Genomic DNA, 113,866 nt, shown 5'->3' on the forward strand with positions numbered 1-113,866 from the left:
ATGTGGAGAGAGAGAGAGAGAGAGGAGCTGCACACCTATATCTTCTAAGCTTATCTTTTACCATTTTATAAGATGAAAGGAGTTCTGTGGATGGGTGGCAGGGATGGCAGCACAAGAGTGTGAATGTACTTCATGCCACTGAGCTTTACACTTAAAAATGGTTAAGACGGTAACTTGTATGTGTATTTTACCACAATTAAAATTATTTTAAGCCTGTAGAAAAAGGTATCAGATTTGTGGTTACCAAAGGTGGGGGATGGGAGGAGGGGAAATTGAAGGAAAGTGGTCAAAAGGTACAAATTTCCAGTTACAAGTAAGCACTAGGGATGTAAAGTATGACATGATGACCAGAGCCAACACCACTGTATGACCTACAGGAAAGTTGCTAAGAGGGGACATTCTAAGAGTTCTCATCACAAGCAAAAAACTGCTTTGCTTTTTATTTTATCCAGATAAGATGATGGATGCTAACCAAACTTACTTCAGTGAGCATTTCACAACATGTAAGTCAAAACACACTGTACACCTTAAACTTATACAGTGATATGTGTCAATTATATCTCAACAAAACTGGAGATAATTTTTTTTTTTTTTTTAGAGAAAAACCTTACCTAAAAAAAGCTAATCTACCTGGAATTTATTTTGGAGCATAAAAGTGTGTGTGTGTGTGTGTGTGTGTGTGTGTGTGTACACACATTTTTTTTTTTCCCAAAGTACTTAGCCAATTAAATCAGCATTACTCACTGCATTATTATTTGTCTTTCCCTACCAGTTTGAATACTTGTATACACTTGAATATATTTCTGGTCTTTCCAACTCTACCCAATGCTCAGTATCTGATTCAGTGAAGATTTCCAGTTGCCCCCATTTAATTTCATTACACCCAGAAGGAAGGTACAAGCATCACTCAGCCGTACAGTTGTGGCCCTGGAGGTCAAGTTCTAGGTGACAGGTATGAGAAGGGGGAACCATAAAGCCACAATCCTTAAGCTTTTGGTGCCATCTTGTGGACTGTTTTCATGGTTAACCTCTGTTCAGAGTCTGGAAACACTTTCTCTACATAATTTTTTAATCCACGAGGGCAATTTTAAATATTAAAAATGTAAGCCTTATCATGTACAGGATGGCCCTCTGCCTCCAAACTTTCTCTGTGGTCCATCCTTCAGATGCCAGGGATATAACAGTCAAGTGCAGCTCACATCACCACTCCTGTCTTCAGAAGTTTCAATTGGCAATAGAATAAAGTAGATGTAAATTATCAGAGAGGGAAATAAAACCAGCAAAGATGAGAACAATCCTAAAATTAAATATAAGTAGAAAAAAATGGACCAAATTTTCTCTAAAATGTACAATATACACACATTGAGTAGGAGCTTCTCTGTTTCAGGGACAACCTAGAAATTCACATCCTCTGGAAAGCCTTCCTGTAATCAGAATTCCTTTTCTCCCTTAGTACATTGCCCACACCTATCTCACAGCACTTAATCTCTCTCTGATTTGCACTGTAGGTAATTTGATGCAGAACAATCTGCCAACCGCACTACACTGTGAGTGTCTTAAGGATAAAGACAGGATCTGGTTCATCTCAGATTCAAACAGCCCTGACACCTTTAAGATGAGTGACTTTCTCCAGGAAGGTGACTCAGACTTCAAAAGGTTGACACTACAAATGCAGTTCATTCCACCTCATTAATCCCAACAGTCCATGCCTGCTTCCCAGTTTCTACATTTTCCCTGTTAATGTTTTCTTATTACTTTGACCTCAAACTGATCTATTTTCTGCCTTTGTTGATTCACTTGGCATTCCCCTTTTGTGCTCTCTTGGTTATCAGCCTCAAGGTATGCCTTCTTAAATTAATATGTTAGTGATTTATCTGTGTTCCTTCACCCTTATCCATATAGCTCAAACTTCCAGCAAAAAATATCTTGATGTCAAAAAAGAATAGCAACAAGAAAACCACAGCCTCTATTTAATGAGAGCTTCCTATGTGCTACATGCTTTAATATATTGTCTCATTTAATTTTCCTAGTGATGTAGCTTTCACTCATCCTTCACATCTGAATTCAATCATCACTTCCTTAAGGATGCATTCTCCAACATCCCGTACTACACCAGACCTTTGTTACTATACTATAGTATCTCACAGCACTAGGCAGCTCTTTCATAATGCTTATCACACTTACAATTTTGCCTTTTTTTAACCAAAGACTATCTCTTTTGAACATTAATCCCTTGGAGGATTAATGATGTCTACTTTTGTTCACCACAGTGTCTACATTGCTTAGCTAAAAGATGAGGATTAATTTATCCCAAACAAATCCCCAGCAGATTGGTCTCCCAGAAAGAGATTGGCCTTATGTGAAGTATCAGTGGAAACTGGTTAAGACCTAGTTTTCAAGGTAATCAATCATGGTCAGCTGCACAGCTTGGACCATAGTAGCCCCTACAGCTATGGTGTTAGAAAAGGGCTAATCCTGGTGGCTCAGCTGGTTGAATATCTGACGCTTGATTTCAGCTCAGGTCATGATCTCACAGTCATGGGATCAAGCCCCATGTGGGGCTCTGAACTGATCGTGGAGCCTGCTTGGGATTGATTGATTCATTCATTCCCTCTCTCTCTCTCTCCCTCTCTCTCTCTCTCCCTCTCTCTCTTTCTCTCTCTCCACCCCCCTCCCCAAATAAACAAATATAGGACTAATCCTTTCCCAATCATGAATGCTGATGTAGCAAATCCTGCTGCTAGTTTACTATGTCATTCAGCTTCAATTGCAAGACTTTGGCCCCATTTTCCCAACATCTCAGAAGAGGGGTTATGCGGAGTAATGCCTTCACAGCCATTATATTATAGTACCGTTTATTTTCTACTACCTCTGTCTTCTGCAGTTTCATAGGTAAGGGGAGCAAAGCAGGGAGTTATAAAGTAGCCTGACCAAGATCACAGTTAGTAAGTGGTGGATACGGGATTTGGATTCAGGTCTACCAGATTCCATGCTACTTAATCCAGATCACTACACTTTACTACAACTCAGGGATTTCCTGAGGTACACTGGGCCCTGGGTCAATTGTAAATAACAACAATAGCCAAGCTTTTTAAAATCCTGGCACTGTACTGGCTATTTTACTTATAAGGTACAATGAAGTCTACGCCAATTAAGCCAGAGAGTAAGAATTCTAAACCCTGCTAGATTTGAAGGAAAAAAGGTCTTGATAACATCTATCTGCCTCACTTCTGACTGGTTAGGAATGGGACACAGAGTCTGCTGGCAGAAGTTTTGGCTCACCCTAGCTGTCAAGAAATATAGAAGGCAGAGGCAGAGTGGGGGCTGTGAAGAGTCAAATATCTCTCCAAGATTTCAAGCTGGGTGAGAACACCTTGAATATAAATACAACAAAACTCTCAAGTTGAACTTTCTGGAGACTTCTAGTACATAAGCAATTTTACTGGTCAATGGAAAGGATAAATACCAAAGGAAAGTCTGAGCTACTGCTATTTGCACAGTGCCCTGTACAACTGTTTAGTGAACCCACTGCAATTCCAGACACTGTGCTGCAGGCTTTACATGCATTATCTTATTTTAAACTTTCACAATTGTTATGAGATATCATCACCATTCGCACATGAAAAAAACTGAAGGTCAAAACTTGTAATAAAACTGCCCAAGCCACATAAGTAAACAGAATGAAGACTCTTTTATACAACCAAAAGATTACCCTTCGACTATAATGAGCAGCATCCAAACATTACAGGGAAGCTTCGCTATTTTTTCCTAATGCTGTCCCTAAAAATTTCATAATACATCCTCAGATTTGCTCATTCTCCTTAAGCACTTTAGTAAATCTGATCAGTAGTGCATTCCACACTCCTCAATGCTCTGTAGTTGCTATAGTTTATTTTTTGCACTTGATACCCATATTAAGTGTTACCCTCAAAATATTTATACTCAGAATAATTTTTAAAGAGTTGTTAGATGTGCTATACTATAAGAGAAATTATATTCAGAAACTACGTCACCACAAACAATACATGAATTCTGAAAGGAATACCGACTACCACTGGGTTCACACAATCTGATTCTGCTTGGTGAGTTCTTAAATATGCTCAAAAGAGTCAAGAACAGAGTAACTGTCCCCACAAAGGAAATTGCTGTGCAAGAGAAGGAAAATCACATCACCTTTTTTAATATAAAGACTAAAAGGGTAGCAGCATGAACCTCACATAATCTAATGGCTGAGACATATTAGAGGCCCCAGGTAGAAGGAATACAAGCAGAAAATTCTTCCCCATTTTACTTGGCCTGAGGCAAGGGAAGAAAGGGAGCTACTGTGCTTTAGAAAGGAGGTCTGCCTCCAGCACTCTAGGAGAGTCCCGGGACCCAAAACAGGATTCAGGCTGCAATCAGAGATGGAAGATGTTCAGGCCTCACCTGGTGGGGAACACTCAGTGATGTTGTTGGTTGCCACATGGACACTTTCGATCCTCCTGGAACCCTATTTTGGACAGAAGGAATGTGGAGATAGGGTCTCAGGAGTAGGCTGAGTCAAGCACAAGATAGAGAACACAAAGGTTTTGGCTAGGAGATGCACATTCTTTAAATTATATCCAGTGGGTAAGTCCTGTGAAACACCTGGTTTGCTCTCCCTCGCTCATCATGATGAAAGAAATTACAAGCAAGAGTTTTCAATTGCTAGATCTCTTATATACTTTCTTACAAAAATAGCTTTATACAGTAATTTCCAGTAAAGAAGAATTGGGGCTGCTCTATTGCACACATACATGAGAAATCCATAGCCTCTGTATGCTGTCTTGAACTCATCTAAGCTCTGCAGGAGTCTTTATTTCCAAATGTTTACGTCACTTTTTTTTTTTTTTAACGCTTATTTATTTTTGAGACAGAGAGAGACAGAGCATGAATGGGGGAGGGGCAGAGAGAGAGGGAGACACAGAATTGGAAGCAGGCTCCAGGCTCTGAGCCATCAGCCCAGAGCCCGACGCGGGGCTCGAACCCACGGACGGCGAGATCGTGACCTGAGCCGAAGTCGGCCGCTCAACCGACTGAGCCACCCAGGCGCCCCTACGTCACTTTTTAAAAAGCTATTAATAGTTTTAATATTCAGGAGATTAGGCTTCAGAAATTGGCATTTTGTTAATTGGAAAAAGGTTTTCATCGTTATTATACTTCAGAAAGAATGTCAAAGGGGAAAACTACACTCTCCTCTAAGATCTGGTTCTCAGACATGCAAATTCTACCCCTGAGGTTATGGTGTGCTAGCTATGAGCCCAGTCTGGGACAGGAGCTTCTATAAAGAGTCAAACAGAATAAGGCATCACCCATAAACAAAGTCAAGAGGGAGAGTCATTGTCAAGAGTGTTGCAACTGAAAGGCAGGTTCAGGACAATAGTTAACATTTTTGAGTAGCCATTACATGCTGGTGCTGTGCTAAGCTCTATTTTTCATATTAAAGTTTGTATTTACTTATATTTATATATATATCAAAATTATGGAATATCAAAGATATGCTAATGTACACACCACAGAAATTTAAGATGTCAACATTGTCATTTTTGCTTAAAGTCCACCTGTTAAAGAAATAAAACAATGCATATTCGGCTAAGACCCACTCCTCATCCATCCCACCTTCCTTTCCTCACACTGAACTTGACTTTTCATGTATCACTCCAATCATAGGTTTTTTCATTACACTTGTATTTATGCAATTTGCCTTTCCACCCAACAAATACTTTGATATTTACCTATGTTGATACATGTGGATCTGGTTGATTCACATTAGCTTCTACATTGAACTTTATTATAATAAGTCTCAGTTAATCCACTCCAGGCAGGCTGTTTCTACTCTTTTAACATTCAGAGGGCAGTGATCTTGTGGTTAACTCCTGGTGTACATGTGCGAGTTTCTCTAGGTCCTCTCCTTGGACTTTCTGAGTTGTAAGGTATGCACCCTCCAACTTTACTAGGCATTGCCAAAATTATTTCCAAAGTGATTATGTCAATTTCTACCTCTATCAGAAAGGTATCAGTCCTTTTGCCCCCTTATTTTTCCCTTGGTGTTTTCTTTCTTAATGGTTTCTAAGCACTCTTGGGGTTATTTCAATGCAAATACATTCTTCGAATTTATGGTTTTACATTTCACTTTATTAAATGTCCTATCATTAAAAAATATCTTAAGAATATGGAAAATTCTAGCAACATGATTTCCTTCGAGGTTTGTGTTTATGTCAAAAGTTCTCTGCCCCAGGAGGATAGTTTTTCTTTATTTTCTTCTAAATATTTTTTAAAAATTTCCTCTTCAGGTTTATATCTTCAAACCATCTAGAATGTATTTTTTGTGTATGCTCAGTTAGGGGATCTCGTTTTATCTTTTTACAAAGAGATAGCCATTAAAAACAAAAAAAAAGTCCATCCTTTCATCAATGACTTTTAAAGCTACCTCTGTCATATATCATGTTTTCGTATGCAAGTGGGCCTATTTATGGGCTCACTGTCTTGGCTCTGTTGGTCTGTCTACCCTTGTCTGTTGATATCACACAGCTTAAGTTACTACAGCTTTATAACAAGTTTTGATTATCTGGTAGGGTGAGTCCTTTCTAATTATTGTTTTTTTTCAGAATCACTTTGGCTCTTCTTGCTCTTTATTCCACCATATGAAGCTTTAGATAAATCTCCCATTAGTGTCTTTTTCTTACCTGTTTCTTAAAAATTTGTGGTGAATGAAGTCATTTTCTTTTTTTTTTCTTTTTTTTTTTTTAGTTTTGTGGCTGGTTAGCCAAATCTTTTATTCAGTATTCCATCGTAGATCACACAAATAAATGGGTATTACTGGGAAAGAGAAGGGAGCTGTGTGGAAAAATCATGTTGTAACTTCACTTGAAGTTGTACTGATTTTCCAAATTAATTTGGTGAGGTTAAGAATAGTTATGATAAAAAGTGTTCCCAACCATGACATGATACAAACCTCCATTTATTTAGTCTTTTTATAGGTCCTTCAATAAACGTTAATAAGTTTTCCATAAAGGTATTACACATTTTGTCTGAGTGATTCTGGATTTTTTTTTTTTTTCAGCTATTTCTTGCATTTGATCTTCTGGGCCAGTAATGCAGCCTTTCCTATAATTCACCTACTTTATTATTTTGTCAAAAAGTCATGTTTTTGGAGTTGTGTATGTGAGTGTGTTACATTCAGATCTCTTTAAGTACTTTTTTGTTGTGCAGGTGCTCATCTGTTTCCTCCAGCAATTACTATGCAAAACATGAGTCCTACTATTTTAACCTGATCCTTCTTTCTCTGGCGACTAGAGCTCCTTGACTGTGCAATTACCTCTCTCTCAGATAAACAGGGAAATTCCACAGGTGCTGACTGGAAAAAGGTGTTTCTTGCCCTGAGGTTGGGGTAGAAAGTGGAGACTGTTACATCCCTCCTGAGGCACCCTGGGGGAAGCCTCTCTGATCTTTATCTGTTCAAGCCCTTCTCCCCAGCTTAACAGTACAGAACACTCAACCCATCCCCAGGTCCCTCACACCAGGATGAGTTCCTCAGACGTTGAAATGCCAAGCTCTCTCAAGAATTCTCTGAGCTTCTGAGCTCTGATGCTGCTTCACATTTGGTTCCTCCACCCCCAAGGGCAGAAGACTAATTCTCTCCATAGGAGCCAGCTAGCTGGCTCTAGAGCCAAGGGCAAGTAGCGTGGAGTTAGGTACAGAAGCCATTATGATCCCCAAATTCGCCATTGGTGTATTTTCTACTTGGCTCTTAATAATTTGTTGGTGGTGAAAATAAATGCGATTAATTGATGTTTGTCTGGGATTTCTGCAGCTCTGTGGTTGGTTGGCCAACTCTGTAATTTAGTATTCCATCCTTGTTCAACATATATGAATAGTATTTTGGGGAGCAAGGGAACAGGAGATTCTGCAGATTCTCAAAGTAAAGGCAAAAAGACAACATATGCCCAGCATTATCCACTTGCTTTTTTTAGACTTAAGAGTGAACAGAGCTTTTTTTAAATAGGCATCTAAATGATTTTTGTTGTTGTTGCTGGTCATTTTTTTTAAATACTGGGAACACTGAGTCTCAGTCTGAAAAATACCCTGAAATCTTAAGAGTAGCATATACCAGTGCCCTTCCATTCCCTGCCCCCCCCCCAAATCTTGTTGCTTTCAATTAACAGACTGATCCATTTTTCCATTTTTGGTGGGCAGAGACTGTCTCATTTATCAGGAAAACTTAGAAGAGAGGAAGCCTTTAGAAGAATTTTTACTTGGAAATATAAGAAGACTAGTACGCAGGTTCAAGTCATACTTTTAACATGAGCTTGTTGAAAGAAACGTTAACAATTCCAAAACGCAATTAAACGAGTTTTAACTTTTTCCTCCCAAAAAGCACAAAAAATATGGAGAGGAAGTGAACAGGAAATTTTAAAATTTTTTAAAAGGTAAAAACAACTCTTCCTTGTACTAATCCTTGGGTAGTTAGCATACAACTGACTCTTCTTTTCGTTAGTTTCTTTGAAAACGGAATTTTCAACTCCCAAGTCTGTTGGTACTTAGTATCTGCTCCGGGCTCCCCCTCTCTCCGAGCGGCTTCCCAGGCGGCCTCCGCCCCTGGGGACCCTGCGGCCAGAGCGGCTGTAAGAATCGCGCGGGGGAGGGCACCCCCTTTCCAAGGACGGGGAGAGCCCGCGGTCGGCTCTGCCTACCCGGTCGCGGCCCCTCGAGTAGCGGTCGCTACGGCCGCCGCCGTAACTGTCGCGGCCGCCGCCATAGGCGTCGGGCGAGCAGCCCCGGTACTCGTCGTAGCGGCCTCCCCCGCCGTACGACATTGGAGGCCCCCGCATCGCGGCGGCGCTGCGCGGGTCCCCGTAGCTCTCGAATAGGTCTCGGTAGAAGCCTCCGCTCGGATGGTCCGAGAAGTCGCGGTCGCGCCCCCCGTAGCCGTCTCGGTCGCCATAGCCTCTCGACGGACAGTTATCCCGGGCATTGGAGTGGCCGTAATCGCGGTAGGTGTACTCTCGAGGCGAGGGAGCAAACTCGCGGGGGTCGCGGGCGCTAGAGTAGTCTCGGCTCGAGTAGTTGTCTCTGAGCGAGCAGCCCTCCTCCCGGGGACTCAGGTAGGGGTCCCGGCGCGGGGGTGGCGGCTCCCGGCGCGGTGGGCCTGCATAGCCGTCTCGCCCCCGTGCGGCCGCGGCCCGCCCGCGCATTCCACCGCCGCTGCTGCGAGCCAGGCCCGACGGCGCGGCCCTCTTGGGGGGCGGCCCGGCCCTGCGTGGCGGCGGCCCGCGCTTCATGGGCAGCGAGGCCCTGGAGGACCGCGGGTCGAAATCCCCCGCGTAGCTGCTGTCGTCCGCCGGCCCGCCCCGGGATGGGGGTCGCCGCGGGCCAACGCCGCCCCCGCGGGTCCCGCGCAGGCCCCTCGAGCGACCGCGGCTGCGGGACGGCGGCGGGGCGCCCCGCCGGCCGCTCTCAAACGCCGGCTTGGTGGCCTGGGCCACCTTGATGGCTTTACCATTCAGGGTCTTGCCGTTCATATCTCTGGAGGCAGCCTTGGCGTCTGCCGGGCTTTCGAAGGTGACGAACGCGAAGCCCCTGGACTTGCTGGTTTCTCGATCTTTCATCAAGAGCACCTCACTGATGCGGCCATACTTGCCAAACGCGGCCTCGAGGCCTTTCTCGTCGGTTTCGGGGTTGAGCCCGCCAATGAAGAGCTTCCCGGGGCGATCCGCCTCAACCATGTCGGCCAGTGGTGGGCTCGGTGGAGGGGTAAGGCAAGGGGCAACGCCCGTTGTGGCCCGGGAACCGCTAGCTGATGGCGGCTCCTACCGGTCGGGTGGAGCGTCGTCGCGTAAACGCGGTCGGCGTCCCGGCTGCGCCGGTGGAACGCTGGGGTGTATGCCTTTGGGTCTGGGTGCGCAGCCAGGCAGGGCTCTTTCTAGTCGTGATTGGCTGGTGGCCCGGGGTCGCCGTCGGGAAGGGCAGGGAAGCTTTGTGACTTTACTTCCAGCCTTTAAACTTTGGCTTCATAACCTGCCCCTGGCTTACAGCTTTTAATTCACCCCTGAAAGCTCAGCTGCAAAATGAAAAGCCGTTAAATGTGTGTGTGTGTGTGTGTGTGTGTGTGTGTATACATATATGTGTGTGTGTGTGTATTCATTCCCTATGGGTCTTAATGACAGGAATTACAGTGCATTCTAATCCAATTTACCCAAACCATTTTCAAACGAAAAAACCCAACTGAAAAATGAAATAAACGTCGAAAAATGCAGTTTGTACGTGAAAGGTATTAAGAACAAGAATTTTTTCACTTGTCAATGGGAATGAGAAGACTTGATAGTGGGGGATTGGTTGTGGGAATAGGAAAAAGAGAGAGTCATTCTTTGGATGCATAATTTTTCCCTTCTGCACCATTTTCTTCAATTTGTCAGCCTTCAGAGGGCTCAGAGTTTTATGTAGTACTGCCCTTTAATAAAAAGGTATTTCACAGAAAGCCACCTTTAGGAAAAATAAAGAGAAAACATGAGAGCTCTTGGACATTCATCAGAGTAGCACCTTAGCAAGCATAACAAGCTGAAGCCTTTGCCTCTTCCTCTCAAGAGGAGGTACATCGCAATGAAACAGAACATTTGGGTTCAAAGAAAAGTACACCATTCAAGTTTGTTCCATATGATATTCTCTGAATGGAGTAACTTGGTGAACATAGCTTTGCTTGAGATTTGACACCTAAAACCACTTTCTAAAAAAAAAAAAACTATAGTATGTTTGGGGGCTTTTTACAAAAATACTTTAGATTTTTCAAAGGCTGCTTTATGAAAAGTTAACTGAATAGTCATGAGATGTCAATGTTTGTGTATGTAATATGTGTACATATACATGTGCACATATGTGTTATGTCGGTTTACTACTGCAGTAGCTACACAGTATTGAAAGAGGTTGTGAAAGCAGGCATTTTTATGATTTTTCTGACTTTATGTTTTTAAGGTTTGAAGATTTTTTTAATATGCACAAATGGAAGTTAAATGCATCACATCAGTTCATGTGATAAGTTGCAGTAACAGATTTTATTAAATCATTATTGTATTTCTAAGGTAAGTCTACCTGTTTGGGATGTATTTATTTTTAAATACATTTATTTTTGTTTGCTCATACTTTACTTAGAAATTTTACATTTCTGGTTCACAAGTTCGAGACCCGCATTGGGCTCTGTGCTGTTCAGAGCCTGGAGCCTGCTTTCGATTCTGTCTCCCTCCCTCTCTGACCCTTCTCGGCTTGTGCTCGGTCTCTCTCTCTCAAAAATAAATAAACATTAAAAAAAAAAGTTTCCTCTAATTGCTGTATTTAAGTTTAAAACTACTTCTCTCTATATTACTTAACAGTATGTCCTGAGCTGTGATACATGGTATTTTCAGTTGTTCAGTTCCTACCATTTTCTCATTTTCATTTCTTTCTTGATTCATGAATTATAAAGAAGTATGTTTTCAAACTTTCAAAAACACAGATTTTGGGAGTTATTATTTCTTAACATGTTTTGTATGATTTCCATTCTTTTGTTTTTGTTGAGAATTGTTTTGTGACCTGCTGTCAGTGAGTGCGTGTGTGTGTGTGTGTGTGTGTGTGTGTGTGTGTGTCTGCCTAATGTTCTATATATGCCTGAGAAGAAAGTCTATATTCTCTAAATAGTGGGGTAGAATTCTTTCTTTATATTGTGCTGTTTAAATCTACCTTATCCTATTTTTATTTGATAGAATTGTCAATCACCAAGAATGGTTTTTACCTTTCCCATAATTGTGGATTTGTCCATTTCTCTTTATTTTTATGCACATTTTTGCTTCATGTAACTTAAGATTATATTGTTGGATATATATAAAAATTGAGAATTGCTATGTATTTCTGATAACTGCCTTTATTATGTAATTGATCCTCATAATCCATAACATTTTTATTTTAATCTGTTTTGTCTAATACTTACATAGCTCAGTGTTTTTCATATCTCTTTCTGTCAGCTTACTGTGTGATGGTAACAATGCCCTTCTTGCCTTTTTTTCCCATCCTTCTTGCATTCTCTTGTACCAAATGAATTCTTTATTCCTCTTTTTCCTCTACTAATATAGAAGCTTTGCCTTCTATTTCTATTCTTTAAATGTTTACCTAAATGTTTTTATTTAGGGCTAACTTGTAAGTTTATTTATAGAATCTTAAATTTAGTGCCTGATTTTTACATATGCACATATCCATGTAACCATGACCCATATCAAGATCTATAGCATTTCCGTCACCCCAAATATTTCCCTCGTGTCCCTTTCAAAACAATACCTTCCTCCCAGAGGTAACCATAACTTATGGTGACTTATATCAACCATAACTTAGTTTTGCCTTCCCTTAAACTTTATATAAATGGAGTCATGTAAAATAAACTGTTATGTATCTGGCTTATTTCACTCACTATGTTATTTCTGTGATTCATCCATGTATTGCATGCACCAGTGGTCTGCTCTTTTTGATTTTCTAGTATTCACTATATGACTATACTACAATTTATTTTTTCATTTTCCTGTTGATGGATAGGGGCTTGTTGGGGTGGGGGTGATTCTTGTTTCCTCCAGTTCTCCCAGCACTGCCCCCCTATCCAATCAGTCCCCAGTCCCAAAATGCATCCAGACTGCACTCACTTAACTACTTCTGCACCTCTACTACCTTTATACAAATTATCACCACCTGAGGAACAATATATATACCCATTTACATACATGTACATATACATTTGGTTTTTGTCCCCACTTCCTGGCACAGAGCTCCTAAAACCTTTGGGATTTCCTGAAGGATAGATTTTCTTTTGTTATTCATCAAAGCCCCTTTTGACCACACCTGAATTTATGCTAGTAAGGTTACTCCTACTGGGGGTCCTAGATAGTTTCAGGATGGGAACTGGTAGCCTAAGGAACCTGTGATTACAGGGTTAGAACTTTGAGGTCCCCTCTACACACACACACACACACACACACACACACACACACACACACCAGGAAAGAGTGAGAGGCTGGAGATGTTTTTTAAATCTTTCTTTCCAGACAAAGTAAGGGACCATCGTGTGTCTGAAATTTTTGTTTCCTTTTGTTCCAGGGCTCCTCTCAAACTACTTTGGTGATGTCCCAGGAGCCCAAAGAGGCCACTACAATTCAATACTGTCTTTGGGAAAGTTTTGTCAGGGAGAAAGTAAGTAAACAGTATTAGGGCCATAGCTGCAAAGCATAAAGTCTGCAGGGGTTGGAGGGGAAGGGTGCTCAGTGAACTGGCAAGTTCCCGTACCCTTAACTAATGGTATGTTACAAAGAGTCCTGGAGCTTTATCTCAACCTCAAGGGTATACCCAGAATCTTAACAATCAAAATATTTCTTCACTGTGCTTCCAGAGCACTGGATCAGGAGTCAAGACTCACCAGATACCTAAACAAGCAAGAATACTGGAGATAAAATGTCTCGATGCTTGCTAAGTCAGTCCAGTTGTCCTGTCCCAGGGTCCTTTGGTGGCTCCGATTCAGGTCTGAGTAGGGACATCATAGAACGGTCAGAAACAGCACCAGACAATTGTTAAAGATGACAAGACAGACTTAAGTATAACTTAAACTGTATAAACTGAGCTCAGCTCCAACTCAAAGGAGACGTTTTTAAAGGGAGAAGAGAGGGAACAAAAAGGGGTGATGGAGAAGTAAAAAATGTGGGACTAATGGGCTATGGGGGAATGGAAAAATTACAGAGAGGGTTGTGGAAAATTACTGAAAATGGTTTGGAAATGTGGGTTGGGACAATATACATTTTGCAGTGTGGGAACACTGTGCTTTCTTAGACAAAGACTCAGCATGGGGGCTGGGGTCACCTTTAAAGACATGTCCCAACACAGGTGGAAACTAGGCTAGACTTACATCGAGTCTCTTAGCACAGTGTTTGGACAAGTCCTTTGTGCTGCATGGGACTTCCTAGTTCACAGAGTGACTAATTTAGGGTGGTATCTTTGGTTTTGAATGCTGCAGAGCGGAAGCACATGTTTGGACTGATACAGGACCCACAGCTCACTACTGAACAATCACTACTGGTATGGTGAAACATACCAAGTTATTCTCAAGAAAACAGCCAGCCTGGTGGATTGGTTAATATTGTAAAGTCTGAGAAGCAGGACAGTTCAGCTCCCCCCATAAATGCTAAGTGGAACACCCCACGTGAAGCATCTGATATGCTTCACATGTAAGCCATGTGGGACTGGCTTTAGGATAATCAAGATACTCACCCACTGAATATGCTGGTTACCCAGGTCATGGTAAATGTTGTGGTTAGGGGGCCCTTTTGCATAGGCATCTCATGTTACAAAATAGAGGGGCAGTCTGAAAAGCCTCATAGAATTTGTAATCTCAGCTTCCCCTCATGGGTCTTGTAGGTGCTAAAAAAAAAAAATACTAGCAATAAAATGGAGAAAGGCAGAAAGAGGGGACTTGTCCCATGGTTATTAAGAAGTGACATAAATAGAATGGACATTGATAAGGTTAACAAAAGTCTTAATGCAGCACTATCCAAGGCTGTGTAGACCAATGGGACCTCCTGCTAGTCCTTCAACATCAAAGAGCCTCAAATAAATCTGCTCTATTTACCCCCAGTTTAGAAGCATTTTAAAAGCCTGAAAGTAAAGATTACAGTGAGAAACTGAATTGGAATCTCCTGAATTAACGGTCACCCAGATCAATTAAGATAAAGATTGACAAATGGCCTAGGTCCCTGAGCTGGACACGTGCTGGGAGCACAAAGTCTTATGAGTGGATAAATGGTCAGGAGTGGAGTAGTTTCTGGGACTCATAGACAAGGGAACCTCATGCACTGGGGTATCAAAACCCACTGGTGCATCCCTAACAGGAGCTGTAATCAGAATGAAAGAATAAAGAAATGTTAAGGGTTGATAGAGTTGAAATGGAAGTTTGGGTGAAAACTGGAATTTTTACAGAAAGTGATTGGGTCTCTGTGTCTCTTTCAGCTGAATGTATTAAATGGATGGATATTGTGTCTGGTAGGGGAATATTTCCCCTACCTAGCATTGTAAAATACAAGGCATGCCAATCCACCCTTCAAGGAATATTAGTTAGACATGCTAAATGAGGACAAATAAGACTGCCCAAACCCACACAGTGTAAAATAAAAACTGGAGTGCTGGTGTGGGACAATTCTCTGTATGAGAGACCTGTGTGGTGTGTAAACCGGGGTTATGGCAAAAGCCTATGAATGCCCCACAGTAATGACTACTGAGATTTTGGGATAGAGAATTTCCATTTGAGAGGCAGTTACTAGCTTGCTATTGGACATTAATTGAATTGCCTCTATGACTGAAGGTTATATATAATCACATCACCTCACACCCATTAGGATGGTTACTATCAAAGAACCAAAACAAACAAAACCCCACAAAATAACAGATGTTGGCAAGGATGCAGAAAAACTGAAATGCTTGTATACTGCTGGTAGGAATGTAAAATGGTGCTGCCACTATGGGAAACAGTATGGTGTTTCTTCCAAAAAATCAAAGTAGAATTACCATATGATCCAGCAATCTCTGGGTGTATACATATATCTGGGTATATATCCAAAGACTTGAAAACAGGGTCTCAGATATTTATAAACCCATGTTCACAGCAACATTATTCACAATAGCCAAGAGATGGAAACAACTCAAGTTGCTTCAGATGAATGCACAGATGAATGGATAAACAAAATGTAGCATTTACATACGATTTAACATTAGCCTGAAAAAGGAAAGAAATCCTGACATCTGCTACAACATGGATAAACCTTGAGGACATTATGCCAAGTGAAACATGCCAGTAACAAAAAGACAAATACTGAATGATGGTTCCACTTGTATGGGGTATCTAGAGTGGTCAAGTTCATAGGAAGAGAAAGTAGAGCAGTGGCTGCTAGGAGTTGGAGGGAGGAGAAATGAGCTGTTGTGTAATTGATATAGAACTTCCATTTTGCAAGATGGAAAAGTTCCAGGGATTGGTTTTGCACAACAATGTAAATATACTTACTACTACTAAACTGTACACTTAAAAATGGTTATGATGCTAAACTTCATGTCATATGTATTTAACCATAATTAAAAATGTTTAAATAAAAAATAATGACCTTAAAACCTGAAATATCAGTGATATCTTGGGTTTGGTCAGAGAAACATGCCAATGGGGAGAGCAGTGCCCAGAAGTGTTCCATAATAAAATGGAGATGGTTTTTACAGGAATATGCTACCAGAAGAATGCAGAAAGTTACCCAGTGGATTCACAAGCAAGCAACTAGACTTTTCCCCTTGGACTGACTTTGGGACCACATGAGGAGCTCCCAGATTTTATTCTACAGATAGTGCCCTATAAACAGTTTCCCGATTGACCAACAAAAAGCTGCTTGGTTAATGGATAGCAATTCCAAGGTGAACAGACAGCATCTTATTTGAAAGGCTAAAAACTGTGTTGGAGGAAGGTAAAAATAAATCTACTTGGGAGACTGAATCACATGCGGTTTTCTTAGCAGTGACTGAAGAACTGAACAATGATAAAAGCCCCTAGGTTTGAGCTTTTACTGACTCAGGGGTGGCGTCCAATGGCCTGGCCATATGGTCAGGCAGAAGAGCAGTGGAAAACTGGCCAATTAAAGAGATGCCCCTGGGGTACCTAGCTGGCTCAGTGAGTAGAGCATGTGACTCTTGATCTTGGGGTCATGATTTTGAGCTCCACATTGCGCATAGATATTATTTAATAAATAAAAGGGTTTTTTTTTTGTTTTGTTTTTGTTTTTGTTTTTTTGGTAAAGAAAGAGATGTCCCTAGGAGGTATGGGACCAACTTTGCTTATCCAGTGGTAGATGCAAATGTTTAGAATACTATAAAAAAAACCATAACAGAAGATATTGCACCAATTTGGATCACCAAGTCATATTTCTTCAGACCTAGGAGCATACTTACAGCCCATAATGTCCAACAATGAGTAGAGGGGTAACTTCCTCAGTAATAGTTTGACAGAGAATTGGAATGGGCAATTAAAACATTGGTCATCTGAAACAGGGAGATAAAGGCATGAAGGGCTCATGAGTATGTGCTCACACTCAACATAAGGAGGGCTAAGGAACTGTCCTCACTAAATACTCGTGTGTGTGTGTGTGTGTGTGTGTGTGTGTGTGTGTGTGTGTAGTGGATCTGGGGATGAGGATTGGAAGAGGATGGTAGAATGACCATGCATCTTCCCAGGGGAAGATGACTAATTACTGTAATTTTTTCCTTCTTCTTCTTATCACCTCAACTTTCTTTCTCTTACTTAATGGGTGCAGGAGCAGGTCTTCAGCTGTAAGTTCCAGAAGCAAGGATGATTCCTAAGAAATTATATTTTATTTTTAAAAATATTTTATTTATTAATTTTGAGAGAGAGAAAGAGGCAGAGTGGGGGCGGGGGGGAAGAGAGAGAGATTGATTGATTGATTGATTGCCAAGCAAGTCCCATACTGTCAGCACAGAGCCCAATGCAGGGCTCAATTTCACCAACTGCAAGATCATGACCTGAGATCAAGAGTCTGGACACTTAACCGGCTGAGCCACCCAGGTGACCCTGTAACTAAATTTTAAACCTTATGTCAGAATTCCTAAGGATCTGATGGGGTATACCTTTACCCTATTTGGGAAAACCATGATTAGCACTGTATGCAGCTATGTCTAATGGTAAAAAAATACCCAATAATTCTGTACCTATGTAACCTTACTCTAAATAAATGGGAGTGGACTGAGGAGGAGGTACTTGCTAGACTAATATTGCTGCCTGCAATCTACAGCCGCACAGTGTGTGAACCTAACGTCCCTTCCAAAGGTGGAAAACGTTGGGAATAAATGGAGCGAAAATAAATAAATAAATGGGTTCTATAATGAGGGAAATTCAAAACTACATTAACACGTCAAAAGAGGCTCAAAGCAAGAGATGATATTTTCTCTTAGCTCAGTTAGACCAGATGCCTGAAAAATTAAATATTTTAATAATTAAAATTCCTGAAACTGCAACATTAAGTAGATGAGTATTTTATGTGTTTACATCTGTCCCCCATGTATACGTGAAAAAGAATGCTAATACTATTTTTCACTCCTTTTACAGCTACTGGCAGCAAACGGTAGTAGATCTGAATAGTTAATGAAGATGTGAATACTAGTGGACAGAGAAGTGTAGTGTTTAAATGGGGTGTCTCTTGATCAGATAGGGGGCCCCCAAATGTGGGGCAACAATCAGGTGGAAGCCTGTGGCCTGGTAGGTGGAAGAATTCACCTGAGGCAGAGCAAAGGAAACCTAAGTTTACACAATACAAAGCAGGGGAACATCAGGCAGAACAATAGAGAAGAGGCTATCTGCCTGAGGCAGTGGGTGTGGAACACACTGCAAGGGACAGGTGGGCAGGGCCGGAGGGGAGAGGCTATCTGCCAGGAGGCAGTGGGTGGGGATGGTTTTCAAAGGGGGAAGGTGAGGGGAGGTATGTCGATGTATGGAATTCTCCTTTTTGGTAACTGTGCCTAGTTGTAAATAGCCCATTGGTCAGTTAGGGCCTATGGATATTTTTGAGGTGGGTTGCCTGATGGGCCTGTCTGTATTCAGCCGGGAGGTCATTGTGGGCCCTTTCTACAGTCCATTGCTCAGGCCTGTTTGCCTAAAAGCCACCTTTACAGGAAGGGTACATTAAAGAAAGGAGAGCCAGGCAAGGGAGTGCAAGGGGATTCCCTATGGAGTATCTCACTGGCTACAGTATCCTCCACGAGAGTAACTGGACCAGGGAACCCTAGATGGGAACCCTAGATGTGGGTAGAGAAGCTCCAAGATGAAAAAAAGAAATCTATCCACTGTCAGGGAATATAGATGACATTTTGAGAAAAATAATCACCTCCCTCCAATAATAATAATCATCTATGCAAAGGGCTATGCCTTGAGGAGGAAGAGTTGGAATACAAAGGAACTGCCATGAAGGTCTATTTCTCAGGGCAGAAATAGAGTCAACTGAATGAGATCCCCATCCTTCCTAAGAGGAAGGTCAGGGGAGTATCTCTGGAAACAGCACCAATACCTATGGCCTGAAACCCTAAATTCCTTTCCAGTATTTTCAGGAACTGAATTTTGGTCCAACCATCCAGACACATGGAGTGGTCTCGTAACTCTATACTATGCCACAAGCTCCTTGACAGTGAAGAGGGAGCTTCCTGGCCACTCTGCAGCTTGGGCACTGCCTTTCTTAAATTTTAAATTTTTTTATTGTGGTAAAATACACCTAACATAAAATTTGCCATCTTAACCATTTTTAGGTATACAGTTCAGTAGTTGTGATGTTGTGGTTTATTATATATTTTTGTCTTGGTCCATAGTTTCCTGCTCATGCTCCTAAAACCCTTGGCATTTCCTGAGGATCAAGAGCAATAGGACCATCTTTTAATATTTAGTCTTTTGTCACAGATTCTTGAAATAGCTTCAGGACCATAAAGGTGAAGAGAGTGTCTTGTTATTCATAACAAGCCCCTTTCAACCACACCTAAGTTTATCATGTTAATGAGATAACTTTTGAAAGGATTTTAGGATGGAGTCTGGTTGCCAAGGGAACCAACCAAAGGATTAGAGGGCTGGAATTTCCAGCCCTACCCCAACCCCAACCTCTCTGGAGGGGAGAGGGACTGGAGTTTGATTAATTCATTGGCTAAGGTGATGGAACTCAATCACACATGTAATGAAGCCTCCACAAAAAACCAAAAGCAGTGGGTTTGGAGAGCTCCCGGGCACTCTTGCTCAGGGAGAGTGTGGAAGCAATGCATCCTTTCCCCATACCTTGCCCTTAGCTTATCTTCCATCTGGTTGTTCCTGAACTCAGGAAGATTTTGTAACAAACTGGTAATCTAATAAGTAAAATGTTTTCCTCAGTTTTGAGACACTCTAGCAAATTAGTCAAACCTCAAGAGGGGGTCCTGGGAACCCTGCTTCATAGCTGGTGAGTCAGAAGCACAGGTACAATCCGGACTTGTGACTGGTATCTTAAAGAGCAGGGATGTGGGGCAGTGATGCAGGACTGAGCTTTCAACCTGTGGGGTCTGAGACTATCTCCAGGTGGATAGTGTCAGAATTGAGTTGAATTCATTTGGTGAGTGATAGCAGGTATCCAATTTTGGGAAATCCATTTCTGCCCAACTTTAGGAAAGTGGCTTCACGTATTGAGAACTCAGCTTTATTATGAGTGGTCAAATTGGCTAAGCGGAAAAGATCTGGGAACTAAAAAAGTAACGCAAGCCACTTAGGCCTCTGAGCGCTGTCCAGGGTCCTGCTTTCTCTGCCTATGTAGACCAGGGTTGGGGTTGCCTCCTTACCAAGCACGTCCACGACGCTAACGGCGCCCCAAGCCGAAATCTGAGGGTGCTTGGCTCAGGGACACAAGCTTAGGGAGCGGACTACCCGACCCGCGACTCCCACTCCCCGCAAGCCTGGTCAGAACGGCCCGCGACCCGACGGGTCAAAAGCTTAGGCTTGCCAGCACCGCAGCGCCCACCCCCCCTACCCCACCCCCACCCCACCCCTGCGCACCTGTGCACCCTACCCTGGCCTCCCCAACCTGCTGAGCTCGCCTTCCCCCCTCCTACCTAGCCACAACCTCGGACACCCCACACAAATCTTCCGACTCCATCTCCCTTCCAGGCTTCCTCCCAGGACCTGAGGGCAGATTCGCCAAACTTAATAATTCACAAAAGCCAACTGGAAACGAAGCACTCTCCTCTCCACCAGGGTTGGAATCCAGGGACTACCACGCAATGGGGAGAATGCAAATTCAGGGGTTTCCTAAGAGCAGGGCGTTCCCAAGCTGTGAGAGTCTGCGGTTTTTCCCAGGATAACAGTATCACCAACTTCACGGGGTTGCTAGTAAGTTGGATAGTAATACAGATGTCCTCAGGAGGAGTGGGACATTTTTGCTTTCATTCATTAATAGCCCACACTGCCAAGACACCGCGCTGTGGGCTGGAAATAGAACAGTAAAGAGCTGTGGTCCTGCCCTCACTGAAATTACACTGTGTTGATAAAAAGAGACAATAAGGAAATCTTTGTGAAGTCTTAGGAAATAAAGAAACATCAATGCTTTTTAGAAAAGGGGGGCAAGCAGTGGTACTTCCGATTATAGTGCTCAACCTTTCTGACAAGTGATATTTAAACTGCAGTGTAAATGAAAAACAGTATGGAGATTCCTCAAAAAATTAAAAATAGAACTACCCTACAACCCAGCAACTTCACTACTTGGTATTTATCCAAGGGATACAGGTATGCTGTTTCAAAGGGACGCATGCTTCCCAATGTTTATAGCAGCACTATCAACAATAGCCAAAGTATGGAAAGAGCCCAAATGTCCATCGACTGATGAATGGATAAAGAAGATGTGGTGTGTGTATATATACAATGGAACATTACTCAGAGATTAGAAAGAATGAAATCTTGCCATTTGCAACAACGTGGATTGAACTATAGGGTATTATGCTAAGTGAAATAAGTCAGTCAGAGAAAGACAAATATCACATGTTTTCACTCATATGTGGAATTTAAGAAAACAGATGAACATAGGAGAAGAGAAGCAAAAATAAGATGAAGAGGGAGACAAACCATAAGAGACTCTTAAATACAGAGAACAGGGTTGATGACAGGGTGATGGGTGGGGGTATGGGCTAAATGGGTGATGGGTATTAAGGAGGGCACTTGCTGGGATGAGCACTGGATGTTATATGTAAATGATGAATCACTAAATATCCCTGAAATCATTATTACACTACGTTAACTAACTTGGATTTAAATTTAAAAAAACAATAATAAACTTCAGTGTAAAGGATGGTCCAGAGTTAGGTGCATTGAAGAGTGGAAGAGCACAGTGGACAGACAGGATCACCAATGCAAAGGACCAGTGGTGAAAAACTTGGGACAAAGAATTGAGAAGAAATCACTAGGTTCTTCAGTGAGAGGAAAGAGGAACCAAATTATGCTGCCTTTTAAATAACGATAATTTGGCCCAACTCTCACATAATTCACTTACTCATTCATTCATTCAACAAATATTTATTGGGCACCCACTATCATGCAGGCACTGTACTGGGTGTTGGAGATTCTGAGGTGAAGACAAATAGGAAAGAGGGATGTTTAATTAAACAACTAATTACATCTGAAAGACAAAAATTATTAACAATATGTGAATTCATAGTCTTTCTTCCTTCTATTTCTATAAAGGAATCTGCTAATTTCCACCCTTTAATCCGCTCTTAAAGGTAACTTATCTTCTGGGAGAGTATCTATGATCAAAAAATAAAGGAGTGAACACTGAAGAGTGAAGAGGAAAAAATTAGAACATTATGTGCAAAAAAAGATACAAAATGATAAGCCGAACACAGTATTACATTTGAAAGTAATGTTAATTGTCAGTGGTTTACACTGTGTTTGGAGGTCAAGAGATAAAGCCGAATGTAAACTATCAGAGGCGGAAGAAGAGGGAAAAGACTTGAATATAGTTTTCTGTTTTGCTTTTAAAGAGAACTACTTTGAGAGTGGTGCAGAGAACAGAGGAGAACACAAGCCAGGAGACAAAACAGGAAATGATGACCTAAAATAAACTGTACTAAGACTAGAAAGAAGAAATATTTTTAACCTGGTTTTCTTATAATTTTTCTCTTTCACTCTTAAAGAAGTGTATTGACAACATAAGGTGATATGAAAATGTTGGGTTTTGGGAGTGAACGGTCAAAAAAGAATTCTTGAGAGGGCTTCAGTACAAAAAAGGTGGTCCCATTAAAGCACAAAGACAGGACCTGTGGGCAGAAACAGCTGCACAGGGGTTGTGATGGATAACTGATTATATACCTATATAACTTCAAGGGACAGCACAAGTCTCTAAGGAATTTGGAAGCAAGGTTTCCAGGAACTTGAAGTGCTATTATTAGGAAAAGGTCATTTATTCCTATCTAGTAAAACCTTAGACATGAGACCCTTCACAAGTGTATCAGTGAACTATATGCTTGAAGGATGATTGCTAACATATACCTTGGGGGGTAGAGATAAAACAAGTTTCCAAAGGAATTTTTTATTTTTGAGAGACAGCGTGAGCAAGGGAGGGGCAGAGAAAGAGGGAGACGGGGCATACCAAGCAGGCTCCTCACTGTTAGTGCAGCCCAACTTGGGGCCAGAACCCACAAACCTTAAGATCATGCATGACCTGAGTGGAAATCAAGAGTCAACGCCTACCAGACTAACCCAACCAGGTGCCCCTCCAAAGGAATTTTTACATGTTAAAGTAGACTTACAGGATCCTGGAGGGGTCAGGATAACGTTAAGCTAAGGGTATTAACAGCGAGGAGGTTGAATTCCTAAAGGAGGGTCACTCTGCCTGTCTCAAGAACTTGTCAATGGGTTGTAAGTTGTAAGGAACTTTTTCTTCTTTTGCCTTTGTTCTCCACTTCATAAGGTACCATGTGTTTTTCCCCACACCACCAAATAATTCTCCTCAGACACTGACTGGATATACTACAAATTCACTCAATACAGACACTACCTAGAGATAGCATCAGATCCCATCAGTTAAGGATGGAGTCCCACAAGACTACCCCCACATCAGATGCTAATTGAAAGTCCAGGTTGTTAACCTGTGCATCAGACTGGCTATAGATAAATCAGTCTGTCAATGACCCTCTTGCTCAACTATAGACCTCCAATGGTTATTTCTTATTGAATTTTCCTGAGGCATGGATGATAACTGGAACATGCCAACAGCCAGACCAGAAGAGCCTGGATAGTAACTGAATACCTGAAAAAAACATACCCCTTCCCTGCCCATGATCATGGGCTGAACATATACCGACCCCCACTTGTGATCACATGTCCTCTGCCCAGTCTCTTGCACATAACCCCCCACCCAAACCTCTCTCAACAAAGCTCTAAGTGTCCATCTTGCTGTTGGAGAGGTCAGTTGTTAAGGCTTGAGCTCCCATCTGCTGTCACCCAAAATAAAGCTCTCCTGTCTCTTGAGTTATTGGCTTCTCTTATGACTCTTATCAGAATTTGTTTGGCAACAGTGTTGGCACACCCAGCCATAAGCTCTGCTTTCCATTTGTGCAGCCCCCTTGGGATTCCCTGGAAGGGAGGAGTTGGCCATGGCAGCATGCCAGGGCTCACCCATTCTTTCCCGAGCAAGTGGCTGTGACAGATCTTTGGTAATACCAAGGCCCCTCCTTGGGTTCGATTAACTCGCTAGAGTGGCTCATAGACTCAGGAAACCAGTATACTTATCATATAGGTCACTTTTAGGCAAACAGGCTAGAGTGATGGTGTGCAGAAAGGGCCCAAAGAGACCACCTGGCTGAATACAGACAGTCTCATCAGGCAACCAACCTCAAAAATATCCAAAGGCCCTAATTAAACCAATGGTCTACTTAAAACTAGGCAGCTACCAAAAAAAGGGAAGATTCCATACATCTCCATATCTCATCTCCCCCCTTTAAAAACAGCCCCTACCCACTGCCTTCTTGCAGAGGGCTTTTCCTTTGCTGTCCCTGCCCACGTATCCCTTGCGGTTTATTGAGTAAATCTTTGTTCTGCCTCAGGTTAATTCTTTCACCTCCTGCGCCACCAGCTTCTATAGATTGTCATCCCACATTTGGGGGCCTCCATTCAAACAAGAGACACCCCATTTAAACATCACACTTACCATTACTGGTCTATTACAATACAAGTGGTATATGAACAGCCCAACGGAGTCTGCTCTTAGGGAGCAAGGTCCCTAAGAGCAGGAGCTTCTGGTCCCATGAAGTTTGGGGACTAGGAGGTTGACACATTTGGGTTCACCATCCTGGAAGTTCTTCAAACATTCTCTTGGGTTTTTATGGACACTCCATTACATAGGCATGACTCATGGAATCACTGGCTATTTCGCTATTGGTGATTCAACCTCCAACACTCCCCCATGCAGTTGAGCTATTACTGAAAACTCCAACCCTCAAATCCTGATTGGTTCCCCTGGCAACCAGCCCATCATCCTCAGGAGATTTCCAGAGATTACCTTATTAACATAAATTCTTGTAGTTGGATAAAAGACACCTGTTTCACCTTTTGGCTCTGAGGCAATTTCAGGAACTGAGGACAAAAGACCAAATATTATAACAAAAGATGTTCCCATTGCTCTTCTGGTTTAGGAAATTCCAAGTGTTTTGGGAGCTGTGAGCCAGGAAACTTGAAGACAAGAATGTATTTATCATAAATCACAGCACAGTTGGGTAAAGACAGTTGTCCTGCCTTCTCCTACTTCCCTCACCTTAAAGTTCATTCTCTCGTAGGCTAATATTCAAGGTCATTAGACCAATATTTTTAGCCTCCATTTTACAGATAACTCAAAGTATGAAAATAGTAAGTATCTGCCAACATTACAGAGCTTGCAACTGGTAGTAACAGGACTAAAATCTTTTGATCCCAGGATCACTTGACATTTGGAAAACCACTTGATATCAGTGGCAACCCTCAGTTAAAACCACCAAAAATCACTCGTTAGTAGCCAAATCATCACAGTTGAGATCCACTATTTTTTTTTTTTAATGTTCATTTATTTTTGAGGGAGAGAGACAGAGCATGAGCAGGGGAGGGCAGAGAGGGAGACAAAGAATCCAAAGCAGGCTCCAGGCTCTGAGCTGTCAGCACAGAGCTCAACATGGGGCTCGAACTCATGGACCATGAGATCCACTGTTATTAGAGGTGAGCATTAAGAAAACTTATCCAAGGGGCACCTGGGTGGCTCAGTCAGTTGAGCGTTCGACTTCGACTCAGGTCATGATCTCACACTCAGGGGTTTGCCCTGCGTAGGACTCTGTGCTGACAGCTCAGAGCCTGAAGCCTTGCTGCCTTGCTTCAGATTCTGTGTCTCCCTCTCAGTCCCTCCTCCACTGGCACTCTGTCTCTCTCACTTGCTCTCTCAAAATAAACATAATAAAAAAATTTATAAAGAAAAATTATCCAAAATCTTAAAGTAGGCAAAAGGGATTACTGGGTATCCTTTCATTGCAGTGCTAGGCATGGTCTACCAGGCTGGGAATTATCTGATTTTCTAGGGCTGTGTATTTCTGTTACATTAAACAAGGTGGCTAAGGGGAGTTTTGGCGTGGTGGTAGGGGTCCAGAGCCAATGGCCAAGAAAGAATTCTTGAGACATCTTTGGTGCAAAAAGGTGATTTTATGAAAGCACTGAGACAGGACCCATGGACAGAAAAAAGTTGCACTAGGGTTGTAAGGAGTGACTGATTATATATGGGAGTTGGGGGAGGTAAAGTGAAGGGGAAATTTCTAAAGGGATTTTCTTCTGCTAAAGAAGAGTCCCAGGATACTGAAGGCCTAGCTATTGTCAATCTAAGGTTGTTTATTCCCTCTAGCAGAGCATTAACATTAAGACAGTAGGGAGTTCCTGGAGAAATGTTATACTCTGCCGGCCTCAAGTATTTGTCAATGGGCTGCAGGTTGTAAGGAAATTTAATTTTATCTGCTATTTCCTTCTGCCTTTGTTTCTCACATCAGTGCCATTAGACTGAGGTGGTTCTAATATGTTAGCAGCAGGTTAGGGAGAGCAAGATGGCATCTCTCTTATCAAGCAATGGCCTGTATCAAGCAATGACCCAAGCAGTTAGGGCATTTCAGTTGAGACCAGATATTGCCAAGACCAGCACCGGCTGATGACACATTCAGAACTTATAACCAGCAGAAACAGAGTAAGTTTGCAGGGGCCCAAGACTGACTAAACACCTTTAAAAAGGTAGGATTTTTGCAGCAAACTGTCAGACTCTCCAAACACTGACCTCCTCATGTCTGGTCATTTCAAAAAGGCAGCTGCTGCTGAAGGTTCTCCCTGACTTATCTCTGAAGAGAACAGAGATCCTTCATTGCTTGAACATAATAAGCAGTAAGTGCTGAGAGCTGACTTCCATGGGGCTGAGGACATAAGTATGCACTGGCTTTGCATTTGGTTAACTTCCTACCCTCTGGTCTATCTTGTTTGCTCTAGAACTTGTTTTGTGCATTGCTTTGTGTGCTGTGTAAGAAGCCCAATTAATCACAGAGTGAAAGGTCATGGAGTTTGGAATTCTGAACCTGCTTCATAATTATGTTAACTTTATGACTGAATACAACTGACATTGTGGTGTCATGACACCTATCCAAGCAAATCAAAATATAAGCCTGTAACAGCCTCAAGGTTAAATGGAAACCTAAGGACAACCAACCTCAAATAGCCTAACCAAGGCTTTTCCAAATAAGGAATGTAATACTTCCACTGTACCCAAATAATTTCTTTGTATTGCTCTCACATTTCTCCCATTAAAAGACTTTCTCCTGGCTGTCTTCTGGAGCCCTTCTTGCCACTTCCAGTCTGGTGCTGCACAGTTCAAATTAATTTCCCCTCAAACTCTTAAATGTTTTAATATGCCTCATTTCTTTGACTCTCAATTAGCTATTTGATGAAGAGATTCACAACTAAGGGTACAGATTCTATGCAGAAACCTGACAGCAATGCAAATAATTCTTGTCAGCTAGCAATGCAAATGATTGCTGTAAGATTGAAAAGATAACCCCAAAGGTTATTTATTACCTTGTTGGACATTAACCAGTTTTATATTTCCCTTGAAATGTTATTCTAACTTTTTTAAAAAATGCTATTTCTGGTGGATATATAAACCTTTGTTCCTTAAATGCTTTTTATTTATTTATTTATTTATTTATTTATTTTTTTTACGTTTACTTATTTTTGAGACAGAGACAGAGCATGAACAGGGGAGGGTCAGAGAGAGGGAGACACAGAATCTGAAACAGGCTCCAGGCTCTGAGCTGTCAGCACAGAGCCTGACGCGGGGCTTGAACTCACGGACTGCGAGATCATGACCTGAGCCGAAGTCGGCCGCTTAACCGACTGAGCCACCCAGGCGCCCCCCTTAAATGCTTTTTAAATCAACACCTCACTGGTTCTCTTACTACCGCATTGATGAATCTTTGGACAAGTACTCATTCTGCATTTAGGTAAGAACCATGATTTTAAATTCTTGAAAATGATATTTTACTGCATCACTGGATACATGCTGGACCAATTAGTCTTTGGAAGACTTTTTAAACCAAAGCAGTGGAATACAAGAACTCTTTTTTCATTGGTTGCTAAGCTGACAATAGGGGAGTTCAAATCTCCCTGTGACATAGTTCTATCACATTTACCCCATAACCACGGCTGCAAAATATCTAAAGCAAAAAGTTTAAGCTATGGTGGGGGGGGAGGGGAGAAAATTCCATCATATTAGAATACTTATTCTTCTAATATTAGGAAAAATTTATTTTTTAAATTTTTTAATTTGAGAGAACAAGCGAGCACACCAGCAGGGGAGAGGGGCAGAGGGTAAGCAGGCTCCATCCTCAGCATGGTGCCCAACGCAGGGCTTGATCCCATGACCCTGGGATCATGACCCGAGCCGAAATCAAGAGTCAGACGCTCAACCGACGGAACTACCCAGAGGCCTCTAGAAGAAAATATTCTTAATAATTGATAGATTAAACAGCAAAGATTAGTATAGGAAGATTTGAACTGCAAAATGAAAAGATTAATGGATGTATGTGTGTGTGTGTATATATACATATATATGTGTGTGTGTGTGTGTGTGTGTACAGGCACTCAGTTATGGGAAGGTGTACATTCTTTTCAAGCACACATAGAAAACTGATTATAGAATAGGCTATAAAATCTATTTTAACTAATTTCAAAAAAATATTTTCAAACAGAACACACTGATCATAACTCAATTAGGTTAAAAATAACAAAAAGATAACTTTAAAATCCCTTAAGTCTAGAAATTATAATCACACTTCTATTGAGAAGGAAAGCTGGTAAATGCAGATAAAAAGGGCCAGCCAGATGTCCAAGGTTCGATACTCCCTTGGCATGCTTTTAGCTTCTGCAATCTTGCTTGCCTCTTGTATCAGCCGGCAGCCAGTAGTTTGACTATGCTAGTCCCGCCCAACCCGGAAGCACATTATGTATAAAAGATCAGTAAAACCCGAGCCAGATGCTCAGCAGCTCAGTGGGTTAAGCATCTGACTCCTGATTTGGGCTCAGGCCATGATCTCACAGTTCATGAGGTGGAGCCCTGTGTCAGTCTCTGTGCTAACAGCTTGCAGCCTGCTTGGGATCCCAACTCCTCTCTGCCCCTCCCCTGCTTGTGTGCATGTGTTTTCTCATAGTAAATAAACTTAAAAAAAAAAAAATACAAAAATGTTAAAGTATAAAAAATAAAGAACCAACAAACCTAAAGTTTGTTTTGGTCACCCTATTTGATTCTTGGACTATCCTTTTTGACTCTTTAACTATATTATTTGAAATTTCAAGCCCTTCCTTCTCCAGGGCTCGATTTAGGATGAGGGCAGTGACTTGGGTGATACACAAAATTTAAGGAGATACGGAAAAATTCAATCAAGGTAAACATTTTAGTGGAAAGGCACCTGGGTGACTCAGTTGTTAAGTATCTGACTTTCGCTCAGGTCATGGTCTCACAGTTCGTGAGTTCAAGTCCCACATCCCTGTCTTAGGTCAGCTCAAACCCACTTCGGGAAAAAACACAAGCCCCAAGTGAGCCCCACTTCTCTCTTTCTCTGCCCCTCACTCACTCGAGCCCTCTCTCAAAAAAAAAAAAAATTAGTGGAATATTCTGTAAATCAAAATTAACACAAAATACCCATGATAACCAAATACCAAAAATTTAGAGACTGTCTGACCCTGCACTTGTACTACACCCATCCTAGTCCCCTCCACCCTCCAGTAAGTGCCTCACTCCCATCACCCTAATCCTGACTGACGGGTTATCTGATAGCAGTGACACACAATCTGTGTTTCCAAAATTTAGTTATGACAGTGCTTCTAATATACGGTTACACTTTCTCACCTAAAAGAGATTCCTGAGTGGTCTCCCTGCTTCCCTCCTACAGTGTGAGAATGGAATGAAGAGTGATCTTTTTAAAATGCCAAACTGCTGGCACGGAACAGGGAAGATGGCGGCATAGGAGGACGCTGGGCTCACCACACGTCCTGCTGATCACTTAGATTCCACCTACATCTGCCTAAATAACCCAGAAAACCACCAGAGGATTAGCAGAACGGAGTCTCTGGAGCCAAGTGTAGACGAGAGGCCCACGGAAGAGGGTAGGAAGGGCGGCGAGGCGGTGTGTGCTCCACGGACTGGTGGGAGAGAGCCGGGGCAGAGGGGCGGCCCGCCGGCCAAGCAGAGCCCTGAGTCTGGCTTGCAAAAGCGGAGGGGCCGGATGGAGTGTGTTCCGACAGCAAGCGGGATTTAGCATCTGGGAGGTCATAAGTTAACAGCTCTGCTCAGAAAGCAGGAAGGCTGGAGGACAAAGGGAGGGAGAGTTGCTGAGCCCCGGGACGACAGAGCTCAGTTTGGCGGGGAACAAAGGCGCTAGCCAGCGCCATCTCCCTCGCCCATCCCCCAGCCAGAATCCCAAAGGGAACCAGTTCCCGCCAGGGAACTTGCTTGCTCCATGCAAACACCCAACGCTGTGCTTCTGCGGAGCCACCCCTCCGGCAGCGGGTCTGACTCCCTCCCGCTGCCACAGGGCCCCTCCTGAAGTGGATCACCTAAGGAGAAGTGAGCTAAGCCTGCCCCTCATGCACCTTGCCTAACCACTCCAGCTAATACGCCAGATCCCCAGCAACACAAGCCTAGCAGTGTGCAAGTAGCCCACACGGGCCATGCCACCCCACAGGGAATCCCGCCCCTAGGAGAGGGAAAGAGAAGGCACACACCAGTCTGACTGTGGCCCCAGCAGTGGGCTGGGGGCAGACATCAGGTCGGACTGCAGCCCCGCCCACCAACTCCGGTTATACACCACAGCACAGGGGAAGTGCCCTGCAGGTCCCCACCACTCCAGGGACTATCCAAAATGACCAAACGGAAGAATTCCCCTCAAAAGAATCTCCAGGAAATAACAACAGCTAATGAACTGATCAAAAAGGATTTAAATAATATAACAGAAAGTGAATTTAGAATAATAGTCATAAAATTAATTGCTGGGCTTGAAAACAGTATAGAGGACAGCAGAGAATCTCTTACTGCAGAGATCAAGGCACTAAGGAACAGTCAGGAGGAGCTGAAAAACGCTTTAAATGAGATGCAAAATAAAATGGAAACGTCCACGGCTCGAACTGAAGAGGCAGAGGAGAGAATAGGTGAACTAGAAGATAAAATTATGGAAAAAGAGGAAGCTGAGAAAAAGAGATAAAAAAATCCAGGAGTATGAGGGGAAAATTAGAGAACTAAGTGATACACTAAAAAGAAATAATATACGCATAATTGGTATTCCAGAGGAGGAAGAGAGAGGGAAAGGTGCTGAAGGGGTACTTGAAGAATTAATAGCTGAGAACTTCCCTGAACTGGGGAAGGAAAAAGGCATTGAAATCCAAGAGGCACAGAGAACTCCCTTCAGACGTAACTTGAATCGATCTTCTGCACGACATAGCATAGTGAAACTGGCAAAATACAAGGATAAAGAGAAAATTCTGAAAGCAGCAAGGGATAAACGTGCCCTCACATATAAAGGGAGACCTATAAGACTCGTGACTGATCTCTCTTTTGAAACTTGACAGGCCACAAAGGCATGGCAGGAGATCTTCAGTGTGCTGAACAGAAAAAATATGCAGCCGAGAATCCTTTATCCAGCAAGTCTGTCATTTAGAATAGAAGGAGAGATAAAGGTCTTCCCAAACAAACAAAAACTGAAGGAATTTGTCACCACTACCAGCCCTACAAGAGATCCTAAGGGGGATCCTGTGAGACAAAGTACCAGAGACATCACTACAAGCATAAAACATACAGACATCACAATGACTCTAAACCCATATCTTTCTATAATAACACTGAATGTAAATGGACTAAATGCGCCAACCAAAAGACATAGGGTATCAGAATGGATAAAAAAACAAGACCCATCTATTTGCTGTCTACAAGAGACTCATTTTAGATCTGAGGACACCTTTAGATTGAGAGTGAGGGGATGGAGAACTATTTATCATGCTACTGGAAGCCAAAAGAAAGCTGGAGTAGCCATACTTATATCAGACAAACTAGACTTTAAATTAAAGGCTGTAACAAGAGATGAAGAAGGGCATTATATAATAATTACAGGGTCTATCCCTCAGGAAGAGCTAACAGTTATAAATGTCTATGCGCCGAATACAGAAGCCCCCAAATATATAAAACAATTACTCATAAACATAAGCAACCTTATTGATAAGAATGTGGTAATTGCAGGGGACTTTAACACCCCACTTACAGAAATGGATAGATCATCTAGACACACGGTCAAAAAAGAAACAAGGGCCCTGAATGATACATTGGATCAGATGGACTTGACAGATATATTTAGAACTCTGCATCCCAAAGCAACAGAATATACTTTCTTTCTTCTCGAGTGCACATGGAACATTCTCCAAGATAGATCATATACTGGGTCACAAAATAGCCCTTCATAAGTTTACAAGAATTGAAATTATACCATGCATACTTTCAGACCACAATGCTATGAAGCTTGAAATCAACCACAGGAAAAAAGTCTGGAAAACCTCCAAAAGCATGGAGGTTAAAGAACACCCTACTAACGAATGAGTGGGTCAACCAGGCAATTAGAGAAGAAATTAAAAAATATATGGAAACAAACGAAAATGAAAATACAACAATCCAAACGCTTTGGGATGCAGTGAAGGCAGTCCTGAGAGGAAAATACATTGCAATCCAGGCGTATCTCAAGAAACAAGAAAAATCCCAAATACAAAATCTAACAGCACACCTAAAGGAAACAGAAGCAGAACAGCAAAGGCAGCCTAAACCCAGCAGAAGAAGAGAAATAATAAAGATCAGAGCAGAAATAAACAATATAGAATCTAAAAAAACTGTAGAGCAGATCAACGAAAACAAGAGGTGGTTTTTTGAAAAAATAAACAAAATTGACAAACCTCTAGCCAGGCTTCTCAAAAAGAAAAGGGAGATGACCCAAATAGATACAATCATGAATGAAAATGGACTTATTACAACCAATCCCTCAGAGATACAATTATCAGGGAATACTATGAAAAATTATATGCCAACAAATTGGACAACCTGGAAGAAATGGACAAATTCCTAAACACCCACACTCTTCCAAAACTCAATCAGGAGGAAATAGAAAGCTTGAACAGACCCATAACCAGTGAAGAAATTGAATCGGTTATCAAAAATCTCCCAACAAATAAGAGTCCAGGGCCAGATGGCTTCCCAGGGGAGTTCTAACAGACGTTTAAAGCAGAGATAATACCTATCCTTCTCAAGCTATTCCAAGAAATAGAAAGGGAAGGAAAACTTCCAGACTCATTCTATGAAGCCAGTATTACTTTGATTCCTAAACCAGACAGAGACCCAGTAAAAAAAGAGAACTACAGGCCAATATCCCTGATGAATATGGATGCAAAAATTCTCAATAAGATACTAGCAAATCGAATTCAACAGCATATAAAAAGAATTATTCACCATGATCAAGTGGGACTCATTCCTGGGATGCAGGACTGGTTCAACATTCACAAATCAATCAATGTGATACACCACATTAATAAAAGAAAAGAACCATATGATCCTGTCAATCGATGCAGGGCTGGTTCAACATTCACAAATCAATCAATGTGATACACCACATTAATAAAAGAAAAGAACCATATGATCCTGTCAATCGATGCAGAAAAGGCCTTTGACAAAATTCAGTACCCTTCCTTAATAAAAACCCTTGAGAAAGTCGGGATAGAAGGAACATACTTAAAGATCATAAGAGCCATTTATGAAAAGCCCACAGCTAACATCATCCTCAATGGGGAAAAACTGAGAGCTTTTTCCCTGAGATCAGGAACACGACAGGAATGCCCACTCTCACCGCTGTTGTTTAACATAGTGCTGGAAGTTCTAGCATCAGCAATCAGACAACAAAAGGAAATCAAAGGCATCAAAATTGGCAAAGATGAAGTCAAGCTTTCACTTTTTGCAGATGACATGATACTATCCATGGAAAATCTGATGGACTCCACCAAAAGTCTGCTAGAACTGATACATGAATTCAGCAAAGTTGCAGGATACAAAATCAATGTACAGAAATCAGTTGCATTCTTATACACTAACAATGAAGCAACAGAAAGACAAATAAAGAAACTGATCCCATTCACAATTGCACCAAGAAGCATAAAATACCCAGGAATAAATCTAACCAAAGATGTAAAAGATCTGTATGCTGAAAACTATAGAAAGCTTATGAAGGTAATTGAAGAAGATATAAAGAAATGGAAAGACATTCCGTGCACATGGATTGGAAGAATACATATTGGTAAAATGTCAATACTACCCAAAGCTATCTACACATTCAATGCAATCCCAATCAAAATTGCATCAGCATTCTTCTCAAAACTAGAACAAGCAATTCTGAAATTCATATGGAACCACAAAAGGCCCCGAGTAGCCAAATTAATTTTGAAGAAGAAGACCAAAGCAGGAGGCATCACAATCCCAGACTTTAGCCTCTACTACAAAGCTGTCATCATCAAGACAGCATGGTATTGGCACAAAAACAGACACATAGACCAATGGAATAGAATAGAAACCTCAGAACTAGACCCACAAACGTATGGCCAACTCATCTTTGACAAAGCAGGAAAGAACATCCAATGGAAAAAAGACAGTCTCTTTAACAAATGGTGCTGGGAGAACTGGACAGCAACATGCAGAAGGTTGAAACTAGACCACTTTCTCACACCATTCACAAAAATAAACTCAAAATGGATAAAGGACCTGAATGTGAGACAGGAAACCATCAAAACCCTAGAGGAGAAAGCAGGAAAAGACCTCTCTGACCTCAGCCGTAGCAATCTCTTACTCGACACATCCCCAAAAGCAAAGGAATTAAAAGCAAAAATGAATTACTGGGATCTTATGAAGATAAAAAGCTTCTGCACAGCAAAGGAAACAACCAACAAAACTAAAAGGTAACCAACGGAATGGGAAAAGATATTTGCAAATGACATATCGGATAATGGGCTAGTATCCAAAATCTATAAAGAGCTCACCAAACTCCACACCCGAAAAACAAATAACCCAGTGAAGAAATGGGCAGAAAACATGAATAGACACTTCTCTAAAGAAGACATCCAGATGGCCAACAGGCACATGAAAAGATGCTCAACGTCGCTCCTCATCAGGGAAATACAAATCAAAACCACACTCAGATACCACCTCACGCCAGTCAGAGTGGCCAAAATGAAGAAATCAGGAGACTATAGATGCTGGAGAGGATGTGGCGAAACGGGAACCCTCTTGCACTGTTGGTGGGAATGCAAATTGGTGCAGCCGTTCTGGAAAACAGTGTGGAGGTTCCTCAGAAAATTAAAAATAGACCTACCCTATGACCGAGCAGTAGCACTGCTAGGAATTTACCCAAGGGATACAGGAGTACTGATGCATAGGGGCACTTGTACCCCAATGTTTATAGCAGCACTCTCAACAATAGCCAAATTATGGAAAGAGCCTAAATGTCCATCAACTGATGAATGGATAAAGAAATTGTGGTTTATATACACAATGGAGTACTACATGGCAATGAGAAAGAATGAAATATGGCCCTTTGTAGCAACGTGGATGGAACTAGAGAGTGTGATGCTAAGTGAAATAAGCCATACAGAGAAAGACAGATACCATATGGTTTCACTCTTATGTGGATCCTGAGAAACTTAACAGAAACCCATGGGGGAGGGGAAGGAAAAAAAAAAAAAGAGGTTAGAGTGGGAGAGAGCCAAAGCATAAGAGACTGTTAAAAACTGAGAACAAACTGAGGGTTGATGGGGGGTGGGAGGGAGGGGACGGTGGGTGATGCGTATTGAGGAGGGCACCTTTTGGGATGAGCACTGGGTGTTGTATGGAAACCAATTTGACAATAAACTTCATATATATATAAAAAAAAAAAAAGAAACCAATTTGACAATAAATTTCATATATTGAAAAAAAATAAGTAAATAAAATGCCAAAAAAAAAATATACGGTTATAGTTCAGAGTAAAATTTCTTTATCATATTATGAAAGTACCTGACAACACAAGACTGAATGTTATTAAATGCCTTATCAACATATACTAAAGTGATTATTTGGTCTTTCTCCATCAACCAACTGATATCATAAATTACAATATTCCTCCTAATATTTGTCCTCTCTTGCACTTCTGTTGTAAATCATAATATTCGTGGTATATATATATATATATATTTTTAAAGCTTTTACTTTTAAATAATCTCTACACCCAATGTGGGGCTCAAACTCATGAGCTGGAGATCACGGGTCACATGCTCTACCAAATGAGCCAGCCAGGAGCCCCATTCATTTTATCTTTAAGGTGATTTTTGGAATTTTCAAATATTTATATTTAGTCTTTGCATATATATTCGTAACATCCAACTGTGAATTTCCTTCTGGTGTTATCTTTTTTGAGGCTCTCCTATCAAAGTTTTGTAGCTTAAGAAAGAAAATGGTAAAGTTACCCTCCTCAATGATGCTCTGAAATGGTTTTAAAAACACAGGAATTTTCCTTTGCCTGAAAGTTTGCTAGAAATCACCTTGATAAGAAGCATTTATTAACTCCTTTGTTAGAGTTTTACTTGGGAATCTTTCAAATCTTATTTTCTACGAAGGATAAGATGCTCACTGCAGCCCAAGACTGCCTTGTGATGGGAGTGCCACTTGTTCGCTGCAGACTTTCTTTTGTTTGTTATGATGGCCCCAGGGGAGCTCTCTCTAGCCAGCATGACTGTCAACAATGAGAATCAGCCTCAGCAGTGACCTCCCTCTAGGCATCATAGGTGTACATACCAGCCCCAGTAACACTACCTGCGAATCTTCCCATGACTGCCACTTGCCCCCTTCTAACTGCCATGGTTCACTCTTACCTCCAGCTCTGCCACATCGACTCAAGGGGCTATTGTACCACCTAAAAGGCTTTCTTATCTCCTACAGACAGGGAAAAAAATTGATAGTCTGTGGTAGACTAAGGAAGGCTACAAATTCTCTGACACTATGCCCATCAAGAAGTGACTACCCTTGCATCTGGGCTGAACTGGACTGTTTCAACCAATGGAGTATGACAGAAGTGACTTCATGTCAGTGCTGGGCCTAACTTTCAAGAAAACAGGCAGCTTCCACTTGGCCCTTCAAGCCCTAAAGCCCCATGAGAGAACTCCATCTTCCCTGCTGGAAAGATCATGTGGAAAGTCCTTAAGACTAGAGAGAAGAGGTGCCCAGTCAAACCTAACCTTCCAGCCATCCTTGCCCAGGCACCAGGCATGTGAGTGAAGTCACCTTGGAGCCCCCAGTACAACCTGGCTACCAGCTGAATACCACCAAGGGATTCCAAGTGATGTGTGGAGCATAAGAAATGCTTAGCTGAGCCCTTTCTGAATTCTAATCTACCAAGTCATGAGACAGAACATAGTAGTCACTCCTTTAAGCCAATAAATTTGGGGATATTTTTTCACATAGCAATAGATAATTAAAAGTCTTTCACAGAAAATGTTACTGTGTCGGATTTCTGTCAAACGGAGGAAGATGTTTTTAGCTCTAATCCCAATAATCTTAGATCTATTTACATCTTTACAACAGGCTGCAGAAAATGTTCATGGAGGAAGTGGACTCCCATTTTGACTGAGACCATCAATTCTCACATAGTAACATACCTATAAGTTGCCTGGGAAATTATTTAAAATACCAGTTCCTAGGACCTTTAGATAATTCTGATTCAGTAAGTCCGATATGGGCTCTAGGAAACCGCATTTTAAGAAACACCCAAGTGATTTAGACGCCAGTTGTCCCAAGAACATGCATGGAGAAGCATTCAGTAAAGCAAGCCGGAGATGGTGAGGCTGTGAAGTAAGCCATTTGTGGGAGGGAGAGAAAGGGAAACAGGTGCTCTAACATAATCTTTCCTAGGCTCGTCCTCCACTTTCATTTCTAGGCTTCTCACATCAGAATTCTTGAGCTCTGCATTCAATTAAAAACATGTCATACCTTTCACCGAGGTTTAGATTTTTCGTTTTATTTTAGCTTCTCAACCCCCATGTGAAGTAGAACAGAGCTTTCACAGAGAAGTGACTCACCTACATCTAACAGACATCAAACACAGTACGTCTGGGCATAAAGCATCTAAAGCTAAGATTCCCTCATCACACTGAGGCATTTTACTTTTGAAAAGTACATCAGGTTCTTCAAATCAGGGACACCGCCACCAGGAAACATCTTCATCACTGTGATCATTACAATCCCGCTCAATGATGAGCTGTGGATTGCTAACTCGCACAGCTTCCAGCAGTTTCTGGGCTTCCTCATCAAATGCCTCTTTGCACACCCTAAGAAAATAAGGGAAGACCTCTTCTCACACTCAGTTTTCCCACTGAAGAATTCATTTCTCAGAGAAAAACTGTTAGAGACAGAAGTGAACATGGCTGGGGAGTGGGGCAAGGGGAATGTGAGGTATAGACTCAGGGAGTGTGGCAGAGGAAGGAAAATGGAACACAGAGTAGAAATAAAAAAAGATTAAAATTGAAGAGGATCCTCCGAGAGCCTTTTTCTACTCAAGCAAAATACTACTTCTAATGATGACAACCGCTAACATAGAAAACAGTTAGGTGTTATATACTAGGCAGTTCTAAGTACAGGTATCCTTTGCTTTTCCAAAGGTCATGGCTGTACCACTTCACCTTTTTGAGAGACCGACATTAGTACGTGTTTTTGATAACTGAAAGAAGTCCAAAGATTTTGCTTTTACCACACAAAAAAGTTAAAAAGCAAAAACAGTGTTCAGCATTTGGGATGCAGTGAGCCATTATGGAGGCAGCATGAACCCAGGCAGCAAGAGCAGCCCTGCCCAGCTCCTTCCCCAGGGCCTGCGCTGCACCTCAGCACCCAGCTGCTACAGCTCTGAACGGTGTCTATGAGCATCTGGGCCTCATATCCATTTATTTTGTGCATGTGTTAACAAGATGTGTCCTAAGGTATCAGAAAAGCCTAAAAGAGAGGATGTTTTTGGGGGCCCAGGAATGCTCAAAATTTTTTCCATATAAATAATGGTAATTGCTTCTTTGCTTTACACCATTTTGGCTTATGAAAGCTTTCACGGGAACACTCTACCTTCAGATAGCAGAGGGACACCTGTACTGCCTATACTGACTCAGTTGATCAGTCCTCAAAATAAACCATGAGTACATATCATTTCACCCATTTATAGACAAAGAAATCAAAACACAGAGACTGGAGACTACTGCAAGTTCAAATATCTAGTAAGTTCCAGGGCTACATTTCATACTCAGGTAGTCTGGCTTTAGAGTTCTCAGCTGTTAAACAGTATGCTACAGTATGTCTCTTAAAATTCAGTGTCCTATGGGAGGAAAAGAAGGGCCTCAAGAATACGCACAGATCCACAATCAGGTTGATTCTTAGGCCTGCAGTGAACAAGTAGCTTCCCAAATCCCTTGTTCCAGTAAACTTCCGCCCTGAGAAGCCAACGAAGACTTACCCCAGAACTTTCAGTTTACATTCAGGAGATCTCAGGACTTCACATAATTTCATAATTCCTTCATACCCTAAAGTGTTCTGTGTCAGGTTTATTTTTATCAGGTTTTGGTTGCTTCTAAGAGTACAGGAGAGATCCTGACAACACAGGGAGGTCAAACCACAATATTCCAACCTGCAGGGAAGAGAGACTAATGATAAAATTCATTTAACCCTGGGACAGAGAGCAAGCATGTAAGAGATCTGTGAGCTGAGAGTGCAGGAGGGCTCCAGGAGCTTAAAAAACAAAAAAACAAAAAACAAAAAACAAGAAACAAAAAACAAACAAACAAAAAGGCAAGCACAATTAGGGAAGATTCAAAGAATGTAAGTACTTATAATAATCATCATTATTAGATATTTATTGACTGAATTTATCTCTTCCTAAATCATAAATTACAAGTTCAAAATTATAGTCCAGGGAATAAACAAAACAGGTAAGCACACCAAGGAAAGTCAAAGCAGTTGAATCTTTGATCATCATTAAAAATATAGACACATAAGTGAACTTTTGAAATACGGTATTGACTATTTTAAAAGCAAGGTATATAATAAGGTCTCTAACACCATGCCTTTATGCAAATAAAAGTGCATACACCAAAAGTCAACATTACATCTTTTACAAGGATACTCACAACTCCATGGCATATTTCAAACACACTAGGCCAGCTGCCTATATAGGGGAAGAATGATTAAAAGATAAATTAACCGGGGCGCCTGGGTGGCGCAGTCGGTTAAGCGTCCGACTTCAGCCAGGTCACGATCTCGCGGTCCGTGAGTTCGAGCCCCGCGTCGGGCTCTGGGCTGATGGCTCGGAGCCTGGAGCCTGTTTCCGATTCTGTGTCTCCCTCTCTCTCTGCCCCTCCCCCGTTCATGCTCTGTCTCTCTCTGTCCCAAAAATAAATAAAAAACGTTAAAAAAAAAAAAAAAATTAAAAGATAAATTAACCAACTAACCAACCAAAGTCAGTAGAGGGCCCTTGCATAAACCAATGATAATACCATGAACTGAAGTAGTATGTTAAACTTAACTTTCTACACCTGATGATGCTCCCAACCAATTGTAATTTTCACCTATGTTTACCTAGCCATTCCACAATTGAGTGCTTACATAGGTGCTGAGCATATAGAAACATTTAGGGGCGCCTAGGTGGCTCAGTTGGTTAAGTGTCCAACTGTTGATTTCAGTTCAAGTCATGATCTCATGGTCAGGAGACTGAGCCCTGGGTCGCGCTCAGCACTGGGTACAGAGCCTGCTTGGGATTCTCTCTCTTCCCCTCCCTTTTTCCCTCCCCAACTTGTACTCTATCTCTCAAAATAAACTTAAAAAAATTTTAAGTTACTGCCCACATGAAACTGGCATTAATGTGATGGAGCAACAGTCCCATTATTTATGACACAAAGTAAATAAACCTAATACAAAATACACTGTAGGGTAAAAACACTAGGAGACAAAGGTTATCAAGAATTAATCAGGAAACAATCATCCTGTTTTTAGTCCTTAATAATAGTCTCAAAATCTAGAGGGGTGCCTGGGTGGCTCAGTTGGTTGAGCATCTGACTCTTGATTTTGGCTCAGGTCATGATCTCAGGGTCATGGGACTGAGCCCTGCATCAGGCTCTGTGCTGAGCATGGAACCTCCTTAAGATTCTCTCTCTCTCTCTCTCTCTCTCTTTCTCTCTCTCTCTCTCTCTCTCTCTCCCTCCCTCCCTCCCTCCCCCACTCACACACTGTCTCTAAAGAAAAAAATTTTTAAATCTTAAAAATATATAGAGAGAAAACTAAAACTAACAGAACTACAAAGTGAAAGACACAAATCTACAATTATAATGGAGATTTTAACATACTTTTCACAGCAAGTGATTGAAGTATCTGGAAAAAAATCACTAAAAATATAGATGATTTGAATAACAGAATTAATGACCTTAATGAAAGTCATTTACAATACTGCAGCCAACAATTCTTCATCTTTTTAAGAACACCATGGTAGACATATAAAAACTGACTATATACTAGGGCACATGTCAACAAATTTCAAAGAAATGCAATCACACACAGTATGTTCTCAGACCACAATGCTAGAGATTAAATATAAAAAGATAAGAAACTCCTCTTATATGTTTCAAAATTAAGAAATACTGGGGTGCCTGGGTGGCTAAGTTGGTTAAGCATCCAACTCTTGGTTTTGGCTCAGGTCATGAGCTCATGTTTCATGAGTTCTAGCCCCATGTTGGGCTTTGTGCTGGCAGTGCAGAACCTGCTTGGGATTTTCTCTCTCCCTCTCTCTCTGCCCCTTCCCCACTCACTCTGTCTCTCTCAAAATAAATTAAAAAAAAAAAAAGAAAGAAAATTAAGGAACACAGTTTAAAATAATCCATGAAGAAAAAAGCATAAGGAACTTAAATTTATTTTAGACTCAAAAATAACAAATGCTGCATATAATATTATAGAATGAAGTTAATGCAATGATTTCAAGGAAAAATCAAGTGTTGGAAAAGGAGGAAATATTTATGAGCTACACATTCAACTCAAGTATTTAAGAATGGTATTAAAAAGAAGACAAGGGGGTACTTGGGTGGCTCAGTTGGTTAAGTGTCCAACTCTTGGTTTCAGCTCAGGTCATGACCTCATGGTTTCATAAGTCCAAGCGCAGCACTGGGCTTTGTGCTAGCAGCACGGAGCCTGCCTGAGATTCTCTCTCTCTCCCTCTCTCTCAGCACCTCCCCTGCTTGCATGCTTTCACAAAAATAAATGAATAAACTTAAAAGAAGAAAAAAATTTAAGAACAATCAAATAAACTCAACAAAAGTAGAAGATGAAAAATTAGATCATTGTTGTGTTCTTTAAAAAGTAAAATCAGAAAAAGCTCAAATTGCCAATATCAGGAAAAGAAAGGAGACATTAACAGATGTCTAAATCACTGGAGATGATTAGAAGCTGAGCAGATAATAAATTAGACACTTGCCAATAAATTTTAAAATTTAGATGAAATGGATAAAATCATAGGAGTAATCTTACCAAAAATTACTCAATAAAACATACATAAATGTATAATTATCTTAAAAATGAATCAGAAGTCAAATCTTCACAGAAAGCAAATTCCAGATCATACAGCTTCACCAGAAATTTCTACAAAGTTCAAGGAAGAAATAATTCTAATCTTACACAAATCTCCCCAGGAAACAAAGAAGGATCACTCCTGAACTCATTCTATTAAAATACTGTAATGTGGATGCCAAAACTTAATTGGGATTATACAAGAAGATTATAACCTAATCTCCATTATAAACAAAGATATTAAAATATTTACATATCAACAAAATAAAGCACACAATGTATATAAGACATATCATGACCAAGTTGGTTTTGAGCCCAAAAAAGTAAGGTTGATATAGTAATAGATATAATATATATAATAAAATCCATGTTATTGACCACATTCGGCACATTTCATAGAAGTTCAACATATATTCATAATCTAAAAAGAAGAAAAATTCTTAGCAAACTAAAGATAGGAACCTTTTAAATTAATAAATGAGACAAACACTGAAATTTTGCTTTTGACAATGAAAATAACATAGGGAAGCCCACTATCTCAAGACATATTAACATTCTATCGCACATCTTATAAGTTACTAAGGCAATAAAAAGAAAAAAGAAAGAAACAGAAAAGGGAAAGACAACTATCATTCCCAAGAGAGAGGACTGTGTACCTAGAAAATCCAAGTGATAAAGCAATTCTAATCAACCAGAGGATGTGCCAAGCTACTGGGTGTGAAGTTAACACACAAAACCCAACTGTGTTTCTATGTATAAAGAATAAACAAAATGAAAAATAACAAGAATACCCATTTACAATAGTATTGCAATATAGCAAGTACTTAGGAATAAAGTCAAACAGCAAAATAAAGGGCTACCACAGGAAAAATTACTAAGCTTTATTGATAGAGCTAAGCTAAGGAGATCTATCATAATTGATAGATTCAATGCAATTCTAATCAAAATGCCAACACATGGGTAGGCATGGGAATATAGGGAGATGCACATGCATGTGTGTGTTAACTTGATAAGCTGATATTTAAAATTTTGTTTGGAAACACCAAGGAAGAACCCAGTAATAGACCCATGCACCAATGAAGACTTGATTTATAACAAAGATGGCCCTGCCAGACAGTGGGGAAAGAAAAACAGTCAATAAGTTTTGCTGGAAAGGAGGAGTATCCACATAGGAAATATATTAAATTGGATTGACCTCAAACCATATATTTGGGGGGGGGGAGAGAACGTGCATGCACACAATTTGGGGAGGGTCCAATGGGAGGAGAGAGGGAGAGAGAGGGAGAGAGAGAGGGAGGGAGGGAGGGAGGGAGAGAGAGAGAGAGAGAGAATATCTCAAGCAGGTTCCACTTCCAGCACAGAGCTCAGTCTCACCACCATGAGATTATGACCTGAGCCAAAATCAAGCATCAGATGCTCAACTGAGCCACCCAGGCACCCTACTAACCATATTTTTATATTAAAGTCTCAAATGCTTCATAAGCTGCCTTTTACATTTAGAAAATAATAGTAGAATGTCTTCATAATCCCAGAGTTGGGAAAAATTTTCCTAACCAATTACAAAAAGGACTAATAAAGGAATAATCTGATGTTACAATTAAGTTCTTTGGTTCTATAAAAGACATCATAAAGAGTGAAAAGAAAAGCCCAAGTTTTTGTCACATATCTAAGTCACAATGGCTAATAACCAGAATATATTGGAGGAAAAAAAAACCCCACAAATCAAAAAGGGGAAAATGGCTCACCCAATGGAAAAATGAACAAAATAAGTGAAAAAGCAACTTTACAAAATAGGAAATCCGAATGGCTATTAATCATCTCAAAAGGTGTTGAACCTCTCTTTAACCAGACAATTCTAAGTTAAAACCACAAAGAGATGCCAAAACACACACCTGATTCACTAAAACTTTAAAAATTAAGTCAGACAAAATTGACAAGAATAGAGAACAGGAACTATCACACACTACTAGGGGCAGAATCAATTAGTACAATCTTTTTTTTTTTTTTTTTAAGTTTATTTATTTATTTTGAGAGAGAGATAGAGAGCTGGGGAAGGGCAAAGGGAGAGGAAGAGAATCCCAGGCAGGCTCTGCATTGGCAGTGCAGAGCCCAATGCAGAGCTCAAACTCATGAAATGTGAGATCATGACCTGAACCGAAACTCAGAGTCAGACGCTTAACCGACTGAGCCACCCAGGCACCCCAGCACAATCTTTTTGACAGTATCTAATAAATTTGAAGACCCATTCCCAATGATGTAATAAATCGCTATTTTTCCTAAATATATACATATGTGCCTCAATTCATGTAGTAAAATATTCATCAGCAGCATTAGTCATAAAATAAATGAAAAACGTCCATCTACAATAGAATGGTTACATAGTTTGTGATATCGTCATTCACTAGAATACTTTACTGTGGTAAAAATGAACTAACTACAACTACATGAAATGACTGGATGACAAATTCCTAACAATGAGCAAAAAAAATCATAATACAAAAGAATATACTGAGTATGATTATATATAAGGTTCAAAACCTAGCAAAATTTAACAATACATTGCTTAGGACTATATACACTCACACTCTACAGATAAATAAATGATGACCACAAAATTCAGGATAATAGTTTTACTTCTTAGGGAGGAGGGAAGAGATTTATAAAGGAGGAGTAGGGGAATTTAATTTCCTGGGAAAATTCAATTTCTGACCCGGGTGAGATTACACACATTTGACATTTATTTATTTATTTATTCATTCATTCATGCATTTATTTTTTAACTTATTTTCTCAAAAATAAATAACAAATTAAGTAAAAAATAAATAAATGCAGGGGAGGGGCAGAGAGAGAGGAAGAATCTCAAGCATGCTCAGTGCTGCCAGCACAAAGCCTGATGAGGGGCTTGAATTCATCAAACCATGAAAGTTGGTATCAAGTTGATGCTTAACCAACTGAGCCACCCAGGCAATCCCTAACTTTTAAATAGTTTTATTGACTTATTTCTATGTATTTTATATTTCATAGTGAAAATGTTTAAAATATGACTTGGTAGATCTTTTTTTTTCTGTGTATAAACATTCCTTTTCTTCCCCCAAGTTTTTGTTCAAATTCCAGTTAGTTAACATACAGTGTAATATTTGTTTCAGGTGTAGAATTTAGCGATTCATCACTTACATACAACACCCAGTGTTCATCACAAGTGTCCTCCTTAACACCATTACCCATTTAATCTACCCCCCCACCTACCTCCCCTCCAGGAACCCCCAGTTTGTTTTCTATAGTTAAGAATCTGTTTTATGGTTTTCTTTTTTTTCCAATGATCCAGCAATTTTACTACGTACTAGGTATTTACTCAAAGGACACAAATATACGGGTTCAAAGAAATATATGCACCCTGATGTTTATAGCAGCATTATCTACAATAGCCAAAGTATGGAAAGAGCCCAGATGTCCACTGACTGATGAATGGATAAAGAAGATGTGGTGTAAACACACAATGGAATATTACTCAGCCATAAAAAAGAATAAAATCTTGCCATTTGCAACAATGTGGATGGAGCTACAGAATATGCCAAGCAAAATAAGTCAGTCAGAGAAAGACAGATACCATATGATTTCACTCATATGTGAAATTTAAGAAACAAAACATATGAATACAGGCAGATCTTTAAAATATCAGAAGAGAAAAATAAAAATTATGGACTGTAGATGACACTGGAAGAAGCAGAAAGGGGGTCATCACTGCTGAAAATGAACTTAAAATTACGGGTTAGAGAAAAGTGAAAGGAAAATGAGTTTTAAAAGATTAGAAAAAAATTATAAAGACAGACAAAAGAGATCCAACCTAAGTGTAATTAGTGACCCTGAAAACAAATTAGATAAGCAGAAATTAAAACACAGGAAACCCTATAAAAAAATACAATCTACATGTTGAAATGGCAGACCATTTCCTCAGGAAAATATTAATGAGGAAAATTCTACACAGGACAAATTATTGTTCCTAAAGAGCAATTCTACGGACATTCAAGCCAAAAAAAAAAAAAAAAAAGTATGTTTAACCAGTAAGGACACTAAAAGGGAAGAATCAGTTGGCTTCAGACTTTTCTCTAACTAGATTCAATGCTAGCAGGCAGTGGACTTTCTGTAAAACTCTCAGAGGAAGGATGACCAAAATATGAACACAACCAAGCTGCCACTCAATGTCATAGAAAACTGAGACATTTCCAGATATACAAAAAGTCAAGGATAATAGTACTTAGATCTCTCATTTTGAAGAAACAATGAGCCAATAGTCAAGGTATTCAATGAACATTCCATGGTCCCTACCATCCACAGGCATCTGGTATTACTGAGCTCTGGAATGATCTTTCGAAATTACAAAGATCTGTGACCCTACCTCCCTCACCACCTCCTGGTCAACATAGTATAGTGGGGCATTTGGTCACTAAATATGGCTATCCCCTGAAATGGTTCATCTCTGTCTGGCCACTTCCTGAGTAATGATTATGATGAAAGGGACAGAAAGTCATATAAAACCTTTGAAATTTCATGATACTTTTCTTTCCATAACAGCAACTCCAGGCCAGCCTAACTGGTGTACCCTCCAGGTGACAGGCCAGCCACAAAGGACCTGTGGGGTTCAAACTTAATTTGGCTTCAGACACCTGGAGTCACCTTTGGATCATGAGGATAATGACCATTTGGTTGAGTATACTGCTTGAGAAGTCCCCCTACAAGCAAAGATGTAGAATAGAATGGGTTTATAGAATTATTATAAAAAATGCTTTATTTTTCTCCTGCCAGATCCCTCTGGACTGAAAGCCTGGGTACGAGCAGGGGATGAATGGAGAAAAAGCAAAGTTACAGGCACTAAGATGGGACACAATGATTTCAGGACTGTGGGGAAGAACAGCCACACCAATACCTGGGGAAGTAACATCTCAGAACCTGTGAGATGCTGGGAGTGGGAAGAACAATTCATTATTTCTTTTCCTTCCCTAGACCCAACACAGCTGCCTGGAAAAATTATGTGGTCTGCTGAAGTAGCAGCTATGGCTGGCAAAGTGACCCACTGCCCAGTCTGTCCACATGCCGCGGAAACAGAAAATTCCACGTGGATACGGCAGGTCCTAACTGTTCTGCTGCACCTGATGTCATCAGCGGCAGCCCCCCAGATCTGGACCTCTGTCACGGGTGTACAAACACAACCGGTACAAACCTTGTTTCAGTCTGTTACAAATTCATTAGCTTCTCTTGATGCCAGTGCAGCCTTGAGTTATGCGATTTATGTCTAACACTGTAACTACTCAGTGACACATAACCAAACCACTGTAATGGTGACCCAGATCAATAGAAAACATCCCACATTGAAGTGAATTGTGTTCCTTCAGGTTATATGTTTTTTATGTGGGAAGGTGTGGACCACTGAATATCTCTTTATTGGGGATGGGACTACTTTTGGCCAGATTTTGTTCCCTATATTTATTGCCAATGATACCAAGATCAGCAGGTCAACCTAAACTCCCTTTCACGAGTTATAATGAATAACAAGACTTCTTGGTCCTCCCTTGGTCTCATTCAGTTGGCCGGTCCAGGATGCTGAGGACATAGTTGAAATCAATACTGCAATCTGACCTCCTCCCATGCTTGGAGTCCTAATTATGGTGGCCTTAATTAAATGGCGTAGGAGACAAATTGAGCAGATTTGGCCTCAGCCTCTGTTGGTGAGATTAGTGAGCGTGGCATATCCATGTGAAAATTAACCAAGACTTTATTGTGCAGAAAAAGGGGGCAGATATTTCTGGGAGACATTCTTCTGTGAGTCTTTTGCTCTCCTATTTATTGACAAAAATTTAAGACCCTGACAACCCTACATGGCCACTTCCTAGGGGGTGTGTGCAGTGAGCAGTCTTGAGGGATGTCTTCCTCTGGGGCAAAGAGCAGGCTTGCTTAGTGCTTGCTATAAAGTGGTGAGTCCCCCAAGCTCCATGGGATGCAACCCACTCCATGTGCAGGTGTCCATCTGGGCTATCCATATCCACCCTGTGGGACTTGGGGGACAAAGAAAACTGACACACATACACTAGTGCATATGCTGCTATGCTAGGAGTAATAAAGTCCTCTGTCTCCAATGGGACTCTGGGTTTCCTGCCAGCATCCATGAAACAGTGATAGGCTAACTTATTAGGTTATAAGCAGGATAAAATTAAATTTCAGATCCAATCATTACAATATCATCATTGTTGTCATAAAAATATATGAATAGTTAACGGAAACATAGGTAAAATAGCACTTTCCTGGAAGAGTCAGGGAAACATATCATAGTATTTGGGTTTCCCACACATAGAGCAAAATTCTTGACCCAAAGGTCAATAATTCATGCTATGTAAGAATGTACTAGCCAATATCAGTTCAAGATTCAAAAAGAAAATAAACACCTAAACAATACATGATTAAACATAAAAAGTACTCAGAACACAGGATAAGACCTTATTAGATTGCAGGCTCCTTAAGAGCCTAGATAGCATTTTTTGAGAGAAGACAATTAGCAAAATCTTCAATTTAATAAGAAAAATTAATTCAAAGACAGAATATCTGAAGGATGACAGAACATGAAAGACCTTAAAGCAAGGACCTTTTACTTCATACATACCCCATCTAAGGCACTAAAGGGAACAGAAAGAAATGTGAACTATAGCTTTAATACTAACAACACATAATACACCGATGCATATATTTGAAATTCAGATTCTCATTTCTGAGAGTAACTTACCTTCGAGCCCCATTTATTTTTCATCCTTTCTCATGTACTAAATTTCTTCTGGCCACATTAGCTACCAAATAGGTATCACTTTCCTGATGGAAAACTGAACTCACCCAAGCCTCTGAATATTGCAGTTTGGATGTCTCAAAGCTTCGTACAGAATTTTGACTCCATCATCCTGCAGGTCATTGTTCCCAAGGTCCAGGCTCTGCAGGTGTGGGTTGTTCAGAATAGCAGAAGCCAAATCCAGACAACACATACTAGTGAGTGCACAGCCCATCAATCTGCAAGAAATATAAGAGACAAGTGAGACCTTCAGTTGTGAGGCTTAATTAGTTTATTCCTAGGAGAGAAGCCCAGGTATCTAAACCCTTTTCCTGACTCTTTTCTATCCACAATCCAAGATGCACATAGGAACATCTAACATTATCAGTAGAAACCAATGGGGTTTCTTAATGAGAAAAAAAAAACCCATTGGGTAAAACTGCTTTCTCCCACAAACAGGCTGTTATCCACCAAGCTTCCCAAATCAAGGGTATAAACACATTTCTATCAATACTAAAAAATGGATATAAGTTTACCCAAGGAACCCAAAGATTTCTGTGCTTTCAGTTTCCAATAGAATTTTGAAATAAAAATACTTTAAAAAAATGTTAAGGTGTTACATTCTAAGAGGAAGCAGCCTACATATAAAAAGATATGTCTTTCAGTCTTTTGTAGGGCATTCAAGAGCATTCACAACCTGGCCTCAAACATTCTCTTTCCATACTTTGTCCCTAACCTATTTGCCAACCATACACCTCTGTGTTTCTTTTTTTTATTTTGTTTTTTTCCAAATTTACCACACCTATCTTCATTCCCCTTCTTTTCGCTCTTCCTACCTTCTGCCAAGGATATCTGCACACAACAAAATCCTCTTCGTCTTTCAAGGCTAAGGTAACTCAATCTCCTCTGTCCCACTCCTTGCTCCTTGGGACTTTTGTCATATCTTTTTTTTTTTTTTTCAATGTATTTATTTTGAGAGAGAGAGCAAGCTAGCAGAGGAAGGACAGAGAGAGGGAGAGAGAGAGAATCCCAAGCAGGCTCTGCACTGACCGTGTGTAGCCTGACACAGGGCTTGAACTCACGAACCAGGAGATCATGACCTGAGCCAAGATCAAGAGTCAAGATGCTTAACTGACTGAGCCACCCAGGCATCCCTGTCATATCTTTATGACAAATGGGATATATTATGATTGGCTGTATATTCATTTCCCTGCCATCAGCATTTTGTAAGTTACCAGAGGCAAGAGCATCACCTTAGTAATAATCTTTAATGCCCTCAGAATATATTTTATATTTGTTGTAAATTTTGGTGGAGAGAACTGGCATGGCCTGCATAGAAGCTATGAAGGTAGCTACAAAAGCACAGATTTGTCTGTTTATAGCAAAGCTAAGGAGAGCAAGTGGACTAACCAAACATCTTGTGTATGTAGGTCACTTAGAAATTATAGAAATTGTGGCTGAAATAAAAGGTATTGGGTTTAAACATAATTTCCATGAAGTAAAATTTTGCCTTCTAGTTGAATAATAGTCAAGGAAACTTCAGAGAATTAGATCATATATATTTTCCTAAAGAAGGTAGAGATATGGGGCACCAGGGTGGCTCAGTCAGTTGAGTGTCTGACTCTTGATTTCAGCTCAGGTCACGATCCTAGGGTCATGGGATTGAGCCTCGTGTCGCGCTCTGTGCTGACAGTGTGGAGCCTGCTTGAGATTCACCCTCCCCACCCCCCCGCCCCTCCCCTGCTCTCACTGTCTTGCTTTCAAAATAAATAAAAACATTTAAATAAACAACAACAGAATGACTGGATTATTGGATATTTTTTAAAATTCCCTTCCCAGTTTAAAAGTTGACCTAATTATAAACATGAATTGAAGAAAGAAAAACTAGTAGAGCACAGTTTCTGCTTCAGGGATGTAGAGCAGAGGACACACAGTAGATTCAGTGAGGTACAAACAGGTTGATTACAATTACTGTAGTAACTATTTAAGAAAAATCTGATGAACATACTTCCTCAGCTTGTCTCCAGCAGGAGGAGAGAGAGAGAATCAGCTGTGTATTCTTTTCTCTGACAGATACTCAGCTCAGCCCTTCTTCACTCATCTGTTAAAACATGGAAGGTCAGGTCACAGAAAACCTACCCCAGGTCCTGAAGGTTACAGCTGGGATGCCGAAAGACATCGCACAGAAGCTTTACTCCATCATCTTGTAGCCAGTTGGACCCCAGATCCAGATGTGTCAGGCTCTTGTTGCGTAGGAGAGAAGAGGAGAGATGTTGACCGCTCAGTGAGGTGAAGTGGCAACGCCTCAGCCTATAGGAAGGACAGTGTGAGGACACATGGAATCACTGCTTTACTGCCCAGAGATTTTGCAAAGGTTTCATCCTGTGCCCCCTCACCTACTTGCCAACACTCATCTCAGAACAAATACCCTCTCCCTCATTACCTCTTTGCCTGTCTCACTTGGGATATTCTTCAGAATATCCTTCAGAATATTCACTTGAGATATCCATGTTCTTCAGAATTTTTCTTTTCAAATGCTAGATTTTAAAATTTATTTTGAAAGAGAGAGAGAGAATCTTAAGCAGGCTCCATGCTGTCAGTGCAGAGCCCGATACAGGGCTCAACCTCATGAACTGTGAGATCATGACCTGAGCTGAAACCAACTCAGATGCCCAACTGACTGAGCCACCCAGATGCCCCCAGAATTCTTCTTTACTATAAATGAAATGTTAACCTCTTCACACTGTGCATAAATACAGTACCTAATTGCAAAAGTAGCTATATGGAGAGGAGTAGGCATATGGAATAGAATGGGAGTAATCATAAAAAAGTACTTTTTTATATAATAAAAGTGGCATTTCCAATCAGTAGGGAAAAGATCTATTATACTATAAGTCATTTGGGAAAGCAGACCTGACATATGGGAGAAAATAAGTTTTAAGCCTTATAACAAAGTAGGAATAATTTAACACTTACATGTTAAAAATTAAACCATAAAGAATAGACATAAGTAGGGTTTTTTAAATAAAGGTATTTCCAATTATGACAAAACTTCTAAAAGTCATGAGGAGGAAGATAATGTGACTTCACAAGAATTTTAAACTTCTGTATTCTAAAAATGGCCACGAGAAAACACACAGAAACATGCTAGGTAAATTATTTGCAAAACAGAAAAAATAATGGCTATAATGTATGTGATATTAATAACCATAACATATATAACAGAAAACGTACAGAGGAAAATGGAGCCTATGAAGAGGCAATTCCTAGAATATTAAAGGCCAAAAACATTTGAAAAGATGTTCAACGTTAAATTATTTTTATTTATTTATTTTATTATTTTTTTAAGAAGGCTCCATGCCCAAGGTCGGGCTTGAACTCATGACCCCAAGATCAAGAGTCACATGCTCTACCAGCTGAGGCAGCCAGGCGCCCCTCAACATCAAATCATTTTTAAAGTTACTTTCAATTATCTAATCAATACTGATAAAAAAAACAACCAGTAGATACTCGATGAGGATGTTAAAATGCAGACTTCTAGACTGCCAAGGAATTATGAACAATCTATTGGAGAAAATGTAACCACGTCTGACAAAATAAAAATTTTGGCTCATCAATTCCACATCTGGGAATTCATCTAAGGGCAATGAACAGAATAATCACACTGTGATCCAGCCCTACCATGGGATGCTACATTCCTGTTTAGTGGTGTTCATATACATTTACCTGTTCTAGACCCAGAATATGGAGTTGGACAGGCAGACTTTAGTCCTGAATCCACCATGTTCTCATGAGCATGAGGCAAGCTATATAATCTTTCTAAGCCTCACATTTCTCACCTGGGGCTGAGAACTCAGTGGCCAATTTGACACCAACAGGTACATTTGTGCAGATTAAACAAATTTAGCACAGGGCCCAGCACAGAGTAAGGACACAACAAATGGCAATCATTAATACCATCATCCTCATCATCTGCATTATCATTATTGATAACAGTAGGGAAAATGCAAGGGACAGATTATATTTATAACACTGTCCCTTTTAAAATATATTTCAAAATGTATACATCAGCAGGATGAAAACTAGTGCTCACTTACACAAGGCTCTGGAGATTGCACTGTGGATGTTTCAAGGCATCGCTCACAAGCTTTACTCCATCATCTCCCAAGATGTTGTCTGCCAAGCACAAATGTGTCAACCTTTTGTTGCTGATGAGAGCCAAAGAAAGATCCTCACAACCAGCTACTGTGAGGCCACAGCTTTCTAAGCTGAAGGAGAAACACAGTTGGGAAGGGATCAGTCAAATCCCAAAGTTCATGTTTCTCATCCTCTTCTCAGGGACACTAGCTGATACTTACAGTCCTTATATCTCTACTATAGAATCAACCTTTCAAACCTACTAAAATTACAAATGCCCTTGCAGCTACATACAAGGGAGAGGAGGAGGAAAATAGTAATAAAAATAAGCATTCATGAAGAAAAGCAGCATTTAAAAGTCTAATGAGAGAGAAAGCAAAAGAGGACTTCATGTAGAGCTCATCCAGGATTGACAAATGAGCCAAGTGGTGTCCAGACCCAAACAGTTTGCCCATATAGCTCTTAACTAAGTCACACAAGACTGCCCAAAAGGACTGCAGGGAAAACAAACCAGCAAGACTCACGACAGTCTCTCTAGGTGACACTTGGGATGTCCTAAGGCCTCACACAACAGCTTGACTCCGTCATCTAATAGGTGATTGGTCGACAGATTCAGAAATACCAGGCTCCGGCTTCTAAGGAGAGCCTTAGAGATATTTAGACAACAAACTGTAGTTAGATCGCAGGATTCCAAGCTGAAAAACAACACAGGAAACCAGAGATGACCCTCCTCAGAGAAGAGTTATGACTACCACTCACCCAGCCAGATGGTGTGGGCTCCCAGACTTTGTGACCCCTTCTGAAAACCAGCTTCCCTACTTGCAATGAGTTATTTAGCTAAAGCACAAGGATCTGATAGGGAGCTAGGAAGGGGAGAGCAGAAAGCTTGTCTTTTCCATCCCCATCTCCCCAATTCCCTATGAAAATATGTATGGAAGTCCTAAAGAAGTATTTTTATATGATACTTTTTTTTTTTTCCTCTAGGAGGAACTTCCTCCAACTACAACATGGAAGAAGGTGGACTGAAGGGTGTAGAGTCCTTGCACTCTGACTTCTGAAAAACATGGGGCAGGAAGTCAGGATGAAAAGCTGTGATTCCCACAGCTGTTTACCAAGAACTCACCTATTCATGGGAGTCAATCCATGTTTTCTGAGGAACCCAGTCCTTAAGAGTAAAAACCAGGAGTAAATCAGAAATAGGGGCGCCTGGGTGGCTCAGTTGGTTAAGACTCTGACTTCGGCTCAGGTCATGATCTCACAGTTCATGAGTTCAAGTCCTGAGTCAGGTTCCGTGCTGACAGCTTAGAGCCTGGAGCCTGCTTCAGATTCAGTGTCTCTCTCTGTCCTGCCCCCACTCTCACTCTGTCTCTCAAAAATAAATAAAGATTAAAAAAAAATTTTTTTAAATAAAAAGTAAATCAGAAATAAAACAGTCTCTAAAAATAAAGCAAAAGAAGAAGGGAACCCAAAGAAGCAAGGAAGAAGTACATGAAGAGACCATATTTGTAGAGACTCCTATTTAGAGACAGCTTGTGCTTGGAGAAGGCTGGGCCTGGTACCAGCTCTTTGTAAGACGAGGAAGGTGACACCAGTGTTCCGGGAACTTGGGAGTCACTCTAGTTACTCCTTTGAATCAAGCACTTAATCCAGTCCCTCAGGAATTGTTTGTCTTCATCAGAATAAGGTTGTATATAGGTAAGAACAAGAGAAGCTCCCGCCTCAATCCAGAATTAGACCTCAGTGGATCACCTAAGGCTGGAAACCTCAACTTGCCCTGAAAAGGTGTTATGGACTGAACTGTGTTCCCCAAAATTCAGACGTTGAAGCTCATGTCTGCAATGTGACTATATTTGGGGACAAGGCCTTTAAGGAAGTAATTAAGGTTATATGAGGTCTTAAGAGGGGACCCTGAATCCGAAAGGACCAGTGCCCTTGTAAGAAGGGAAGAGGTACCAGGACTGCACACACATGAAAGAGGCACATGAAGGCACCAGGAGAAGGTGGCTGTCTACAAGCCTAGGAGCGAAGCCTCATCAGAAACATACCCTGCCGGCACCCTGATCTTCAACTTCCAGGCTCCCAAACTGTGACAAATAAATTTCCTTTGTTTAAACCACCCAGTCTGTGGTATTTGTTACGGCTGAACAGGGTGATACAAAAGGGTATTACAGCAACAGCCAAGCAGGCAGTTAGAGAAACAAGGGAAGCGTCATACACTGGGTTCCAGCTCTTCTAGCAGAGGAAGATTCCAATATTATGGGGCCTGTGGATAAAATGTTAAAGTTTAACTAAAGGACAGAAAATATGTACATGTATGAAAAACAGAAAATGGGGAAACAGAAGAAAATGTTTAGAAAAGCTTGCTTTATATCTTAAATGTATGAGGTGCACATTCTCTGAACAAGAGCACATCCTAAGAAGAGGTAACACTGAGAAAGGGAGCGGGTTTAAGATAAAGAGTCCAATGAGTTTAAAAACAGGAGAAAACTGGAATCCATATTTGAAGCAATAAAGAACAAAAGCAGTGAAAATATGTGAGAAACTCCTCAAGGAGGAAGGATGAAAAAAGATTAAAGTGACAAAAAGTAAGTAAGAGTTATATAGGAAAGGAGCTACAACCAATGACTATGAGATGCTCTTGAAGAAAGAGAGCAAGAGAAACAAACCCATTTTTAAAAATCCAATTGAAAGAAAGAATTTTTGGGCAGAAAAAAAGGTTGCTAGCAGATCAAAAGGTACTTTCATGCCAAAGTAAGGAAAACTACCTGGACAACACCAATGAGAGAAAACTAACACGTATGAACCAGGAAGGTGGGCAGGAAGGTGAGGGGTTCAAGGGTCAGGTTATCCTCGGACTTTAGAACACCAAATGCTGCAGAGCAATGTACCAAAGTCAAAGTGCTAAGAAGGAAAATAGAGCCCTCAGACCCAGGTAAGAGGTCAATCATCAGGATTGCAGGGTGGCTCAGTTGGTTAAGTGTCTGATTTCAGCTCAGATCATGATCTCATGGTTTGTGAGTTCCACCCCACATCGGGCTGTGCACTGACAGTGTGGAACATGCTTGGGATTCTCTTTCTCTCTCTCTCTCTCTCTCTCTGCCCCTATTCTGCTCGCTCTCTCTCTCAAAATAAATAAACTTTATAAATAAACAAGAAGTTAATCATCTGTGAGGGCAATTGAGGGATATAAATGAAGTCCTAAAATATATCATTCATATACATTTCATGAAAATGGTAATTTAAAATTATACGGCCAATAATGCAATGAATGAAATGTAAGATTTTATACAGTAAGAAATGAAAGTTTAACAAAAAATACACATATACATTGATAAAAAGTATATAAAATTAAATTTGAATAATTGTTGTATTCATGTGCATCGCCATGACAAAAAGTCAGAAAAGTTCTGAAAGAGTTCAAAATGTAAAATGTGTAGCCCCCATAATCCTGATTAAATTAACATGCTGGAAATTGTATGACAGAGGTACATTAAATGCAATGCCTTACATAAGGGTATTTTAAATGCTTTAATCCTTTTAAATTTGGTAATTCAAACACACATTTGGAGGGAAAAACCCTGAAGGGTGATAATAATCCAATAAAAACAGGCAATATCCTACTTGCAAATTTCCAGACACACATACACATAGATCAAAAATGAAACACAATGTAATGCATCCAGGAAGCAAAGAACAGAAACGGTAAACACTAAAAAAAGGTTTTCAGCTGGGGATGTAAATATTACATGGCTCACGTTCTTTTGTTCATGATCTGTTTCGCTCTTATCCTTTCCATATTACAAGTTTGAGCTTCTCAAGCTTTCTTCTTTTCCCTTAGTGCTAACAGAATTTCAGCTATGGACTTCCTAATTCCTGACAAATGAAATCTCAGCCTCATAAGAAAATGTTCCCTCTTTCCCTTATAGCTACAAAGAAAAGCAGATGGTATTACAAGTCTGAAAATATTTTATTGTAAAAAAGAAGTCTTATAAGAAGACATGTGGACTTTAGAAATTGCTACTGTGTCTTGTGAAAACAACCCTTAAGTTCTAGTAAGTCTATAATTTTGACCAAGTGTCTTATTTAATAATGTGTCACTCCTGTAATACTCAAATTGCTACTTCTGAATTTCTAAATGTTACAAATATGGAACAGATTGTGTCAAATCAGAAAGATCATCAAGGCTCTCCTCTCCTCTCACGTGCATAAGGAAATAAAAAAATGTAACTCTGGTCTCTTGTTTTCTGAGAGTTTGAAGGTCTTGTCTCAGTTATGTTAATACAAAACATCAATCACCAGTAATTCAATCAAAAGCTGAGCTGATGACGGTGGCTCTAAGCTAACCCCTACATATGGGCCAGTGAAACAGAGGAGACACATTAACTTGCATTTGGGTTCTGGTGGGGAACTGACCCCAACTCTCTCTCTCTCTATAGTGCCCCTACAAGGAGGCTCTTGACTGAAAATTTCCAAGCAAATTATAATTTTTAATATTTGTTACAAATCTGTAATCATCAAGGCAGTATGGTACTGGCACAAAAACAGATACTTATATCAAAGGAACAGAACAGAGAATCCAGAAATGGACCCACAAATGTATGGCCAGCTAATTTTTGACAAAGCAGGAAAGAATATCCAATGGAAAAAAAAGTCTCTTCAGACATTGGTACCGGGAAAACTGTACAGCAACATGCAGAAGAATGAACCTGAGCCACTTTCTTACACCATACACAAAAATAAACTCAAAATGGATGAAAGACCTAAACATAAGATAGGAAGCCATCAAATTCCTAGAGGAGAAAACAGGCAATAACCTCTTTGATTTCAGCTGCAGCAACTTATTACTTGATGTGTCTCTGGAAGCAAGGTAAACAAAAGCAAAAACGAACTATTGGGACCTCATCAAGATAAAAAGTTTCTGCACAGCAAAGGAAACCATCAGCAAAACTAAAAGTCAACCAACAGAATGGGAGAAGATATTTGCAAATGCCATATCAGATAAAGCGTTAGCATCCAAAATCTATAAAGAACTTATCAAACTCCACACCCAAAAAACAAATAATCCAGTGAAGAAATGGGCAAAAGACATGAATAGACACTTTTCCAAAGAAGACATCTAGATAGCTAACAGACACATGAAAACATGCTTAACATCACTCATCATCAGGGAAATACAAATCAAAACCACAATGAGATACTACCTCATACCAGTCAGAATGGCTAACATTAACAACTCAGGCAACAATAGATGTTGGTGAGGATGCAGAGAAACTCTTTTGCACTGCTGGTGGGAATGTAAACTGGTGCAGCCACTCTGGAAAACAGCATGGAGGTTCCTCAAAAAATTAAAAATAGAACTACCCTATGACCCAGTAATAGCACTACTAGGTATTTATCCAAAGGATACAAAAATGTTGACTCACAGGGGCACCCGCACCCCAATGTTTATAGAAGTACTACCAACAATAGCCAAAATATGGAAAGAGCCCAAATATCCACTGACTGAATGGAAAAATAAGATGTGGTATGTATATACAATGGAGTATTACTTGGTGATCAAAAAGAATGAAATCTTGCCATATGCAACAACGTGGATGGAACTAGAGTGCATTATGCTAAGCAAAATAAGTCAGAGAAAGACAAATATTATATGATTTCACTTATATGTAGGATTTAAGAAACAGATGAACACAGGGGAAGGGAAGCAGAGACTCTTAAGCACAAAGAAAATGAGGGTTGCTGGAGAGGTGCTGGGTGGGGGATGGGCTAAATGGGCGATGGCATTAAGGAGGGCACTTGTAATGAGCACTGGATGTTACATGTAAGTGATGAAACACTAAATTCTACTCCTAAAATCATTATTACAATATATGTTAACCAGTTTGGATATAAATTTTAAAAAGCAAGCAAATTATAAATTTGTTCTCATTGTTTTTGTTCTCATTGATTGCAGTCTGTGGCTCTGACCAGCTGTGACTGGGTACAGGTCCATTAGGTGGTCCTTGATGCAGCTCACTCAGAAGGAATCCATGTGTCAAGAATAAGCATCTCCTGGTGTGAGACACAGTCAGGGTAGGACTTTATCTGATGCATGATGCCAGTCTTCTCTAGGAGCTGAGGCTCAGTGGAATAAGCTCTTTTATGCTTCTGGCAGCACAGGATTAGAAAATTGCCACTCAAGAGGCATTGCTCAAGAGAAAGTGGCCCTTCCTCAGTTAGAAGGGTCTGCTGCCCTGGAGGATGAACACTCCAGGACCTCAGAACAGCTGTGTGAATGTTCTTTTGTGAAAATGTCTGCTATGTGGTCTCTAGGTTGCCCGAGAATTTTGTAACTTTTTATTTGAATGCAAGATTATTTTTCTTTTTTTTTTTAATTTTTTACTGTATTTATTTTAAGAGCGGGCAGGCATGTGCACAAGCTCCCTGTCTGAGTGGGGGAGGGGCAGAGAGAGAGGGAGAAGACAATATCCCAATCTCTGCGCTGAAAGCATGGAGCTCCACACGGGGCTTCATCTCACTAACCAAAAACCTGACCTGAGCCAAAAATCAAGATTTGGATGCTTAACCAACTGAGCCACCCAAGCACCCCTATTTTTCTGACAGGCATGAGAAATTGAGAAACAGCAGAAGAGTTGTTTCTAAAGGGATATGGTTGCAGAAATTGTTCACTGCAGGAGAAGGTCTTTGGATGAACAAGATAGGCTTCATGGACCTATTACAAATCAAGCTAAATCATTAGATTAAGTTAATTTGTTCTGTAACTTGAAACTTAAAAGATGCTTTTGGGACTCATTCCTGAATTTACCACAGTGAGAAATAAAAATGCAAACATAGATTTTAAGATCACATATGGCTTTGTATTTCTTTAACAAAAAAATCTTTATTATTTACTAATTTTTTTAAGTTAATTTATTTATTTTGAGATAGCACAAACAGGAGTGGGACAGAGAGGATAGACAGAATCCGAAGCAGGATCCGCTTCAGTACAGAGCCCGGATATGTCAGTACAGAGCCCGGATATGGGGCTCGAACCCATGGACCATGAGTACATGACCTGAGCTGAAATCAAGAGTCGGACACTTAAGCAAATAAGCCACCCAGGCACCCCTAACAACAACAAAAAAATCTTAAAGAACTTTCTAAATCTCTCACATTTCCCCTGTAGGTTAAGTATTATTTATATTAATATTTAAAAGCATATAAATATAAATCTCAGTACATAATTAAAATGAGTTGCATAAATGACCAACATATTTATAAACTGGAATCTTACAAATCTTGGAATCAGACAATATTGCAAATATTATGCTTTTTGAATCAACTTTTGAGGTGTACTGTGTTGCAATATTCTTAGCAGTGGTTATACTATCTTTAATGTTGACTTAAATATAGTTTCCAAATTTATTGATTTTGGAAACTTAGATTAATAGAATATTTTAAAAATTAGTTATTTATCTAAAAATTTCTAAAAATGCTAAACTTCAAAACAAGAACATAAATTACTTTCTTACCAATTTGTTACAGTTTATTCTTCATATTATTCAAATTAAGATGGCAAAATCAATTGTTGTCTTATATTCCTATTTATGTTTGAACTTAGGGCTTAAATCTTTAAATTACATTTCATTTAAAACCCTGTTTGGGGGGTGCCCGGGTAGCTCATTCAGTTAAACATTCAACTCTCCATTTTGGCCAGGTCATGATCTCATGGTTCATGACTTTGAGCCCTGCATCAGGCTCTGTGCTGATGGTACAGAGCCTGCTTGTGATTCTCTCTCTGCCTCTTCAGCATGCTCTCTCTCTCTCTCAAAAATAAACTTAAAAAAAAAAAAACAACACTTGTTTGGTATGATTATGAAGCTGTGGATATATATCAGGATTTATGAAAGTTAATGACTAAAACAGACGTTTTTGTAATAGAGAAAACAGGAATAGTAGTTCAGGTTCCAACTCAAGTCTCTGCCTGCTGGGTCATCTGTGCAGGTGGCAGAAATTCTGATTTCAAAGTATATACACTCTCACTTTTCCAAAGTCTTTTCATATTTACGAGGGCCCATTATACTTTTGAACTCTTTATGGTTGTCAACAATTATAACACACTAGAACGATTCTAAACTCCTGGAAAAGCAAAAATTTTCCACTGGTCCATATGCTATCTACATCTTATAAACTATTTTATTCTAGTTAATAATACAGTCAAGGCTGTGGTTGTTATTCCCAGGCACCTTCCTCTTATCTGTTTTGTTTTAAAGTTTTTTGTTGTTGTTGTTTTTTAATTTGAGAAAGAGAGAGAGAACAAGCAGGGGAGGGACAGAGAGCGGGAGACAGAATCCCAATCCCGATGTGGGGCTCATACTCACAAACTTGACCTGAGCTGAAGTCAAGAGTCACACGCTTAACTGACTGAGCCACCTGGGTGCCCCATCTTCCTCTTATCTTGATCAACTAATCACTTTGTTCTTGCAACTATTTTAGACAGTACCCTTCTGGAATATTCTCTAATTCAAAATCTTTGAAGATGTAGGGAGTGTTTTACGTTAATACTGTTTTGGTACTCTTCACGTGGCTGTTTGGTGGAATCAACTGCTCCCTCACCTTGCTATTAACCCCCAATTGCAGAGCACAGGCAAAATAAGAAAGGATTCAGGGCACAATGAGGCATTATTAGTTTGCCCAAGGTTTTTGTTTTTCCCCTTATTTGCTCAACATACTTTAAGAATACCCTATCATCAGGCTCACAAGGTGGAAAAAATTATCAGGACAAGGAGAGTAGATACTTCTCCCCCTTCTGGAGGGGAACCTTTAGTACACAGTAGAGTGAAATCTTCACATGAAATTAGTCATTGTATGTACCTTTCCAGTACGCTCACGTATAAGGGCTGATAGGAGTCTCTCAGCAATTTAAAGTTTTCTTAAATACTTTATATTTGCAAAGTTCCTACAGTAATTGGGGATCTTCTGTGAGGCAGCCTGGCAGAGGTCTACTGATTTATCAATGCTTTCGCTGCTCACATCAACTAGAATCAGTGGGAATAGTAAAACAGCAAAATGCAATTTGACAATGTTAAGCTCAGCATGAACTATGCTTAAACCAGACTACCGTGGCCAGTCAACTGTCCACAGCTGTTAGGACATGAGGTCTAAAGTAAACGTAAAATTGAAACTTTCTCCAGAGCGTTAATACGAAGTCTATAAGACTATCGATTACTTCCAGGAGTTACTCACAATGGGAGAGCATCCAATCCTACGTAAGGCAGTGCTCAATTATTACAAAGCTCTGGTGACTTCTGCCACCAAAAAATTTTATTTACTGATATAAGGAGCCCCACTGTTTGACACAGACAGATGGTTTCCTATTTGAAAGCCTAGTAACTGGGTCTACCTTAAGGCCTATCAGTGGAAAACATTGTTCAAATCTCAGCTGATGAAAAAGATCTTACCCCAGTCCTGCTGCTCTGTCAAGTGCCAAGGCATTTTTGTCTTGGACCCATGGCTCCCACTGTAAGAAAACATCTTTCCTTCCATTTAACAGTTTTTTGCTACTAACATGTTTCACTTGTAGACAGAAGAACCAATGACCTACTTCTCACTTGGGTTCCATACTAGAAGCTGCAGGTTACTGAAAATTCCTCACCATGTCCTAAAACTACTTCACAGATGGTAATACTAATACCCCCCAACCTGGCCTGCCGACAATTGAACTCAACCCATGTTCAAGAAGCATCCAACAACTTTCTGGATATGCTATAAGTAAATTTCATCCTACAAAAACTGGGGAGACTTAAGAATTCCCAATGTTAATACAGTTCACCTGCCTATGGTCAAAAAGAAGGTCTTGTTCCACATTTTACTTGTGATTTCTACATATAGATTATAATTTGCTTCTAACAAATACAGACCTATCCTGGCCTTTCATGCATCAAGGTTCTGCCTTACTCCCCCACCCCACCCCACCCCTCAAATGAGTCCAGGGATAAAAACTTCTAAGGTAAAATTTATTGCAATGATTTTTTATTTTGCTTTGGTTTGGTTTTATTTTGTCAAAAACTGAATTAAAAACCCTTCACTGGAAAATAATATCTCCCTTGTAACCAGTCACACAAATGTGGGGACCTAGTAGGATTGCCAACCCTCTCACTTTCAGAGAAAATCAGACCCAGCACTAGGATCCACAGTGTGTGAGAATGAACAAACACCTTGACAGTTGACAGTCACTGTGCTCTTCCTCCTCGGCTTTCTGTACTGGTCACCGAGTTGCAATTATAAGGGGAGGGTGATTTGTTATCAAAACTTAAGTAAAACTGAGCTTGCTTAACACTGGCCCCAGTTAGCATTAGTACATTCTTTTCTGTAAGCGTTCAAAGATACAATAAATACACATATGGCTGCACTTAAATATAAATAATTTTAAATTCTGGGTCTGTTTTTTTTTTTTTTTAATTTAGGAAATGTTGACATGGAACCATACAACGAGGGGTCTTTAGTGGGGGGATGGAAGCAATTAAAAGTCCTGGCAGGAGAAAATTACCCTGAATCTGGGGATTCCTGCCATTCTATATCATGAAAATAGATTTAAGCTGGCCCTATGAATAGTAAATCCAGGCTGTAAAGTCTGTTTGGACAGACAAAAGTCTCAGTTATAACAAAAAAACCTCACAACTTACCTCAGATTCTGTAGTTTACACTCTGGGTTTTTCAAGGCTTCACACAAGGACTTTACTCCATTGTCCCCTACATCACTCCCTTTCAGGTCAAGATGCATCAGATTCTGGTTGTGAGTCAAGGAACTAGCAATATCCCGACAACCATCAGGGAAAGAAAGAAATCTCATCCTTCAGAATAAAAATAGGCAGGGGGGGGATTACAAAATTATTCATATCCTGGTTATAGCACTCACTTTCTTTTCAAAACCAACTCTTAGATAACTAAATATTCCTGCCGTTTCTTATTTTACTGTGGATTTCTCAGATTTCACAATTTCTCAGAAATCTGAGTTTCAGGATGTTGCTTAGAAAAATAATTGGGTTACTACTTAGATAGCCATTACATCCTGACAACTGATATCCTCAACTTTTTTTTGACCTTGAAGGAAAAGAAGGTAATAGCATCAGGAAAAGCAGAAGAGGAGGTTTTGAACTCTTAATCCTAGGAATGACTACCAGAAATAATGGGGGATATTCCAAATACTTCATTACAGCACTAATTCACATTGAATCCTTTAAATAACCCCAGGTGAGTTCATAATATCAACTGTTTGATGTGCAACATTAACAAAACATATCACTGCAAAAGACGCTGTCATCTTGTGGACTTTAAGTGTACAGAGACAGCCCAAAGCTAAATATGGGAGGAAGTTAAGTATGCCCCTTTTTCTTCCTAGCTATTATCTGCTATTCAGTCACTGTTAGCTATATCTGATTCTTCTGTAAGTGCCTCTGGTAGTCCCAAATGCCTAATATGCTTACACTGCTACTAACTGTTCAAAACATCCCTGTGTAACATCACCTCTCCTCCCTTTCATCCACCACCTAACCTTCACCCTCACTCCCCTTCTAGCCAAGCACAGGAAAATAAAACTTTTACTTGTTTACAGCATTAACCATCATCATCCAGTAAAAGTGCCTAATGCGCTCACTAAATATAAATTGGAAGTACGATTTCGTGTGTTAAGGAAAAAGGACTTGAGGAAGTAAGACCACATTGAGGTGAGAAAGACTAACAGCTACTTTCATGGTGTCACCCCCTAAGGGACCCTTGCACTGTAAAAGAGGAAGCCATTTAACCCCAGAGAAGGCAGTAGCAATTTCAGGGCTTTAGATTGGTGACTTTCAGTAAAAGGAAAATGTAGGGGAGATGCCTGGGGGTGAATGAAAAGGATTTCCAGGAACCCCTTAATCATGACATCTATGCAGTTGACTACCCCATCTATGGTGCAAAACCAGACCAAATATGGTACTTTAAATCTAAGGTCAGATCTCACTGAAAACATGGAGATTCCAAGGGAAATATTTAGAGAGAAGCCTGTCCCCCTCCCCTAAAAAAAGAACATCAATCTCCAGTGCTAATTGTTTGTTCAGTATTCAAAACATATTACTGAGCACTAATTAGGCCTTGAGCACATGGGATGGGCATTGAATACAGTACTAAATAGCATCAGTTCCAGCTCTTAGTAGAGCCAGTAGACAAAAGGGAGAAAGCCATGTAAACCAGCAAATGTAAAAAAATGATAGGGTCTGTAGAATCAAATTAGGATATAATAAAGACAAGTAGCAAATGTTGGCCAGGATGAGGAGCAGGCGGAACTTTCATACATTGTCAGTAGGACTACAAAATGGCACAATCACTCTAAAGAGCTGGCTGGCAATTTATTAACAGGTTAAACATCCATCTGTAAACTGGCAGTTCCATTCCTAAATATTAGCCCAAGAGATGAGAACATATATCACACACATGCAAAATTCGTACAAGAATAGTCATAGCAGCCTTATTCATTATAGCCAAAAACTGGAAACAACACAGGAGTCTATTCAAAAGAGAATGAATGAGCTGCAGTAGGTCAAACAATGGAATACTCCCATCAGCAATAAAAAGAAACAGGCTACTAAAACATACAACTACATAGGTAAATTTTTAAAACATTTCGTTGAGCAAAAGAATACAGACACAACACGTACATACTACATGAAGCAATGAAAACTATTTACAAGAACAGACAAAGCTAATCTATAGTTATAAATTTAGAAAGTGGTTGCCTTTGAGACTGGATAGGGTAAGAAAACTAATAGAAGGGGGTAGAAGGAAACTTCCAGCGGTGATGGAATTATTCTCTAGCTTGTTTTGGGTATTGGTTACATAGGTATATGCAATCATCAAGCTTGACTAGACACTTACTATCTGTGCCTTTTATTAAATGTAAATTATTCCTCAATAGAAAGAAATTAAAAAGAAAAATAGTGTACTCCAGAACCTATCTTTGAAAATGCTGTTGAGCTGCCTAGAATGCCTTAGCTCTGTGTCCTTCCTCACGTACAAAATTCCTTATCGGGCCTCAAAAAACACATGTCAATAGCTGCTACACTCCCAGAACAAGTTAGGTATGCTTCCACATCCCCAGAGGTTTCCACTGGTGGTGTTCTTAAAGTAGTTTACACCGTGGATTTTAAATATTTGTTTACTATTGGATCCCCTAATAAGCAGTAGCCAATGGGACAAAGAAAGAAGGTGGAATAACTCCATTAGATTTTCTGATGCCAAACTTACAATAGCTTTTGTAGTTTACAGCTTGGATGACTCAGTTCCTGATAAAAAGTCTTCATGGCTAATTCATTGAGGTTGCTATGACACAGGTCCAATTCTCTCAAGTGTTCATTTGTATGAAGCACTGAACAGAGATCTTGCCAGCAATGAGTAATATGACCACCATCCCTTCGCCTAGATAATTGAGAAAAAGAAAAGATGGATTTATCTGTTTCAACCAGGGCACCTGTCAGAAGATAGTGTTGGGTGAAAGGAAGTATACCCCGAAAATGGTGAGTACATCAGTGCAGGTCTGTTGTGGGCGCAGTCCACCCGAAAATCTTCCTCTTGGCACCCCAAAGGCTTTGTTTGCCAAGTAACTCTCTCACCCCCTCAACATATTTCTTCAACACACAAAACTACACTAGAGACTTCACTTTGGAGGAAGAGACTTAGGAAGGACAATCCGGAGGTCTTCAAATACCCAAAGAGCCAGTATCAAGAAGAAAAATAAGACTACAAAGAGTAAGAATAGGAGTAATAGGGAGACATCTGGGGACAGGGTGGAGACTAAGAAGCCCGGGTTTTGAGCTCCAGTTCTCCCGTTGACTAGCTACATCACTTTAGGTAAGTCACATCAGTTCTAGGAGCTCTGAGCTCTCTTCATGTATGAAATGGAAATTCTATCTCCCTTCACAGGACTGTGAGGATTTAATAGTCAAATTTAGTACATACACAAAGGCACTCTGTAAATTTGTAACTGTTGTATAATTTAACTAATAGGCATACTATTGACAAACTCATTATAAACAAAGGTTAGTAACGAATAAAGCAGAGGACGTCCTTATAATTATAAGCAAAAGCTCTACAACAAAACAGTCCTGAGTCCCAACTCTGCCTTTCACTAAACTGGCTGATCTGGCAACATCACTAGCCTAGGCGAGCCTCAGTTTCTTCATCTTAAACAATGAAGATAATAGTATCTATTTCTTAGGATTACTGTGAAGATTCAGTAAGAATCTATACAAAATGCTTAACAAAGGTTTCCCATTGTAAATGCTAACAATCGATAGCTGTTTATTTATATTAAAATACATAAAAGTCTAGCATGTTGCCTTATACAAATAGTTGCTATAGGAGAGGGGAAAAAAAAGCATCTTTTTCCCTGTGGCCTCCTAGGTTCTCCCCGGGGCCCTCTAAATTGGACGGGCAAAAGACAGATTAACAAGAGAAAAGCATACAAATTGTATTAGCATATGCATTGTAGACCTACATGGGAGGAATTCAGTGATGAGTAACTCAGAGATGTAGGCATTATTTGGGTTTATATAGCTAATTTAGTGGGGGAAAGGCAGAGGGAGAAAAGGCACTTGTGGAAAAACAAAGGACTTGTTGGAAAGATAAATGGACCCTTAAGAGAACAGAGAAGAGACAGGATAGTTTGTGACAACATCCACCTGGGTGTGGTGCCAACTTGCCTCCAAGAAGAAATTAGAGAAATTGCTTGCAGGGAGGGGATTCATGACAGTTGAGTTCTTTTTAGAGGCTCTGCCTGTAAGCAGGTAAGGAGCTTCAGGAACTCAAATGCTTTCAGCTCAGAATACTTCTAATGGAAAAGTGGCATATTTTGGGGTGGCATATCCTGATCTCCTTCACTACCCAATAAATACTGGTTTCCCCATACCTTACTTAAAAATTGGATTGAATAACATTGCAGAGTGCTGGCCTCTGTTATCACCTGAGGTCTTAAATTTGAGAAAACTAGGCAATACATCATTCATTCAAACATTTAAGTGCCTACTACGTAGAAATGCTGTGGAAGGGGTGTGTGGGTGGCTTAGTAGGTTAAGTGTATGACACTTGATTTCAGATCAGTTCATAATCTCACAGTTTGTGAGTTTGGGCCCCGATTCAGGTTCTGTGCTGACAGTGCAGAGCCTGCTTGGGATTCTCTCTCTCCCTCTCTCTTTCTGCCCCTCCCCCACTCATGTGCATGCTCTGTGTCCAAAAATATATATATATATATATATTAAAAAAAAATGTTATGGGATATAACGGTGAACAAGACAGATAGCAATGCTATTAAATTTACAACATTGTTTTGTTGTGGAAGACACTGACCCACCTATAATGTGCCTCTTAGAACACTGGGTTTCTCAGACTCTTATTTTAGCAACAAGGCCAACTCTAGTATTATATAACACTAGAACACAGATGAAGGGAAGGTAGCCTGAGGACTAGCAATATAATGGCCAGAATGTCTTCTTAATGTTTACTCTTGGGCATAAAATACATTCTAACACCCTGGGTTCAATCACATCTTTAAACAGAACCACTAAGTCAGAATTGAGAAGACAGACTGAATGAGATTACTTAGAACACCCCGAGAACAGTAAAGGTCATGGCATCCGAGCCTAGAATTTTCTCACAGCTAAGGAGAAATGAAATGTATGTCCTTACAAGGGAGATGGTTCTGTGATTGTACCTAATGGCAACAAGGCAGTGTGGGTTAAGCTGGAAAACCAAGGACTCACAATCCTATGTAGGACCTCAGTCAAATTAATATCTTTTGATACCTCAGGGTTTTTACTAGTAGGCTTTTACTAGGATTGTTGAGAGCCTAAATGAGCTGGGACTTAGAAGACTGTCAGCATATGGTCAAGCAGATGCTAGCTATTATCTGATGTGTGTTGAACCAACAATTGTGCACTTACTATCCAGGCAAACTTCTCTGAATCAAAGTTTTGTAATCTGAAAAATAAACTGAGATATGCTTTTGACCAGCATTGAACTGGGTAAGAGATTAAATTTCCCATGCACTAGACAACTATGTACCACATACATTGCCCTCAAGTTCAGTTAAATCTGGAGCTAATCCCATAGTTGAATTCTTCCCCCAGGCATAGATGGAGTCAGAAAAGGCAATTCAAGGAAGAGAAGAGGATAAAATAATAGGCATAAAACTCTAAAGACTCATTATTTCAAAATACTCATTCAGCCCCTACTATTTCTTACCCACATCGTACTCTCTCCAGTTAGGTGTTAAAGGGCTGAGACCTTTCATGAACTACAAAGCAAAGACTGACCTAAGTCTAGGCTACAGGGAAGGTGAGCTAGGTCAGCAGCTTATAGAGGAACAGATAGATGCCCTATATAAATGAGCTTCAGCAAGAAATTCCCATTCCCTTGTTCTTCTGGAGGGCATTCTTTTTAAAAGTTAAACGTGTACCATACTGGATGCAACTTTGTGCTAGGATGTGACCTGAAGATTATTTCTAGTTAAGGGTGTTGACAGGTGATAGCTCTCAGCCAAGCCCCTTTCTTGATACTGCCCTCAGGCCAAGAGAGCCACTTCAGGCATATTTTTGTCCTTTCCTCACCAGTAGCCACTACTGGTCAATAAGGGGTTTCAGTGCTTCCCCTCCTTGCCTCAAGGTAGGACAAGCCTGAAGGGTTATCCTGGCTCTGGCACCTCAGCTCAACAATTCCCCCCCTCTCACCAATGAAATCTATTTCCCTCACTCCCTGACAGGGAACTTCCATGCTTACCAAATTTCAGCTAGGGGGCTTGAGTTTAACATCTTCTCAAATACCATGGTTACCGACAGTTTCATGGTCCGTAAACATTGGCAGTGCTTAAGACAGAATGAAGATACAAGCAAATGGATTTTCCCACAAATATTAATGACAATCTTTTGGAAATAGCTCATTGCCTGGCTTATATAAGCTTCATCTTGAGTCTCATACAGATAGAAAAACAACTCCAGAAATTCCACCTGTGCTGGAAAATCTTCACTGTTCCCCATCATCTCCAGCCACTGAAGTATCTTCCATTTTATCTCTAGTGACATTTTACAGCTAAAAGTTTTCTCCAGTTGTTTTACTCGATCTTCATTCAAAAGGCCAAACAAAAAGCATTTCATCTGTGTCAGATGGGGGTCTTTATAACTGTTGCTTTCAAGCAACAGCTTCAAGTCTTTGAAAGACTGAAAGGAACTGTTCTTGGTTCCCCAGCTGTCTTGCAACATATAGAACATAGCTGCAAGAAACTCCTGAACGTGCAGGTGGGTGAACATGTAGCAATTTTCATACTCCATGTCCTTTTGAAGAATACTGAGGTCCAGGAAAATTGACACATCCGATTTAGATAAGCCATGCTTTCTGAGATTCTCCCTGTAAAATACAGATGTCATGGTCCACACTCCTTTGGCAGCCAAGTGGCACAGGCTGCTCAGTTGGGTCTGGCTGGGTAGACTAGCACTGTTTCCATCTACTGGTGGGAACAAGCTAGAGATATAGCAGATAAACAGTGCTGTTGTTGTTTTGCAGGTTAACGTGATGTCACCACCCTTCTCTATTTGCTGCTCCAGACAGGTACAAAGAAGCCAGCACACTAGGGGGACTTTACACATGCTAAAAGCCATCTCATTGCTTCTTAGTGAATTGAATACTTGCAAAGCTCTCTTCCGGTCTTCAAAACATTGGTAAATATACTCCTCTCTTGCACCCTTAGACATACCCAGCAGCTCTACAGAATGCGGATTCTTCAACAGAGGCTTCAGTTTCTTACAAGCTGTGAGTCTTGTTGTCACCAATAAGGATGACTCAGGGAGCATCACTTTCCTCAGCAGACTACTGAGAAGGAAGGACACTGGGTGTACCTGGGTCCAGTCCTCACACAGCACAGACTCAGGTTCCTCAAAGGCGAAGTTCAGCTCATCAAAACTATCAATAATAAAAAGGAGACTGCCGGGCTGGGACATGATCCTTTCAATGGGGCCTTCTGTGCTGGGCCAGTCCTTTGATATCATTTGAACAAAACTTTGTTCTCTCAACTGGTTGATTTCTCTTGCATTGAGATAAAAAACATAGCTAAACCTCTGCTGGTAGAGATTTCCCCGGGCCCAATCTACCACTGCTTTTCTCACCAAGGTTGTTTTCCCAACTCCAGCAGGCCCCTGGAGCACCACTGTCTGTGGCTGCTCACCGGTTTTCACATCCACGTCAAACAGATGTTCCAACAGTTCTTGATCTTTCTGAGCAACTCCAGGATGTAAATCTTCAGGTTCTCCAAATAAACACTTCTTATCCCACGTGATACAATATTTTTCTGTTATTTGGGTTCTGTATTCTGTTCCATCACCTAAGTTAGTGAGAATGGAGCAGGAAAAAAAAAAAAAAACACAGATACACATGATCAAAGCGAATTCTGTCAATTGCAGTGTCAAGAACACTGGACTTGAAGTCAAGAACAAGCAATAATGTGCACTCAAATCAAAGTGCAGCTGGTTTAGGTAAGAATATAAGTAAAACTAAAACATGTTCCTATAGATTTAAAACATGCATAAGAAACTGACAAAACAAGAATGAATTTATGGTGGAAAGTAAAAATTAGATTTGCTCTAAAAATGTGTTCTCTTTGGGGCATCTGGCTGCCTCAGTCAGTAGAGCTTCCAGCTCTTGATCCTGGGGTTGTGAATTCAAGCCACACATTGGGCATGGAGCCTACTTAAAACAAAAAAAGAGAAATATGTTCTCCTTGTACTCTTCCTCTATAGAGGGAAAAAAAAGATGCCTTATGCGGAGAGCACAGTCATCATCCAGATGAAAAAAGAACACAGGTCAATTAACAGTGATAGCCAGGGAAGACCTGAAGACATATCTGAATCTATAGATCGAAATAATCTGCCTTTTAGTAAACTATAAAGAATAATGAACATTGAAACATAGCCTGAAGAATATTTAAAGAAAAGAAAAATATTCCCTTTTCTAGATGTGTCTCCTTAGGTAAATGAAACAAAAGCAAACCATTGGTTTGCTGCACAGCAAAATAAAAATATTCTGCACAGCAAAGGAAACAATCAACAAAACTAAAAGACAACCTACCGAATGAGAGAAGATATTTGCAAATGATATATCTGATAAAGGGTTAGTACTCAAAATATATAAACAACTTCTACAACCCGGGGTGCTTGGCTGGCTCAGTTGGTAGAACATGCGACTCTTGGTCTTGGGGTTGTAAGCTCAACCCCCATGTTGGGTGCAGAGATTCCTTTTTAAAAAATTTTTAAGTTTATTTATTTATTTTGAGAGAGAGAGAGAGAGAGAGAGAGTGAGTGTGTGTGTGTGTGCACAAGCAGGGGATAGGCAGAGAGAAGGTGAGACAGAATCCTCAGCAGGCTCCAACTATCAGCACAGAGCCTGACATGATGCTTAAACTCACAAACTGTGAGATCATGACCTAAGCCAAGATCAAGAGTTAGATGCTTAACCGACTGAGCCATCCAGGCACCCCAATAAATATTTTTTTAAAGAACTTTTACAACTCAATGCCAAAAAACCCAAGTAATCCAATTAAAAATGGGCAAAAGACATGAATAGACATTTCTCTAAAGAAAACACCCAGATGGCCAACAGACACAAGATTTTCATCATCACTCATCATCAGGGAAATACAAATCAAAACCATAATGAGATATCACCTCACACCTGTCAGAATGGCTAAAATCAACAACAATAGAAACAACAAGTGTTGGAGAAGATGTGGAGAAAAAGGAACCCTTGTGCACTGTTGGTGGGAATGCAAACTGGTACAGCCATTACGGAAAACAGTATGGAGATTCCTCACAAAATTAAAAATAGAACTACTATACAATCCAGTAATCCCACTACTGGGTATTTACTCAAAGAATATGAAAACACCAATTCAAAAAGATATATGCACCCCTATGTTTATTGCAGTATTACTTAAAAGAGCTAAGAAATGGAAGCAGCCTAAGTGTTTACTGATAGATGAATGGATAAATAAAAAGTGGTATATACATACGATGGAATATTACTCAGCCATAAAAAAGAATGAAATCTTGCCATCTGCAACAACATGGATGAGCTAGAGAGTATAATGCTAAGCAGAATAAGTCAGAGAAAGACAAACATCACATGATCTCACTCATATGTGAAATTTAAGAAACAAAATAAATGGACAAAGGAAAAAAAAAAACAAAGAGACAAACCAAAAACTAGATTCTCAACTACAGAGAACCGATGGTTACCAGAGGAGAGGTGGGTGGGGGGATGGGTGAAATAAGTGATGGGGATTAAGAGTACACTTATCATGATGAGCACTTGAGTAATGTACAGAATTGTTGAATTACTACATTGCATGCCTGAAACTACTATAACACTGTGCGTTAACTATACTGGAATTAAAATTAAAAATATATTCCCAAGTGTCCAAGCAAAGTGAAAACATAGTTTCACCCTTACCTAGTTAAGTCCAATTCCTTCTTTAGATCTTAAATGTCACTGTTCAGAGAACCTGTCTCTGAACCCCAATGCTAGAATAGTTCTCTTTCATTTTTCTCAAAACATGCTATATTTTCATTCACAGTACATCTCACAAGCTACAATTACTTTTAAACGTAAATAATTCTTTTCTTTATTCTACCAGGGCATTCAGTACAAACATCTAACACAATTCATGTCCTACGAGATTATGCTTAGATCTCCTCCAGAAGAAGGTAGGTATTGCAAGGCAGATACACTCTACTAAATATTATACCATAAAAAGAGTAACACTTAAAAGAAAATTGGGATTATGAGGATGATTGGTTCTTAATTTTTAATGTTTATTTATTTTTGAGAGATAAAGTGTGAGTGGGGGATGGGCAGAGAGAGAGGGGGACAGAGGATCCAAAGAGGGCTCTATGCTGATAGCAGCGAGCCCAATGTGGGGCTCAAACCCACAAACCACGAGATCATGACCTGAGCCAAAGTTGGACACTGAACTGACTGAGCCATCCAGGTGCACCCATGAGGATGACTTACTTTCTTCATGGTACTTTTATCTATCTTCCAAATTTTCTAACAGTTAATTTCTACGAGAAGGAATCCTAATTTCCTAAATTTATGGTCAGTAATAAATACCATAAGAATAAACTTCCTTACACTGAATCAGAAATTAAGCTCAAAGCAAAAAGTTATCTTCAAGATCACTTAACACAGGAAGCATTTTTTATTTATTAGTGCTTGGAATAAAGCAGGTATCAATTACTTCTTGAGTGAAGTAATGTGGCCCAGGAGCACCTGGGTGGCTCAGTTGGTTAAACGTCCAATTCTTGGTTTTGGCTCAGGTCATGATCTCATGGTTCATGGGTTTGCGCCCCACATTGGGCAGCATCGAGACTGCTTGGGATTCTCTCTTTGCCTCTCTCTGCAGTCCCCCTGCTTGCTCTCTCTCAAATAAACATTAAAAAAAAAAAAAAAAAGAATAATAACGTGGCCCATCAGAAAGCAGCATAGCTGGGTTAAGAATGATTTCTTACTTGATCAAGTTTCTTTCTACTGTAATTCCATTTACAGAAACTAGAATTCAACTACATGGAATTTAAAGCTAAGCAGGGGGGATGGAAATGGTATTGAACGAAGACTAAGAAGACCTGGTTCTAGAAACTACATGCTATACGGACTAGCTGGTCACCACTCTTGGAACTCAATTACAGCATCGTTTCTAAAGGAAGGAAGTTGATGTGATAAGCCGAATAGTCCCTGCCAAACTCAGGGACTCTCTAACTTGTAAATGAGACGCGAATATACCTTTCTTCATCAGACTGTGAACTTCTGACTGGGCGTTTCCAAATACTATGCTCACTGAGGACCTGAATTAACACGGCCCAGATTCTGACCTCAGCCAGAGAGCCAGTTTTGTTGACTCTTTTTGAATAACCATCAACAGGTAGTATATTAGAAGTTAAGAAGAGGTGAACAACTGTCTCCTGGGGCATAACCCCCCATCACATTTCAAACACTCAACCTCCTCCCAAATCTGACAACAAAACAAAAACCCAAACATCTGCTCACCCTGCACTGCCTCCTGCTCATCTTGTTCCTCTTGTGTCCTGGCATCCTCTGGTCCCAGGGAATGGGCTGTCCCTGCAACAGGTTCCAACAGGATTGTGAGATTCACCAAAAACAAGGAAAGCTTTACTGACAGCCATAACAGGGGCCAGAATGGCCCTCAGTGGTCCAATTCTAGGACATCTGGGCTTAAGAAAAGCAGAGCCAACAGAGCCTCGACTCCACCAGCTTAGCCAGGGGAGAAGTGATGTGTCAGCACCACTGTAGCAGAGACCTCTTGCGAGGCCCTCCATCCTGTAGTTAGGGCAAGTGGTCTAGCCTAAGCCTGGTCTACACTGACCTCGCAGGGATATGGTGAGGTTCCTAGAAAATAATGAATACACACTTTGTAGCTGTAAAGCCTTGTAAAGCATACGAGTAAGGAAGTTTTGACGTCTATAATATTTCATACTTAGGAATGACCAGAAATATTGGCTTGGCTTATGCCCCTTAACAAAATTTTGCCCATTCCATCTTTTGCAAAGATCTTAAATCATATTTGAAATTAGTTAAAATTTAGTGCAACCTAGGACTATCTGCAGCAGTTCAGGCACAGGAACACCAGATGGGACAATTATTATCACTCAGTTCCTTTAATCATCATAATTGGTACAAGATGGATGAATTACCCCCAATTAAGGAGCCAGGCTGAGTAACAATACTCAAAATGCTCCTGCCTCTTCAGTGTTTCTCAAATGAGCCAACAATGGTTCAATCCCCAAGTCCCTTTCATAGAATCATCCCAATGGGCCTCAGGAAGCACATCCTTCTCCCACCCCCAGATAGGTCCCCAGCATCACTCACAGTTGATCTCTGCTCTTGCTCTCTCATACAGATCCTTCAGGTTCATCTTGCCAAAGATTTTGAGAGCCACATCCCAGGCTTGTTCCCCCGGATAATATTTGTTCATCAAATTAGCCAAGTCCTCTCGCTTGGCCTTCTTCACCTCAGCCCAGGGTATCTGGCAGCACCCGGATTCCATGGTCTCATTCTTTAGAAGTAACTTGAATTTATTCAATTCCTCTTTGTTTAGCTCCTCCAAATACAAGAGCAGCCCAAAATCAGGAAAGAAGGAAGACGATGACCCATCTGTCATCTTGTCCACAGATCAATACTCAGGCTTCAGTGGGGGAAACAAAAGAATGTGAATAAACAGGACTGATGGAAAAGATTAGAAAAACAAAATGCCTATAAAAATACAAATTCAACAAATATGTTGAAGCCCGGTGTATTAGGCTCAGTACTGACATAGTGCCTCTTGGAACACATTTGCTGTCATAAAAACATGCCTTTAACACAGACAACTGTATGTTTCTTCCACCTTCCCAGAGTTACTCCCAGTCCCACCACCTATGAGCTGTTAAGAAATAGGGGCACCTGGGTGGCTCAGTCAGTTAAGCGTCTGATTTCAGCTCAGGTCATGATCTCTCACTCAGTTCATGAGTTCGAGCCCCATGTCGGGCTCTGTGCTGACAGCTCAGAGCCTGGAGCCTGCTTCCGATTCTGTGTCTCCCTCCCCCTCTGCCCCTCCCCTGCTTATGTGCTCTGTCTCTCAAAAATGAATAAATGTTAAAAAAATAAATAAAGGCAATTCATCTCTCTGAGCCTCAGTTTACTCTCCTGCAAAGTGAGAAGATCAGAATCACCCTCAGAGAAGCATAGTATGGATTAAATGAGGTAGAGTTCATATATCACCTGGCACAGAACAGGCTCCTACTAAGTACTGGCAACTCTCCTCATCCCTTCTCTCCCCCACCAACACCTGACATAGATCTCAGCCCCTGAAACACTGTTATTGCACCCCAGCAATGCATCATTATTCCTGAAGCTCATACAGTTGAGATATGCCACCACCTCCCTCTTCTGGTCATGTTATCTCTGGTCACACATCCATACACAGCCAATGAGGGTCTGTTCCCACCCACTTCCCAACACCACACATACTCTGGGTGTGTTCCAAGTTAAAGCCCACCCAAAACAGTGCTCTCTCATTTCCCATACCTCAACTCCCATGACCATATTCCACTCTGGCATTTATCAGCAAAGACTACTCACACTTAAACCGCAGGCTCCTATAACCCAGTCCCTCTCCTAATACCTTCCAGGTAACTGAGCAATTTCATGCTTTCACTCCCACTAGGACAGCCCTTCAAAAACTATCAAATCCTCCTCTTCTGAGCCCGGTTTTCCTCTTATTTATCAGCCACTTAAGAGCCTTATTCAGTTTTTTATTCAGCACAGGCACCTGCAGGTAATCGCTTAACCCAGGTCTCCAAGTGCCTTATCTCCTTTTCAGCAGTTGGCTAGAGAGTCAGAACTAGTAAGTGGTACAGACAGAATTGCCTAGAAATTCAGAAAACCTAGATCTTTCCCGTCTTCTATAATACCTACCCCTATTCTTGCTAATGGGCCTGGAAAAGAAAGATAGGGGAAAATGGAGAAGGGGATTTTACTTCTTAAGCAAAAATTGAATTACCTCAAAATTACATAGTAAATCAGGACTTTATCCTACAGTAATGAGGGAGCCATCAGTTGTTTTAGGATCTCGCCTTTTGTGTGTGTGTGTGTGTGTCTGCACTGCAGAGAATATTCTAGTTTACAGATTAGGATGGTACCAAAACAGTTTCCAACAATTTTTTTTAAAGAAGCAAAAAAAAAAAAAAAAAAAAGGAGTAAATCTGAGGAAACTTCAAAGGATAAATGAGATTTCTCCAAGACAGAAAAGCTATGGTAGGGGAGGGGAAATGAGGCACAGAACACACCCTAGGGTCCTGCCTAGAAATTTCCAGATTTCACTGTGCCTGGGCCAATATTTTTCTTTTTGTAACAAAGGGGCTCTTTCTCCTTTTGTAAAGCTCTTGGCTCCACCGGTGATCTGAACCTCATCAGCTTCTAATTGTTAAAGGACTTAATTCATTAGTGATCTCCTGTCTTAACGTCTCCCTGACCTCTCAGCTCTTCTCACTAACATTTAAACATGCCCAAGTCTAGCCTTACACAAATGTTCCCTTTACTCCACATCCCCTTCATCTTCACGCTCAAGCTTCTTCAGAGTCTTCTATACTTTACCTATCATTCCTCCTCCATCCACTGTGATCTCACTTTTGCCACCAGAATTCCACTGAGATAACTCCTACCAATTACCATCTTGCTACAAAACCCAACAGGTATTTTTGGATTCAACTTTCATATCTAGAAGAAAAATGACAGTACCTACCTCTGCAAAGATTAGAAGTTACTGCGTGCACCTAACTTACAGGGTGCCATACATATAATAAGAACCTTCTTGGTATTCTCTTTCCCCTTAACTTTCACAATCTGATACTTTTTTTCCCTCTTGCCTTTCCAGGTGTCTCTGTGAGCCAAGATCTAGATGGTTCTGAATCTTATTGGATTTATACTCCTACAAGATATGTGCAATTCTGACAGAAAGTACCATACACTTTGGCCTCCTTCCCAAAGGTTTTATGCTGTTCTTGAAGGAATTGTTCTTTTTCCTTGTTTTGTGGTCTTCCTTTGTTTGGAAAACAGATGCTGTCTGGTGTTGCTCCTCTTGTGTGAAGGCATTCATAAATTCCAACATGTTCTGAACTAAAATGGGAATCCATGGTCTAAGAGGATTTCAATTTGCAAATTTATTGATATAAATTTTTGCTCTTTATAATTAAAGCCTGTTCAAAATATTCATTCCTCACATGTTAACAATGACATTTATTGAGGATCTATTGTGTATAGGTTATGAAAATGTTCTTTAGTCTTAAAAATAGTCCTGAAGGTTTGGTTTTTATCCACATTTTATAGAATCAAGGATTCAGAAATTAAGAAACTTTCCCAGGTTAAAGAGTTGACAAGTAGCCAATCAAACTACAAAGGTCATTCTCCTTCTACTAGGTACCCCTTCCTTTTAATTTCACTCTATTTTTCTAGGCATGGGGGATTCAGGGTTAAATGCAATCTGTGTGGCCATATTCTGTGATACTGGATCCTGTGCTGAACACTGGGCTACAGGAAGAGGAACCTCTAAATATGCAATGGCAATCTTCTGAGCTCTAATAGGACTCTAGAACACAAAGGAAGGAGGGATTCTTTTCTAGAAAGGGTAGAGATGAGAAGGTCTGGGGGAAGTGACACTTCATCTAGAAAATAGGATATTCCCACCCTTTTCATATACTCTGGCCTGATTTTCTTTCTTGGTTGCCCTTATGGAATCGCCATAAGGAATGGAGTTTCTCAATCTCACCACTACTAACATTGTTGGCTAGAAAATTCTTCATTGAGTGACACTTAGGTGCACTATATAATGTGTAGCAGCACTGCAGGACTCTAGATGTTATTAGAACCTTCAATCTCCCATAGTTGTGACAAAGTGTCTTCAGACATTGCCAAAGGTCCTCAGGGCAGCAAACTGCCCCCAGCTGAAACCATTTCCAAAGCCTTACCCTCTACTGCTGAGTATGTAACTCAATCAGTCCTTCTCTAGGATGCTACCATAATAAACAAATCAGAAGCAGAGTAGATAACTCAGGAAAAGACAATCTCAAAAGATTTTAATGTACAATAGAAGGAATACTATAATTGAAAAGGGAAGCATTCCAGTGCAGATTAGGACAACTGGTAAACCATTCAGAAACGATTAATTAGCATCCTCACAGAACTAATCTAGAGTAAATCAGTAAGCCATTAATACTTCAGACCAGAGGAGGAAAAATAGAGAATATTCATTATAGCTTAGGAGAAGGGGGACTTACCAGCTTGGGCACAATATTAGGAGATATAGTTAACTATGTTGAAGTTAAAACCTCTTGTCCATAAGAATTCAAATACAAATGGCAAATGAAAAAACAAAAAAGAGAGTGAGAGTGCAAGCAGGAGAGGGGCAGAGAGAGAGGGAGAGAGAGAATCTCAAGCAGGCTTCACGCCAAGTGCAGAGCCAGACACAGGGCTGTCTCATGATTGTGAGATCATGACCTGAGCCAAAATCCAGTCCCATGCTTAACCAATTGAACCACCCAGGCACCCCAACAGCAAAAACCTTATAGGAAATTCAGCAAATAGAGTTGGAGTGTAAATCAGTAAAACCACTTCAGAACTGTTGACATGAACTATTAAAATTGTAGCTATGCACCCAGACTCAGATCTTGGTTCTAATACTGTTCTTCAATAAAAGGAATCAGGGCTCCTTGAAGAAACTGCAGGTTCTAGGGTTGGGGCTGGGAATATATAAAAGAAGCCTAGAGCCCATAGTGCCAGAAAGGAAAAAAGGATGGAGTAGATCAAAAGGACATAGAAGCCAACTGGAAAGAGCTCCCACTGGCCAAAATAACATACTATATTATTATAACCCAAAGCAGAAAGCAAATATCCAGGAGTCCATATGGCTATACATGAATGAATGAAAGAATGAATGAAGGGAAAGAGACAAATCTCTTAAAGAATTCAAAATTTGATATTTTATGTAGATATTCCCTCCTCCTGGAAGTAGATCTTAACCCCGTTCCCCTCCTACCCAGGAGTGTGGACTATGCTTAGTGATTTGCTAAGTGGGGAAACCTGATAAACACTGTCTCAGCCTGGTGATCAAGGTTAATACAATCAGTCATAGGTCATTGTTAATAGTATGTACCACTGATAATGATGTGAAGAAAATGGTACATCACCACTGTCATATTCCTCCCCTAAACCCCAAATCCCAGTCTACACATGAGGCAAACATCGGACAAACCCAAAATGACATGTTACAAAATACCTGATCGGTAGTTCTCAAAACTGTCAAGGTTATAAAAAAAAAAAAAAAAAAAAAAATGGGCACGAAGGGGGGCGGTGGGGAGACTTAGAAACTGTCACAGACCAAAGGAGACAAGATGACCATATGTAATACAATATCCTGGAAAAGACCCAAGAACAGAAAAAGTACTGTGAAACAGTAGTGAAATCTGAATTCAGTGTGACTTAGTTGATAGTCTTCATTGATTGCCTTAGTGGTTTCAAATACACAATAGTAACACAAGACATTAAAATAGGGGAAATTGGGTGAGGAGTATGTAAGAACTCTTTCTGTAAATCTAAAACTATTTCTAAATAAAATGGTTATATTTTTTTAATTGGAGATCTGCATCCCCTATGGCTTATAATTACTGTTCTCAGAATACACCCAACAGAAACATGGGTGCACAAACACTAAGAGATATTTAAGAATAGCCACAGCAGCATTGATTGTAATTCCCAAGTACTAGAAAGATCCAGGAGCCCATCTATAGAACCAATAAATAAACTGTGGTAAATTCATACCATGAAATCCTATACAGCAATGAACACATATGATATGCAGCTCCCTGTCACTAGGATGAATCTCACAAATATCATCAGTGAATGAAGCCAGTCCCAGAAAGATTAAGTACCATGTAATTCCATTTATAGAAAATCAAAGCTTAAAAAAAAAAAACTGTACTGTTTATGGTTGCACGTATAGGTGTTAAAACCATACTTTTTACATGGGCTGGGGTAAGGAGGTAACTACCTATAAAAGTAGATCTAACACTACCTCTTCAGTTAGGGAGGTGTTGGTGATCAGGGACATGCCCTCGAGGTGTTTGGATTCTGGTAAGTTCTTTTCCTTGGCTTCCTATGGGTCTACATGGATGACTCACTAAGCTGCACACATACGTTTAATGCTGTCTCCCATGTGAACTATAGTTCACACTAAAATATGGTTATTTTTTTTTTCAACGTTTTTTATTTATTTTTGGGACAGAGAGAGACAGAGCATGAACGGGGGAGGGGCAGAGAGAGAGGGAGACACAGAATCGGAAACAGGCTCCAGGCTCCGAGCCATCAGCCCAGAGCCTGACGCGGGGCTCGAACTCACGGACCGCGAGATCGTGACCTGGCTGAAGTCGGACGCTCAACCGACTGCGCCACCCAGGCGCCCCTAAAATATGGTTATTTTTAAAAGGTTCAGGGGTTCCTGGGTAGCTCAGGTGGTTAAGCATCTGACTCTTGATTTCCGCTCGGGTCATGATCTCCAGGTTTGTGAGTCTGAGCCCCAGATAGGGCTCCGCACTGACAGCGTGGGATTCTCGCTCTCTGCCCCTACCCTGCTTTCATAGGTACATGTGCACTTTCTCTAAATAAATAAACAAACTTAAAAAAGAAATACTTTACATAAAAAGGTTAATATTACCAGAAAGACATAATACAAATAGGTTATGCACTAAAACATAATACAAATACAAATAGGAAAAGCACTAAAAACAAATTATTGCTAATGGGCTATTCATACAGGGGGGAAAGAGGTAAATAGCTAACAAGTATTTCAGAAAATGTTCAAACTTAAGCAGATATCAAAACTAATACATACCAATGACATTTCACAATTATCAAAATGGCAAAAATATTTAACTTTAAAAAACCAAAACAACATGATGATGAGAATCAACTGCAGCTGTATCTGTCAGTATGTTAATAGCTATACCCTTGGAAAGCTGCATGTCCGCAACTAGGAAGAACTTTAAAAACACTGCATGAGTTTTCAATCAGTAACCTCTCTCTGGGAAATTATCCAATGGAAAGAATCCCAATTATAGAAATAAAGTTTTATGCATAAAGGTATTTTTTAAAAAAGTAAATAATTGTCAAATTAAAATTATGATTAATGAAACAAATGCGTTAAAAATATGGCACACACTTGATTTTTCAGTCCTTAAAATGACCTCTTTGTGCAGCAACAAGCAACACGTGCTGGGTTAAAAGCATATGGTAAGGCAATCAGTATTAGATCTAAGTAATTCAAACAAAACCTCTGCATAAAAACAAAGAAAATATGCCAAAATATTAACCATGGTTGCGTTTTGGGTTTAAGACAATTTGTGACAATTTTAATCAGAATACATTCCTTAAATAAACCGAAAGGTAAAAGGAAGGCAACATCAATTTGTCAAATCCCAAAGAGATGAAGAAATGAATGCCCATCGACTGCACTTGAACTTGGCAGGTGGGAGCTCACTGGTAACCACTGTAGAGAGGGCAATTTTAAGTCACTGCTAGGGGACAAGGGTTGGGAGTTATTTAAAATCTCACTACTATGGGTAGATGTGACTGGTACAGGGAGCAAGCATGCACTATTCTTTCTAGAATTTTGCTAGTAAGGAGGAGAGAGAGAAACCAGTAGCGTGGAGCACAGGGTCTGTAAAGTTTTTGGCTGTTTCACCTTCAGTAGGATGAAGGGCTGAGAGTGAGCACAAAGTAGAGGAAAAACGGCAGAGCTCAGGTGGAGAGATTATTTCCAGATTGAAGGCCAAACACCTGCTCCCGGGATGGGATGTGAGAGGAGTGCCTTTATTTACCAGGTATGACGAAAGTGAGCATAATCCTACCACCTGACCTGTTAAGAAACAGGTGCTGCACGCGAGTTAAGGACCACACAAGGTCCCCACCCGAAGCGGACTCCTTACCCACGTACCCACTGGGGTTGGGGTGACCGCGGCCTCGCAAGGGGCAAGTGGTCTCTCTCGGTGGTCCGGCCCGCGTCCATAGGCCCACCGCGTTCTCTACCCGAGGGGTCTGATGGTTCCTCCTTCTGGACCACGGGTCGGGGTCTCCATTCCCTTCCCTGTCTTCCCTAAGAATATGGGCGCTGAAAAGGCCCTCACAAGACCTAACATGCTAGTTTAGAACGGGCAATACACCGTCGGGGAAGAGGAGGGTCATTCCATACCTTGGGTCACAGAGGGGGTCAAGAGCGGGTTAAATCCCAGTGCTGAAAGCCACGAGCCAAAGAGGGAAGGCAAAAAGTGAAAAAAACGCCTCAACAGGTACCAGCTGCTTGATGCGAAATGGGAGCTCACTCGGACTTTTTATGCGCGAGGTCCCTACGCAGCTGCGCGCTGGAGCAAACACGTGGAGGGCTGCGCCAGGCGCGGACACTTCTTCGCCGGGCCGGTGAGCCCCTTTTCCCATTGGCTGGCGGAGGGGGCACTGCGCCCACGCGCCCACGCCCCACAGGAGCCTCAGACTCGCCTGGCAGGCACAGCTCCTCCCAGAGGATAGTGTGCGATTAGGGTCCTCTGAGCGCAGCAGCCGTGCGGGCGCGTGACTCCTTCCCTTTCCGGTTAACCAAGAACACGTGCGCCAGGTGGGTCTGAGAGTTGGACCCTGGCTGCAGACGACCTTTCCCAGACAGGATGACCCCCAATAGGCAGCATCACTTTACTCACCCATCCAGTAAACCATATAATTACTGAGCACCTACTTCGTGCCTCGCAGTTTTCTGGACCTTTTCTAGCTGGGAATAAAACATCCAAAGTTCGCAAGTACATACATCTTAGGAGAAGCTAGGAGTGTTACAGGTTTAGGTTCCAAAACCATTTCCAACATGCTTATAAAACCATTAAATAGAACACATTTATACATGGAAAATAAACTGAGATGGTTAAAATAAGTTTCAGAAGCTGAGGGTCCCAAACTGTGCCTTAGTAAAAGTGAATTCGACTTTTTTCCCCCCATTTTCATTTAATTTACATATACCTGATGTATTTAATTTTACATAAGCACTTAAGTATAATATACATACATTTTAAAGATTTTTTTAAAGTTAATTTATTTATTTTGAGAGGTGGGTGGAGCATGGAGAGAGGGAAAGAAAGAATCCCAAGCAGGCTCTGCACTGTCAGTGCAGAGACCCATTTGGGGCTCGAACTCACAAACCATGAGATCATGACCTGAGGTGAAATCAGGAGTCCCATGCTTAACCGACTGAGCCACACAGGCACCCCAGTGTCATACATTTCAGTGCAACCCTTTTTGTTTCTTTTCCCTTTTGGTTTAGCCTTGTCATGAAAAGCCACCTTTGTGAGGAAGAGCATCACTTGCCTTTATTGCATTATCATTAAAGATAATTCGGCTTTGTTGTTTCTCTATTTTGCTACAGTTTAATTTTGGGGGGCTTCTTTGTCTTAAAGTGCACAATAATAAAATGGAAAATGCAAAACTTCTTAATAACTACTAGCAAAAAAGCATCTTAGAAAAAATGTTAACATGTCTCCTCATGCCCCTGCAGCTGGAAGGAGAGACACTATTCTTAGTAAAACTGCACTAATAAGGTGGGAAAATAATAAAGGCAATTAAAAGCACATGCATCATCTATGGATGAGGACGACAAAGCTCATAATTCATTTTTGTTAATTTTCTATGGACACTAGGGAAAGAAGTTTCTATATGCCTCTTAAATCAAGATTTTTAATTATACTACTCAATTTCTGTAGGACCTTATCTTTTCTCTCCTAGATCTAATTCTGACACAAATGTACTGAATTTTCCCACAGAATTGTATTTATCAAGTCCTCAGAATTTATAAATTTTTGCCTTATGTATTTAGCAGGTTTTATACTATTATGCTTCCTCATAAATTGTGCCTTTTATCAATGTATAAGAACCATCTCTTTGATTCTGAACTTTCAATTAGTTTTCTGTAATACTGAAATTTCTGCTTTTTGTTTGCCTGGTAGCTTTTTGACCAACCTCACAGGTGTTTATTGTAAACAGCATATGCCTGGATTTTGTTGCTTGACCCAGTCTGTCTCTCCCTTTATATAAGAAAATTCAGTCCATTCACCTTAAGCACATGGGTTGATAATATATTGCATTATATGTTACTTTAGGTTCATATTTATTTTACATCATGAATTCCTCTGTTTCCTTTCCCATAATTTTTCTGATTTATTTCCATCTTTATTTGCTATTTGTTTAGAGTGCTTTCTTGAACTGTTTCTTCAGATGGAGGGGACCTGAGTGATACAGACTCTGAATCCTTTTGTTTTTTCAATTGTTTAATGTTTATTTATTTTTGAGAGAGAGACACACACACACAGAGTGTGAGCAGGGGAAGGGCGGAGAGAGGGAGATACAGAATCTGAAGCAGGCTCCAGGCTCTGAGCTGTCAGTACAGAGCCCAACGCAGGGCTTGAACCCACGAATTGTGAAATCATGACCTGAGCCAAAGTCAAACCCTTAACCAACTGAGCCACCCAGGGGCCCCTAAAAGTGCATTTTAAAAATGAGACTATAAAGAGTGACATTGCCAGCTAACATTTGATGTTTTTATGTGCCAGGAATGCTGAAAAGCAAATTGCATGGATTATCCCACTATTCCTTAACAATCAGGACTAATACTCTACCAGTTGGAAGCAGTGTGGGAGAGCAGCCCACCTCAGTGCTCGCTCTTACTGGTCAATGTCTATGCATTCAGGATCTTAACTAAAATCTTATTAAAGTTTTCATCTTACACAGGAGAAAACTGGGGGTGAAAGATTAAATAACTTGCCCAACATCACTTAATGGGTAAAACCATGGAGTTTAAAGTCAGTTCTTTTAGACAGCAAAACCCAAGCTCTTAAGCTCTGTGCCATATAACCTCTGAATGGGTAAGCCAGAGGGGGTCCACACAGTGATTTTCAAAAGGTGATCTTGGGAGTCATAAGAAATTCAGGTGTTCATTTCCTAGTGGAGGCCAGACGGGTAGGCCCTGGACCACCCACTTCTGCTAAACGTTGAACTGTAAATACATAGTTAACATTTATAGAGTACTTCCTATGTGCCAGGGACCAGTTTAAGCATTTTGACGACACTAACTCAGTTAATTCTAACAACAAGCCGGTAAAAAAAATTATTATGCTGCCTATTTTAATGATGACACAAAAAGTTGTTATTCAGCCAAGATCACATCCTGAGTGGGTGGTGTGGTCAGAATAGAATCCAACGAGTCCCTTGCTTTTAAAGACTACCCTAAAAAACGTTCCTTGACCAATATTTGAATACTACTGATCCAGCCCAAGTTTGAGGAGAAGCGCCTAAGGAAATGAAAATATTTTCCTAAGAGAACATTGAACAAGATAATAGAAGAGCAGGTGATTGGATCTCTTTCTAGAGCTCCTTCCCACGGCTCCGCCTGGGTCCCCACCTTGTCTTTCTCCTCTCTGCCAGGAGTCTCCAGAGAGCCCGGGACTTGGCAGAAAGAGAAGAGGGAGGAAGGAGGAAAGCGCGACCCCTCTACCGAGTCAGCAGAAGCCAAGCGGATCCTGGGCAACCGTAACCTGGAATTTAAAAGGTCCTCTTTGTGGCTACGCGACTCCAACCTGGAGTTTAAGGACAATGCTCGGGCCAGAGCTAGTGGGGTGCCTATTCTGCCGAGGGCTCAGGACAGCGGGAGCAACCACCTCTCTCCCCCAAAGGCGAAGTGACAGCAAGGGTTTCCCCAGGTTCCTGTTGGGGAGTTCCGCACTGGCGGGTTGTGAGGGTCCCAGAATTCTTCGAGGCTGGCCTCTCCATTCCGTGAATCCCCAGCCCCCCCCCCTTTCCAGAGTCCCTAAAAGCACCTAGAGTAGCCCTATTTCGTTAGCATCGGGACGGGGGGGCGGGCGGTGATTCGGTCCTATTCTCCACTCAGAGTTCGGAGAACTCAGGTCTCCGGTGCCCGAACGCCTGCGACAGACCGCTGAACTGAGTCCCGGGCCTTCTGTCCAATCAGGAGCCACGTTCTCCGGCGCTTTCCTTTCCTTTCCCGCCCCGCCCCTCCCGTCTCCATGGAAACACTCCGAGTGTCTATTTGGAGGCCCGGGGCTTCCTTTTCGGTCTAGCGGGGCTGCGGCCATTGTTTGTGTAGACGGACTGTTTTGGCCGGTCCTGTCCCCCCTCAGAGGTTCCACTAGTGACGCGGATTGTCGGGAGCACCGAGCCAGAAGCGGGGAGAGCTGTGGCTGAAGAAAAAGTGGCAGAAAAGGGAGGGTGTGGGGCCGAGAAGCGGCTCCCGGCTTAGAAATCCCGAAGACACCAGTGTAGGTGGGTCCTTCACAGTCGCCCTCCCCAAATTAAAACCGACTGAGGGGAAGAAGAGAGGAGGACAGAGGCAGCTTTGACCCCGGGACCGGGGTGCTTGGGACTGGAAGGTGTTGGGGCGGAGCTGGGGTCGGGGGTCTGGACGTGGAACGGAGGCCGCGCGCATCTGCGCTGCAGAAGCAGAGGCCACGCAGATCGGTGGCTCTGATGCGAGCAGATCCCGCTCCTTGAGAACCATTTGTGTGTCTGAATCCAAAAACACTCGGGCAGCCCGTGGCGCGTTGGGAGAGCCCAAAGCTATGCTGCTCTCGGGCCGTCCACGAATCGTTTTTTTTTTCTTTCTAGAGAAAGAGGGCTCTTAACTGTTTATCATTTTCCCCAGGGACCTGTGATCACCAAGGCAGGACCCGGGTAGCAAAGGCTCATGCCCCCATTTTACAGGTGAGGAAAGTGAGGCCCTGGGAGGTCTAGAAGTTTGGTCATTTTCAAAGTTCTACAAGTGGTTAGTGACAGAGACTGATGAAGTCCAGGGAACGCTAGATCTGGGACCGTTCTGTAAGATTCTAGGAACTCTGATAGTAAATCCAGTATTTCTGTGTATTAAGTAGAGAAGAGCAATGGAATTATCTTTCTACTTTACTGAACAAAATAAGAAAAATACTTTAAGAATAGAAAATAAGTGCCCTATTTCTATTATTTTACTATTTTTGTTAATAATTAATAAGGAAAGCCTTGGGGCTCAGAGAGGTTAAATTACATTAGAGAGCATCTGCATCCCTGGAGGGACTGTGAGATCAAATTCTGTTTTCATGCCCAAACAAGAATTGTACCTTTGAAGTTTTTAAAGGTTCAGAAATTAAGTCCTGGTTCCAATTCTCATAACTCTCCTATCTGGCCCTTGAAAAGGAACAGAAACGTTCTTATGTTCTTTCTGGCCTCTTTCTAGGAGGTTTGGGGGTCACACCCAGTTAGTATGTGGGGATGATTGCAAGGCATGCCCAGTCTTTCATTCCTCCTTTCTTCTCCCTCAGCTCAGACTCCTCAAAACTCCACCCTTCCCTAAAAGAGGAGCATACAGGAGGAAGCAATGTTCACTATTTTCTTCATAGTCTGATCCCAGGTGAGTAGGAATGTCTTTTCTTATTTATAAAATACCCCTGGAATTATCCATAGGTGGTGGGAATAGTGGAAGTGGCAGTGGGGATGGATGAACCAGAGTAGAAAATGTTCCTCATTTGGCTGAGAAACTTCCAAACCTCCTATTCCCACCCAGTGTCTTTTCCCAACATTTACTCATTTATTCAGCCAGTCATTCAGGTCTACTGTAAAATTTGTACCGTTCTTGATGCTCTGAGATCAAGAAATATAAGAATTTTTTTCTGAACACTGAGGAGATAAACCATATGAGGTCAATAATAATTTCTCAAGTTAGCAAACATTAATGTGTTAGAATGAGTGGCACTTAAAAGACAGGAATAGAAACTCAGATTTGAAAAAATCATCATGAACAGGAAGGTAGTATTCTAGATGGGAAGATCATCATTTAGTCTCAGGCAGAAATTGAGGGGAAAACTAAGAAAACAGAGCTAGTTACAGTAGAACCTAAGTATGCATGTATAAAGTGAGGTCACATTGTGGAAAGCTATGCTATTTTTGTTTAATTGGTTACTTATTCTTGTGCACCACTCAGTCCCCTGCACATCAACCAGAGGCAGCCATTACTGACATTTGGATCTATTTACTTATAGTCTTTTATCTAATATTCGATACAAATACATACTAATCTGTAAAAACACTAATATGTACACATACGTACAAAAGTAGACATATAGGTAATCTAACATGCATATATGTAGATTAGTATATATAAAAAAAATTTGAACATGAGAAATAGGCTCCATGAAGGCAGAGAACATTTTCAGTACATAGAACTGTGCGTGGCATGTAGTAAGCACTCATTGAATATTTGTTGAATTATGGATGGCCAGTTTTTGTATAATTTTTTTCATTTAACATATAATTGAACTTTTTTCAAATGTCTTTTGGTAACATGAGTTTTTAAGACTATTATTCCATTCCAGGTATGTGTACTGTACTCTAGGTATATATGTTCCCTTCCAGCTATATGTACTTTATTTAAATTTTCTTTTTTGGGGAAAAGTTAAAGTAATTCTCAATATTTTGCTGTTTATAAACATTTTCTATTAAATATTTTTATACATAATTTATTAAGTGTATCTCTCTTTATGTCTTTCAAGATACGCTTGGAGAAATAGGATAACAGAGCCAAAGAATATAATGTCTATATTTTAGGCTTTTGAAAAACTTAAGTTCTTTTTTAGAAATACTACATGAATTAACTTCTGTAACCATTTGATGAAAGATCCTCTCTCTCTGAACCTTTACCAGCTTGGAGTATTTAAGATTTTGCCTTTAATTGCATCTCTTTAATCTTTAGAAAGGTTGACCATTTTTTACATGCATTTACTGGTGCATTCTTTCTTTGACATAAATAATGTATGCCTCTTGACATGCATTACTTTTTTTTCCTACTGAATTTTTTGTTTCTATTTGATGAAAAGTATTCTTTGTATGTAAAAGATACAAACCATTTGCTAATTGCTATATTTCTCCCTTTTGTCATTTGCCTTTTGGGACTTATTCATGTAAGTTTCAAATCTGTATAGAGTGAAATCTTATTTCTTTTCATTAATACAATTTTATGCTCTGAGAGCTCTTCTTCACCCTCAAATCTAATACATAATTACTTTCATTTTCCTCAATTATTTTTTTATAGTTTCAAGTATTTTAAAAGTTTAACTCTGAAGCCTTTCAGGTATTTATTTTGGTGTGAGAAATGATAGAACTTAAACATTCTTTCTTACCTCCCACTTTCTTATTTTTCTTGCAACGTTTACTTTCTCCATTGGTTGTAGTGCTACTTGTTTATATACCAAATTACCAACTTCATTACATATACACACATACACAGTTGTACACACAGATCACTTTTGGGGCTGTCCTGTTTCATGGACCCATCTCTCAATTCTGCTATCGACGTGTATTTAATTTTGTTCCTGTATATATATAGTGCGTTTAATGGGCAATGAAGAGTAATTTAGCCTTTCTTTTTCCTCATTTAAGGATAAAAGGAAGGAAGATAGCCCATTTTGGGAAAAAAGGAAGTAAAAGTTACTTATAAGTTTTAGATATTGAATATATTAACCTTTCAGTATGTTTTTTTTAATATAGCATATTGGTCAAAATACAGGCTCTGGGTCCACTATTCTAAGGTTGTTTCATGCTTCTGCCACTTCTGAGTTATGTGAATTAGATTGCATTACCTAACCAGTTTCTCATCTCTGAAGTGGGGAAATAGAACTTAGTAGGGTTAAGAAGGTTAAATAAGGTCAAATATGTAAAACCCAGCACAGTGGTGGACAAATAGAATCAATAAGAATTGGTTGCTATTATGTTAGTTATTATTTACAATATAATGTACAACAACTATTTCTAGTCGCTAAAACATAAGAATTGAGCAGGGAATCTAGTTTAATATATTTTTTTGGCCAATGGCTAGTCAGATATCCCGGCACCATATATAAGCCATCTTATCCCCACAAATTTGATATTACCTTTATCATGTTTGAATTCTCTGCTATATTTGGGTCCATTTCCAGATTTCTATTCTTTTGTATTGATCTTGTCTATTCCTGTGTCAACCTCATGGTGTTATAATTACAGAGTTACAGAGTTTTAATATGCCACTGGGTTAGTCTCCTCTCATTTTTTTATTTTAATTCTTCTTTTTTTTTTTTTTAACTTTACATCCAAGTTAGTTATGATATAGTGCAATAATGATTTCAGGAGTAGAATCCAGTGATTCATCCCCTACATATAAAATGCAGTGCTCATCCCAACAAGTGTACTCCCTAATGCCCCTTGCCCATTTAGCCCATCCCTCCACCCACACTTCCTCCAGCAACCCTCAGTTTGTTCTCTATATTTAAGAGTCTCTTATGTTTTGTCCCTCTCCCTGATTTTATATTACTTTTGCTTCTTTTCCTTTATGTTCATATGTTTTGTATCTTAAATTCCACATATGAGTGAAGTCATATGATATTTGTCTTTCTCTAATTTTGCTTAGCACAATAAACTCTAGTTCCATTCACGTAGTTGCAAATGGCAAGATTTCATTCTTTTTGATTGTCAGGTAATATTCCATTATACACATATACACACACACACACATGCATATGCACACACACATACACACACACACACACCACATCTTCTTTATCCATTTATCTATTGATGGTCATTTGGACTCTTTCCATACTTTGGCTATTGTTGATAGTGCTGCTATAAACATTTGGGTGCATGTGCCGGTTCGAAACAGCACTACTGTATCCTTTGGATAAATATCTAGTAGTGCAATTGCTGGGTTGTAGGGTAGTTCTGTTTTTAATTTTTTGAGGAACCTCCACACTCGTCTCCAGAGTGGCTGTTCCAGTTTGCATTCCCACCAGCAGTGCAAAAGGGATCCTCTTTTTCCGCATCCTCGCCAACATCTGTTGTTGCCTGAGTTGTTAGTTTTAGCCTCTGTGACAGGTGTGAGGTGGTAACTGATTATGGTTTTTGATTTGTATTTCCCTGATGATGAGTGATGTTGAGCATGTTTTCATGTGTCTTTTAGCCATCTGGATGTCTTCTTTGGAAAAGTGTCTATTCATGTCTTTTGCCCATTTCTTCACTGGATTATTTGTTTTTTGGGTGTCATTTCTTTTTAATAATGGTTTTTCTTTCTCCCACAAAAGTATTTGAAAATCAGTTTCTCAGACCCACCCCCAAACCTGTAAGTATCATTGAAAAAGTTTAATGAGAACAAAATTATGTTTATTTCTCCTACCTAAGATTGAGGAGTGCTTTCTAAATTTAAAAGCTACATTTATCTAGGTTCTAAGTATTTTTGTTAAGCTTTTAGAAATTTATATTTTTTTAATGTTTTTGTTTATTTATTTTTGAGAGAGAGAGAGATTGTGAGCAGGGGAGGGGCAGAGAAAGGGAGACAGAATCCCAAGCAGGCTCTATACTGTCAGCACAGAGCCTGGTGCTGGGCTTAAACTTACAAACCACGAGATCATGACCTGAGCTAAAATCAAGAGTCAGACACTTAACCAGCTAAGTCAGCCAGGCATCCCAGGAATTTTATTTTTTAATTGGTATTGTAAATGTCGTTTTACAAATAACTTTTAATGACTATATGTCTAAACTTCACATGGTTAATTTGAACTTTTATTGTGATGCATTCATACATGCAAAAGAACATACTAAAACATGTATGTATAAATTAAAATATAATAACATGAATGCCCACCATCTAGACCAGAAAATACTTTTAATTTTTTTTAATGTTTGTTTGTTTTTGAGTCAGAGAAACAGAGTGCAAGTGGGGAAGGGGCAGAGAGAGGGAGACACAGAATCTGAAACAGTCTCCAGGCTCTGAGCTGTCAGCACAGAACCCGATGCGGGGCTCGAACACACAAACCGCGAGATCATGACCTGAGCCGAAGTTAGACGCGCTTAACCGACTGAGCCACCCAGGGGCCCCTAGACCAGCAAATACTTTTAAAAGCCACCCTGCTAACCCCACAATTTCATTCCCTCCTTTTCCTAGAGGCAACTGCTATCTTAAATGTTATGTTTATTATTCCTTACCTATTTTTTTTTAGTTTTATATAAATGGACTCTATATAACTATTCTGTGAATAGCTTCTTTAGTATAATGTTAGATTTTTACAGTGTATCCATGTTGATTCATGTACCTAAAGTTTTTTTTAACTGTTGTGTATGCTTTCACAGTATGACCAGCAACTTATTTATCCATCCTACTGTTGTTGGGCCTTTTGTTTTGCTTCCAGTCTTTTTGATATACTGAAAAACTTGTTGTATGTATCTTCTGGCATACATGTGTTTGTTTTCTAGGGTACAAACCTAGTATTAGAATTGACTTCCCTTATAATTACTAATAATTTTCAGTTGATTTTCTTTGGTTTCCCATATACCATACCCTCTACTTGCTTTGGGAAGTGGTTTCATCAGTGGTTTAAATATAGTGAATTTGCAGTATCTCTGTCAAGTTTCCAGTCTTATTGGGTATGCCTTTAATGTTTTACTTTTGGATTTGAGATATATTTGCATGTCTTTATTTTTATTTTGCTAACTTGATTTGTTTGTAGTTTTAAATGAAGGATCCATACCGAATTTTAAGAAGTACCTTTTTGGCACTGATTAAAATATATGGCTTTTCTTATTTAACATTGTTATGACAGTTTATAGTTAATATTTTCTTCATTTGGGCCTTCCTTTGTTTACCTTTTGGAATAAAGCACCATTCTGTCATGCTACAATTTGCTTTGATATTGTAGCAGATTGCGTCTGCATTTTCTAAAGATGACCACACCTGTAACATATTGGACTCTTCATGCTCATCTTACGATGTGACTTACACTCTTACCACCAAAAAGTAGGATCTGTGTCCCCTCTTCTCAAATCTGGCTGGGGTTTATGATTACCTCAATCAGTGGAGTACTGCAGAAGTGATGCTATGTGACTTCCAAAGCTAAGTCATAGAAAGGACGCAGCTTTTGCTTGCCTCTACATTGAGAGGTAGCCTAGGCCATGTGAACAAATGCAAAGAAACTAAGATCTTCCATCAACAGTCACAACCAGCCTGCCAGCCTTGTCAGTGAGCCACCCTGAAAATGAATCCTCCAGCCGAATCAAGCAAGCCTCTAAAAAAAAGTAATTGCTGCTCCTGTCAACAACTCAACAATCTCCTGAGGGATCTGAACTAGAACTGCCCAGCCAAGCCATTCCTGAATTCCAGGGAAACTGTAAAAAAATAAGATAATACTGGCAGTATGGCAGTATGTTATAAATATAGGTGTTGCTGGATTTTATTAGCCTTATATTTTACTTTATCCTTGAAGTTTATATCAATATTCATTAGTAACACAGTATAGATCTATAGTTTTCTGACTTTTACTGTCTCAGTGTTTTCCTCAATGTCTTAAAAGTTTTGATAGTTTTTCTATATGATTTGGAATAATTTAATAACTTTGAATATTCTGTTCCTTGAAAATTTGAGAGAATTTATGTTAGAAAACATTTGGGTCAGTTATTTTTGAAGGCTATAGTTCTTTGGTAACTTGAGCAATTTCTTTCATATAGCTGATCTGTTTTTTCTTTAGGACTTGTTGAATGGTTTTCTAGGAAAAAAATATATTTCCTATTTCTATTAAGATTAATTTTTAAAAGAGCTGTAGAAAGTGCCCACCTAACATTCAGTTAATTTTAAGTTTTCAAGTTTATTTATTTTGAGAGAGACAGAGACAGCATGAGTGGGGGAGGGGCAGAGAGAGAGGGAGAGAGAGAGAGAGAGGGAGAGAGAGAGAGAGAGAGAGAATCCCAAGCAGGCTGTGCACTGCCAGCACAGAGTCTGATGCAAGGCTCGAACCCACGAAACTGTGAGATCATGACCTGAGCTGAAACTGAGAGTCGGACACTTAACCGACTGAGCCACCCAGGCGCCCCACATTCAGTTAAATTTGTATCTGTTCCTACTTCCCCAATGTCAATTCTAATTTTTTTCTATTTATGCTCACTCCTTTTTTCCCCCTTTGGCTAGCTATCTGGTAATTTATCTATTTTATTGTTAATATTTTTCTTCCAAAGAACTGGCTCTTGGATTCATTTCATAATAGTAAATGTTTTTCAGTTCCACCATTTTCTTTATTGATTTCCCTTTTTAAATCTATCTAGTGTTCACATTGTATATGATACTAAGTTGGAATCCATGTTTATGTTTTCTCATATAGTTAATCAGTTTTCACAACACCATATAGTAAATAATCCATTCTTTCCTCTTTTATGTTTAATGCCATCTTTATTGTTAATGTGTTTTCATATATAAACAAACACAGTCTCTGAGTCTTCCATGCTGTTCTACTGGTCTTTTTTCAGTTTTGATTTAATGTTGTAGTTTCGTGGTATGTCACTATCTGGTAGGGCAAGTCTTCCTGCTTGGTTTACTTAAGTCTTTATAGACTTCTTTTCCTTCCCTGTAAATTTTAGGGGAAAAAGTATATTGTGTTCCTTAAAAAATCCAGCTGGAAATTTGGGGGTATATTGAATTTAATTCAACCCATCCAAGAACATGGAAGTATGCTTCTTCTTTATTTAGATCATCTTCTGTTTATTGGAATTTAAAAATTTTCTTCAAAGATTTCTTTATGTTCTTGGTTAAGATAGTGGTTTTTTGTTTTTGTTTTGCTTTTTTGTGAATGATACTATTTTTTTTTAACGTTTATTTATTTTTGAGAGAACCAGCGAGCACGAGCGGGGGAGGGGCAATGAGAGAGGGAGACACAGAATCTGAAGCAGGCTCTAGGCTCCAAGCTGTCAACACAGAGCCCAATGCGGGCTCGAACTCACAAACTGCTAGATCATGACCTGAGCTGAAGTTGGATGCTTAGCCTACTGAGCCACCCAGGTACCCCTATACCCTCTATTTTCTAGTAGTTGATTGCTGATACAATTATGCTGTCATTTTATTGTATCTGGTAATTTTGCTGAGCTCTCTATTTAGTTTGTGGTTTATTTGAATACTGTTCATTTTTCTACATAGATTGCAATAACATATGCAAATAATTACTTTTTTTTGTTTTTACTTCTAATTCTTATGCCTCTTGTTTCATTTTCTTATAGTATTTGTCAGACCTTTGGTACTATGTTGAAAGCAACAGTAATGGTAGTCATTCTTGTTTACCATAATAAAAGGAACACATACAAAGATTCTACATTCAAGTTCTGATTTTGATGAAGGTTCCTAATATGTAACCTTTACCAATTTAGGGAGTTTATTTCTACTTTGCTAGAAGTGTTTATTTTATTTTTTATTTTTATTAAATTTTTTTAAAAGTTTATTTGCCTATTTTGAGAGACAGAGACAGAGATAGACAGCATGAGCAGGGGAGGGGGGCAGAACAAGAGACAGAGAGAGAATCCCAAGCTCTGACAGTGCAGAGCCCAATATGGAGCTTGAACTCACAAACCACGAGATCATGACCTGAGCTGAAATCAAGAGTCGGAGGCTTAACCAACTGAGCCACCCTGGCTTCCTTGCTGAAAGTTTTTAATTTTTTTTTTTTTTTAATGTTTATCTTTGAGATAGAGAGACAGAGCGTGAGTTGGAAGGGGCAGAGAGAGAGACTCAGAATCTGAAGCAGGCTCCAGGCTCTGAGGTGTCCGCACAGAGCCCGATGCGGGGCTTAAACTCACGGACCGTGAGATCATGACCTGAGCCGAAGTCGAAAGCTCAACCAACCGACTGAGCCACCCAGGCGCGCCCCCCCTGCCCCTGTTGAAAGTTTTTAAAGATCATATATAGGTGTTGAACATTATGAACTTTATCACATGATTTTTCTGCATCAGCTAATTATGGTTTTCTTCTATAGTCTATTAATATAGTGAATTATGTTGATAGATTTTCTCTATCATGTTGAACTGTCCTTCCTTCCTGTAATAAACCATGCGTAATCATGATTCATATTTTTAATATATTCCTGAATTCAATTAGTTAATACTTTATTTAGGATTTTTATAGATTTATAAAATTTACAAATGGGATTGTAATTTTACAATTACTTTTTGATACTGTCTTTATCTGCTCCTGGAGTCAAGATTACACTAGCCACATAATGAGCTAGCAATTTTCACTTTCTCTTTTCTAAAACAATTTGACTGTAATAGTAATTAACCGCTAACAGAATGCTTGGTAGAACAATAGTATGTTATTTATTTATTGCAGTTTAAAATAACACACATTTTTTCATTTCACTCAGTTTCTAAGGGTCAGGAATCTGGGAGCAGCATAGCTGTGTGGTCCCAACCCAGGGTCTCGCACGGGGCTGCAGTCAAGCTGTCAGCAGGACTGCAGTTATCAGAAGGCTTCACTGGGGCCGGAGGATCTTCTGCTAAGATGTTTCACTCATGTGGCTGTTGGCAGAATGCCTCATTTCACACTGAGGACAGAAGCCTCAATTCCTTGCCACATGTCCTGTTCAAGGCTCCTAAGTATTTTCACCATATAGAAGGTAGCTTCTTCAAGAGAGAGTGATCTAAGAAAAAGGGCAAGGAGGAAGCTGCAGTGCCCTTAAGAGCTAGTCTTGAAAGTTGCATACCATGTCTTCTTCCCCTTCTGTTGTTTTATGTAATATTCCTCAGAAGTGAGTCCCTAAGTCCAGTCCACTTTCAAGGGGTCGGGAACACTTCTTGGAGGGAAGGGAATCATATAATTTGTGGACATATTTTAAAACTACCACAAATAAGATGGACATATATATGTACTGAAATGTGAAGTTGTACATTATATATTACATGAGAAATGCAAACCAGAATTGTCATGTCTTTGTTAAGAGAAAATTTCAGTGGGGTGTGTATGTATGTTTGTGTGTATGAATGAATAAAGGTCAGAAAGGACACAGTAAAAACTATCCTGGTTACTTCTCAACTTATTTAGGGAGGGTAGACTTTCAGTTGGTTTTTTTTATTATTATTCAGAATTAATGAAAATTTTATGAATTTGTTTTCAGTAAGAGTGACTAAACTCTGAATCTCTAGTGTATTTTTTAAAGCAATTCTTAAACATTTTTAAAAATAAAGCCAATAACAACAGGCCAACAGACCGAGTTTTACTTTTCTGTACTTTTTACAAAATAAGGAACCAGTGGGTTCATTTATTTTCTGTTCTAATTCCAGTTTTCACTCCTGTAGTCTGGGCTTCTGAGCATCCCAATTTACTTATTTCGTCTAGCTAGCTAGCCAGATGTCTATGTATATTCATTTGTTTATGTTAAAATAGACTTACTATATTTTTTTAAGTCTATTTTATTCATTTTGAGAGAGAGAGAAGGGAGGCGCAGAAAGAGAGGGATAGAGAGAGAATCCCAAGCAGGCTGTGCACCATGTAGTCCAATGAGGGGCTCAAACTCACAAACTGCGAGATTGTGGCCTGTGCTGAAATCAAAAGTTGGATGCTCAACTGACTGACCCACCCAGGCGTCCCACAGACTTATTATATTTTACATTTTTAACATTTATGTTATAAACATTTAAAAATGAACAGCATTGAATTTTCTCATTCTTGAGTTCTTATTTGTGGTTAATATTTCATTGTTGACGCATGGATTTTCATGTAGGTTTTTTGGAAAACAGTACCTGGGTGGTATACTTTAAATCCTTGAATATTTCAATACATCTTCCTTCTGTCCTTTTGTTAACACAATAAGGATGTACATGGAAATCTTGATTTACAACCCTTCACCAAGTTGTGTTTTACTTCTTTTACAGTAGGCCTGGGTTTAAAAACCGCTATTTTGCAACTGAATGACCTTATACAAGTTACTTAATCTTGCTAAATGTTGGTTTCTGGGGCACCTGGGTGGCTCAGTTGGCTGGCTAAGCATCTGACTTTGGTTTAGGTCATGATGATCCATGAGTTCGAGCCCAGTGTTAGGGCCCTCCAATCTCAGGACAGAGCCTGCTTTGAATCCTCAGTCTCCCTCTCTCTCTGCTCTCCCCCCTGCCTCAAAAATAAATAAACATCAGAAAAAAGAAATTTAAATGTTGGTTTCCTTATTCCTTTAGTGTTGATAATTATACCTTCTAGGATTGTTGTCATAGTAAATGAGATAACAGCCCTTTTCACATAACCTTTGGTATTTAACTGCTATGATTATAATGATTTGATGGTCATGATATTCTAGTTTTCCTCCATTAAAAGTATGTATTTTCTTTATTGTAGTATTTACTAAACATTTTGAATTGAATTTTAAAATTGAGAATATGTCATCAAAGAAATGTGTCACATAACCAACTTATGAGCTGTTCTTTCCACTAAGAGAAGTATTTTTAGGCAGTCTGAATACATACATTTATCTCTTCTTTCTAAAACTGCATGATGATAAAAAACTAAAAAAAAAATGATGAAGTAAAGAGCCATTAGCAAATGAGAAATTTCAGCAGTAACTTGGAAGGCAACAGGAGCAACAGTGGGAAGAGCTGCATAGGGCTAAAGACATTCCATCCTGGAATGCTCCACAGGGGAATAAGCATAAGAAGGATTTGATGAGCCCTGTGAACTTCAGGGAAGCTGAGGATACATCTTTAACATTGGAAGCAGAGGGTCAGTCAAAAAAGAGGATCCTAAAGTATTTCCAGAAAAGAAAGAAAAAGTTGGTTGCAAAGGAATTAAACAAACAAAAAGTCTTAGAAACAACAATGAAGGCTTATGAACGGTGAAACGATTCTGAGAAAAATTCTTTTTGCTCTAGAATACCCAGCCACGTGAATGATGATAAGGACTTCAAACATGCAGTGTAACCATGCTTGGAGATTCTCCTTTAAACCAAAAGTGTATCTTGAAAACCTTGTCTGTATCTCACCTTTGCTTTTTTCAGTGGCCGTGGACTTACCATTCATAAACTTGATTGAACTAATTTGGGCCTGTGCCTCCCAATTAATGGAGTAATTCACAAATGAGGAAGAATCATATAATCTTGAAAATGGAGCACTAAAAAGAATAGCCAACCCAGATTGGAGCAGGAAGATGAACATTTCCAGAATAAAAAGGGTTGGGGGGAATTGACTTAAGTTTTTTCAACTATTATTTACTAATTTTTAAAATAGGGATGATAATCGTATCTACGAGAGGGTCACTGTGAGGACTACTTAAAATAATATGTGAAGTACTTAGCCCAGTGGTTAGCAGACAGATGCTATATAAATGTTTCTTAAGATGGAAAGCCGGGTATCCGGCTTCAGTGACTGGATACATTATTTAGCCATCCGCTATTGTTATGTCTCCTCTTACCTTTCTTGTTTTTCTTCATTATTAAAGTTCTTTATTTTTTTATTTGCTTTGTTACTTACATTACGTGCTGAATGGCTATTGCTTTGTCCATCTTCTCATTTAGATCTCTTCTTCCTGGAAAATCTGATCTTTGACCAGATGGCAGTAACATTTGAAGATGTGACTGTTATTTTCACTTGGGAGGAGTGGAAATTCCTGGATTCTTCTCAAAAAAAGCTCTACAGAGAGGTCATGTGGGAGAACTACACAAATGTCATGTCAGTAGGTAAAGTTATCCCAGCTCTTAGGTAATAGAGTTAGTTTCTTCTGGGACCAGTTTTGTTGAGTATTTTGGTTCTTTGTCTAGGTATTGTATTGAGATAGGAGAAGTATCCTCAGAAATGGGTCTTAAATCAGATGACAGATAGAAGATAGAGCAAGACATCTTCTAAGACACCCAGGCTATGTATTGATAGGTATTTGTGATTATTCTTATTTATTTTCTGGAATTCACTTAAAATACAGATCTCCACACATAATTCATTCTGTGTGGTTCTAAATTTGTTCTCTCTTCATACTATTTGTACAAGTTAGCTTTTGCTATATAACAAACTACCTCAAACTAGTGACTTAAAACAAACCTTATTATTTTCCATGATTCTCATTGGTTAGATGGAACTTCTATCATAGAGTGATTTGACTGGGGCTGGATGGTCTAAAATGAGGCTGGACAGTCTGACTCACATGTCTGGCAGTAGGTCGATATCAGTAGGGATAATGGAGATGTGTTGACCATACATCCTTCTTCAAGCAGGCTAGCCCAGGCTTGTTTACATATTGGTGGTCACAGAATTTTCAAAACCAGCAAGAGAGAGGACAAACCCCAGTGTACAAGCACTTTCAAGTCTGCTTGTATCACTTTTGCTATTGTCCCAGTAAAGAAAGCAAATTGTATAGCCCAGCTAAAGTCAGCATGGAAGGGGAACACGCAGAGGTACAGAATTAATACAGCCATTTTTTCACACAATCTATCACACTCTGCTAGAATAGAAAAATAGAAATATTTTATTTCTCATAACAATGCCCAAATAGAGTAATCTAAGTAAATCTGTTTTTAAGATGATTTCCATGAAGCAGTCAGCCTTATTTTTTGATTTCTAACAGTATGTGGTAGTAGTAGATGCTTAGGATACATCTATGGATTGAATGAATAAGTGAATGAAGGGATTCACATATGAATAAACAAACACATGAATTTCAGACCTAAATCCTAAGTCCTAATCCTTCTTTCTGGATACACATATATTTCTGGAGGTCAGTGAGATACTTGGAAATTTTTTAACACCACCTTCATCTCACCACTGGATAATCTGCTTATTCTTCTAGGAAACTGGAAAGAGAGTTACAAACCCCAAGAAGAAAGATTCAGATATTTAGAACATGACAATCATCCCTGCTGGCAAGGCTGGAGGAGTGCCAGCACTCAGATATATAAGAATAGAAGCTATGTGGAAACCATCCAAGGAATAGATTCCAAAGACCTCAAGCAACAAGACCTTTCCCACCATCAGGAATGGTTGATACTCTCCACGCAAGTTCCAGGGTATGGGAACTATGAGCTGACTTTTGAAGGCAGAAGTCCCAGGAACTTAAAATATACAAAGTTTATACCCTGGCAGTTCTTAGAAACAAAACACACCCCTCAAGACTATGCTAGAGAAATCTACATGAATGAGTCACATGGTTTTCAAGGAAGCAGATGCCATCTTGGCATATCTAAGAAAAATCTCTCTATGGAAAAAGAACAGAAGCTCATAGTTCAGCATTCTTGTGTCTCAACAGGGGAAGCCCGTCCAGAGTACATTGGGGAGATATATCAACATGACTTACTGAAAGACTCTATGGAAGAGAAATACTGTGGATGTAATAAATGCAAAGAAATTTATTATTGGAACTCGCAGTGTGTTCTCCACAAGAGAAATCAACTTGGAGAAAAGTTCTATCAGTGCTCCATCAGCACAGCATGCTTCTCTCAGAGATCAGACCTATATAGACATCCAAGAATTCACATAGGTAAGAAGCTGTATGGATGTGATGAAGTTGATGGTAACTTCAGTCAGAGCTTAGGTGTTCACTTTCATCAGAGAGTCTGCACAGGGGAGGTTTCTTATATATGCCACATGTGTGGTAAGAGCTTCAGTCAGATCTCTAGCCTTCACAATCATCAAAGAGTCCATACAGAAGAGAAACTCTATAAATTTGAGTGTGGTAAGGACCTCAGTAGAAATTCATTACTTCACATTCACCAGAGACTTCACATAGGAGAGAAGCCTTTTAAGTGTGATCAGTGTGGTAAGAGTTTTAGTCGGAGTTCAGTGCTTCACGTTCATCAGAGAGTCCACACAGGAGAGAAACCATATAAGTGTGATGAGTGTGGTAAGGGCTTCAGTCAGAGCTCAAATCTTCGAATTCATCAGTTAGTCCACACAGGAGAGAAGTCCTATAAATGTGATGACTGTGGTAAGGGCTTTACCCAGCGCTCAAATCTCCAGATTCATCAGAGAGTACACACAGGAGAGAAGCCTTACAAATGTGATGACTGTGGGAAGGACTTTAGTCACAGCTCTGATCTTCGCATTCATCAGAGGGTCCATACAGGGGAGAAACCCTATACTTGTCATGAATGTGGGAAGGGCTTCAGCAAGAGTTCAAAGCTTCACACTCATCAAAGAGTACACACTGGAGAGAAACCCTATAAATGCGAACAGTGTGGTAAGGGATTCAGTCAGCGTTCACATCTTCTCATTCATCAGAGAGTCCACACAGGAGAAAAGCCCTATAAATGTGATGATTGTGGAAAGGGCTTTAGTCACAGCTCTAATCTTCACATCCATCAGAGGGTCCACACGGGAGAGAAGCCTTATCAATGTGCTAAGTGCGGCAAGGGTTTTGGTCATAGCTCAGCTCTTCGAATTCATCAAAGAGTCCACACAGGAGAGAAACCTCATAAATGCCATGAGTATTATAAGGGATTTGATCCGAATTCACATCTTCACAATAATCACGGACAGGAAAGCTTATAATTATGTTCATTTAGTTAACCGCTTTAATCAAAGCTTAACTTTAAGCCCAATAAATGCTGCTGGGAAGAAAATTCTATAAATAACCCAAGTAATCCCAAGCAACGTTTATAGTTTTCCCTAACTCCCACTAAGAAGCATTTGCTTCAAGAAGAAATCCTTAGGAGGATGCCTATGTATTTAAAATTAAAGTGTATTTACTTTTTCTATTAATATTATACATAGCCATTATAAAATATATGAAAGATTCAAGAAAACTCTTCATCCTTTCTAGTCTTTTTTTGTACATTTTTATGTGCATGAAATCATACTGTATATTTAACTTTGTATTTTCACTGACTTCAAAACATTTACTTACACTTTGGTTTGAATGGAAATTGGCTAGCTAACTATGAAACAGCATCTTGACTCCCTGTAAAGTCCCTAGGAAACCAAAGGAAAAAAACACAAAACTTGAAACTTAACTGGTAGATAACCTATTGCTCAAATGTGGAAGCATTAACTACAGGGCCAGAACAATTCAGTTGCTTATGACATAAGGCAAGAAAACATTGCATGACCCTTTATCTGAGATAGGATGTCTTAGAGATGTTATCTCTGTCACTCAGAAAAGCCAGGAACCATTCTTTTGTTATAGGGGTGCTGTGCTGCATTTGAGGTGCACTCTCACACGTCCCCCTTCCCAGGTATCCCTCTCCCCAGGTTTCCACATTTATTCATAGGTTCAGACACCACGTAACAAGAAATGCAAAATTTAATGTGTCTAAATAAGGGGTGAAAGATGTTGATAAAAGCTGATAGAAGTGAATGCTAGATGGGGCACCTGGGTGGCTCAGTCGGTTGAGCGTCCAGCTTCGGCTCAGGTTATGATCTGGTGGTCTGTGAGTTCGAGCCCCACATCTGGCTCTGTGCTGACAGCTTGGAGCCTGGAGCCTGCTTCTGATTCTGTGTCTCCCTCTCTCTCTGCCCTTCCCCCACTCATGCTCTGTCTCTGTCTCAGAAATAAACATTAAAAAATTTAAAAAAATTTTTTTATGCTAGATAAAAAATGCTAGCTAGATCTGTTCAGCTATGCTGGACAGAATGCTAGATCTGTTCAGATCTGTTCAGAATTAGAGATTTAAGCAGTAGACTCTGATTTAATCTCAGTAGAACAAAGTGGTAATAGAGAAATCGCTGCTGGAAGCAGAACTGAACTCAGAGCTATGTGCAAAACTGAATAAGCTAATGATGTAAGACGAGAGAATTTGGCCATTATAAAATGGAGTAGTCAGTAGGAATACACAAGTCCTAACTACTCATAATATAAACATGTTTAGATATCACTGCCCAAGAGAAACTAAATTAAGGGGACCTGTTCAGGGAAATAACAGGAATTGCAGTACCAAAGAAATAAAACCATTGTGAAGAGTTGAAAATCGATAGCCCTGAAAATCGGCTATTGCAGTCTCCTGGAGAAATTGTCAAAACAATTGGTGTCCTGAGTAGCATGAGAGAAAACCTGTAATCAGTAAAACTAGACCAGAAATCCCTAAGTAGAGAAGAGCCTCTAAAATAAAAATAAAATGAAGGACTACAGGGAAATTTAAAATGGATCAAAGTGAAAGGCAGTAAGGAGCAATTTGAATTAGCACTGCAGAATATCAAATAATGAATAAATTAAAGTTTGTTCTTAATATTTTTATTTTTGACAGAGTGCAAGTGGGGGAGGGGCAGAGAGAGAGAGGGAGACACAGAATCCAAAGCAGGCTCTGAGCTATCAGTACAGAGCCCGACATGGGTTTTAGACTCACGGACCATGAGATCAGACCTGAGCAGAAGTTGGACGCTTAACCGACTGAGCCACCCAGATGCCCCTAAATAATGAATAAATTTGAGATGATTTTCAATGTATACAAAAAGGATAGTGAGATGGGAATAATGAGAAAAGACAGATATGAAGTGCAAAGAATGGAGATTCAATGTAGGAATTAAAAGTGTTTTTAATATGAAATTTATTGTCAAACTGGTTTCCATACAACACCCGGTGCTCATCCCAACAGGTGCCCTCCTCAATGCCCATCACCCACTTTCCCCTCCAACCCACCCCTCATCAACCCTCAGTTAATTCTGTTTTTAAGATTCCTTATGGTTTGGCTCCCTCCCTTTTTTTTTTTTTTCCCTTCCCCTCCCCCATGGTCTTCTGTTAAGTTTCTCAGGATCCACATAAGAGTGAAAACATATGGTATCTGTCTTTCTTGTATGACTTAATTCACTTGGCATAACACTCTCCAGTTCCATCCACATTGCTACAAAAGGCTATATTTCATTCTTTCTCATTGCCAAGTAGTATTCCATTGTGTATATAAACCACAACTTCTTTATCCATTCATCAGTTGATGGACATTTAGGCTCTTTCCATAATTTGGCTATTGTTGAAAGTGCTGCTATAAACATTGGGGTACAAGTGCCCCTATGCATCAGCACTCCTGTATCCCTTGGGTAAATTCCTAGCAGTGCTATTGCTGGGTCATAGGGTAGATCTAGTTTTAATTTTTTGAGGAACCTGCACACTGTTTTCCAGAGCAGCTGCACCAGTTTGCATTCCCACCAACAGTGCAAGGGTTCCTGTTTCTCCACATCCTCTCCAGCATTTATACTCTCCTGATTTGCTCATTTTAGCCACTCTGACTGGAGTGAGGTGATATCTCAGTGAGGTTTTGATTTGTATTTCCCTGATGAGGAGTGATGTTGAAAGACAAAGAAACTGATCCCAATCACAATAAAGGTGTTCTAAGAAAGAAAAGAACATGGAACATAATCATTGATCACAGAAATGAAGACATTTTACCTGAGCTAAAAGTATATATACTCACTAGATTTTAGGCAAAACCAATATAAAAAGCATGCTTAGAAACAGCTTAGGGAAAAAAGAATTGCAATCATGCAGAAAGAAAAATTCTGGTCATCTACAAAGCCAGTGAAAAGAGAGAATGGATAAAGAACTCTTTACCAGTAAATGTCAAAAGACTGGAATGACATCTTCAGAATTGTGATATTAAAAAAAAAACTTGTTATCACCTATTTTTTAAATCAACCAAATTGTCTTTATTGTCCAAATTGTGCAGGTAACAAATTAAATAAGAAAACAGAAAACATCATACATGTTCATTTCTTAAAGAGAGGTCAAGAATGTGGAGATTATGACATAAAACTGGTAATGAGTACTAAAATCAGTTAAGTATGCAGTTAAGTCAGAATTGTTAATTCGTTTACAAAATGTCAAAGATTTTAAATAGCTGTGCAAGAAAATCTTTAACAGTTTATATATAAATGCCTCATTGGGAGAGTTGGGTTGTCAGATAAAATACAGAACACCCAGTTTAGATTTCAGATATACAATGAATTTTTTAATATAATATATCCCAAATATTGCACAGGACTTGCACTAAGAAATTATTTGCTTATGAAATTCAAATTTAATGAGGCATCCTGTGTTTTTATTTGGAAATCCGCAACCCTGTGGGGGTAAGAATAGCAAAAGAAAGTGTGCTACATTTCTGATCTTAAATAGCAGGGACCCTACATCTTCTTAACAACTGGAGAAATGAGTGTAAAATATATATATTTTTTACAAAGTTAGGAATTGCAACTAACAGAACTAAAGCACATATACCTTTCAAAACAGAGGAGAAAATAAAAACAGTATTCAGTCCCCATTGGCAAAAGACAGAAAAAAATTAAAGCAAAATTATATTGATCAGTAAGTACCCATTATTGATATAAAATAGGCAAAGGTTTATTAGGTAAATATAAGGGAGTGCCTACAATATGTTTTTTTAAATTAATAAAAATAACTAAATCCATAAAGTGAGTAAAAATACAAAAACCAATAGTTTCCTGAGCTCTTGCTATAATCAGAAAATATAATGGGTGGAAAAAATATGGCTTGTAGTAACACTAAAATTTCTTTCTAAAAAAGAATAATTCAATGAAAACAATGAAGAAAATAAAAGAATAGAGAAGTCTTATGATTTTTTTAAGAGGAAATGTTCTTAAATTAATCTATAGCTTTATTGCAAATTTCACCAAAATCCCAATGAGATTTGAAATTTAAAAAAATCTAGTCTTTTAAGAAAAACAGACATTGGAGAAAAGCAAAGATAATTTAAGATTAATGAGATTGCCCTAAAATATATTGAAGTTAAAATAATGGAGAATTTTATTGTACACTTGAAAAAAAATGTTCAGAGTGCTGTCAGTAAATCACTTAGAAACAGAGAAGTATATGGATTACATATGTATATGTAACATATTTAGTATATATGCATATATACTTTACATATATATTATAAAGATCTATGAATAGGAGAAGGATTATTCAGTAAAGGGCGCTGAGAAAATTATTTAACTTTTTGGTGAAAAATAAAATTAGGCTTTCATCTCATGACCTACATCGTATATATATTAATCTAATATATATTAAAGCACAAATTTTCAGGCTGGATTCCACGAACCTCCATGTGGTTTCATGAAAGCTGGTTTATCAGAAACGAACTACAAATTCAACCCCATCTTTATCTGATTCATATTCAAGATTAGCGTTTCTTTTTAAAGAGGATTGTACTGCTTTAAAATAAAATGTTTAAAATGCACCAAAGTGGGGTTTTTTTATGGTTGAAAACATGCACAACACATATGTATTTTCTGAGAATTAGAAAATATACCTAGGAATTTGGCCACAAAAGTTTTTTAAACTGTAGGTGAAAAACACTGAAATCAAAAGTAGGAAAAATATTTTTCATGATTAAGACAGTTAAGAACTTTTATAAAATAAGGAAGATAGATACCTACCTACTAAAGATTGGCAAAGGACATCAGATTAAAGCAATGAAATGCCACTTTTATTAACAATTAAGTGTTTCAAGCGGAGTGAGCAAAATATGGACTCTTAGGAATTAGTACAGCCTGGTGGTTAAGAGCTAGGTTGCCTGAGCTCACATCAGTTACTATGAAAACAAGATATATTTCTACCTAATGCCAAATTTATAATCATTGGATCAGTGTGAACTAGGAGTCATGCAGACTATCATCAGGCCAACTATCAGAGTCAGGCAGATCTGCTAGAAATGCCTACCAAATTAATTAAATCTTAATACCTACTGAATATTGTACTAGGCTATGCACATGGCTGAAAAAATATGCAATCCACTCCAAATGGTAATGTGTTTTTGTTCATCTTCGCAGGTTCTAGAACTTAGAATACAGACCACTATGAGTCAAGTGTACAGGTGTCTTCCACTAAACATTAAATTCCAAATGAATTAGAACTTTAACATTTTTTTTGAAAAAAGCACAGTGGCTGAAAGATCTGAAGGACTCTGTGTTTAACCTAGGGTCTTTTATTGATGGCATGGCATTCAGATAATCATTTGTTTTCTCTGAGTTTAAGTATCCTTAGCTGTAAATTACAGAGATCGAAGTAAGAGTCTTAAAGCCGCCTAATGAACTTTTATCTCTAGAATAGTGCATACCATATAATAAAGTATAACTTTCACAGCACACTCATTCTGTGAAATCTTAACAGTTTGATATCATTTTAATTTCACAATCACTTCAAGAAAGGTCCTATTAAGTGCACACTATAGTCAGGGGAATTCCTGGCTCTAAAATGTCCACCCCAAGTGGAGAGGTCCAGCTGGAAACCTCACAAAGTCTTCAGACATCAAATGGCAACGGTTTTCATGGCACTGCGGACTAGAGGTCATGGTACACTTCTAATTACAAGTGTAAGAGAAGAGAAGCCCAGAAGTCAGAAGGGTTACCCAATTTTCCGAGGAAAGCTTGTGGTTTCCAGGACCACAAAGCCGACTTGGATGCAAAGGAAAAACGACCTAGCGGGCAGAATCCCACCGCGCTCGAGCAAGAGGACGGATGAGTCTACACTTCTGGTCTCCCTGCCCCGCCAAGGCCCCACGGGGGCAGTGACTTCTGGCTGGGATAAAACCTCAAGGCTATTTTCGTTTAAGAGTGCCTTAGGAATAGAGTCCAGTACTGTTTCTATAGTGGGCTGGCCCTTGGAGCCTCCCAGCCTGCCTTGCCCTCTCACACTGGAGGTGCTTCCAGGGCAAGCCTCAGAGGTTTAGGCTTGATTTCTTGTTTTTGTTGATAGGCTGAAGCTATGAATTGTAGACGCACTTACTACACATTAGGTCTCAGTCAGAACTTCCAACGTGAGCTCAGAACAAATTCTGGGAATGATGGACGGGTTTGGAATCCATCTATCCCCTCAAAGGGGTGGGAGTTCAGACCACTTTATAGTGTCTCTCCTAGAGAAGTGATCTCTCAAGACTACAAATGGGGCTGTCCCTACATTCTCCTCCCTCTGCTCCCCCTCTTACACATTTTCATTCAGAAGTCAAACCCGCTGTTACCATTTTGCCTCAATGAAGATATAAAGGAAAATTCTGTAATCTCTTATGATTTTCCTCACTTGCTAGGGTGGCACATAATGTCTATGGCAATTGTGGATCTTTCTTTTAAATTTCAGCCATTACAACATCAAAATGAAGTAATGAGAGCAAGAGAAAACAACTTGGATATCAAGTACTTGGTGAATATTGATAGAGCAGAACTAGTACTGGTAAATTACTAAATTCAAAGCTCACATCTATGAAGATGATAGCAAATAGAGCCCAGTAAAGGCCTCTAATCAAATTCAATCATAGTTCAGGGTGAACAATAAAAGTATTTTTTTATTAAAAGAAATACAGAAACTTGAAAAAAGTACTGATGTTATAGCGGGATCCTTAGTATTCATTTAAAAGCGTCTTCATCGTTTTACGATGAGATGTAAAAAATAAGTGGTCAGGTCTATTTCCTACTTACTCAGTACTACTATTTGTTGCTGGCAAGTATAATACTTTTTATGGAATACTTGCCTCCCTCCAAACCACACTAAGTAGTAAGGGGTACAGTCTAAAACAATTGTGAGAGGATTACTGTAATGCTATAAACGTGTAAGTACGTTGAATTTAGCACATAGATTTTCAAGTCTTCTCAGTCTTGTCAGAGGTGGCTTTCTAGAGGAAGAAACCTCTTTAGGTGAACCTGAAGGAGTGAAAAATAGCTGGATAAAGAGGTCTCCATGAATAGGAAATATCATATGGAAAATACTAGAGCTAAACATATGCAGTAGATGGGAAGCTGAAAGCTATTGCATGACTGACACATGAAGTGCAAAGGGTGCAGTGCAAGAAGAACATTAGAACGTGAAAGGCAAGATAAGTCATTTCAGAGTTTAGATTTCACCTAAAAGTTCATGGGGAGTCTTTGAAAGGTTTAAGCATTTATGTGCAATAATCAAAATTTGTTTTTCAGAAAGCTCCTCTGCCTGCATTTTACAAATTTTCAAGGCAGAAGCACAGTTGAAGTAATGTAAGGGAGAGGACAGTAACCAGAAATAGAAATATAGTACCAGAGTGTGTGTGTGTGTGTGTGTGTGTGTGTATGCATGCAGATAGGTACAAGGAAGAGTCTAAAAGATTTAGTGAGTATATTCACTAAGGTACAGGGCAACCTGTGGTGCAAAAGAAACTAACAAAACAAAACCAGTAGCTTATATATGACTGAAGTTTATTTCTAACAATCTGGACGGAGATGGGTGGCCCAGGATTCCATTGTCAACACTGGTTTCCACTTGTAGTCCAGTGCAGTTACTACGGTTTTCCTTGTTTCCAGCCAGCAGGGAGAGGGAAAGGATTCAGAATAGAATGATGCCTAGCTGTTTGAACGCAAGACCTGGAAGTGACACACATCACTTCTGTTCATAAATAAATATATAAAAAGTTAGGTGGCTGTGTGTCCAGCTAAAATTCTGTAGCAGTGAAAGTGAAGTGAATAAATATATTGGATAACAACTAGCAGAATGCCTTAGTAATTCATGGGTTATGGAGTATGGGCCCAGGGAGACAGGGCAGGTTTTTGAGTCTGGACAACTGATCCATTCTCTGCCCTGAGGCTGAATGGCCTATGGGCCATCCATATGGAGATGTCTTATAGGTCTAGAACCTGGGGAAGATATTTTGGCTTGAGATCCCCCATTAAGAGATAATAATTGAAGACAAGAACCCTGAAGAGCAACACCACATGGACAGATTGTCAGATACCAAGGAGGAACTACTGTCAAAGATGTGAAAGGAAAATCAGGATACTGTAATGACATAAAAACCAAGGGAAGTAAGTACCTCAAGAAAAAGGGAGCCATTAATAGAGTTAAACACCATACGGAGATGAAAGTGAGGGAAGATAAAGGCTGAAAAGTATGCTCGGTTCCAAAAAAGCAGCAGTTGATTACTTTCTTAGCACTCTTTCATTAAAGGTAAGAGGACTGTGACCAGATTGCAGGTTGTTGAGGAGTCAGTGGGCAGTGAACCAGTATGGACAAAACTTCCTAGAAGTGTGGCTGGCATGGAGACGAAAGAGAACTGTAATTGCTATGGGTAGTGGAGCAGAGAGGTTTTTGTTTTGCTGTGTTCCTTTTCTAGTTTTTCAAGGTAGAGGTGATTTAAGCATTTGTATATATCTTTTTTTTTTTTTAATGTTTATTTTTGAGAGAGAGACAGAATGTGAGCGGGGGAGGGGAAGAGAGAGAGAGGGAGACATAGAATCTGAAGCAGGCTCCAGGCTCTGAGCTGTCAGCTCGATGTGGGGCTCGAACTCATGGGCTGAGAGATCATGACCTGAGCCAAAGCTGCACACTCAACTGACTGAACCACACAGGCACGCCGATTTAAGCATTTTAAACTACTGATGAGAAGATGCCAAATATAGAAGCTGAATTTAAAGACCTAAAAGGAAAGGTGATTGTGGGAGTGATTATTCTAAGAAAGTGAAAAAGGCAGGATTTATAGGACATGGTATGGAAGGATAGTTCTTCCATGGTTACGGAGAACTGCATTCTGAAGGCTTGATGGCAGGATGTGGAGATGGTTTTGTCTGATGGTACCCAACTTCTTCAATGGAAGCAAGCTGATTGTACGGGAGCTGGGTGTGCGGATTTAAGAAGGTGAGGAGCCCCCGAGTCTGGCTGGCAAAAGCGGAGGGGCCGGACGGACTGTGTTCCGACAGCAAGCGCGACTTAGCGTCTGGGAGGTCATAAGTTAACAGCTCTGCTCGGAAAGCGGGAAGGCTGGAGGACAAAGGG

The 113,866-nt window shown here is 39.9% G+C and overlaps 3 protein-coding genes across 4 annotated transcripts; 1 reads left to right on the forward strand and 2 right to left on the reverse strand.

Moving 5' to 3' along the window:
* Nucleotides 1–8,251: 8,251 nt before the first annotated feature.
* Nucleotides 8,252–9,904, reverse strand: RBMXL2 (RBMX like 2). The gene has a single exon (XM_049650858.1). The coding sequence runs from the start codon at nucleotides 9,741–9,743 to the stop codon at nucleotides 8,559–8,561; it is 1,185 nt and encodes a 394-aa protein (XP_049506815.1). The 5' UTR covers nucleotides 9,744–9,904; the 3' UTR covers nucleotides 8,252–8,558.
* A 28,415-nt stretch (nucleotides 9,905–38,319) lies between these two features.
* Nucleotides 38,320–76,975, reverse strand: NLRP14 (NLR family pyrin domain containing 14). Its single transcript, XM_049650870.1, has 11 exons — nucleotides 76,666–76,975; nucleotides 75,826–75,897; nucleotides 70,516–72,109; nucleotides 66,991–67,161; nucleotides 64,395–64,562; nucleotides 54,255–54,425; nucleotides 53,691–53,861; nucleotides 51,733–51,903; nucleotides 49,662–49,832; nucleotides 39,694–39,864; nucleotides 38,320–38,527 (listed from the first exon to the last, which is right to left on the reverse strand). The coding sequence occupies exons 1-11, from the start codon at nucleotides 76,955–76,957 to the stop codon at nucleotides 38,392–38,394; spliced, it is 3,288 nt and encodes a 1,095-aa protein (XP_049506827.1). The 5' UTR covers nucleotides 76,958–76,975; the 3' UTR covers nucleotides 38,320–38,391.
* Nucleotides 76,976–88,451: 11,476 nt separating this feature from the next.
* Nucleotides 88,452–104,955, forward strand: ZNF214 (zinc finger protein 214). Of its 2 annotated transcripts, XM_049650878.1 has the most exons (5): nucleotides 88,452–88,692; nucleotides 89,072–89,130; nucleotides 89,721–89,809; nucleotides 101,727–101,888; nucleotides 102,989–104,955. In XM_049650878.1, exons 2-5 carry the CDS (start codon nucleotides 89,114–89,116, stop codon nucleotides 104,683–104,685), a joined length of 1,965 nt encoding a protein of 654 aa, XP_049506835.1. In that variant the 5' UTR covers nucleotides 88,452–88,692; nucleotides 89,072–89,113; the 3' UTR covers nucleotides 104,686–104,955. The 2 variants fall into 2 exon arrangements, with proteins under 2 accessions (XP_049506835.1, XP_049506846.1); XM_049650889.1 differs by lacking the exon at nucleotides 89,072–89,130.
* The last annotated feature ends 8,911 nt before the right edge of the window (nucleotides 104,956–113,866 follow it).

This window comes from Panthera uncia, chromosome D1, assembly GCF_023721935.1.
Source record: "Panthera uncia isolate 11264 chromosome D1, Puncia_PCG_1.0, whole genome shotgun sequence".
Lineage (NCBI taxonomy): Eukaryota > Metazoa > Chordata > Mammalia > Carnivora > Felidae > Panthera > Panthera uncia.

Coding starts and splice junctions, on each gene's coding strand:
- RBMXL2 (XM_049650858.1), bottom strand. CDS start 9,743: ATGGTTGAGGCGGATCGCCCCGGGAAGCTCTTCATTGGCGGGCTCAAC.
- NLRP14 (XM_049650870.1), bottom strand. CDS start 76,957: ATGACAGATGGGTCATCGTCTTCCTTCTTTCCTGATTTTGGGCTGCTC. Junction 67,162..70,515: donor AGCCCCCTAGCTGAAATTTG/GTAAGCATGGAA, acceptor TCAATTATCTAG/GCGAAGGGATGGTGGTCATA. Junction 54,426..64,394: donor TGTAAACTACAGAATCTGAG/GTAAGTTGTGAG, acceptor GTTGTTTTTCAG/CTTGGAATCCTGCGATCTAA.
- ZNF214 (XM_049650878.1), top strand. Junction 89,810..101,726: donor TCTTCATAGTCTGATCCCAG/GTGAGTAGGAAT, acceptor CTTCTCATTTAG/ATCTCTTCTTCCTGGAAAAT. Junction 101,889..102,988: donor CACAAATGTCATGTCAGTAG/GTAAAGTTATCC, acceptor TTATTCTTCTAG/GAAACTGGAAAGAGAGTTAC.